The sequence below is a fragment of the Chamaea fasciata genome, unplaced genomic scaffold (assembly GCF_029207755.1).
Source record: "Chamaea fasciata isolate MVZ Bird 193981 ecotype frontalis unplaced genomic scaffold, bChaFas1.0.hap1 SCAF_30, whole genome shotgun sequence".
NCBI lineage: Eukaryota > Metazoa > Chordata > Aves > Passeriformes > Sylviidae > Chamaea > Chamaea fasciata.
The window spans coordinates 2,517,145-2,659,504 of NW_027094115.1; the positions used below are offsets into that span (position 1 = coordinate 2,517,145).

At 51.9% G+C, this 142,360-nt stretch overlaps 1 protein-coding gene across 1 annotated transcript; it reads right to left on the reverse strand.

The window, feature by feature from the left end:
- Positions 1–1,556: 1,556 nt before the first annotated feature.
- Positions 1,557–83,000, reverse strand: UNC5D (unc-5 netrin receptor D). Its single transcript, XM_066206084.1, has 16 exons — positions 82,188–83,000; positions 55,625–55,886; positions 50,027–50,170; positions 46,419–46,522; positions 33,336–33,516; positions 32,031–32,198; positions 31,451–31,615; positions 22,447–22,632; positions 19,996–20,355; positions 17,983–18,067; positions 16,253–16,421; positions 15,105–15,332; positions 12,876–13,025; positions 10,103–10,267; positions 7,908–8,086; positions 1,557–6,410 (listed from the first exon to the last, which is right to left on the reverse strand). The coding sequence occupies exons 1-16, from the start codon at positions 82,998–83,000 to the stop codon at positions 6,209–6,211; spliced, it is 3,561 nt and encodes a 1,186-aa protein (XP_066062181.1). The 3' UTR covers positions 1,557–6,208.
- Between the last annotated feature and the right edge of the window lie 59,360 nt (positions 83,001–142,360).

The window sequence follows — 142,360 nt, forward strand, 5'->3', positions numbered from 1 at the left end:
TATCTATTTTTCTTATTTTCTTATTTTTTTTCAGATTTTACTTCACTGGTGTTGATTTAGGGCTCAGCCCTGGAAACTCGCAATCAGCGCAGGGCTCTTTGCCACCAACGTGCACCAGGTTTGATGGGAATATTTGATTTTACTCCACTCAAAGCTAAATTAGCTGCAAAGCCTCTCCTCTCCCCCCTCCAGAGCGAGGTTTTGGAGCCGAGCTTGGCTTGGTGAGCGCAGCTTTGAGGCCACGGTGGGATTTTTGTTTTTCTGCTGTGGGAATTTTGTCCTGGCCCCCGCTGCTCTCCTCGCGTTCCTGGGAAAAATCTTGAATAATCAAATGGGTCATTTCTGCTCGGCGGCGGAAATTTATCGTCCCACCGAACCCAGATCTTCTGAATGTTAATGAAAAAAATCCCCCATCAGCCTGGCTCACGCCATTCTGCTTTATGACCTTATTAAATCTCACACTTTCCCGTGGCGTGGTGACAATTACTGGAGGACAGGCCGGGGCTGCTGCCACCCAACACTCGGCGCTGTCAGCGCCACGGGCCGGGAGATTTACACCCCGCGACAGTCCTGAGAGACATTTTTACACTCCTGACAGGATTATATAACAAGAGAAAAGGCCATTAACAAATACAAAAAGAACGAGCGGGAGGGAGAAGGGGCAGGTGAGGAATGGGGCAGTAAATCTGCGCCTCTGGCAGGCGGCAATAAAATCACCGAGCTGCCAGATTTAATGAGCTGCTCGCCCCACGGACGGGGGGAAAGCTCTTCACCCCATGGAGGGGGAAATGCTTCACCCCATGGAGAGGGAGAAATGCTTCACCCCATGGAGAACGGAAAATGCTTCACCCCATGGACACAGGGAAATGCTTCACCCCATGGAGAGGGAGAAATGCTTCACCCCATGGAGAACGGGAAATGCTTCACCCCATGGACACAGGGAAATGCTTCACCCCATGGAGAGGGAGAAATGCTTCACCCCATGGAGAACGGGAAATGCTTCACCCCACAGAGGGGGAAATGCTTCACCCCGTGGAGAGGGAGAAATGCTTCACCCCATGGAGAACGGGAAATGCTTCACCCCATGGAGAGGGAGAAATGCTTCACCCCATGGAGAACGGGAAATGCTTCACCCCATGGAGAACGGGAAATGCTTCACCCCATGGAGAGGGAGAAATGCTTCACCCCATGGAGAACGGGAAATGCTTCACCCCATGGAGAGGGAGAAATGCTTCACCCCATGGAGGGGGAAATGCTTCACCCCATGGAGAGGGAGAAATGCTTCACCCCATGGAGAACGGGAAATGCTTCACCCCATGGACACAGGGAAATGCTTCACCCCATGGAGAACGGGAAATGCTTCACCCCACGGAGAGTGGGGATGTCCTGGGGGTTTTGTCCTCCTCCAGTCTCTTCAGGAAGGGTTTTGGGGACTGTTCTTGAGAAGGGAAACAAATAGAACGATTGAAACCACCCCCAAAGCTCCGTGTCACCCACCGCTCCCAGTGCCCTTGTCTGGCCCCAGCAGTGAGAGGACAGCAGGGTCAGGTGTCAGTAAAAGACTCTTTATTCATAAATAGCTGATAATTCCCATCTGTACATCTCTCTCCAGAGGCCGGGGGCCCTGCAGGTCTGAAACTCTACAGAAAACATCCAAAGTGTCCACGGTGACTTCTCCAGGACAATAGAACACGGCTGGTTGGCATTACCAAATATATATATATATATATATGTATAGATATTTATATATGTACATGTGCTGAAAAAAGAAGCCAGTGCAGCCTTTTCCAAGGAGTCTTTCCCAGGTATTTTCACTGTACAACATTCAGAATTTACATCGATAGAACAAGGCACAGAAAGTGTGGGATGAAGCCAAGGCCATGCTTTTGAGTCCGTGTTCTGTCTCCCTCCCCCACTCCTTCAGCTTCATCCTAAAAAAGGGTTCAGGGCTCTGCCCTCCTTCACCCCAAACACGCCCAGCCCGGGCCAGGGAGGGATGCTCAGGCAGAGCAGCCAAGAACCGAAATTTCACAACCTATTCTTTGCAAAAATAAAGGAGCAGAAGAGAAAAGAGGTCTCTCTCTGGAGGAATACTTGTGGGCTTTTTGTTTTGTTTTTCCTCTTTTTAGGAATTATTTATATTTTGGGTTGAAGTTCCTCCTCCCGTTTTCACCTCAGAGCTGGTCCAAAGTTCTGGAAGTGGGAAATGCAATGGGCATTTTGTTTTCTCTTGTCTGGCACTGCTCAGACCGGCCAGCAGCACATTTTTCCTCATCCAAATCCACAGAAGGTGCACAGTTAAGGTTTTTGCAGCCATTTATCAGCTGGGATCAGAGTCCCAGCGGGAGGAATTTGGCTGAGGGGTGGGAGGAGGCAGCTGGGGGAGCTGAAGTCACTTTGCTGCTCCCCAGGCTGAGTTTGGGGTCTGTGTGTGCCCTGGGCTGGGGGGCCCCGGGCTCAGCACCGGGGGCTGGGCTTTAGGTTGGGAGGGGAAAGGACACAAAAATCTACGGCTTCACCTAAAAATATCCCTCCCTGCCCCTGCAGTGCCCAACGGGGGCGCCTGGAGGAATTCCTTGAGGAGATATCCCAACCACAGGCCGATGTTCCCAATCCCAGCGTGGGCACCCGAGGGTGGCTCGGTCCTGGAGGAAACCCCAAACCTTCCAAGCTTCCCCTCCCGCCGTGCCAGGCGTGGTGTAGGACCCTGAACTTCACAAAGCCTGGGGCTGGGCAGTGAGGGCTGTGTGCAGGGACAGGGTGACAGCGGTGCCAGGGTGACAGCAGTGACACGGGGAGCACTCTGCATGATGTGTTTGCTGTCACAGAAACCCCCCGGCCTCTGCTGGAGCTGTGTCCAGGGGGGAATTCCACCAGAGCTCATCCCAGGAACAAACAATCCCTGGAAAAGCATTCCTGTAGCCTGGGCAGGCTCTGGGCGAGGGATGTCCACCCTCTCCTGCTGCGCCACAGCACAGAACTCCCCGGGGGAATCAGCCCAGGAAAGGCCAGAGAAATAACCCTGGAGATCATCCACGGTTGTCAAGGACTTAAAATCTCATTTCCTGTTTTCCACTCAGTTAATTACCAGCCAAGGACCGAGGCAGCTCCTTGCTGCAGTCTGTGTTTTACAGGCAGAAAAGAAGATCCAGGTGGTGACCAGGAGCCCAGCCCGGTCCCTCCCTGGTTTGGCTCACCCTGGACCTGAGCTGTGTCTTCCTTTTGTGGGAAACATTCCCTGGAACTGATCAGTTCCTGAATGCTTTAAAGCCCACCCAGCACCGCCTTGCAGGTGGAAAAGAAGAACGGACTCGCGGTGTGATGTGAATATCCCGGAGCCTGCAAAATCCCTTTTTGGTGATTTATGCTGAACAAGATTCTCTGAGAGGCAGCAGTGCCCAGGCCAGAGAGGGGCCAGAGACACAAACCGTGACAAAAGCACCTCCCTGGATTTTAGGAGAATTGTGTCGGTGTCTTTTGGCCTATCACAAAAAATCCCAATCAGCTTTCTGTGGGAGTGCAGGGCGGTGCGGAATGGAAATGAGCTTTATGGCGCTGCCGGGGCCAGGAGTCGTTTTTAAACCGCAGCCATTAGTCTGCAATGACTCACGGCACAGAAATACCTGGGCAAAGTGCTCGGGAAGATGAAAATCCATTGAAGCAGATTCTTTGGTGATGTAAAATCAGAATGGCTCTTTCCCCTGAGCGCAGCCAGGGCGGCCACGTGGAATCCACGGGGAGGGGGGAAATCACATTTCTCTTGCTTTTACCTTCTGGTTCGGGAAAATTGTTTATCAAATATCATAATTTACACAACAGAAGGAAGGAATGAATTTTTAATTTCTGGCCTCTAATCCTTTCCCAGGTGCTCCTCCACTTCTGTGTTTTGGGTCAAACCACATAAATGTGTGCACAGATTTCCAAAAGGTCTTTTCAAGAGGAAGGGAGAAAGGAAATAAATATTTGGGGCATTTCTGGTTCATTTGAAGAATACAAGAGTCAGGAATAGGAAGGAAAACTCGAGAGTTGTTGATACAGGTTCTCAAAGAGCGAGATCAGCAACAAGGAGCAGCTTTAGCCAAAGGGCAGAAAAACCAGGGAGCAAAACCTAAAGGTTAAAATTCAACTGAGCCCTGGCCCAGCCACAGGGGAACAGTTTCCTTCTGGAATTGTCCAGTCTGGACATGCCGAGCTCCCAGGTGTTCCCAGGCTGTTCCCTGAGGAAGGGCTGCAGGGCTGAGCTCCTGGAGCTCCTTTTGGGATTTTGGGATCTCCCGTGGCTTTGGGAAGCCGAGCAGAGGATGCAGCTGTGGCGGGTGGCCCTGCAGCCCCTGGGCTGTGCTGGGGGACACCGGCCCAGCCTCGCTGCAGAGCCGGAGCTGCTCTGAGGCAACGAGAACAAACTCCCCGCTGGAGGCTGGGGCCGGTTTCCCCGACAACGGCAGCTCGCGCTCGCTCCTTCCCTGGCTGCCATTCCTTGTTTTGTTTTTCCTGATGCCTGACATTTTGTCCAACGGAGAACAGGTTTGTGAGGGGGAGGACTGGCAGCCACTGGAGATGTAATCCCAGCCCTGTGAGGAGCATGTGCTGCTGGAAGCAGTGACAGCTTGCAGCCGGTATTTCTGTCTGCCCCTGTGCCGGGAGCCTCCTGCCAGGCTGCAGGGGATGCTGAGCTGCAGGAAATGTTTGCACAGGCCGCAGGATTCCCAGGTCTCAGGATTTCCAAGTCTCAGCCTGTTCCTGAGCCGGGCAGGCAGTAACCTTGGCCGTTCCAGAGCGGCAGGAGCAAGGGCAGAGTTGTTGTTGCTGTTGTCGCTGTTGTTCAGATTTTCACCCTGCAGTCCTGGGTGAAGGAATAATTCCAGGCTGGACCTGCCCTGGGGGCTGCCGTGCTGCTCTCAGCCAGAACAACCCCCAAATCCTTATATTTTGCTTTCCTGCATTTCCACCAAGCTCCCAAAGCCTCATTTCTGTCCCTGTTCCTCCTGCCTGTGCCCCTGGCAGCCACACGGGCTGTGGAGCGCCTGGGCTGTGCTGAGGGATGGGAGGGAAAAGGAATGGCCAAAATAATGCTGAAATGTGGCTCAGCACCAGCTCCAGCAGCTGACCTCGCTCACAGTGACAACTCTTCTTGGTTTGGTTGAAGCCATGACTCAGATTTGTATGGAATGGATAAAAAACGAGGCGAGTCCTCTGCTTAGATTCTGCTTTTGGGGGTAAATGCAGTTTGTAACTAAACCAAGGTAACACAGCCAGCTCTGGGTCCTGTGAAATTCCCAAATTGTGCAGTGAAATCAAGGCCAGTGCTGGCAGTGCCGTGTGGGGTTTGTGGTTTCAGCCTGAAACCGAACCAAAGAGGAAGCTGTGCTGGTTTCCTTCACCTTCAGCTCAGCCGCAGGGAGTGAAGTCACAAAAATAAACGTCTCAACGTGCTAAAATAGGGCTGGAAATTTCCCGTGTGTTATTTGGTTATTTAAATCCACCCCCAAAGACAGCTTTTCGACTAAGAAAGTTTGCAGACGTAGAAAATTAGAAAATTCCTCTTGCGTGTGCACACACCCCCCAGTCTCAGAGAGAAGGGGTTTGTTCTGGAATTTTGGTGCCAGAGCAGGCAGCAAAGCTCTGCAGCAAATGTACATTCATTAAGGGGCTGGATTTTTAAAACAAATTATTTTTGAGTACACATGATACGAAATAATGATGAGATCTTCTAATTCCTCCAGCATCTGAACAGGATAAGGCCAAATTTTCAGTTTTCCTGTAGCAGACATAAAGTGACAACGTGGTGGGATTTTAAACCACTCCCGAAGTGGGGAACCTTTTAACCAGGACTAACCTCCAGTGGCTCAGGATATCCACCATTGTCTGTTGATTTTCGCTAGGTTTCACTTGATTTTCACATGAACATGACTGTCCCTAAATACACAACGACATTTACCTCTTATGGCTCTGTGTCTCTCTCCCTCCTGCCCCACCGGGGACTGACACAAGCGCAGCTTTGTCTGGGGCACCGAAAGGTGGATTTGAAGTGGAGGAGGACAGGGAGAAGCTTCTTTTCCTCACCACCAGAGGGTTTTATTTTTTTTCAGCAGGGCTGCTTCTGCTCCTGGCACTGCCACTGCTCCGGGGTGAGTTCCATCCCCGCCAGCCCCTCCTGTCCCCTGGGGTCAGGGCCGGGCTGGCCGCGTGTCCTGGCGGGACAGAGGGACTAAAGGCCCTTCCTGCTGCAGGGGAACTCGGGCTCCTCCAGCTGCGGCTCTGCCACGTCCGAGAGCTTGGAGTGTGTCCTGCCAATCTCCTCCAGGGCACAGGCCAGCGAGTCCAGGTCCCCGTCGTGCTGGTGCCGCGCCTCCCACAGGTCCAGGATGACGGCCGAGGGGCTGCTCTGGGTGGCGAAGAAGGAGAGATTCCTGCAGGGAAAAAGGGAGAAAAGGGATGAGGAGCAGCCTTGGGCTGCTGCTGTGCCCTGTGCCCAGCGCCATCCACGGGCTTGGAAAATAAAAACCCTCCAGCTGAGCTGGGGGGACGAGCTGAGGGGACCCCGGGGGTGGTGGGTTCTCATGTGGCACCTGCCCAGCCCAGCTCAGGGACAGTGACAATGAGCCCGGGGTGTCCCCAGACCCAGCCTGGCACAGGGACAGTGACCTGGATGCCCCCAGTGCTGCCCCTGGGATGGGTAAATCCTTTCTGGGCAGCATCACCAGGAAATACAGCAGGGATGTGACAGGGAGAGGAATTCACAACAACTCATGGTTATGCAGAGACACATCACCTTTTATCTGTGATTTTCTATTTTGTCCGTGAGTTTCTGTTTTGTTTTTAGGACCCTGCAGGGGTGATTTGCGCAGGATTTGGTAAAACAAAGTGTTTATCCAGAATTCCTTTTCCTTTGCCTCGGATGTGGTTAATTGAGGCTCCCACACAAAGCAAGGAGCCAATGGAAAGTTACTTTGCTCGATTTAAGTATTCCTGTGCTCTCCTGGGAACACATTTATAGAGTTTGTGACAATCAGAAAATATTTTTGTGAGGGAGCTGCCTCCGCCAATTTAATTTAGCCAAGCGGAAAAAGCAAAGCAAGAAGTAAATTGGTTTTTACAGCATCTTTCAGTTTTAATAATCATAATATTATTACTCCAAACAGCAGAGCATGACTGTCTCTTTTAAAGATGTCTTTCCCTCAAAAAAAAAAAAAAAAATAAAAAAAAATTCTGCAGGATTCATTTTGGAATAGGAAATGCACCCGTGAGCACCAAGGGGATTTGCCTGGGGGAACGTGCAGCATCCTGAGGGCTTTGAACAACTGTTCCCATGGTGGATAAAACCTTCCTTCTGCAGCCTGGGAGTCCTGAGGGTGGATGGAGGAATGTCCAGCCCACAGCAGCTGAAATGAGGAGAGAGCCCCGCTCAGCCCCTCAATCCCCTGCACACCCAGCTGTGGGAGCCGACAGTGTCAGAACACGGATTCTCAGGCTCCAGGCAGTGCCTTGAGGCCTGTGGGAAAGCCAAGGACAAAACTCTCTCAGCCTGGCCTGGGAAGTCGTGAGGAGGAACCCAAAACCATCCCTATGAACAATCCCTGTGGATCTCCTTCTCCTGACACCTGGTGTTTCTCCAGCTCGTTTGCTGGCGGAGATGTTTAAAAAAGGCGTTGCCCTAAATGACTAACCCTATTCCTTGCACCCAAACACCGCATAAAAGGATCTGTCTCTCAATAAACTTTGCTCTGAGCCCTCCGAAGGAATCAGAGTTCTACGTGTCATTACGTGAGGTGCCCTGAATCGTAGCGAGGCACAGCAAGAGCAGCAAACCAACAAAAAACCAACCCCTGAAGAGCCAATAATTCCCATTCCAGGTGCCCAAGGCCCTCCCCAGGTGCCCCAGCCCCTGCCCAGGGCGCTGCCCTCACCTGCTGATGCTGTTTTTCTGGGCCAGCATCTGCCAGTCCTTGCCCTTGGCGCCGGGCGCGTCGAAGGTGGCGCAGATGCGCTGGCGGATGGAGCGCGGGATCTTGAAGGCCTTGGGGCCCAGCTGGGCGGGGAAGGCGCCGTCCTCGTGTCCGAAGAAGGTGATGTTCTCCCTCTCAGCCTGCAGGGAACGGGAGAGCAGAGCTGGGAAAGGCAGAATCAAACCTGGGCCTCGGATTTCTGCTTGAACTGACAGCGGAGAATGACTGAGCTGAGAGGTGCTGCTGTGGTTTGTGGAAGAACTCCTGGAACATCACATTTTGTGCATGAAACCCTTTAAAATGGTGTTATTTTCCTTCCATGGAGGAAAATATTTCCTTTCCTTCCTTTTTGGTTATTTTTGTGTTACAGAGCAGTGCTGGGTTTCTAAATCTTTAATGGTTAAACCCGACATGTGGACGCACAAATTCCGGTTTGTTTCTCTCTTTCTTTGGGTTTTTTTTTTTAACACCTGAATTCTTTAAGCCCCTCAGCTCCCCCAGCCTCTCCGGAATCCAGGTCCTTTGCGGATCTGGCCCCTCTCTTCCCGTGGAATCACACCAGCCTTGCGTAACCGAACCAAATTTCAGTGCATTACTCATCCGAGGGTGACACAGCATCAATATTAACCAGCAGCAGTGGCGCAGCCTCCATCCAACATTTGTGACACGTCCCCAGGGCCAGGCAGGCTGAGCCCTGGGTGCTGCAGGAGATGCTGCTGCCCTGCACGTGTGAGATAAGCGCAGCAGCCCCGGCGCTGCGGGACTGTCACGCACCGAGCAGCTCCGGGGTGGGGGGACTTGTCACTTGTAGATTTATTTTCCAGTCAAATTATCCTCCCTCTTCAATCACCGCTGGAGATAGGCATGAGAAAACCTTCCAGAGCAGCAAATCTGCCTGGAGCAGAGCTGTAACACGCTCTGGGGGCTTGTGTACAGACAGGGCCCTTAAAAACACAGCAGAGAGGGAGAGCAAGGCAGCAGCAGCACGGGCAGGGACACGGAGAGTGACAGAGGGGTTTGAGGAAATAACAAAAAAGGAGCAGAAAGCGCTCGGGCAGTTCTGAGGAGTTTTTACACAGGATTACGTTCCTGCTGCACTCCCTGCTCAGGCATTTGTGGGTGTAGAGCTCCAATCCAGAAGTATTAATCTGGATTAACCGACAAAGATGTTCAATAATCTAAAAAAACCCCGCGGCTGCTGAAGTTGCCGTGGCTGTGGGGCAGAGCAGCAGCTTGCTCAGCTGTAGGTCTGATTTATTTTAGCCACGAGCAGGGACACAGTTTGTCCCCCTGTCCCCAACCCTCAGCGCTCTGCAAGAGCTTCCTGCTGGAAAACTGCAGCCACCCAATAAATTGTTAAATAATTGGTAAATTATTGTCAGTGCTGCAGAGTCTCTGAGCCTTGTTTTCTGCTGGAAACGGGATTTAAACCCTGCTCACAGCTTGAAGCAAAAACTACACGGGGAGAGGACAAAAACGGGGAGGGAGAGAGGTGGTGCCCCACCCCTGGAAGGGTCCAAGGGGCTTGGAGCAACCTGGGATGGTGGAGGGTGACCCTGCCCGTGGCAGGGGTGGCACTGGGTGGGCTTGAGAGATTTTAGCCTTCTGGCAGCTGCTAACTATTTCCCAAGGAAAAATTCCTCAAGAGAGCTTCCTCTCAAAACAATCTCAGCAAACAGCTCTCCTTTCTCCAAACAATCTTTCTGCAGCTGGTGATTTGCTGTTTCTCTGGTTTAACCAATGGAATTAGGGACGTGTTGTTCCTGTTCACCAGTCACATTAAGTCTGTATTGGAATACCTTATAAAAGGTAGTAAGAATGAGACAATAAAGCCTTTTTTCTGTGCCCTTTGCCTTCTAAACCTTCTTCTTCTACACTCTTTACCTTCTGAAATATTTGGAGTCTTTTTTTTGCGTCCTACAGTGACACAATCCACCCCAACCCAACTCAAGTCAATGCAACCCAACTCAACCCCACCCAGCCTAACCCAACCCAACCCAACACGACCCAACCTAACCAAACCCAACCCAACTTAACCCTACACAACCCAACCTAACCTAACCCAAACCAACCCAACCTAGCCTAACCTAACCCAACCCAACCCAGCCTAACCCAGCCCAGCCCACCCCAGGATCCCATCCCAGAGCAGGGTTTACCTCGAGGACGGAGGTCTGGAGGTGCAGCAGCAGCTCGTGGCCCTGCAGCTGCCGCACGCTGACGGTGCAGCACAGCTGGCTGCTGGCGGGGCTGAAGCGCTCCAGGGAGAACGCGCCCAGCAGGGGCCGGGGGCTGCCGCGCCACACGCGGGAGAACGGCACCTCCTGTGGGACACGGGGACACGTCAGGGACAGGGGACAGAGGGGAGACAGCCCCTGGTGTTCCCGCAGAACTGCTGGGGTGAGCCCAGTAACCACCCCGGCAGTTCCAAGCGGCACCGAGCTAAAAAATGAGGATTCTGTTAATGAACGCTGGAGTGCTGCAGTGGCCGGGAGCTCCAGGGGAGCAAGTGGGGCACTGCCAGCCCCATTTCTGGACAGATAGTGCTGGTTGGACACTGAATTTTTATCCCCAACAGCCCCAGTGCAGCCCAGCACAGCTGGACTAAAGTAATGGCAGACGCTTCAAAAAGATGTTTAAAAGCACTTGAAAAAATGGATTTCACTGCCCCCCGCCTTGCCAGGACCAGGATGCCTCTCCGTGCCTCCTTGGAATCACCTTGGAAAACCAGAATCCAAGGAAAGGAAATTCCCCCTGAGAACTGCCCTGCCACCCTTCCCTCCTGTCCCCAGCCCCTGCCTGTCCCCAGCCCTGCCTGGATCCCAGCTGGCAGCAGCAGCAGCAGCAGCAGCAGCAGCAGTGAGATGCTCACGGTGATGAAGGGAACATTAGCAAAATGTTAGAAGTGAAGCAACTGTAATTAGATTTTTATTTCAGGGTGATCATCTCTGCTTTCACTCCGAGTGGAGGAATCGCTCAGCTGGAAGGAGCGGTGTGAAACAAGGCAGAGCAGGAGGAGTGCTGGAACAATGAGTGGTTGGAGTGCTCCAGCGACGCTCTCAGCTCCATTCTGCCTTTGTCATTAAGCTCCTTGCAGACAGGGGGGCTGTAAATCACCTCCTGGCCCCGGGCAGGGCTGGATCCTTCAGGAGATGCAGGATGGGAGGCAAAGAGCAGCTGTGAGCAGCCAGAGGTGCCCGCCCAGCTCCTGCCCTGCTCATCCCTGCACCACCCACAGCTCCAGGGATCCCCGCGGGGAAGGGAGCCAAGCCCTGGGCAGCTGCTGCTGCCAGCCAGGACAAACAGGGCTCTGAGCAGAGTCTGCAGCGATCCTGGTGCCACCCGCCACCGTCAGCTGCCTCCCTGCAGCTCCTCAGGGGTTTCTTCACCTGCTCCAGCCTGGGAGCAGGATCCCTGCTTGTCTGGGATGTCATTTCCATAAATCTTCCCTCCCCACACTGCCCAGGGAGGTTCTGGGGCTGGACCAGAGACTTTCCTGGAACAGGCTGTGTTCAGTTGTTCCTGCCAGTCAGCACAAGCAGCTGCTCTCACAGGGTGGGATGTAGGAGAGGAACCCAGGGAACACTGGAAGAAACTCCACATGCAAAAATAGATTCCTTCCTCTATAAAGAGGCTGGAACCGAACCAGAGCTGTCACCAGACTGTTCCCTGCGAGGGAAGCACAGAGCCAGGGGAGGTTCTGCAGCTCCTCCTGGGAACAGTGATGGTGTTTCTGAGCTGTCCAAGCCACCCCAGCTACACTCAGCTATCAAATGTAAATATCCCTTTGGGTCAGCCCGCTCTGCCACAGAGGTTTTGCTTTTTTCCATCCCTGGCTCCTGCTCTGATCAGGCTCTAAGTGGCATTTGGGGGTTGAGTTCCAGTCTGTCACAGACATTTATTCTTTGTGTTTGGACAAGGGATTAGGAGACAATAAATTAATCAAAGTATGGAGCTCTGTAATCTGCTGAGGGCAGAAGTGAATTTGCTGCATTAAGAGGAAACTCCTGTGATTTGATTTTACTTTTGGGCACACACTGGCAGGTCTCTGCTGGAGAACCAGGACACCCCAACCCTGCTTGGCTTTGGCTTTTAAAATACAGGTGAGCGAGAAGAGCAAACAAAACCCTGCAAAGCTCTTCTCCCTAAGAAACTGAGAAGGATTAATTTATTTCATTTCCCAAATTGTAGCTCCAATTATCCTCACGTTGTTAACGAGGAGAGGCTTTCTCTGGCTCCGGGTCTGTGTTTATAACTTTCAGAGCCCATTACCCTCATGTTTTGGGGAGTGTGGTGACACATTTAAAACAGGGTTTTTTTGCCAAAATCCTGGAGGATGGATAATTGTGTCTCTGCTGCTGGGAGAAGGGAGATTGTACATTCTAATTGAGTGCTGTATTTTAAAACCAGCCCACTCCATGTGCCAGCACATTCCTTAGGATTTCCAGTCATCAAAACCCTTGGAAATTCTTCTTTTGTTTTGATTTTTTTTCCTTTTCAGTTTTCAACAGCCTCTTTAATTAATGGAGGAGAGAAAAACCAATTTGCTGCTCTTCAGCTCTAATGCTTGGTCTCCGTGTGCCGTGATTTGAACTCATGGTTACATTTAAATGTCATTTTAAGCCACATTTCCACAGTTGTATCAAAACTGGGATGACAGATATTAGAAACATCTTGAGGAGTGGTTAAGTTTTGAACAGGAGGAATATTTGCATTCTGTTGGAGGCAACTGAAAGGAGGCGAAGCACAAGCATTTCTGTAAAATGACAAATTTACAGCGCTCTGGTGTAAACGAAATCTGTGTTTGTCAGAATCCAAAGGCAACATGTTTTTGTTAAACGCTCGGGAGGTTTGAAGCTTTTTTCAATAAAAAGGAGCCTTGGTTCCCTCTGGGTTCTGCAGTGCAGAGGGAAGCAGGGGAGGTGCAGGTACCTGGCAGGCAGTGAAGGGTTTGATCCTCCACAGGAAGGGAGGGACGTCCAGCACCGAGATCTGGAGGCTGCAGCTGTTGCCTTTAAAATGCAAAAGTTTGGGTTCCTCCAGCAACTGCCCCCCTTGGAGCCTCTCATCCGAAACCACTTCCTGCAAGGGAGGAGGAGAGGATATTCTCAGTGTTAGGAGCAAACCCCAAATCCCATGAAAATCCCTCTCGGTGGAGGTTGGATGCGCGGCAGAGTTTCTCTTGGGGGCAGCTGATGGGTTTGATACGTGTATTCCCCAAAAGGCGGTTCGGTATTTATACCAAACTGATGGGTTTGATATTTGTATTCCCCAAAAGGCTGGGTTTGGGCACTGCCAGCCCCGTTTCTGGGCACATGGTGGTGGCTGGACACTGAATTTTTAGCCCCAACAGCCCCAGCGCAGCCCAACCCAGCTGGACTGAGAGCAGCTTTGCTCAGGAGCTTCTCTCAGGGCTTTCCTCAAACGCATCAGGTGAAATCTTTCACTTCCATTTCCCACCTCTGGGGCACTTTCAGGATGGCTGGACAGGACCCTGAGCAGTGTGAAGGGCAAGCTGCGGGCAGGGGTTTGTGCTACAGCCCTCCAGAGCTCTGTTCCGAGAGAAATTTCGATGTAATTCTGTGAATTTAAAACATAATGGCAAAAAAAACCCCCAAAAATCCCCCCTGCCTGTACTAAAGCGATGTTTATTCCTGTGCTGTTGCAGTAAAAACACCAGTGAGGAAGGAAAAGGTTGCTCAAGTCTTTAAGGATCAGCGGGCAAGCAGCGCTTCCAAATTACCTTTCTTAATCCACATAAATTATATCGAATCTGTGTCCATCCAAGGGGTTTAGTGCTCCTCAGGACCGAGGCCGCTGCCAGAGGAGCCCCTGGAATCGTTGTGACCTTCTGAAAATTCGATGCTGGAGCCCTCTAATGGATTTCTATTATAAACCCATTTTTACAGGCATTTAGGTTGGTTTAACCCCTGGCGGTTGGGTTCATACGAAGGAAGGAATTGGGAGACTTCAGTTTTTGTGGTTTCTAGCCACAAAGGGAGCAGATTATTTTTTATAACTATTCTCAAAATCCCTGGAGTGTGTTGGATGTTTTTTGAGCGTCCTGTGAGTGCTGCTCTGCCTTCAGTGGCAGACGTGGGGCTGCTCCCACAGCAGCAGCATTTTGGCAAATAAAGGACTTGGGTCCCTCCAGTTCTGAGGGCCGGGAGTTTCCCAGCACGCTCAGAACTTCACAAAGGCCCGAGTCAGCTGCTGCGGGAGCAAGGAGAATTTTCACACAGGGAAAAAGTAAAAAAAAAAAAAGGGGAAATTTGTCTCTGACATAAACCTGCACCGTGCAGGATTAACTGTCAAACACAACTTGGCAACCCCAACTCTGACATTTTACCCCAAACCCTCTGTAATTCCCCGAGTTCCCCACCAACATTGACCTGCTTTTAGGGGCTGCACCATTGCATAAATGCAGGGTTGTCTCGGTATCTGCAAACACCCCGCTCTCCCTCCTGGGAGCGCAGAGAACTGGTAATTATTCTTCTGATCATTTCCTCCAGGCTCATCAGGAAGACACCGGTACCCACTAATTGTCTAAGTGTTATAAAGAGGATAATTACAAAGCCATTGTGAGCCTCTAACAATCCTTTTGGTGCCTTGGCTTTTATTGGAAGCACAGAGGCAGCGGCGTGTGCTGCAGTCAGAGCCATGCTCCCACTCCGAAAGGAAGGGGAAAAATTCATCTCACAACTTGTTTGCATTTCAGCTCCCCAAAGAACAGCGTTTTGTTAAAGCCCCTGAGTTTGCCAAAAGCCAGAGAATGTCGTTGTTTCGTCCTGGAACACGGTGTGGGAAAATCATTCTCCTCTCAGTTGCCACGTGGGGATTGGGTTGGGTTTGTATTTTTTTTTTAAAGAGGAAATGCAGGATAATTGAATTTTTGTAAACCCGAGCTGGGTGAATCTGGATAGTTGAGAATGTGGCAAAAAACGTGAGAGAGCAAAACATGAGAGTCTGGCTGGCCTAAAGCTCTCAGTGTAAATCCACAACTGCAGGGAAATGAAGGGATTTATCCCAACGCTGCAGCAGTGCTGACAAAAACCCCACTATCCTCCTTGGGTTAAGGCCGGGGCTGCCCAGGGAGTAAAAGGACTCAGGAATTCATGGGAAAAGCAACAAAGCCCAGAGGAGCAAAGCAAAGCCATTTACCTGGAATGCACAAGGGGTGTTATCCACACAATAAACCCTCAGATTGTAATCCAGAGAATTGCAAGACAGGCAGCCAAAAACGGCGACTTTCAGCTGTCGAACGGCGCAGTCAGAGAGGGGTTCCCCAATTAGGGCATAAGTTCCAAAGCTGTTTAAGAGAATGTGACAGGCATAAGGATCCAACAGGCAGTAGCAAGAAGTAGTTTCCTCTTCCACAGACATCACTTCCTGCAAAACGAAATTCAGGTTTAAAGAGAATAAAGCGAAGTGGCAATCAATAATAGGCCTCGACAATAGGAGTCATGGCAGTCATGCTTTATTTTTATTCAGCTGGAATGCAGAGTGGTGCTGAGAGCCAGGCTGCACTCTCGGGGAAGGGGAGAAGGGGGACTGACTCCCTGAGTAAATATTCCCAATTTAGCCCTGAGTCAGCAGGAGGATTTATGGCCATGCCCTGTGCAGGGCTTGCTGTGTACATACAATAATAATGATGATGCCTAAGCAATTTTAGCAGCTTTTTTCAAGTGCTCTTGACTTTCTGGCTAATTTTTCCCCCCAGTGTCAAGTTAAAAAATTACCTTGAAGGTTAAAGTCAATAAGCAAACCTTGAACAAAGGCTGGGGTTTGACTTCCTTCCAGAACACCCATTACAGACACATTTCCCTTCCTCAAAAACTCCCTCTGCTCTGCTCAGTCCTGCCCTGTGTCCCCATGTCCCTCTATTCCTGTGTCCTCTGTCCATCTGTCCCCGTGTCCCTCTGTCCCTCTGCTCAGTGACCCAGGCGTCTGAGGCCAGCCCTGCTGGGGCTGCCCAAGGACTGAGTCAATCTGAATTAGGGAAGTGGGACTGGGAACGGTTGAAAGCAGAGCAAAAGCCAGGCAGGGGCTCTGAGAGGGCCAGGACAGAAGGACAGAAGGACAGAAGGACAGGCTGCAGCCTTGGCATCCACGGCTGGGCTTTGCAGCCAGGAACTTTCGCCCATCTTGGTAAAACCCCCGGAACCGACCCTGCTGCTCCTTCACGAAAACCAAAACCTTTTTTGCCGTAACTGTTTCTCCGGGGTGTCTCTCTGCGCCTCCCCCTGCCAGAACCTCCGCACCACCCAGGGTCAGCTCCACTCCCGTGGTGGGCACGGCTCTGGGCTTACCTCCCACTTCCCCTGCTGCGTCCTGCGTTTGAGGTGGATGCTCCAGTGCTGGGGGTCGGCGTGGGCGCAGTGCGGGATGGTCAGGGCACACGGGGTGCTCACGGCCAGCTCGGGGGGCCCGCAGCTCACCTCGGGCCCCAGCAGCACCTCGGGGCCCTCGGGCTCCAGGCTTGGGGCAGCAAAGACAAGAGTGGCTGTCAGGAGTGAGAATTCACTGAAAATATTTCAGTTCAAATCCAAGCACCTCCCTCATCTGCTCATTTTCTGCTCGTTCCGCCTGGAAGCAGCAGCTGGAGATGAAACAAACCCATTAGACCCCACCTAACTCCAATCAGCGCCCGGTCAGTTTAGGACTCTGCTGTTTAAAATGCGTTTCAAGTTGTTTAACCCAAATCCAGCCCTGAGACTGCTCAGTGCCAGCCAGCCCTGCTCCGAGCAGCAGCTGCTCCCGTCCCTGCCGTGCTCTGCCTTCAAACGCTGCCATCAACAATGTTTTCACAGGAGCGAAGATAAAACAAATTATGGCTTAAAAAAAACACGGGCTCATAAATTTTTTTCCAGATTGAGTGTGATCTCTGTGCTTTGGAAACCCATTTGTATTCTGCAGGAGGAAGGGGCTCAGTGACTTTTACAGGCTCGGGGACAGGGACGTGTTGGGTTGAGGGCTGGGCCAAGGGGATTCACCTGGGCTGAATTCACGGCTGCATCCTCTGCCTGCTGACTTCCAGAGACGTGCAACCTGCTTCTCTTCCCTCCCACTCCAACAAACTGAACCCAGCCCCACATCCACGTGTTTTCTGGGGCTCTTGGAATAAATCCCTGGGCAGGAGCAGTGCCAGGGTGGAGGAGACTCCCTTGGACACTGAACCAGCAACTGAAACCATCTTGCCCCGCTGGTGTTGTTGCTGTTGGGTTGTATTTTAATTTTGGTTGATTTTGGTTAATTTTGGTTGTATTTTAATTCATTTGGGTCCTATGATCCCCATGATTGGCATCTAAATTACTGGGCATGCGGTTCCCTCTTCAAATGAAAGCAAATGGTGTTTCCAAGATGAAAAATGACAGGAGGAACCTCAACCAAGATAGAAATTAGGGGAAGGACCTCAACCAAGATGAAAATAAGAAGATACAACAATAAATCCAGGATATCAGGAGGGGAGGAGCCCAGGCTGACTTGGACACCCCATCCCAGTGCCCGTGGTGACGCCCTGACGTGGAGCTGCACTGTGGGGGCTCAGAAAATGCCCTTTCCAAACTCCATTCCTGCTGAAGAGAGGCTGGAACGTTCCAGCCCTCCCCTCAGCCTGTGTGAACAAGTGTTGCCGAGAGGGAGACTGCAGGGGAGAAAAAAAAAAAAAGGCACAAGATGGTAACAAAAAAAGGCCAATTTCTTTTTTTCTCCTCTCTCAAGGGTCACAATAATAAATTCTGCTGGAGCCTCGGTGCTTCCGAGTGTCTGTAGGATTCTCAGGCTAAAAAAAAATAAAAATCCAAGCACTCCCAGAGCCCGAGGCGCAGGTGCTGAGTTCCTCCTGAGCAGGGAGAGGAGAAGGCAGCAGCAGGCACAAGGATTCCATGGATTTCACAGCAGCAGCACCCCAGGAACATTTTTGTGTCCCTTTCAGGGTCACAGCAGGGTGGCCACCCCAGCAGTGGGGACCAGGAGTGACACCTCCTGTTCCATCCCAAAGCCACGAGGGGAGGCAGATCCGTGATCCTGGAGCTCTCACCTGGACTCCCTCTGGGTGATGGCCAGGTAGATTTCCCAGGAGCTGTCCTCAGGAATGGCTCCGTGTGGAATCAGCAGGCTGACCCCTGGGAAAGAGCAAGGGCAGGAGTGACCCTTGGGGAGGGCAGGGATGGAAGGGACAGGGAACAGCCCTAAGGGAATGTCCCTCTGAATTCCTGCTTGGGAGCCTTCATCTGGATTCCTGTTAGGGAATGTTCCCCTAAATTCCTGCTAGGGAACCTTCCCCTGAATTCCTGCTAGGGAACGTTCATGTGAATAGGGAACGTCCCTCTGAATTCCTGTTAGGGAATGTCCCTCTGAATAGGGAATGTTCCCCTGAATTCCTGCTAGGGAACGTTCCTCTCAATTCCTGCTTCTCATGGAAATGTCATCAGATGAAAGGAACATAAATTATCAAAGGAAACAAAGCTGTTGCTTTTCCTTTCAAGGAAAAGACATCTCATTTCCCAAAAAGCCTCTTGAAGGCTCTTTGCCTCTCTCTCTCCAGCTTTGGAACCAAACCCGATCATTGTGGCATCCCAGGGAGTCTCCCCATGGAGAGAGCACCTCCACGCCTGTTCCCACACACCCCACTCCTGCATCCAATGATCCCATTCTCCTTTTGCACCGCCAGAGTGGCCTGGAAGTGAACGGGGCAGTTTCCCACTGGAATTAAACTGCTTTTTCTCGCTCCCAGGAGAGGGGCAATGTGCTTGGCTCGGCATCTGTCACAATGCTGAGCCTGGCGAGGCACTGGCTCCATCACGCTGGAATTTACAACTGCTTGGCACAGCTGATCTTACATAAAGGCTGCGAGAATTACATAAATTGCAAGTGGACCAAATACATATTTTAATAATCTAATTGATGGGACCATCGTTACATAAAGCAGCTAAATATACAGCGTGAGGGAATTCTTAATTCCTGCCTTAACTCGGTGCCTCTGCAGCGTTCCTTCCTCAGCACAAAGGCAGGCTGTGGAGAGATGCAAACACTCCCCACGTTGTGCATGCCTGGGCTGTCACCGTTATCAATCCTCTCTAAACACAAACCACGTTTTTTTCCGGTAACCTTTGAAGCCCCCGTTTTGTGGGACACGAAGGATAAAGCTCTAAATCATCCAGTTCAGCCAGGGAGCGGCAGATAATCCCGGAGCCGCTGGTCGAACGAAAACAGAGCTGCATTTAAAGTGCATAAATGTCACTGGGGTTGGGAGGGTGATAACCCCTGGCTGGCAGTGGGGCGTCTGGCTCTTTGTGCCGCCTTTTGAGGAGAGAAAACACGCCCCCGGTAAGGGCTGGGATCAGGGGGATGCAAACACAGCCCTGGGGTACAACTGCAGGGCCGTGACCTCACAGCCTTGGCTGGGCTCTGATCTGCTGCTCAGCTCATTTCACAAACAACCCTGAAGGTCTGAAACGTCCCACAGAGCCCTGAGGTGACAAAACTCCTGACACGGAGCAGAGGGAGAGCCCCAGCGCCCAGCCTGGGACGGGGCTGGCAGGAATTCCCACCCGCTGCGGGAATCTGGGCAGGTTTTTGCTCCAAGAGAGGGGAAAACCGGCCGGCAGGAGGGGCAGGAGCCTGCGGGGCAGTGGGGCTGTCCCCAGGCCTGGCTGCTGTCCCCGTGTCCCCGGGCAGGGCTGTGGGGCTGCTGCTGTGAGCCCCTCAAGCAAGATCCCGTACGGACCCTTCCCGGGGAGCCTCTCCTCCGGAGTGGGATCCGAGCCAGGCACAGCTTTGATTAATGTGACTTTCATGCTGAAGACATCAAGAGAGGCAGTAATTTAAAACAGTTCAAAGAGGCGTAATGCCTCTTCAGCCCTCGGCCCCGGCTTCCCTCTGATCAGCCGTGTCCTGTGTGGGCAACGTGCCCTACTTCCCAAAATCTGCATTAACGGCGCCCCTACTTCTCCTTTCCTGGCTTTTCTTTTAAAGCTTAGTTAGAAAACACCACATCAGGCAGCCCGATCTCGAATCTTTGATGCGCTTTACCAAGAAAGGAGCCACCCACCTGTGTTGGGGACCACCAGGCGGCCGCCCAGGTGCCCGAAGAGGGCCGTGCTCCTGAGCTGGCTGCTGCTGGAGATGGAGGCCAGGCTCTGGATGAACACGGCCTTGTTCCTGGCCTGCAGGCTCCCGAAGGGCCGGGGGCTGCCCTGCGGGAAGGGGCCGGGGTGGGCCCTGTCGGTGACGCCCAGGGACACCATGAACGAGCTCTGCACCTTGACCTTGATGTCGGCCAGGGGGTTGAAGAGCGACGACTCCGTCATCAGCTCCTTGTCCAGGGGGTCCTGCAGGCAGATGGGGCCGCTGTAGGTCCTGCTGACCGTCAGCTCGGGCTGCAGGGACGAGTTCAGCAGCAGGGAGTTACCTGCGGGGACAGGGACACGGGTCACCTGTGGGGACAGGGAGTTGTCTGTGGGGACAGGGACACAGGTCACCTGTGGGGACAGGGACACGGGTCACCTGTGGGGACAGGAGTTACCTGCGGGGACAGGGACATGGGTCACCTGTGGGGACAGGGACACGGGTCACCTGTGGGGACAGGAGTTACCTGCGGGGACAGGGACACGGGTCACCTGTGGGGACAGGGACACGGGTCACCTGTGGGGACAGGAGTCACCTGTGGGGACAGGGACACGGGTCACCTGTGGGGACAGGAGTTACCTGCGGGGACAGGGACACGGGTCACCTGTGGGGACAGGGACCCGGGTCATCTGTGGGGACAGGGAGTTGTCTGTGGGGACAGGGGCAGGGGGTCACCTGTGGGGACAGGAGTCACCTGTGGAAACAGGGACAGGGGTCACCTGTGGAGACAGGGACAGGAGTCACCTCTGGGGATGGGGAGTTATCTGTGGGGACAGGGACAGGGGTCACCTGTGGGGACAGGAGTTACCTGTAGGGACAGGGGTCATCTTTGGGGACAGGGACAGGGGTCACCTGTGGGGACAGGGGCAGGTGTGGATGGAGGGGACACCTCAGGAATCCCTTCCCAAGCCCTCCCCGTCCCCTCTGGCTCTGGCTCTGCCCTCCCTGAGCTCCCAGAGCCCAGAATCACCCCAGGCCACGCTAGAGAACACAGGGACTGTGCCGAGTTCCTCTGTTGTGGGGCAGAGATCGACTCTCGCTGTCTGCCACACCTCAGGCAGCTCCAGGGTGAGGAATCCAAGGAGGAGCCTCCTTTGTTTTTTGGATTCACGTTTGTGTCTCTGCCCTTTTCCCTCTCTTGTTGTTTTCTTTGCTCACATCAAACCCCACAGGGTGACAACGTCTTCCTGCAGACCTTTTACACAAACCCACAACTTCACGCCTGAGGGGAGCTGGGACAGGAGTGATACAGGGGAAGACACCACAGTTATTTGTTTTGAGGAATTTCACCCCAGAAAACACTCTGGAAATTGAGGTGTGGATGGATTTAGGGCCTGAGTCCTCCAGCTGGTTTTGTGGCGGGGTCTTTTTCTTTGCTTGTTTAGCCGGGGATTTTCAGAGCATCCACAATGAAAGGTTTTCAGCATTAAGCCAAGCAAACAATTCCCCAGACTCAAAACAAGCTTCAGACTGAGCCACAGAGGAAAACGTTCCTGTTTGAGACAGTCATTGAGATTTACACAGCCCTAATTAAAGGTCTGGATTTAGCAATGGATGAATGAACCTCCTTCAAACGTCCTTGTCTGCCAAGCCCTTCTCCCAATTTCTTGCAAGTCATGCTTGGTGAGGAACATCTCCAGGAAATAAAGAAACTGTAAAAACAACACCACAAAACCCCCCCAAACAAACTCTGCGACATATTTCCCTTTTCTGAGGAGAGAACAGAGACACGGGGACACTTTCACACCCTGCCCACGCTGCCGCCCACCCACAATCCGGCAGGTCTGAGGTAGAGCGGCAGCACAGAATCAATAAACATTCTGCTCTCATCCCCCTCCTCTCCCTCCCCACCTTCCTGTTCGAAGGGAATCACATTCCTGAAAACCTGAGCGCTGCTTTTAGCGAGTGCTTTGTCCATATTTCATGGCACTGGTGGGTTTTTTCCCCCGGGGCTTTAGGGGGTCCAGCCTCGCACACGTTTATCTCCCACAGACCTGTCCGGGTGTTGCTGCAGGCTACAGAACACTTCCAGCTGGGGGCTTGGATTGTCACTGGGGGAATAATCCGGGTTTTTTATGGAGTGAGGGAAGCTCTGAGAGCAGGAGGAACCACAGCTGTGCTGCCTGGCCTTGCTCTGACCCGGCCGCTTTGCTTCAGTCCGAGCTTCTCCTAAATCCATGTGGGAGCTGGGCACAGCATTGCTAAAGCACCCGGAGCGTGGCCAGGGGGGATTCTGTGTCCGTGGGGCAGAGCAGAGCCAATCCCAGGATCCCTGTCCCTGTCCCTGCCCTGCCTGCCCCAAACCCCCTCCCCAGGGCGGGAGCCTGAGCCGGGGGGGCTGCGCAGAGAAGGAAAAGGAAATCGCCACACTAACCTTGTCTGACAGTTTTAAAATTAAAACTCTGGAAGCCTCCCGTGAGTGCAGAGGAATCAATGACATCCACGCCGTACTCACTCTGACTGCGCCGGTACAGCGTCACCCCCAGCGCCAGCACGGCCACCGCCAGCACCGCTGCCGCCAGCCCCGAGTACAGCGCGATGTCCCCGCCGCGCTCCACGTCTGCGGGACACAACAGCCGCTCAGCGCGGGGACACGGGGACAGGGACAGGGGGGACAGGGGGGAAATGGGGGGACACGGGGCTATGGGGGACATGGGGACATGGGGGGACACGGGGGGAGATGGGCGATACGGGGACATGGGGGGACAGGGGACACACGAAGACATGGGCACACAAGGGGACATGAGGGGACATGGGGGACAGGGGACATGAGGGGATTTGGGCACATGGGACACAGGGGACATTGGGGACGTGGGGGCCATGGGGGACATGGGATGGGGAACATGTGAGGCCATGGGGACATGGGGGGATATGGGGGGACACAGGGGCACAGAGGGACATGGGGGAGACACAGGGACACGGAGGGACACAGGGATCCCCCTCCTTCCCTCTGTCTCTGCTGGGTGAGCTTTGGGATCAGTGGCAGCTCCGTCCCCTCCCCGCCCAGCTGAGGAGACCCCACAGCCCCGGGGGCACCTCCCGCCTCTGGGAGCAGCTGGACACCAAACCCACCCCCCAGGACCCCACACCAGCTCCCTGCGACTCCAAACGTCCCCGGCAGAGAGAGGGAACCACTGCAGTGACAGAATGATCCCAAATGGAGCCTGAAATGTTCCACAATGGAAATATCCCGTCCTGCTCTCCTCCATCTGCCGGGATTTGGGACCCGTGGAATTCAATCACTTGGCACGGCCCCTTGGAGGGTCCCTGAATTCCCAGCTCCAGGGTGAGTGAGGGAGCTCAGAGCCCACCCTGGGCATGGGCTGGCCCCTGCCCAGCAGAGCCCCAGGAACAGAAAATGGATTTATTCCTGGCCTACGAGAGCAACAAAAAATAACCGGGAAATCCAGAGTGCTCAGTGTCAGTAAATGAACTGCACTGCACGGAAATAGGGTGAAAAGTTAAAATCAGCGTTTAATAAATAGCCAATTATGGAAAATACTTAATTACTGTTTGGGAGGAGGCTTGGAGGCTTCTGTTGTGCTTTTTCTGCTGAAAGCCAGATAATTTCATTTTAGCTGAGTTTTGAAAACGAACACGGAACTTCAGAGTGTTGAGATGAAAGGAACGAGCACCTCTGGGCAGCGTTTCCTCGGCTCAACACTTCCTCACGAAAAAAGGAGTGTGTGCAAAGTGCCACCAGCCCCAGCTGGATGTCCTGGGATGGGGCTGGGCACCCACAGCTACCCCCCCAGCCGGGAAATCCACAGGGATGGCAGCACCAGGACCCCAAACCCTAATGGCAGCACCAGGACCCCAAACCCTGCACCAGGACCTGGGAACAGGGCTGGGACTGAATTTCAGCTGGGCTGAAAATTTTTTTGATTAAAAATTTTTGACTTTTAATCAAAAATAAAATCAAAGGTTTGGTTTCAAACACCCTTACCAGAAAACATCCCTCTCATCCCCCCTCTCCAGTTGGTCCCAGACAACCCCAACCGCGAGATTCCGGCGTCCCACCCCAAAGAAATGTCCTGGTATCAGTTTTACCAGCACCAGGAACACTTAACCAAGAGAACAACCCTGCAAAATTTCTGCTGCATTGTCAAGTAATCTCCAAGAGAAAAATGGTTCTGCTTTTAACACGTTCCCAGCTTGCTGGGAAGGAAGAAGAAAAATCACGGAGTTTGCACGGAAACATCAGCCTGGAGGAGGAATCCACCGTCTGCGGCAGGCCAGGAAACCACACTGAACAAACTTGTGAGGTTACAAAATTCAAATTCCTAGAACAATTCCATTGCCACTCGGTTCTACCACAGCAATCACTAAAAGAGAAGAGGGGTTTTTTTATCTAAAGCTCTTTTTTTTTTTTTCCCCCATGAGATTGCCCCTTGAAAAAATGCTGTAAAGAGAATTTTAAGCATTTTAGGCTCAGTTGGGGATGGCAGAGAGTGAGATACCAGCTGACAAGGTAACAATGGGAGAGGCCAGATGGAAAAATCAAGTGCAAACCCCCAGGTCCACACACTGGAAACGTCTCAGATCAGACCCAAACAGCCCAAACCCCAGCGCAGAGCCCCACCACCACAGCTCTGCTCTGTTCCCCAGCACCAGGTGCAGAAAGGGAAGCGCAGACAATAATTACGTCCCTATTTCTTCCAATTTCCTATTCCCCAGTTGCTTTGTTGTTACAGGGAATTAATTACGAAACGCTATTGTTGACTTAATTTCTGTGGGTAATTAGAGCCATGAGCCAGACAGGGGGAGGGAGGGGCTGGATCTCCAGGAACCCGGGAACAATTGGGGTCTTTCCCTTCCCAGGGAGCCACGGAGAGCTCAGAGCTGGTGGTTATTGCACCACGGAGCGTCTTTAACTCCTCCCTTTGGAGCGCCGCTTCAGAAAGGGAAGTGCTGAGGCTGCGGATTGCCCCTCCTGCCTTGCTGGGGTGATGAATTAGCCAGTCTGAGAGATGCAGAAATATCCCGGGAAATAGGAATGGCAGGAAAAGCTTCCAGCCCCCAGGACAGCAGTGGGGGAGAATCCCAGGGCTGATCTCCTGCCGTACCTCAGGAGCTCACTGCAACTGCAGTTTCTGACTCTAAATCTCCTCGAGTGCTTCAGCGTCTCCTTTCCCATCGATTCCCGTGTCAGGCAATTCTGCTTTCCCACTTTTAAACTCTTGTACATGGGTTAAAGATGAGAGGGAGGGCACGGAATCAAAAAATTAATTAAAAAAAAAATGGGAGCGGTTGGACTCAAAGAAAACCTTTCTGAGGAGAAGAATTTTCTTTTCATTGACTCTGAAGCGTCTCCAGAGCTTGAATTGGACAGCGGTCTATAAATTTTATGATGAAAGGCTCTCACAGGAGTTCCTCCCGAGGTTCCTTCCCTGGAATGAATTGCTGTGTTCCACGGAGCACCTGGCAGGGTCACCCGGGTGATCCCAGAACTGCCGGGAAAACCCACCACAAACTCCAGGGGAGCACAGAGATCACGGGCGAAGGATCCTTTGCAGGATTTAGTGGGGTTTTAAACGGCTTTATGCTAAAAGGGCAAACCCAGCGTGACTCGGTGTTCCCTGAATTATTCCCAAGGAACACAACTCCACGAGAAAGGAGCTTTTCTTTTTGGTTGGGGATTTTGGTGTTTCTTTAGAAACAACCACTGGTGGTTTGTTTTTTTTTTTTAAAGTAATTTTTGCCTCTTCACCTTCTGATCTTTTCTTTTGGAGAATTCCTCCCGTGGGAGATTAGAAATTAAGGGAAGCAGGGAAGGCGTGGGAAATTTGGGGGGGAGGTTCTGTTTGGTTTTTTTTTTTTCCCCAGAAGGGAACAAATGTAGAAACACACCAAACAAACCAGAAAAGCCAACATTTATAGTCCACCAATTACTCCTTAATGAGCTGCATCCTCCGGGCCCCGGGGCAGGAGGGAGCCTGGCAGGCACCGGGAGTTTCATCCCTTCCTGCTCCAGGATCCCTGTTTGTGGTAATTGCAGCCCATTTGTCACTCCACCTCCTGCCACCGTTACACAACATCTATGGAGAGCGCGGCTGATGGTAATGAAGTTTCTATTAACTATGATTAAGTTTCATAAAGCACCTGAAGATAATTTAAGATGCGCAGGAGCAGAAAATGAAACATTTGGTTTAGTGCATTAGGAGACGTAATTGATTAAATTATCTCATTTACGAGGAGCGCAGGGCAGGGCCCACTTCCCCAGCTCCAGCAGGGAGAGGAGATCCTGGGCAGGACATCCCAGGGCTTCTCCCAGCTCCCCTTCCCGAGTTCCCACGGCCCAAAGTCCTTCTCCTCACCCTGGGACCACAAGTCAGGGACTCGGGTAAGAGATCAGCCAGTGAGACACGTTGTCCCTCAATGGTTGTCATAATTATCTTTGATTTCCATCCTTCTCCTCACTCTTAGAGCACAAGGACCACAAGTCAGGGACTCGGGTAAGAGATCAGCCAGTGCGACAGGTTGTCCCTCAATTATCGTCATAACTGGCTTCGATTTTGGATCCCTGATGAGTCGGGAAGTCCTGGAGCAGTTCGTGCCCCGGGAGCAGCAGGAGCTGAGCTCGGTGTCCCTGCCCCAGGGTGGAGCTGAGCCCTCTCCACCCCCAGGCCTCTCAGAGCCCAGATCAGTCCCATCGCAGCTGGGGTTTGGGTAAATCAGGAAATCCAGTGATGTGACTGAGACTCTCTCCGTTTTCTCCATGAGATGGAACTGCCCAGACAGGAGAGTGAAGCCACTGCCTGAGCCCAGCCTGGTACCGCTCAGGGCTGATTCTGGGGGCAGGCAAACAGAACAGAAGGGTTCAAGGCACCCTCAGCCCCTTTGGCAGCCCCTAAACTGATTTTGGGGGTCCCGAGAAACAGCTAAGAGCCAGGGATGTAAAATCACAGATCCACCGGGAGGGGAAAAGCCCCCAGAGATCACCGAGCCCCACCGTGGTCAGCACCAGCCACGGCCCCAGGGGTCACCTCAGGGGTGGGCACTCCCCCAGCCCCTGCCCTACAGCCCTTCCCATGGGGAAATTCCTGCTGGTCCAGCCCTGGCACAGCTGAGGCTGTTCCCTCTCGCCCTGTCCCCGCTGCCCCTGGTCCCTGTCCCCTGTCGGGGCTGGGCCGAGCTGCAGGGGCAGGACAGGAGCCCCAGAGCAGCCCTGGGATGATCCCCGGGCACAGGGACAGGGACACGGACACCCTCCAGGTGGGACAGGAGGAGCTGAGCGAGCTCAGAGCCAAGAACCCCAACATCTGCACCAAGAACCCCAAATTCCTGCATTGATTCCTTTTTTCCTGACTCCAAGTGCCCCAGGGATGGATCCAAGTACTCCAGGGATGGATCCAAGTACTCCAGGGATGGATTCAAGTGTCCCAGGGATGGATGCCAGGCCCACAGCCAGGGCTCCCTGCCGGACACAGAGTGCTGAGGATGAGGATGAGGATGAGGATGAGGATGAGGATGAGGATGAGGATGAGGAAGAGCACTCCTCCCCTGGCTCACACTGACCCTGGAGTCTCAGGGCTGTGCCAAAGACGCTCTCAGCAGATGCTAAAGCCTCTCATAAAACCTCGGCTCCTACTTAGCTCCTAAACAAATAACCCAGACGGCGGAGGAGATGGGGGAAATCATATTTACAAGAGAAAAAAAAAGAACTTACTTTGGGGTTTTATTTCATGAAGAGGTTTTTTATCTGAGAGGGAGAGAGAGAGAGAGAAAGTTGCACTTAATAAATTTACATGGAGCATATCTATTTCCTATCTGGCTTCTGTCTCACTCTATAAATGAAACATTTTCTCCTCGTTTGCTGACAATATGAATATTTTATGTTGTCCATGTTTTTCTCTTCATCTTCTTTTTTTTTTTTTTTTTCCTTTTTTTTTTTTCCCCTAAATCCCTTTCAGGAAGTTCCTTTGCAGCAATTTCTCACTTGGTTAATTCAGGTTATTTGCTGGCTCTATTGGATGCTGTTGTTTATTTACACCTCAGCAAGAAGGAAGTTCAATACCTCGCAGTGGATCATTGGCAAAGAGACTCGGGTCAGAATTAATGATCCCTTTGTGTGTTTGATGCAGGGAAAGGCTGCTGATGGGCACTTGAAGTAGTTATAAGATACAAAAATGCCCAGTTTATTCACGGTTTTGTACCTAAATACATAAATAATTGGCACCTCTGTGTGTGTGTGTACGAACACACACATCCATGTGCCCCCAACAGATGGAAATACGGGATAAAAGGGATTTCCTATGGGACTGAAGCTCTCAAAGATGAGCCTTCCCTGCCTCCCTCATGCCAGGCACCTGAGTCACCACTTATAACCTAAAACCTGCTGAATTTATAACCTAAAACCTGCCGAATTTATAACCTGAAACCTGCCAAATTTATAACCTAAAACCTGCCAAATTCATGACCTAAAACCTGCCAAATTTACAACCTAAAACCTGCCGAAGTAATCCCTAAAACTGGGAGGCTCAGGTGGATTACCAGGCTCCTTCTCTTCACTTTGATGCTTGTGAGGATGCTCAGTTTAGGAAAATTTGACCCAGAAGATGGTTGGACTTTGGCTTTGCCAAAAGCCTGCCGGGATGAGTTTTGGGTTTTTTTTCCCCTGCCCAAGGCTGGTGTTGGTTTTTGCAGGAAAACAAGGCACAAAAACACCCAGAGAGGAGGGTCAGAGCTGAGTCTGCAGGGGAGCAAAACCCCTTCCTTGCCTACACCAAACTGCAGAGGGAAAAGCATTTCCCATGAAAATGGAGATTCCTGGACCCAGGAGCTGCTTGGAAAATGGAAAACGAAATGATTTGTGATTGTTTCGTGATTGTTCGGGCTGCATTAGTAAAAACATGTTTGCAGGTCAGCCCTACTTGTTTGTTTTGGTTTTGGGCGCTGGGAGAGGAAATCAATAGGTTTTGAAGTCAGGGAAAATAACTTTAAAGCAAACAGATAAAAGTAAAACAAAAAGCTCTCAAAAAAACACCCCTCTGTTCTATTAAGCAAAGAGAAAGCTTTCACCTCTGCAGGAGAGAGGGGGAGAGGGAGAAATCCACCCTGGCAAAGCATCCAACTGGGAATACCGGGAGGGAATAAACACAGAGAACAAACACGAGGGAACCAGGGATTGTCTGGGCTCGGAGTGACCTTTGCATCCCAGGGAATCGATCTGGCAGCCCTGGAAACCTTTCATCTCCACCAAACCCTGCGGGAATCTCCCTCCTGCAGCCGAGTTTGGATCTGCACAAGGGTTACAAGTTCCAGGAGAAATTTCCCTGAAGGAAAAGCTCTTCCTGCTGCTCCTCAGTAGGGACGGGACCATTGGGATCCACCCAGGGATCCAAGGCCAAGGGGAGCTCTGGGATGTTCCCCTGTGGTGTCTTGGGGTTGTTCCCAAATTATTCAGTCAGGGACCGAATGAAGCAGCTCAGAGTTGATCCACTGTATCCCCGTTTCATTCGCTGCCTCCAGATCTGAACGTTCATCCCCAGGATCAGGATTCTCCCAGCCAGGCCCTTCCCTGGCACCCTCCATCCCCATCCTCCCTCTCAGCTCAGCCCTTATTTGTCAGCCAAAGGAATGATTCTATTTTTGCCTCACAGAAGGAGCGAAGTTAATGAGTTGTGCCTGATAAAAAAACCTCCAAGAGATTGGGTTGCTGTGGCTCAGGGCTGCATTTCCTCCACAATTCCCCACGGGACGAGAAGCGGAGCAGGAAAGTCACAACACTGGGAGATGAACAGGGGAGAGGAGATTTCTTTTAAAAAATAGGGTAATTGCAGCAGTTCCTGTTAGCTGGGAAAGCAATTACAGCCCTAAAAACAACGCGGCACAAGGACACGGGGACAGCTGGAAGGAGAGACAGGGTCACACCTGGAGCAGGAGGCATGGAACACTCCAGACCAGCTGAACCCACGGGGAAAGGCACAGATAAAAGTAAAACAAAAAGATCTCAAAAAACCCCCCCAACCCTCTCTTCTATTAAGCAAAGAGAAAACTGTCACCTCTGCAGGAGAGAGAGAGAGAGAGAGAGAGAGAAATCCACCCGGCAAATCCAGGCTTGGAGCAGAGCCTGGGGGGGCTGCACGGGGCTTGGAGCCACCTAGGACACGGGAAGGGGTCCCTGGAAGATGTCCCCATGGAAGGTGTCTCCATGGAAGGTGTATCCATGGAAGGTGTCCCCATGGAAGGTGTCCCCATGGAAGGTGTCCCCATGGAAGGTGTCCCTGGAAGGTGGCCATGGAAGGTGGCCATGGAAGGGCACTGGGGTGGATTTGGGATGGATTTGGGATGGATGCAGGGACAGTTCATCAATGCACAGAGAGGAGACTCCAGAGAACATCACTCAGCACAAGCCATTCACTCAGCACAGCCCCCGGGAGCAGAGGGAATGGCACTGCTCCCAATCCCTCTCTGGTTATTCTTTCTTCAAACACAGGGAAGGAAAAAGCCAAACTGAATTTCCTTTCTGTCCTTGGACACCTTAGAGCTGTTCTGTAGCCCTGGGAATTTTAAGTGCTGGGATCCCCAGGCAGAGAGCTGAGCTCTCCCTCCCACCAAGCCCCAGCAAAATTTGCCTGAAGGTCTCAGCTCAGGTTCCTCTGGAGCCTGAATAAATACACAGGATGCTCTCTGCCACTGGGAAAGCATTAAAATCTCAGGGCAAAAAAAACCAAAACGGGAGTTCATTTTGTTTAGAAGAGAAAAATGCAGAACCATGGAAACAAGGACAGAGGGCTGGTTAAACACAACGCTACAGCAAACTGACACATCCTTGTTTGCATCCCCAGCCCTGGCACTCCCGATGGCTCCCAGGGCTGCTGTTCCACCTGACGAGGTGACAGCCCCTCCACAGGGACAGGAGCGGGCTCAGGGCAGGGATAAAAAATCCCAAATTCCTCCCTGCAGGGCTGCTTAGCCCAGCTCCCTGAGCTGGGGACAGCAGCAGCTTCCAGAGCCAGCTGCCGCCCAGACACTGGTGAAGGGCACAGCCTTTCCCAGGGAGCTGCAGATTCGGGTTTGACTCCTCTTAGAGGCAGCGAAAGCAGCAAACTCCGACCTTGACCGGCGGCTGCACCCGCAGCTCTCCCGGGCGCTTCGCTTGCAAGGAAAGGCAGAGGCCGAGGAGCACGTTTGGGTGTGGAGGTCGGAGTTAAACCCTGCAAACCCCCTGGGTCTGGGATTTCAGCATCACCTGATCACCCACAGGCAGAGAAGGCGCTGCACAAATCCAGCAGCCCAGAAAATCTCAGACTCCACAGGGAAAACCACCTCCGTTTCCACGGGAATTACTGACACCAGAGCCCCACCGGCATCGGTTCCCCGGCCTCCAGCCCAGCTCACCCCCGAGGGGGATCCCAGAGGCCGGGACAGCTCACCTTGGATGCAGAGCCCCTCGGTGCAGTTCTCCGACTCCTGGCTCAGCCCCTCGCAGTCCTTGCCGCCGTTGCGCGGGGCCGGGGCCGCGCACTCGCGCACCCGCAGGTGCTCGCACTCGGGGCTGCACACCGACCACTCGCTCCACACCTCCCAGCTGCCGTCCACTGCCGGGGCAGGGAGCACACGGTCAGCCCTGCCCCGCCACCGGGGACTCCTGCAGTTTCACCTCTCTCCTCCGTAACTCCACGTCTAATAGAGCTCAAAGCAACTTTCGCCAGATAAATAACGTTTTTAACCAAGTTCTCAGCTCGGGTTTCTGTGTTTCTCTTTCTGGTGCTGCTCACATCAGCTCCCCTCTCTAAACTAAGCCCAGACCCCCACCCAGCTCCCTGATCCCTCCCCTGAGCCAGGGCTGTCCTGGCACTGGGTTAGTTCCAGCCTGGCACCGCACCCACACCCACACTAAACTCAGCCTAACCACGGCTGCGTTTCCCATTCCCTTCCCAACACCCTGCCCAGGGAAATGTGGGAATTGTCTCCCCGCGGAGCCCTCCCTGCCCACCCGGGGCACTCACTCACCGGGGCAGAGGGAGGTGCAGGTGATTTTCTGCACGGACATGCCCTCGCAGAAGGCTCCGCCGTTGAGGGGCGCGGGGTTGGTGCAGGTGCGCGAGCGTTTCTGCCAGCCCCGGCCGCAGCGCGCGTTGCAGCTCGACCACTCCGTCCACGAGGACCAGCCCCCGTTCACTGCGAAGCACCAGCACGGGGGGAGGTTTGTGGGGCTGTGCCAGAGCCCCCAGAAACAAAAACCCCAAACCTATCCCGGAGGGAAGGGCTGGGCTGGGGGATCCCCTGTGCGCCAGGTTTGGGTCGGGGCAGCGATTGTGTGGGAAATGGGTTTGTAGGGAAGGGGAATGTGGGAAATGGGTTTGTAGGGAAGGGGAAGTGTGGGAAATGGGTTTGTAGGGAAGGGGAATGTGGGAAATGGGTTTGTAGGGAAGGGGAATGTGGGAAATGGGTTTGTAGGGAAGGGGAATGTGGGAAATGGGTTTGTAGGGAAGGGGAATGTGGGAATTGGGTTTGTAGGGAAGGGGAATGTGGGAAATGGGTTTGTAGGGAAGGGGAATGTGGGAATTGGGTTTGTAGGGAAGGGGAATGTGGGAAATGGGTTTGTAGGGAAGGGGAATGTGGGAAGTGGGTTTGTAGGGAAGGGGAATGTGGGAAATGGGTTTGTAGGGAAGGGGAATGTGGGAATTGGGTTTGTAGGGAAGGGGAATGTGGGAATTGGGTTTGTAGGGAAGGGGAAGTGTGGGAAATGGGTTTGTAGGGAAGGGGAATGTGGGAATTGGGTTTGTAGGGAAGGGGAATGTGGGAAATGGGTTTGTAGGGAAGGGGAATGTGGGAAGTGGGTTTGTAGGGAAGGGGAATGTGGGAAATGGGTTTGTAGGGAAGGGGAATGTGGGAATTGGGTTTGTAGGGAAGGGGAATGTGGGAATTGGGTTTGTAGGGAAGGGGAAGTGTGGGAAATGGGTTTGTAGGGAAGGGGAATGTGGGAAATGGGTTTGTTGCCCCACCTCTGGGTGAGAAAAAGGCATCATCCAACACAAGAGCAGCACAGGTCAGGGCAGGGCAGCAGTGCAGGCACAGCCACCCATGTCCCCAGCCTGTGTCACTGACCACAGATCACCACAGTGGCCGATAGGCCCCTGTCACTGACCATAGACCCCCATGGTGGCCGACAGGCCCCTGTCACTGACCATAGACCCCCATGGTGGCCGACAGGCCCCTGTCACTGACCATAGACCACCACGGTGGCTGAGAGGTCCCCATCACTGACCGTAGACCACCACGGTGGCCGTGAGGTCCCCAGGCCCTGTCACTGACCGTAGACCACCACGGTGGCCGACAGGCTCCTCCTCTTGGCCACGATGTTGGCGGCCATGCAGGTGTAGTTGCCCGAGTCGGAGAGGCGCGCCTGGCGGATGATGAGGTTGTGGTCGGCCCTGGTGTCGATGTTCTCGTCCAGGTTGGAGTCGATGGGCTCCTCGTTCTTCAGCCACTCCACCTGGCAGGGAGGAGCACAGGGAAACATAGGGCAGGCCAAAGGCACCTCATTAATTGGTTGGGGAAGTGCTTCCTTTGGCTGGTAACTCCGAAAAGCCGGTTTTTCCTCAAGGAGCACGGAATAAAATCTCAGCCGAGAGAGAACAGGAAATATTTTTACATATTGCTCCTGCACCGAGCAGTGGATGCTCAAACACTTGGACAACTACCAGTTCTATAAAATAGATACTAAGTGTTATTAATTCCACTTTTTGTGAAGAATCAGGAAGATGAAATTGCCTGACAGGGCACACGGAGGAAGAGCAGAGTCATCATAACAGATTCCCAGCTGACACAAACGCCCTGAGAACAGAGGCCATTAGTGTTTGCTGCCACGCTCCATAAACCCCCTGAAATGCTGTGTGTGAGGTGTTCCCATCCATCTTCCCCAGTTCACCACCCCACGTCTCTGAGCACGCCCAGCACTCGTCTGCAAGGCGCCTTTCCACTCCAAACACCAACAGAAAACAGTTAAGGCATGGCAGGCTGCTGTCACAGGAGAGCAAAATTAAAAATAGAAATAAAAATCAACGGATTCTATTAAAAGACCAAAGAACAGGGGGTTGTTTCAACAGCTTTTCCAGATCTGGAGGAGCTCTGGCTGTGCCCCACAGTCAGACTCCCTTCTCCACTCCCTTCAGATGAATAACCTTGTTTAGCAACTTGTGGAAGGACTTGGAACTTTGTGGTAATGAGCTTATGGCTGTGGTAGCTGCAGGCATTCATTAGCACTCAGCTCTGCGCAGATGGGCTGCAATTTGTACATTTTCCAGTTCCTAAACAAATCTGCAAACGCTGACCATCAAAGCCAATTACGTTTGGTGCCAGGCAGCAGATTCCCCTCCACAGCAGCTCTGCCGGCGCTGCTGGGATGGATCCAGCCCCGCACAGCCCGGCCAAGGGCTGCAAACCCACCTGCAAGAGGCTCCAGCTCTGGGGCTCCTCGTCCTACAGGGAATTAAAGCATCACTTGACACGTCTGTGCAGATGTGAGTTACCTGAGGGCGAGGTGCAGCGTCACAGGTTTCACACTGAAAACGGGGAGTTTCGAGCTCTGCGATCCCTTCGCCATCTCTCTGCCCTCCTGCATCCAACCCTCCCTCCCAGCCAGGGGACACTTCCCCTGTGCCTGCAGGAGCCTGGGCACAGCTCCAGGGACCGAGCAGCCGTGCTAAATCCAGCCTGGCCAGACCTTTCCCTGGATAGGAACCTTGGGAGTGTGTTCCAGCCGTGCCAAACCCTTTCCAGCCATGCCAAGCCCTTCCCTGGACAATATCCCTGGAGGGTGTTCAAGCCATGCCAGACCTTTTCCAGCCATGCCAAACTTTTCCCTGGACAATAACCCTGGAGTGTGTTCCAGCCATGCCAAACCCTTTCCAGCCATGCCAAGCCCTTCCCTGGACAATATTCCTGGGAGTGTGTTCCAGCCATGCCAAGCCCTTCCCTGGACAATATCCTGGAGTGTGTTCCAGCCAATCCAAACCATTCCCTGGACAATATCCCTGGGAGTGTGTTCCAGCCATGCCAGACCTTTTCCCGCCATACCAAACCCTTTCCAGCCATGCCAGACCCTTCCCTGGACAATATCACTGGAGTGTGTTCCCTTTTCCTGTGGTCTAAGACACAGAACAACCAGCTAATCCACTCACTATTCAGCTCCCCTTCTGCAGTTAACCTTAGCAGTAATTATCCGAGGGGGTTTTAGCAAAGAAATTAGGAATTCAATTTAAATTATGGAGCAGCCGCACGGGCATAAATCAAGTGACAGGAGTTCGATGGTGAGCACACTTTATGTGCAGTGAAATGGGCAGAGAAATGACAAACACGGCCAGCATTCCCAGAGTTCATTATCTCACAGGTGTGTTTATAACTTCTGACTCTCCTCGGGCCAGGGGAATTTTTGGGGTGGTCAGAGGGAAGTTCCTGTCACCCTCACCCGCTGATGCCGAGTTTGCTGACTCTGGGAATGCGGGGTTTGGTTTGGCGAGCAGCAAACATTAAAACATTTACATTAAAGCCGAGCATTTGAAAGAATGATGATCCCAGCAAAGGGAGAACATTAAACAGACGGAACATAAACACCAAAGTGTCGGGACGTGAGATCAAACCCTGATTTCTCAGGGAGGATGGCACTGCCAGTGCTCCCCCCATTCCAGCCCCCCTCCCCTGAAGAAAACCAGGTTTATCCGAGGCCATCCCCTGCTCTGCCTCAGCAGATGGAGCCTCTCAAAGATGGGAGAACCAATGGATGGATTGATGAGATAAAAATACATTTAAAGGAGTCGTGATGACAAAAGATGTTTGTCACTGGCAGGGATGTGACCTTTGGGAGACTTCAGCCCCCGCACAAACACTCACAAAGCAACCAGGGGAAATAAAAGCAGCCAGGAACCCAAAACATCTCCCCGCTGGGCTGAGCTGTGGGGTCTGGGCTGCAGAGTCCGAAAAGCCAACTCAAAACTCCTCAGAGTTCCCCTTCCCTTGCCGTGGAGCTCACACAGCTGCCTGGGACAGAATTAAATCCTTTTCCTTTTAAGAATTAGCCTGATGATCTGGGACCAGACTTCAAGCCTGCTATGAAAAGCGGTGTGTTTGTAGAAAAAGACCTGGATGTTTCCCTCTGGAGTTCAATCTGCCCAGGACTGACCCCCCTGGCTCAGTATCCAGGGAGGGCTGGTCACACCAGGCTCTGCAGCTCCGGGCAGGCAGGGGTTAACTCGGCCCCGCCCTGGGTGGCAGCAGCCCAATTAGCATCATCATAAATTGTCCCCAATTACAGAAAGCAATTAGCACAGACTGGCTTATGGCATTATCAGAGTGAAATCAGCTCAGCACCAGAGCCCGGGCGGATTACGGGAGTCAGAGAACTCGTCCCTGAAAAACAAACTCAGAGCCCCTCACCAGGGGCTCTGCTGGACATTCAAACTTCCCAAGAGCTGGGATGGAATTTTTGGCTCTTTCTGGTGACCCTGTCTGAGATTCCAACCAGGTTTAACCCCCGAGGCAGGTCCCAGCCCTGGTGGGACCAGGGAGGATTGGGGAGGTCACCAGACCAAGGGTCTCCAGTCCCAGCTTTGGGATCAGCCTGTGCTGCCCCATAGAAACAGCCTGTGCCCTCCCCGTGGTCAGCCCCGGACACATCCACACCTCAGACAGGGCAGGGACGGGACAGACAACAGCAGGGACAGGACAGACAACAGGCGGGGACAGTGCCAGCCCCTCCCAGGGGACAACCTGATGCCAGGTAAAACTCCGGGATTTGGGAAGGGGGAGGTGACTCAGGGCAGCACAAAGGGCTCTTGTGGCACAGCCCACGGCTGTGGTTTTATCTCTGTCCCAGGTGGAAAAGCAACAAAAACCTCCTCACCTTCCTCTGGCATGGAACTCCTGCTCCTAAAAACTCCAGCTGGAGGAACCTTCCTCACTGCTCCAGCTGGAATGAGGATGAGGATGAGGATGAGGATGAGGATGAGGATGAGGATGAGGATGGGCAGGGCAGCTGTCCCTGTCCCTTTGTCACATTTTGTCTTCCTTTCCACCCTGAGACTCACACCAGGAGGGGAAACCTCCGCCAGCACGGATTTAACACGAACCCGAGGGCTTCACACACTCCTCCCTGCCTTTATTTTTATTTTATCAAAACCATCACAAGCCATTAATCCTGCGCCACAGCCCCTCACAACACCCCGAGCAGGTCGGCTGTACCTGCTGCGGGTTTGTTTTTTTTTTTTAAATTAATCCACTGAGAGAACTCTGTTCTCGAATCATTTAATCACAGCACTGTCACACCGGGCTGGTAAGCATATTTTCCCTTCATTAGATTGAATATATAATCTCATTACAGGAATCTGACACGCTGACTAACCCATAAATCAGCGCTGGGGAGGCTGGAGGAGGCTCTGCCCTGGGGGGACGCACTTGGGGGTGGCCAGAGGGGCCAGCTGAGCCCCCCAGTGCTGCTCACACCCTCTTCTGTGTTGTTCTTTCCCCCGCAGGGCAGGCAGGGAGGGTTTGCTGCACAAAACCCACCAGCAAGGGCAGAAATCCTCCTTTGTGACCACCACAGCTCCCTCCAAAATCCCAAACCTTCACACCGATGGAGGATCCTGAGGGGGAACGCAGGCCAGCATGGGAGGGGGTGAGTCAAAACGCAATTAAAATGAGATTTGGAGTGGGTATAAAGGGAGAGGTGACAGCCTGGACGTGTGCATCAATTTATAGTGGGAGAGGTGGGCAAGGAGCTGACTCAGCCGGGCTATTTTGGGTCCCTGGGACGAGGAGCCATTCCTAAAAATGCCTCTGCTAATGGTACCTTGTCTGCCTGGTGAAGACACCACCAGATCCCAAAGAAGTTCGTCTTCACTCCTATTTTTGGAGTGTCTACCGTTAACCAGAGCACTGATGTTTATCTCCATGCACAACCCAGGAAGAAATCAGCATGAATAGGCCCAAAGGTCATTAGGGATGGGCCAGGGGGCACACACACACACACAGACCCTGCTGCAGCTCTAATCCCTGACCCTACAAAGCTCAGCACTGCAGATTCGCTTATTTGTTATTTGTTTTGCTTTTTGCTTCATTGTTTAGTGTTTTGTTTTGCTAAGTAACTCCGAATTGATCCAGAGAAACCCACTGGTCTCCTTTGGAACTGGTTCTCAGTGCACAGACACTTGACACAACATATTTGGGCGGTAATCAAAGTGCTGCTGACACTGCAAACCCCTCTTCAGATAAGGCTGATGGTGTTTGCGGGGTTCTGGTGTCCTGATAGGCAGGACGGCATTGATACAGGAAAGGCTCGGAGATAAGGAAATCATCGCAGGAAGCTCTCAGTAATTGAACCCAAAGCCTCCCGAGGCTGTGATTTCAGCGTTCTGTCGCCTTCTGCGGGATCATGGATACCTGATGATGTTCCTTGCCCTTGGAAGCCTCCAGATGGAGGCTGAGAATGAAATAATCATTTCAAGAATGTAACTCTGAGGTCTTACAGGAGCCACAGAGTGACCTGGGCTGGGAGGGACCTGAGAAGTCACTGAGCACCCACTAGATTCCTTCAAGAATAATTTGTTTTTACACTCTGGGAACATTATTTAACCCCAACCTGGACAGGAATACAACTGTTGGTTAAGGGACTTGTGGCACTCGCCGTGTCACTGAGCACTAAACTGAGCACTAACGGCAACAGGCGGCAGGTTGCCGGCTCCCTGCCGTCCCCTTTAATGCTGTTTACAATTAAAAGAGGTGTTGATCTCCGTGCCCAGGGGCAGAACATTCCCGGAACCATTAAAGAATTTCAGTGTCACCCCTGGTGGGCCCTCCAGCCGCTTCAGCCCCCACCTCCACCTCCGAGAACTTCCCCAGTCCCCGCAGGAGTCACGCCACCATCCCCGTGATTACAAACACAATGATAAAGTCTCACAACCGATCCTTTCATGTTGGAGCGTTCAAAATTAAAAACATTTCTGACAACAGGGCCGGAGAAAACAGACGGTGCCGCAAAGCAGCACATCAAACCCGGAGAGGCCCCAGAGCACTTGTCGGCATGAAAAGGAATTATCTATTCAGGGGAACTACAAAGTTATCTCCCTTCCTTTTTCTTTTCAGTTTAGCAATCTAATTCAGAAGTGCTTTGCTCCAGCATTTCTGTTTCATGACCTCGCTACCTCCTGGCTGTATTGATTTATTCACAACCAGACAAATCTCAGAAGGAAAACAAACATTTTTTTTCCTGCTGGAAGAAAAAACCCGCAGTGTCCAATAAAGGGGAGATGTGCAGGGGCTGAGGAGCCCCCCAGGGCTGCAAAAGGGACAAAATCAGCGGGAGAGGCAGCAGGAGAGGCTGCTGAGGGGACAGGAGCAGGGCTGGGAGTGCCATTTATCGGCATAACTGCTGCAGGGACACAGGGGACAGCTGGGGTGACAGATTTAACACTTTCAGGCCAGGGGAGGACAGGGAAAAGTCCTTTGACTTTATTCCAATAAAAGGAGAGGCCATGGGGTGTTTCCCCTGCGGTCTCTCCAATTTTGGAGGACTCAGCCTCCTATTTTATCCTAATTTCCCTCTCTCTTTCCCCATTGGCTGAGGCACTTGAGAGGTGCAGACTTCCCAGAGTGCCCAATACCTAAAATTCCCCTTTAATGCATAACCCCCCCTCCTTAATTTTAAATTCTTACGGAATGTATGGGTTTTCCCCATTTTTTCTTTCAGCTTTCAATATCCAATATCATTTATCAGCCAACCTACAGTTCATTCATAAAGGCAAATATCTCCTTTTCTATCCATCCATCCATCCATCCATCCATCCATCCATCCATCCATCCATCAGTGGAACCCTCCCCATGGTTCCTTTTCTCTCCCAGCGCTGGTTTTATCCCCCAGCAGACCCAGAGTTTGTTTGTGAAGACAAATCTGACATTCCTCTCAGCCCTGAGCGGTCCCACCCCGGATCCAGCCGGACTCCGGGCAGGCTGTAACTCCCCGCCTGCTTTGCCGGGGTGTTTTACTGCCGCCCCATTATCCCGCCCGTCCCAGCCCCATAAATACACAAACCTACGGAAAACAGGCTGCAGCCCTCGCAGCTTTTGAGTTTTATGTGGGTTTCGCCTCGTGTTGATGTGCCTGCCCGGAAGAGAAATGATTTCACATTTCCATTAAAAGCCCTGGCGGTAAATAAACCCTCGGAGCTCAGGCAGATATTCCTGGGAACATCTACAGCACTCCATTAAAACGTCAGGATCTGTGTTAAACATCTGAAAAAGCAGCGCCGGCTACAACACGTTTAAATCTGAAATATCTGCATATATTATGCGATAAAGATATTTTAAGAGTATTTCAAAAACCTCTGCAGAGCACTCAGCAGTAATAGTTCGGTAACAGTAAACCATCAGCAATCGTTTAGCACAACAGCTGCCCTTTTATTACAGAAGAAACCCAAACCCAAAACAAAACCGAAGCAAACAAAAAGAACCCTGAGCTGTGAGAGCTCCACCACAACAGAGCGGACGGGAGGTGTAGGGAGAGCTGCGAGCTCCTGCTGATGCTCAGGTATCAGGTTTGGGCTGATGTTTCACTGGGATTGGAATCCGTTCATAAGGAAGGGATTTAGGGTGAGTTTCAAGGCTCAGGTTTGCACCTCGTGCCTCACAGTGGCCTTGGCTGCTGCTCCCCTCTCCAGCCCAAGGCTTCCAGGTGGGAATCTGGAAGTTCCAGGTGGGAATCTGGAAATTCCAAAGCCCCTCTCAGCATCCTTCAGGGGAGGACAAGCAGAGTCCAGCAAGCTCAGATTTGGGGTTGGGTTGATTAATTTGATAAGCCTGAGGTGTATGAACATTGATCTCTGCTGTCAGGGCGATGTGGCACTTCCATGCCGGGGCAGGGACGTTTGTGAGGGACAGGACGGAGCGGTGGTGACAGGATTTGTGACCCCCCCGGGGCAGCTTCAGCCCCATTTCCCAGCCCCCTCATCGCCACACTGCAGATTTCAGGTGTCCCAGCTCCACATCACACCCGGGTCTCAAGGAGGCGAGGCCCAAACAGCTCCTGGAGCTGCACTCCAGTGCAGGGAATGCATTTAAACATTGAAAAACCCGATTTTCAAGCCCACTGAAGGAAGCAGGAACAAGCCCTGACAGCTGAGAAATCCGGAGCCTGTTTGTCACCGCTGGAGGAGGCAGCAGTGACAGTCCCCAGCACACCTGCCCGGAGGATTACCACCTACCAAAACACCTTTGATTTCCCTGCTGCTGTACCCGACAGAATTAATATTTTACACTCCGAGGCGCTAACAAGGCCGAACACACAGCCCGGAGATTATCCCTGACTTCATTAAACGGGTGTTGACCGAGGATTTTCCAGGTTGCAGCTCAGCCCTGCTGTGACAGCAGCCCCGGGGCTGGGGCAGGGAATTAATGGCAGTGAGGCAGCAGCGGGGCAGAATTCATCGTGTTTGCCGAGAGCTGCAGGAGCTGCCGGTCACCTCGAGCCCTCCTGAGCTGCTCAGGGTGACACAGCGGAGCTGTTCCCGTTCCTGAGCTGTCCCTGCACCTCATTCCAGATGAAATGCTCCTGTCACCATACCAGGGCTCTCCCTGATCCTCATTCCAGAGGAAATGCTCCTGTCACCATTCCAGGGCTGTCCCTGATCCTCATTCCAGAGGAAATGCTCTTGTCCCTGCTCCAGAGCTGTCCCTGCTCCAGGGCTGTCCCTGCTCCTCCTCCCAGAGGAAATGCTCCTGATGCTCCTGTCACCACTCCAGAACTGTCCCCATTCCAGAGCTGTCCCTGCTCCTCCTCCCAGAGGAAAAGCTCTTGTCCCCATTCCAGGGCTGTCCCTGCTCTTCATTCCAGAGGAAATGCTCCTGTCCTCGTTCCAGAACTGTCCCTGCTCTTCATTCCAGAGGAAATGCTCCTGTCCTCGTTCCAGAACTGTCCCTGCTCTTCATTCCAGAGGAAAGGCTCCTGTCCTCGTTCCAGAACTGTCCCTGCTCTTCATTCCAGAGGAAAGGCTCCTGTCCTCATTCCAGAACTGTCCCTGCTCTTCATTCCAGAGGAAAGGCTCCTGTCCTCATTCCAGAGCTGTCCCTGCTCTTCATTCCAGAGGAAATGCTCCTGTCCTCGTCCCAGAGCTGTCCCTGCTCTTCATTCCAGAGGAAAGGCTCCTGTCACCCGCTCCAGCTCAGCCCAGAGGGAGGAGAACACCCCTGGCAGAGCTCAGGGAGCGCTGGGGGGTGATGGGTTTGGGTTATGGGGTGACCTGGCAGCAGTGGGGACGTGAAATCCCTGCAAAGCTGCTCTGGACAGTTGGGAAATGGGAATGAGAATGGGGATGGAAATGGGAATGGGCAACTCTGCACCACGGCAGGGACACAGAACCTCCCGGACAATGGGGTTTCACAGGGGTCAGGGCTCTGTGCCCATTTAGGGACCCACAGCCTCGTTCCCCACTGCACTCAGGGAATGATTGAGAGATGAGAGCTCTGAGCAGCAGCTGGGGGAGCTCACCCGGCTGCCCCAGGGGTGGGGACTCCTGCCAGGGCCTCTGTGGCCCTGCAGGGGAAGGGTCACAGGCTTTACACAGCCTGGCACCAGCCCAACCTTGTTTCCTGCCCCATTTCCCTCTCAGCAACGTCTGTCCCATCCCAAGGCATTTCTAAGTCAGCGTTTTCTATCTCAGAGTTTGCACATAGATGCACAGGGCTGTGTGAGCCTTCTGCCAGGCTTTGGGAATCCTCCACAAATCCATTTCCCACAGCTGAGGGTCAGGCCTGACCCTCAGCCCGAGCCTGAGGACACAATTCCTGCACACAATTCCCGAATATCCCCCCGAGGAGGGAGCCCAGAGCTGCCTCCCGCCCAGCAATGGTGAGAGGAAAGGCTCTGGTCCCACCCAGCCTGTGCCAGCAGAGACTCTCCAGAGTTGAATCAACATTTGCCTCAGCGGGGGATTTTCAGCTGCTCTATTTAAATGCTGAATTTTCCTTTTCATTTCGATGCTTAACTCATAAAAACGGAATTTATTTGGGTTGGGTGCCGATGCCTGCAAGCACAGCTGCTCACCAGCTCTCCCTCTGCTCGCTATGTAAATGCATGAGGAGAGGATTTTAAAGCCTTTTCCAGCCTGCCCAGCACCGGGATTTGGGGGTTCTGCCTCTCTTACTGCTGTGCTGGTGCAGCCAGGCTGCCCCAAAGCCAGCACCCCCCTAAGCAGAGCTGGGTTAAAAAAACCCCAACATTTCCTGCTTTGTAGAGAGCTCTGGAGGTGGGAAACCTGCTGCAGGGGCAGAAATACACCCAGGGGGGTTATAGGGGCAGAAATAAATCCAGGGTGGGTGAAAGGGGCAGAAATACACCCAGGGGGGTTATAGGGGCAGAAATAAATCCAGGGTGGGTGAAAGGGGCAGAAATACACCCAGGGGGGTTATAGGGGCAGAAATAAATCCAGGGTGGGTGATAGGGGCAGAAATACACCCAGGGGGGTTATAGGGGCAAAAGTAAATCCAGTGCAGCAGCTCCACCCTGAGCCTGCCCAGCCCAGTCTGGGAATGCCAAGGCAACCCTGGGAGAGCTGAATTGGAATTTTTGCTGCTCCCCATTTGTAATCCCTGGATTTTGCTCTCTCTGCTGTGTTACTCAGCTTAAAGAGCATTTACCACAGAGAACTGTGTGAGCAGAGCAGTCCCAGAGCCACATGAGCTCCCCTTGCTGGGAAATTCACTGACACGGGCTGGGTTTGAGCCATTTCCACTTCCCTTTAATCCATTTTCTCCTGACTGGCTTTATCCTCGTGCGTGCAGAAACGAGCACGTGTAAAAGCAAATTTAATCTGGGCATTCCCATTGCTGCTTCTCCTTCTGGAGCAGATGGCAGGGACAGACACTGCTCCCAGCGAAACTCCATCCGCGGGAATTCTGCCTAAAAAACCTCCCAGGAGCCAGGATTGGGGTCCCTGTGCCATCCCCACTGCCCCGCCCCACAGATCCCAACTAAACAATGGGATTGGCACAGAGGGGCACCACTGGCCAGAGATAAACTCCTAAACCCGGGTGAATTCCTGAATTCCTGTTCCTGCACAAAGGATTCCTAAACCCGGGTGTATTCCTGAATTCCCGTTCCTGAAATTCTGCACTTGGAATAACCAAACTCGAACTGTTCCTGAAGCTCTTCACTGGGAATAACCAAACTCTAACATCATTCCCGAGGTTCTGCAGTCGGAATCACCAAACTCCAGCAGCGCTCCTGAGGTTCTGCAATTGGAATAACCGAACTCTAACAACATTCCCGAGGTTCTGCACTTGGAAGAACCAAACTCTGCATTCCTGAAGTTCCATACTTGGAATAACCAAACTCCAACGTCGTTCCCGAGGTTCTGCAGTGGGAATAACCAAACCCTCGCCAAGGAGAGGCTCTGGCAGGCGCAGCGTGGGCCGGGCCCTCCTTCCCCCGAGTTTCCCCGCTCTCTTTGGGTTGAACAAACACCCAAAGTGCCCCGATCAGCGCCCACTTCGCATCTCATCAAACACCAGAGCGGAGCTCCTTTGTCCCGAGGTATTTCCAGCCTCATGTTTCCATCCGGGGCTGCATCCAAACCCTAATGAAATCAACTCTTGGATCGGAACCAGGGATCCGCTGCCAGCGCTGGGGTTTGGAACCCTCAGCACCGCTCGGCACCCACAGAACGATCGCTGAGGGAGGGATTCTGTGGCTCAGTTTGTTATTTTGTGGCTCAGATTTGTTATTTTGTGGCTCACTTTGTTATTTTGTGGCTCACTTTGTTATTTTGTGGCTCACTTTGTTATTTTGTGGCTCAGTTTGTTATTTTGTGGCTCACTTTGTTATTTTGTGGCTCAGTTTGTTATTTTGTGGCTCACTTTGTTATTTTGTGGCTCGGTTATTCCCCAGCTGTGTGCTAATCAGGGCAGGCTGTCCTTAACTTAGAAATAAAGCTGAGTTTATCCCCCCAGCCCAGAGCCAGGGCTGCTTTAGCAGATTTAACCCACTTTCTAAAGACGCTGAATTATTTCCAGCAGACTCTTTACCTCGATGAGCCCAGAATTAGCCCGAGCCTTTATGGGACCTTTTATTGGCCAAAGCAAATCTGACCTGGTGAGATTTACCGGCTTTATTAGCAGCAATAACAATTTTACTGTCAACAGCAGTAAATCAGGGGTCGTTGGGAGCTCCACCACTTTTATCTGGAGCGAGCAATTAAAGTGTCAGCTTTTCATTGGACATAATTCCTGCCCTCCACAGAAGACAGACTCCCTGTTTAAGTGGGGGATGTAAAGCTGCCAGGTGGAAGAAATCTGAAATTCTCAGTACAATCCAATCAGACCGAGGCTGTCTGGGGAGCCACACCTGTGCAGGTTTGTTGTGTCTCCAAACCAGACCCATTTTCCAGAGCACGCACTCAGCAATCCCGGCGATTCTCTGCAATGCAACATCCATTTTCCTGCTAATGGGAAAATGCCACGGAGCCGAGCAGGAATTGGAGTGACAGAGCAAAGCTCGCCGGCAACCTGGACACAAACCCAGCCACTCACCGAGCCCATCTCTGCCTCATTTTCCTCTCCTTCAGCACCTCTGCCTCACTGATGGTGCCTCTGCTTTTCTCCTCTTTATTCCCAGGGACATCTGCTCCAATCCCTTCTCATTAACTAAAATCACACTTTTCTCTGGAGTTTATTTTCCCTTTCTTCCCTCGGTTATTGCCAAGCCCAGCCACGCCGGGGATGAGGGCCAAAACCAGCTCCTGAGCCATCCAGCTGCTCTCATTTCCCAGAAGGTGCTGGAGGGAACTACAGGGTGCAATTAAAAAAATCAACATTTCCTTGGCTTTTCAAAGCCCCTGCAGCGGATTTTTAAACACGACCCCTCCCTCCAAGAGCAGCCTGGTTGTTGCCATTTTAAGGCACCCCCGTTGTTTTCCTGTTAAGATCCAGCTCTCATCACAAAAAAGCCTGTTTAAAGCTAAGCCAAGCCCCACCAAATTATTACTTGCAGCAGATTTTCTCTCCCCAGCAACCATTTATCATAATATTTTTAGGTTTGCCTTTTACTTTGTCTCGTTTTTTGAGGAGAAAAGTGATTACTGGGAAAATGTGCAACAATCTGCTTTCATATTGGAAGCACAGGACTCGAAAATTGTCTGAAAACCGGGATGTCTCAGCAAACAGTCCAGAATCTGGATTAAAAGCCACGCTTTTGTAAACCTAGCAAATCAGAAAAGGACACCTGGAGTGTTCTGGAGGAGAAGAGCACCGGGGTCAACACCTCCAGCACCCCACAGGAGCTGAGCCCTTTGCTTCCCCATCCTTCCCCCATCCCAGAGCTTTTCCCGGTGTCCCCATGCCCATCCCAGAGCTCACCTCAGCAGCGGGGACGCCCTCGGGGGGCCGGCAGTGCAGGACGATCATCCCCTCGATGGGAACCTCCTTGCCCTGGGGGTCCTGCTCGAAGTTCTTCCGTAGATCTGCGGGGTCGGACAAGAATTTGTCAGGATTGGCATTCCTTGGATGGGAGAACTCATCCCCACTGGCATTCCTTGGATGGGAGAACTCATCCCCATTGGCATTCCTTGGATGGGAGAACTCATCCCCATTGACATTCCTTGGATGGAGGAACTCATCCCCATTAGCATTCCTTGGGTGGGAGAACTCATCCCCATTGGCATTCCTTGGATGGAGGAACTCAACCCCATTGGCATTCCTTGGATGGAGGAACTCATCCCCATTGGCATTCCTGCCCCACAGCTCCCAGGGGGCCGCAGGGTGAGTGACCCTGGCCCCGGATTCCGGGACCCCATCACCTCCAGCTCTGTTCCCATTCCTCCACTCTCCCAACCCTCCTGTGCTTGACACAACCCGTGCCAGGATCCCCAAGCCCAGGTTCCAGCCGTCCATCCCATCTCCAGAGCCTTCCAAACTCCGGAGAGCTGCATCCAGGAACAGCCTGGGACCCCCGGGGTGCTGGGGGTGGATCCAGGGGGTTGGGATTGAGCTGGGACCGAGTGATCCCAGCCTGGCTGGGCTGTGCCCTGCTCCGAGCAGGGTCTGACAGCCCAGGGTGGGCACAGCTCACCCTGAGAGCTGCAGCGAGGAGGAGAAAGGGGCTGGGAGCAATTCACAGGACCCCAGAACAAACCAGGAGGGAAAAGACCTTTGGGATCATCAAGTCCAAGCTGTGCCCTAAATCCACACTGGGGATAAACTGCTCCATTGCGGACAGCCGATAACTGAGGTGATAACTGAGGTTCAGGAATGTCTGCAGCCCCTCTGGGTGTCCGGGCAGACCAGAACAGACACGAGGAGCGCCTGGATCCAGCCGGGATCACTGGATCCAGCCGGGATCATGGGATCCAGCCGGAATCACTGGATCCAGGCAGGAACGCTGGATTCCAGCCATGCCTAGGAACACCTGGACTTTCCTGGCTGTGGAAGCAAAGCAAACCCTCAGGGTTGTGCCTTCCTGAGGGAGCTGACGGTGTCAGAACATGGATTTTTAGGCTCCAGGCAGTGCCCCGAGGCCTGTGGGAAAGCCAAGGACAAAACTCTCTCAGCCTGGCCTGGGAAATCATAAGGAAGGACCCCAAACAATCTTGTGGATCTCCTTCTCCTGACACCTGGTGTTTCTCCAGCTCGTTTGCTGGTGGAGGTGTTTAAAAAAGGCGTTGCCCTAAAGGACCAACTCTATTCCTTGCACCCAAACACCGCATAAAAGGATCTGTCTCTCAATAAACTTTGCTCTGAGCCCTCCAAAGAAATCCGAGTTCTACGTGTCATTCCATGAGCTGCCATGAATCCTAATGACACCTTCCTGCTGCAGGAGGTTCCATTAGGAGCTCTCAGAGCGCTCCCAGTGTCTCAGGCTCCACGGTGGGGATTTACTGGCTCCATTCCCTGCTCACGGCTGATGAAATAGAGCCCTGGCGCTGCATTTCCCAGAACACCCTGAGACTCCTCCGAACGAGCTGCAGAGAGACGCTCGCAGTGCCTGCCTGCTCCTTTCCATGATTCTCTGCTAATGTCGATTTCCCCCCTCCAGACAAGCAATTCCTTTTCCAGTGCTCTCTTTAAGGAGGCATTCATTAACAGCCGGGCTGCGCTCGTGCCTACAAATGCCTTTATTAGGGTGACAAATGGAGCAGGATCCCTCTGCTCTGCCTTCCCCACTATCACAGAGAAATACTCACCTGCTTCTTCGCAGAAATATGAAGTGCTGCAGCACTGTGGGCTTGACTCACAATTCAGAAACGTCGGGGTTTCAGGTGCAAAAGCAAAAAATAAAAATAAAAAAGGGAGGGAATAAAGCCGCGGGTTCCTCGGTGCCCATCCCAGAGGCGTTGGGAGAATGTTCTGGGTTCTGTCAGAGGTTGCACCTGCAGGGTCTCATCCCTGACCCCCAGAGGGTGCTCCCCAAGGCACAAATTCCAGCTCAGGGTGTTCCTGCTGTGCCTGAGGAGCCCCTTCACCTCTGCCCCCCGGAATTGCTGCTTTTCCCATCCAAACCCTCGGCTTTGAGCAGGAACAGCCCAGGAAGGGGCAGAGAGGAGCTCAGCTCCCACACAAACCCTCCAGGCCGGGCTGAAGAGCCTCTCCAGAGCGCTGTGGGGATAATGGGGTCTCGGGGGCACTGGCAAGGAGAGCTGGCCCCACAGTGAGGGGTTGAAAAGCCCCAGCACACTGCTGCTCCTGCTCCTGCTGAGCCTGGCTCAAATTGCCATTTTGTGGGGCTGGGAAATCACAGCGCCGAGAAAAGTCAATAAAAATTCAATTCAGATAAAGGTCCTTTCAGCTCGGCAATGCAGGGGAATTATTGGCCCAGTGCTATGACAGTTAATGCAGTGAAATAAAAAATTGAATTTACACGTATTTAGACATTCAGACTGAATCAGCCAACAACAACAACAAAAAAAATTCCACCATTAATGAAATGAAGGTTTTCTTACACTGTCCTTTTACTTCTGACAAATGTTTGTTTTACCCTCCCGGTAAAAGACACCTTTTGGTATTGTCAGGAGCTGCTGGAACACTCCCTGGAAAGCCTCCCCTTAAGTTCTCCCTCTGCTCCTGCCCTCCTCTCCCAGGGAATGTTTCTCCCGGCTCTTTGCAGGCTGCAGCTCCTTTCCCAGGACAGGAAAGGGGAGATCTGAGCTGGGGGTTCAAAGGAAAAGGGGTGACCCCAGGCTGGGGGCAGCAATCCCTGAACTCTGCGCTGGCAGGGGCCGTGTCAGGCTCTGGTTCTGCCAGGCAAACATCCCGGCTCCGATCCCAAGAGTGGGATGAGGCTTGGAGCAGCTCCTGGTCACAGTTTCTGTGTGTGGGGTTTTGTCTCCTCTGTCCCTCTGGCTGTGGGATTTGGGGACATTTCCCCTTCTTGCAGCTCCCAGAGACAGTTCCGTGTTTGGGGTTCTGTCCCTGCTGTCCCTCTGGCTTTTGGGACATTTCCCCTCTTTGCAGCTCCCAGCAGGGTCTGTGGCTGGTGAGCAATGACCCCACAGCCCACCAAGGACGTGAGGAGTGGACGATCATCCCCCACCTGCCCCAAAAGCACCACGGACAGCAGCCCCATCGTCTGTCCCCAGCACCAGCCCAGGGCCCGGCGGCATTCCCGGCTCTCTTTGGGATGGGTTTGTCCCAACAGAGGAGGGAGCAATCCCAACAGGGGAGGGAACAATCCCAACAGGGGAGGGAACAATCCCAACAGAGGAGGGAACAATCCCAACAGGGGAGGGAACAATCCCAACAGGGGAGGGAACAATCCCAACAGGGGAGGGTTTATCCCAACAAAGGAGGGAAGGGATTTTTTCCTCTGCTGCCCTGTGGTTCCCAGGATGTTCCTGCAGGGATGGAGGTGCCAGACCACATCCATGGACGATGTTTAACCCCATGGAGGATGTTTAACCCCACGGAGGATGTCTAACCCCAGAGGCAGCTCTCCCAGCCCCGGCAGCCCCACAGGAGCAGGGGTTACTCACAGGCGATGCGCACCGACGCCTTCCTGCTCTTGGAGGTGCCCAGGTGGCTCCAGGCCACGCACTGGCACCAGTAATCCTCGGGGCCGTGGAAATCCTCCACCTGCTGCCTCGTCACGTTGATGGAAACCTCCCGCACCTTCAGCCCTGCGGGGAGAGGCAGAGAATCAGCAGGGCCAGGCAGGGGGGTGAGGCTGGGGCACCCTCACCTGTCCTGTCCCCAACAGTGCCCTTCTCAATCAGGGCAGAGCCGTAATTGCTGCCACAATAATGTCGTGGCACTAATTGAATTCTGTAAGACGAGCGGGTCAGGGTGCTCTGAGCGCCAGGAATTATTCCCAGGGTGATCTCTGCACCTCCTCCCTCAGAATCCTCACCTCTGCACCCTGACTGCTCCGTGAGAATACACAGGACAGAGAGTAAGCCAGAATTAATTAACATGGCTGGTTTGATAACCAAAATGCCAGGGCGGGAACAAACAGAACTTTGAAGATTACAGGAGACGGGATGAAACCTGCTTACGGGAAGAGAAGAGATTCAATCCAACTTCTGCAAGGAAAAGATGCTGTAAAATGTATGAGTTGTCTGTATGATCTTTAACCTGACTGTTGTCGTGGAAAATTATTAACCTTCCTGGAATGGTATACAGGCTTTTGGAAAATTTGAGTGAAATCGAGTTCTGATCACTGAATCTGTCTTCCCATCCCTCTATCAATCATCAATACTGTTTGTCTGGATTTCAATAATGTACAATAAAATGACTTTAAACAACATCTCCCTGGCCTTGCAAACCCCACTCCAGCACAGGGGGGGCTGAGCACCTCTGGCCCCTCAGGCCAGGAGCCCGAAGGTGAATTCCAGACCTCCAGAACCCTCCCACCCCTTTCCTGGAGACATCCTCCAGACGTGCAGCCACTTCGGGAGAGGAAATCCAGTCCAAACCTGGAGCTGGGAACCATTTGTAGGAGTCAGAAAAAACATTAAAGGAAAACAGAAACCATTCAGGCCTTGCTCTTCCTCCCCTCTCCTCCGGCACAGTCCCCAGGCAGTTATTTCCCCTCCGCTGGAAATGGAGGCAAACCCAATCTCGCCGTATTTCATGCCTGTGGAGTTTATAAAGCAGCAAGAATTCTAAACCTGAACTCCATAAAAATTGGCTTCCACTTAATCTCAGGCATCATTAACAGCCGGGCAGGCACTGCTCAAAGGCGCTGGGGAGTCACTGTGCTCCTCTGGCAGGAGGAGGGACGGGGTTCACTAGGGACGCTCCGAAAGGGGAAGCTCAGACAAGCTTTAAATCCTCTACAAAAATACAGAACATTTGACACTTTTCCAGCAGCAGGAAAAAGGGGATTTTTGCTTCTTTTCATTAAGCCTGGCTTACAACGAAACCCAAAGACAGGGACTAACCCTTGACAGCTCCTCAAGTTGTCTCCACAGTCCCTTCAGCCCCTCAAATATTTATTCCCCCTGCAACAAACAAACACAGGTTTCCTGGCTGCTTTTGTTTGCATTTTGTTTCCTCCAGTGTTGACGCCGTTTGTAACAAAACTGTTTACAAAAGCCTCCCTTCATTTCCTGACACGGTGACAACAAACCCCGAGGAACAAAGGCTCTGCCAGAGACCCTGCCAGGAAAACGCAGCCCCTGAACCAAACCATCCCCGCTCTGGCAGCCAGAAATCCTGGGATTCTGGCGTTGAAAGGTTTTGCAGAGTGATCTGTGCAGGTTTGAGGTGGGAGAAGCTGCAGTGGGTTCCCTCGGAGGGGATGGGAGTGCTGGGGACAGGGCAGAGCTGAGGGTTTGGGATCCTGTTCCCACCAGCAGCAGGAAAACCCTGCCTGGGTTATCCCACTGACACCCCCAGGTCTTGCTCTGGGGTTTTGGGAAGCAGCAGAAAGAGAGACAGAGGTGTGGGAGCTGCCCCAGCACGGCCTCTGCTCACAGCGACAGGATTTTGATACCAAACACCAAAAAAAAAAGTCATCACTTGATGATGAATTTCGGAGAAGCTGAAGCCGTTTCTTGGCTCCCGGGTGCTGCAAATTTCTGAGCAGGCGTCGGTGAATTCAGGCATTTACAGCTCCAGATTTATTAAGGTGGAATATTCTCCAGCCCGGCTCTTCCTCTCATTGACACGGCGTTTAATTAATCTATAAATCAGCCCGTATTTAATGTGGCAAACAAAGAGCACGCGGGCCGGGGAAAGCTGCGGTTCAGCGTTTCGAGAATGGGCCAGGCAGGAATTCAGCTCCTCTTAAAGGTCTCCCAGTTCACCCATAGACGGAATAAACGCATCCAAAACCTGCAGAATCTCGGAATTGTCGGGGCTGGACGGGACCTCCGGAGGACTCGGGGTCTTTGGGGGAAGTTCTGTTTGTTTATGGAGAAAGCGCAGCTATTTCCATTTGTTTAAGGAACAACGACAGCGAGCAAACCCGTGGGGTGGAGAGGAACGCTCTCCATTCATCAGCCCCGTGTTTCCCCACAAACACATCCAGCTCCCCCTCCGCACCTCGGGAAACGCCGGGAAAATCCTCCGCGGGCAGCGACGGCAGGTGAGAAACCCCCGCAAATCAAACCAGGCACCTCATAAACCCCGGCGACATTTTACCTGCGACTCCGATAACTCCGATTAGCGCCGCCAGCCCAACCCTTTAAATTATTGTGCAAATTAGAACCATCATCTTTTGTTTTACAGTAGAGCCGCGTGGAATATCAAGTGCTGGCGGTGGCACTGAAATGCTAATGGGCTCTGCTGGATGCTCGGGCTGCGCAGAGCCGCGCTGGCAGCAGATGAATAATTGCTCTCCGTGTACTAAACACAACGGAGCCGCAGAGAACTTCGGCATTTGTCAGCTTTATTTGTTTAAATGGGAAAAAAAAAAAAAAACCAAAAAACACTGACAGCAGTTATTGCTGTAATCCTTCCAGTTATCAGACGAGGAAACGCTGAGAGTGGGGCTGAGCCTCGGCTGAACCCTGGCCCCAAACAGCCGGGCGGGTTCTGGAGTGTGCAGGAAATGCAGCGGAGGGGAATTAATCAGCCTCTAATTACCAGGCTTTGATCGAGGCAGCGTCCGCGAGCTCGGCTCCCCCTCGGTGAGGCAGAGCACCGAGAGAACAGAGTCCCTGCCCTGTCTGGGAATAAACAGGAAAAGCAGAGCAGCACAGACAGCACGGGGACACTCCAGGCAGAGCCTCTCAGACATCAAAACCGGCAAAAAACCCTCCCAGCCCTGCTGCTCCTCCTCACAGACACTCCTGACTTGCTCTCGGGTTTTTGTGCCTCTCCTATAGAACCAGAAAAATGAAAATCTGGGCTCTGTGCCCGTCAGGGTGACAGAGCTCACCCGAGGGGAGTCCCTGCCTTGGGACAGCCCGAGTGCCACCGCGGCCCCTCTGCCAGGAGCACCCCGAGATCCTTCCCTCGATCAGCACCAAACCTGCTCCAGCAGCACCAAATCTGCTCCAGCAGCACCAAATCCCCTCCAGCAGCACCAAAACTGCTCCAGCAGCACCAAATCTCCTCCAGCAGCACCAAATCCCCTCCAGCAGCACCAAATCCCCTCCAGCAGCACCAAATCCCCTCCAGCAGCACCAAATCTCCTCCAGAAGCACCAAATCTCCTCCAGAAGCACCAAATCCGCTCCTTCAACACCAAATCCCCTGCAGCCTGGGCTCTGCTCATTCTGCTGCTCTTCACCCCTTCCCCACACCCTCCAAGGGCTCTGAGCGCACACAAGCCGAGGGAGGATGGAAAGGGTCAGACCCTCACAATGCAGTGAGGCCCCAGAATCGCCTTTAACCAAAATCCCCATTTTTGGCACAAATCCCAGAGCAGTTTTTTTCCCCAGGGCAGCAGACCCTGGACTCCAGCGATGAGGGCACTGCTCATCCATGCCAAAACCCCCAAAAACAAACCCCCAAAACCCCAACAGCTGCTGCTCCCTGAGGGCTGAGGAAGGGTTCCAAACGAATTCCTGGCTGTGGACAGGGTTCACGGTGAGAGAATTCCCTTCTGGGCTGCCTCTCTCTGCATTTCTGGCCCCTCAGGAACACCTGGGCGCTGCCCTGCCTGCACCACGCCGGGTTTTGGGTCCAGACCTTTGGGGCATCCCCACCCCTGGGCGAAATCCGACCTTTCTGTGGCCAGAGGAGCTGCCCCTGGAACCAGAGGAATTTCCTCCCAAGCCAACCCATTCCCTGATCTCTATTGCTCTGTGTCTCAAACCTCAGCGGTCCCGGCGTCGTTTAAAGCCCCACCTCGTGTCGCCAATCTCGGTTTGTTCTGTTATTAACCCAAAGCTCAGGAAACGTAATTGCAGCACTCACGGAGAGATTTTCTGGAACCATATGGAAGGAAAGCTTTTAGGGACGACATTTCTCCCATATTGATTCAGCAGTGCCTTCAGAAGTAAAGGTTATGCCTATTAAATTATTTCTGAGAAGGTAACTGCGAAAATTAAAATTCATTCAGATTAGCATTTACCAAAAAGAAAAAACAACCAAAAAACCTTTAATACGAAACTTCTTCAGAATGTGTCACTTCAAAAGAATGCCAAGCACTACTTTAGGAGGCGCAACTTCTTTTTAAATGGCATTTTTGCCTCTAAAAAAAGGAATTTCTTGTGTTGCTGGAGAAGGTGTTGTACACAGAGCGCTGCTGCCAAGGCTGGGGGTTGCCTAGCAATGCTGCGAGGGGAGAGGGGAGGGAGGAAAAGCAACCTGAGCTGTGGAGCCAGAGCATTAAACTGGTCTGCAACACTTATCAGCTCAATGAGGGAAGCCACAGGCTCTGCTTGGAGCCGATAAAATCTCCTGACCGCTCCCAAATCTCTGCTTTGTTCTCTCCCACAGGCACTGGACACTGTGGGTTTCTCCCAAACCAGTTCCTGCCTCGGCTGGGGCTGGGGGCAAAGCCCAGAGTCCAACCCAAAAGAAACCCCAAAAAATCTGGGTCTGGGGGAAAATCCCAAGGTCCAAGCCAACAAAAATTCCATCAAAACTGAGGCTGGGGGCAACCTCCAGGGTCCAACCCCCCAAAAACCCCCCAAAAAACGGGCTGGGGGCCAACCCCAGGGTTCAACCCCCAAGAAAACCCAAAAAACTGGGGCTGGGGACAAACCACAGGGTTCAATCCAGCAGGAATTCCATAAAATCTGGAGTTTCCCTGTTTCCAGCTCCTGCTCCCAATGGAAAGAGAGGAACCCCAGGTCCCTGCAGAGCCCCTGGCGGGGCCAGAGCTGGGATTCCCGCTGGGATTCCCACTGGGATTCCCGCTGGGATTCCCGCTGGGATTCTCATTGGGATTCCTGCTGGGATTCCCGCTAGGATTCCTGCTGGGATTCCCGCTGGGATTCCTGCTGGGATTCCCACTGGGATTCTCATGGGGATTCCTGCTGGGATTCCTGCTGGGATTCTCATCGAGATTCCTGCTGGGATTCCCGCTGGCATTCTCATGGGGATTCCTGCTGGGATTCCTGTTGGGATTCCTGCTGGGATTCCTGCTGGGATTCCTGCTGGGATTCCTGCTGGGATTCCTCTGAGATTCCCCCTGGGATTCCCCTGGGATTCACTCCAGGAGCTCTGGTGCCTCACCGGTGCTGTGGTCCAGGCTCTCGAGGGACACGTGCTCGTTCTGGTGCACCCACTCTCCGTTGCACTTGAAGAAGATCTGCATGGCGGGCGCGGCGCGGCAGCGCAGCACGATGGGGTTGCTCTTGATGATGTAGGAATCGTCCGGCTCCTCCAGGAAATGGGGCAGCGTCCCCGGGGCCGAGGGGATGGACTCGGGCAGGGCCTCGCTGTTCTCATTCCCTGCAAGGCAAACAAAGGGAAATTCACCTTTTTCACCTTTCTTCTACCGCCTCGTTCTATTGCTGGGGTGAAAATTCAGCTTTGGGTTTGATTTGGGTTTTACTCCGGGAACGCCTGCAGAGCTGCTGGGTTGGGCTCTGCAAGGATACACACAGACAGAGAAAAAAAATCCAATTATTGAAGGGTAAGAGGTGCCAAACTGCCACCCAGCTGCAGCCAAGCCACCAAAGCTGCCCCACGGGTGGGCCACTGAGGCTCCAGCAGCTGCAGGGTGTGAATGGAGAAGTTTTCACCACTCCTCCACATCCCCTCAGAGCCGTGAGGGCATTCCTTCAGCAGGGGATGGATGAACCCAGGCCCCTCGATCCCCGAGCTCCAGAGGCTCTGGAACAGAGGCTTTGCCTTCCGAGCAGCTCCCACCCAGGCAAACCCTCCTGGCTGCTGTCAAACCCGGGAAATTCCCACTGATCCGGAATTTATCTCAGCACTTCGTCGGGTTTTTTTGGCGACAATTCAGAGGAAAGTGACGAATGTGAGCGAGAGGGGATTGATTTCTGCAGGAGGATCAGAGCTGGGGATAACCTGCGAGGATGAAGGGAGCGGGATCAGAGAGGGAACACCGAGGGCACCGGGGAGGGCGCTGAACCCAGAGCAGCGGAATTAAGGCACATGAGAGGGAAGTTGTGGCACCGAGAAGGAAAAACTGAACCCTTGAAGGAGATGACGGAAGAAGGAGATGGTTGTTTTATTTCTGTTAAACCCGGGGAGCTGTCCCTCAGCACGGAGCTCTGTGTGTGCTGGGAAATCACAGCCACCTTCAAACGAGCTGGGAGCTTTCATCCCCTTCTCAGGGTGTTTTATAAAACATTACCACAACTCTCTGCGTTTTACTCCCCAACGCTGGTGCCAATTTCCATCTTGTCAATCCTCAGCGACGCCGCGTCCCTGCAGGCTTTATAAATCCCAGTTTTAGAGGGAATAACAGAAAAATGTCACGGGATTTTGGAGAGGCTGGGAAACCCCAGGCTCCCATCAAAGGCTGGAGTGGAGGGGGAGCAGCAGCCGAGTCCCTCAGGATCCCCCAGCTGGAGAACTCCCGGTGACCCCGAGTCATTCCACTGGATTTGTTATTTAGGGCAAGGCACAGAGGGGGAAATCCCAGCCCCACTGGAATCCAGGGCGGGTTTCCCGGGCAGGCTGTGTCTGGAGTGTGTGGTCTGGGCTTTTTTTGGGTGTCACGGGGATTTTGGGGCTGGGAGTGGCTCCCTCCAGTGTAAACCTCTCACATGCCCAAATCCAGGGGCATCTTTTCCCTTCGGCATCTTCCTTTGACACCCCAACCAGCCAAGGTCGCAGCAAAGAAAAGCAGGAATGGTTCCCCAAACCCTCACACCCGCAGGTGTTTCTGTATTTTACAAATATTTCTGTGTTTTACAAATGGAATTGCCTGGGTTCCTCCTTGCAGCGCATTCCTGCTCCGGGAGGAACCAGCACGAACTCCCAGCTAAATAACATTTTCGCCATTCACCTGCAGGAGCCTCTCCTAAAGTGCCCTGAACACTCAGAATTTTACCCCAATGCCCTTTTCCCTTGTGGTCACCTTTATTGTGCCCAAACTCGAATTCACCTTCCCCCAGAAGCTGCTGGAACTTTCCCAGGGGCTGCCTGCAAATCCCTGAGGTTTTCCACATCATTTTTGGGATTCAGGCCCTTCAGAGCTACACACAAAAAAAGCTCTTTTGTAGCAGCAGCAAGTGACAGAAGAGCAAAGCCTGACACACAATTCTCGTGGTTTTCATTCCTGGAAAATTACCTTTCAGGAAGGGGTTTTGTGTTTTATGCTCTGCACGCGAGGCCAAAAGGGACTTTAAATCTTTTTATGACAATAATAGAAATGAAAAAGAAAGGAGGGGGGGGAAAAAAAGTTAGGAACAAACATTAAATTCTTCTCTGAAACAAACACGCTGCTGCTGCTGCTGTCAGAAGACATTAGGGGATCTGGACAGCAGCAGACAGGGATGAGTCGGTATTTCAAAACTGATTAGGATAATTCAGATGTTAAAACGAGATCTTAAATCGGTGAAAAACTGTGAGCCCTGAACTTTTTTTTTTTTTTTTTCAAATTAAGAATTATTTGAAGTGAGCGGCCTTATTCTTTCTGCGGTAAAAAAAACCCCCAAAGAACCAAAAGTTTAGAATCTCCAACAAGCCAAGCAGCTCCCGATAAACACAAATAGATCTGGCAATAAATTGTGCAGAGACTTTTCCCAAGTGCCTAAACACCATTTTTTTTACACTTTGTGCTACCAGGGAAAGAAAACTCCAAAAGTCCCAAACGAGGCTGAATTCCCCTCTCTGATCCAGCAGCCCCGGGGTCAGAGGGAGCTCTTTTCCCTCTCTGCCTGCCCAGGGTTTGGGGTTTTCCCTGATTTTTGGGACTGCCCTGAGGCGATCCCTCCTCCAGGGACCCAGGAGCCATTCCCACATCAAACCTCTCCCAGTCCCCTCCAACCTCCTCATCCCGCTCAGGAATTCCTCCCCCTTTGCTTCCTTTTCCCAAATCCCCAGAATTTATAAATCCTGGAGCAGCTCTGGGTAATTCGCTGCTGCTTTGGATGTTTCTTCAGCCCCAACCCAGAAGGAAAATCCTTTTTTTTCCCAGCTGGGAACATCCCAACCCCTCCTTTGGACATCTCAGGAGCAGAATCACGACTGGAGACGACCAATATTCCAAATATTCCCCTTCTTCCCTTTCCATGAATCCCACACCGCTGATCCCTGCTGGATTTTAACCCCTTGCACTCAGGATTTCCTCCAGCCCTGAATAAACTCCAGCGCCTTTCCCAGGCGTGCTCAGCTTGCCAGGGAAATCAGGGCACGGAAAAATAAAAAGCCTGTTCCAGAATAGAGAATTTCCTCATGCCTGGCACGGTTTCCATGATGAAATTTGAGTCATTATTCAGTCAGAAAAGCAGCTCGCTGAGATTTGCCTACATTTGCTTAATCAGATGACCCCGGCCCCCACGCAGAGTGGGGTTTTTGGGAGGCTCAGAAATGGATGGGAATGGCAGAATCACAAATTACCCTAAAACTAGCCAAAAAAAAAAAAAACCCCAGCTAAAAGACCTCTCACAAGAAGTCTGCAAGCAATTTCCAAATGCAAAAACTCTTTTAAACCCCTTTTTATAAAACACTGTAAATCTAAAACCATATAATGCAACTAACCTTAAAAATACAACAACAAAACTTCTCCCAGTATGTAACATAATCTACAAATAATACAAATAATATATCAATAATTATAAATGTATAAATAATCTATAAACATCTGTAGAAAGTTATGACCAGCAAATCCCATACACAAAACGATACCAAAAACCGCAATAAAAATCAAGCCAGGCAACCTAAAACAAACAAAAAAAGAAGGCAAGGACTGACAACTTATCTTAAAAAAAAACTTTAAAAGGAGGGGTTGTTTTTTGCCCCGGGCCCACAGAGGCCCCGGTGGCACCAGGACCAGGAGGTGGCTGCGCTGTCACACACAGAGCTGTCTCTCTGCCAGGGCTGTCCTCTCCTCTCCTGTCCTGTCCTGTCCAGCAGCGAGGTCATTTCCACAATCCTCATTCCCTTCCTCCCAAAGCTCCCGATCCTTGCTCAGTCCCTGTGCCCCTCTCACCTTCATTCCCATAAAACCTTCATTCCTGTAAAAGAGAGGGAAGTTTAACCCATCCCACCTTTCCCCACAGATCCCAGCCTCCGTCCTCCTCTGGCTCTGTCAGAACCATTCCATGAACATTCCCAATTCCATGGAATTTCTCAAGGGAATTTCCAGTCCCTGGCCGCAGGAGGGGAGCACGTTCATTTTCCCCAGGCAGGATTAATTTGTTGATAAAACACTGCTGCCCCTTCCTGTGCCACGGAGATGGATGTGCATCCCACTGTAATCCCTTCTGCATCCTGAATTTATTTATACCCCAGCTACACTGATTTATAAAAATGATCCATTACATTTATTAAATATTAACTGGGTTACAAGCTTGAAGAAGCTTTCATACATTTATTTAACATCTAGTTGTTGGGGTTTTGGTTTGGTGTTTTTTTTTCCTTTGAGCAATATGCAAGCAATATAAATCTTTCAAGGGAAACAGGATCCTGCAGCATCCCAAGCAGAGGGTTCTGTAACTCAGAGTGTCCCAGCACGGGCTGTGCGAGGAGCATCAGCCTCAAACTCTGACCTCAGCCCCTGCCGGGGGGAAATCACAGCCTGGGAATGGAAAACTGCGGGTTTGGAATGGCCCGGGAGCTCCAGGACAATTCCTGAGCAGCTCCAGGACAATTCCCAGCAGAAAAGGAGTTTCCCCTCCCGCACAGCCCCAGCTGTAGGGCGCTGCCCCTCGGGGTCATTTCATCTCTTTATCTAAAGGTACGGAGGACATGAGAGCCGGGGATGGCTCCGGGGTGTGAGCCCTGCCAGGGGGGATCCAGGAGCAGAGGGAACAGGAGGTTCCACCCCTCAGGGACCCCCCAACACAGCCCTGGGATATGGGACCAGATCCCTGATCCCTGCCAGGGGGGATCCAGGAGCAGAGGGAACAGGAGGTTCCACCCCTCAGGGACCCCCCAACACAGCCCTGGGATATGGGACCAGATCCCTGATCCCTGCCAGGGGGGATCCAGGAGCAGAGGGAACAGGAGGTTCCACCCCTCAGGGACCCCCCAACACAGCCCTGGGATATGGGACCAGATCCCTGATCCCTGCCAGGGGGGATCCAGGAGCAGAGGGAAGAGAAGATTCCATTCCTCAGGGACACCCCGGTAGTGCCAGCACAGCCCCTCCATGTCCCAAGTGTCCCCAGTGCCAGCCCTGCAGTGACCCAGTGCCAGCCCTGCAGTGTCTCCAACCCTGCAGTGTCCCCAGCCCTGCAGTGTCCCCAGTGCCAGCCCTGCAGTGTCCCAGTGCCAGCCCTGCAGTGTCCCCAGTGCCAGCCCTGCAGTGTCCCCAGTGCCAGCCCTGCAGTGTCCCAGTGCCAGCCCTGCAGTGTCCCCAGTGCCAGCCCTGCAGTGACCCCAGTGCTGGTCCAGCAGTGTCCCCAGTGCCAGCCCAGCAGTGTCCCCAGCCCTGCAGTGTCCCCAGCCCTGCAGTGTCCCCAGTGCCAGCCCTGCAGTGTCCCAGTGCCAGCCCTGCAGTGTCCCCAGTGCCAGCCCTGCAGTGACCCCAGTGCTGGTCCAGCAGTGTCCCCAGTGCCAGCCCAGCAGTGTCCCCAGCCCTGCAGTGTCCCCAGCCCTGCAGTGTCCCAGTGCCAGCCCAGCAGTGTCCCCAGCCCTGCAGTGTCCCAGTGCCAGCCCTGCAGTGTCCCCAGTGCCAGCCCTGCAGTGTCCCCAGCCCTCCAGTGTCCCCAGTGCCAGCCCTGCCCTCCAGGGGACATTGCTCTGCCTCTCCATGGCCTGCTGCCCTCAGCATTCCCAGCCAGGGAACCCTGAGCGGAGCCTTCCCGGCCAGAGCCACCCAATAACATCCCGCTTACTGCCCAGCAGAGAGGCTGGGCACCCCGAGCCCCCTCCCAGTGCTGCCAAACTTCCCGGAGAAATGGATGAGCCAGGCGAGGAGGGGACTCTCCAAATTAACTCCCCTCCTACTCAGAATTTCATGTTTCACCTGCTAATGTGGATCCCTGCCGAGTTCCCAGAGTTGCGTCTCCGATGAGATCTGGGCTCGGTTAATCTTAATTACTGAGACAACGATATGGAAATGCTCATTCAGAAAAGGAAAAAAAAAATCAAAACAACAAACCCACCACGGGAGCTCAGAGAGAAATTCAGCTCCATTTCAGCCAGGCTGAGTGAGAATCCAGCTCCAAGAACGGGGCTTCATTCCAGTGCTCAGAGCTGGAGACCACGGCAATCAGAAATGACTAAATTACGATTTAGGGACACTCAGTGGCCGAGTGAGACATCACAGAGCAGCTCTCGACAACGGAGCCTTAAATCCCCGCTGAGCTCATTAAAACCGGGCTGAGGAACCTGCAGCTCCTCCTGCTCCTTCAGGTGACTCTGAACTGCTGAGAAAATTAGGCCCATTAAGAATTAATGGACAGAATTCCAACAGCCAGTGCCCAATTTAAACAGGAGTTTAGGGGAGAAGATTTGGAGCTGCCAGATTTCCCAATCCGTGTTTGCAGGAGTTTCCAGTCCTTGTTGCACTTCGCACAAATTGAATTTAATGACGGGTTTTCATATTCTGAAATTTTATTTCGTTGTGATTGGGGAAACAAACTTTAGCTGCAGTTAAACAATAACGTTGGGGATGTAAAATTTTATAATTTTTTTTTTTTTCTTGCCAAATAGATTTGGGATTTCAGTCCAGTTTTTGAAGTGTCCCTTACAACAGGAAACATCCAATCAATTGAGGTTTTCTACACTGGCAGAGACACCGAGCCGCAGATTTTTTTAGATCTCAGTAAATTCCATCAAAGCAACAAGTGACATTTAAGGGATATTTTAACGTTGTGTTCGCAGCAGCTGAAGGCAGCAAACCCAGGAGGGGGAGCTGGGCACTGGAGCAGTTTTGGGTTCCACACCCAGCCTGTTCTGGCTGCTCAATTTCTGCTTTTTCAGGGTATTCGGCTACAAATATTTCCTGAAACACAACCTCCAAGCAGTTCAAATTAATCAGTAAAGCGTCTTGGTAAATAATATTGTCACAGACCTGTGAGGGTTTGGGTTTACTGGTGTCTGTAGCTGCCATCAGCCGTTTCCTGCACTGGGACGCCATCAGATTTCAGAGCTAATTGTTTGGGCAAGGGAATGTTTTGTAATTTTCCTCCCACTCTTCCCTTTCCAGCCAGGAAACTTTGGATAAAGGGATGGCAGCAGAGAGATCCCCCATGGAATGGGAAACTTTGGATAAAGGGATGAGAGCAGAGAGATCCCAGACTTTGGATAAAGCCATGGAAGCAGAGAGATCCCCGTGGAATGGGAGAGCCAAGCCAGACCCCCAGGCCCCAAAAGAGCTGCCCTGGTTTGGAAGGAAAGGAAATCCTCTCTGCCTGCTCCTGATCCCCCCGACACCCTCACAGTCACCCCAGGGACCTTTTCTGGAACTTTCCCCGTTTTCCCCTGGCCGAAGCCAGCCCGGAGCGTGCTGAGCGCTGCAGGGAGAGCAGGACGGAGCCACCCGAGTCATTCCCTCCCCTAAACCCCATTTCTGCGGCAGATCTGCCCCAACCCATCCCGCAGGAGGTTGTTTACCCGTTTTCACTCCATTATTCCCCCTCTGCGGTGAATCACAGTCCCCTGACTCTGCTGTCACCTCCCTCCCCTGTCACTCCTGCTGCTGTCCCCACCGGCAGCTTCAGCTGCCTGTTTACTCAGCCCCCCGTGGGGGAAGGAACAAAAGAAACCCCCCACCCCACCCCCCAGGAAAGAAAAAAAAAACACAAAGGGAAAGAGAAAAACAGCCCCAAAAAAATCCCCGTTTGGAAACGCTCTCCCGCAGGAACCTCCCACACCCACCGCCCCTACAGCTGACGGTTTTGTGCCGCACAAAGATTAATAATTTTCAAAACCTGACATTTTCCATCTGAATCACAAGCTACTTTGTGAGAGATCTTTTTTTTTTTTTTTTTTCCCCCCCATATCCTGCTCCGTGCTGCTTCTCACGCTGAAGGGCGTTTTAAGGCTGGGTTTTGTCATGGTAAAGACCCGGTGGGTTCCCAGCTGGTGGTTCTGAGGGGGGACCGGGGCTGCCAGCAGCAAAGGTTCCTCATTAACACCAAAGGTTCCACATTCCCTGCCCTGAAATCCCCAGGCTGCCACGTGCCCACCTGGGAGAACTCCAGGATTCACCCAGCCTTCCCAGCTCCCCTCCAAGCAACGCCCTTCCCCTGTCCCAGCTCTCCCGTCCCCATCTCCAGCCTGGTTCCCAGCGATTTTACCCCAACACTGCAGCCTCTGATCTTTTACAGAATCTCTAAGAGGCTTTTACGATGAATTTTTTAAACGAATTTTACGAAATCCTACAGAATTTCCCGGATCTCCACCAAGGGGCCTGCAGGTGACAGCAGCTCTGGCATCTCCAGCATTTGCTGGTGGGAAAAATTCCTCCCTGTGGGGTCAGGGAACACCAGCCCCTTCTGCTCTCAGCATCCTGAGAACTCCTCCTTTACCCCCTCAGACTGGAGGAAACTTTGAGGGTGAGGTTTTGGGTTGATTTCTAAAAGAATAATTCCGCTTTTCCTTTTTTTGTTTTTTGGGCCTCCATGAAATCAGAATTTCCCCTGCTACTGCTCAGTTAACAACCCCAATTTCTTCTTTCCTGCGTGGGAAAGGGAACGCCACGACCCGAGCAGCGTTTGCGGCAGATGAAAGGCTCCGGGGAAGGGAGGGCAGCGATTTTCCTCAGGTCCTGCTCAGGACTGAACTCCTGGCAGAGAACAAAGCCGCCCCTTCAGATCCCAATTCACACTTCAATTTCCCCGAACCTTGTAATACAAGTCATTACATCCTCCATGACTTATCCTCAAATTGCCGGTAATTTTTATGTTGAGCAAGCACCCATTTGCAGGCGTTTTTCCAGCCATTAGGAGCGGGAATATTCCAATTTGGGAGTGGAGGCTGATGGCTGGAATGCAACCCACGGGCTGAATGCAGAAATACAGAATACAGACCTTGGGACTGAATGCTGGGGGGGTGGGGGTGTTTATAACACCCAGAGCTGGAAACCTGGTCAAAATCTGCTTTTTTTTTTTGTCCCTAACAGGGCAGGGGACGAGGGTGAGCAGCACCTCTGCGTTCCCACAGCTCACCAGAACAAAAAACACCAATAACATCCCTCAACACTCCCATTTCTTTTTCCCCCTCCACAGCACGTCAAAAATTACGGAGTATGACATTAAAATCCATCTCCTTGCAGCTGCCTGAACACGATATTTGAGTCGGGTTCCTCGGCGCTGGGACACGCGGGGTTTATTGGGTGTAATAAATGTCAGCCCGAGCGCTGGGTGAGGATCCAGCTCCTCTGGGAGCTGCAGTTCAGCCCGGCCGGGCTCTCTGAGGGTGGGGATGAGGATGAGGATGAGGATGGGGATGGGGATGGGGATGGGGATGGGGATGGGGATGCAGCAGCCTCCCCCTGATTCCATCATCCCCCAGGTGAATGTTCACACCCCATCCCCGGGTCCTCTCCCGGTTCTCAGTTTGCCGCTGCTCCCCTGGGGAAGCGCCAGCGCAGCTCCTGAGGGCTTGGAGAAGGGAATATTATCCAAAATCCCGCAGGTGAGGCTGGCTCAGCTCCTCCGGCCCCGTCCAAACCCTGCATGGAACCTTCCCCTCCCTGGTGCTGTGTGAGCAGCCAAAAAAAAGAAAACCCCAGGGGTGCCAGCAGCGCCCAGCCTCCCCTTTAGCTCCAGTTCAGCTCCCGTTTAGCTGCGGTTTAGCTCCGGGTTAACTCCCATTTAGTGCCGGGTTAGTTCCCATTTAGCGCTGGGCTAACTTCCATTTAGCTCCAGTTTAGCTCCCATTTAGATCCCATTTAGATCCTGTTTAGCTCCAGTTTAGCCCCCATTTAACTCCCGTTTAAGCTCCCGTTTAGATCCTGTTTAACTCCCATTCAGCTCCCGTTTAAGCTCCCATTCAGCTCCCATTTAACTCCCGTTCAGCTCCCGTTCAGCTCCCGTTTAACCACTCCCGTTCAGCGGCCAGCAGCTCTCAGGCTGCTGTTACGAAGTCGATGAGATTGAAGCACACACCTGATCCGCAGTTTGTGCCGAGCCCCTTCCCCACCCCGGTCAATCCGGGAACGGCACTCGGGGGGTCGGGGGGTGTCCGAGCCCCCGGCAGCCCTGGCAGGACCCTGAACTGGGCTGGGCTCAGAGTGAAGAACATTTCAGATGACGAGAATTAAGATGACAAGCGTAATGAATGACTGTTAACGATGACACAAGGTGAAGTTGGGTGTTTATCACTCACTAAAATACTGCACCATCACCCCAGAGGCTGCAGACAGCTGACAGACTCCTTTCCACCGAGCACCTGGACAATTCAGCCAGTTCAGGGACACAAACTCCTCCAGCAAAGGGGGAAATCTGCTCTGGGACTGGAGCAATCCCTGGGAATTCAGCGAATTCAGGGACACAAACTCCTCCAGCAAAGGGGGAAATCTCCTCTGGGGCTGGAACAATCCCTGGGAATTCAGCGAATTCAGGGACACAAACTCCTCCAGCAAAGGGGGAAATCTCCTCTGGGGCTGGAACAATCCCTGGGAATTCAGCGAATTCAGGGACACAAACTCCTCCAGCAAAGGGGGAAATCTCCTCTGGGGCTGGAGCCCTCAGCGGTCTGTCACTGGCGGGAGCAGCTCTGGCACAGCAGCAGCGCACGGCCCTGCGTTTCCCGTTTCGTGTTGGGAGAGGAGAACAGAGAGGGACAACAGCGTGACAATTTGTTATTAATGATGTACAAAGGCCTTCCTCGTCAGCTCAGACAGCCTGCCAGAGACAAAGGCATCCTCGGGCTTTGTTCTGAGGCAGAACAAAGTGGGGAGGGATTCATCTCACTTCTAACGACAACTGATCCTAAAGAGCCCTGGGAACGTCACTGGGGCCATGCTTGGACAGGGACGGGCTGCTGGGCAGGAATCATCCCTGCAGATATTCCGGGAGCTGACATCGAGAACTCATCCTAAGAGCCACTCCCATCCATCCATCCCTCATCCCAGACCTGCCCCTGGATGGGAACTGATCCTTACGAGCCTTGGGAATGTCCCTGGGGCCAAGCCTTGGACAGGGACAGGCTGCTGGGCAGGAAGAATCCCCACAGACACTCCCTGAGCTCAGTCCCGGGAGCTGAGAACTCACACCAAGAGCTGCTCCCATCCATCCCTCGAGCTGTTCCCATCCCTCCCTCCCTCCATCCATCCATCCATCCATCCATCCATCCATCCATCCATCCATCCATCCCTCCTTTACCCCATCCCGGAGCTGCCCCTGGCTGGAACCCTGCTCCCCTCCACCCCAAACTGCTCCTCTGAGCACATCCCAGCTGTGGCAGGGAAGGAACAGCCCCCCTGGGATGGAGCGGCACCGCCGGGATGTCCCAGCCCCTCTCAGAGCCCGCAGATCCCCGCGGGTGCGGCCACCAGCCCCAGCCGGGCTCTGCCCTGCTCATCCACCAGGAAAAGCTGCGGGAAGAACTTGGAATTATTCAGAAGCCCTGCTCCAGTGCCCTGTGAACAATATCCTTTCCATATCTGCGGCATGATCAGATCGCTGCTTCCTCCCCTGCTGCCTGAGTCATCCTCCGGCAGCGTTATTAACCCCTGCTCGGGGACTCGCAGCCCTTTTGTTCCAGCACTTGGAGATTTATTTGTCAAGTCTGACAGCTCTGATCTCCTCTCGCAGGGAACAGCGGCGCCTGAACGGGAATTTATGAAATCAGGAGCCGCAGGAAATGGGCAAAATCACGGCAAGGGTTGATTTGGAAACTAGGAGGAGATAAACAACACTGGAGATAAAGATCCGCATTTCCATAAAAAAAGACTCGCTAAAGAGATCCGAAAGCACCAAGGAACAGGGAAGTGACAGATCTCACGTGTGCTTAGCATGTGGTTTATAGGTTTTTAAGAAGATATAAAAACCACTTAAGCTCCACCCAGACGTCTTTCACTCTGGATCTTGAGAAATCAACAGGTACAAAAGAGGCTCGTTCGGGGTAAAAATGAGATTGTCTGTGCTCTTGCCCACGTGCTAAAACGAGCCGTGTTACCTCGGGCCGCGGTTAGAAAAGAACGGTGTGATTAACACCATCAGGCCTCATCAGGGCAGCGCCGGGACATTTTAAAGTCATTTTCCTCATCACAAAACTCCATCGCCTCCTGTGAGAAACACAACCCGAGGGCGCCGTTGGCCATCAGGAGCTCATCAAACACAAATAAACCCACGGATCAGAGCCTGCCCACCCCAAATCCAGCAGTGCCACGCTCTGGGCGCTCTCAGCCGGCATTTAGGGACACTGGGCATTTGAGTACAAACCAGAAATCACAGAAATCAACCACAGAAATCAATCACAGAAATCACAGCCAGCCCAGAGCCTGCCCACCCCAAATTACAGCAGTGCCACACTGGGTGCTCTCAGGCGCATTTAGGGACGTTGGGTCTTTGAGTACAAACCAGAAATCACAGAAATCAATCACAGAAGTCACAGAAATCAATCACAGAAATCAATCACAGAAATCACAGCCAGCCCAGAGCCTGCCCACCCCAAATCCAGCAGTGCCACGCTCTGGGCACTCTCAGCCGGCAGTTAGGGACATTGGATCTTTGAGAACAAACCAGATATCACAGAAATCAATCACAGAAATCACAGAAATCAATCACAGGAATCACAGAAATCACAGAAATCAATCACAGAAGTCACAGCCAGCCCCCTCTGCTGTGAAGTTTTGTGTCATAAGTCAGGACCCAAATACACAGATTTTGGGATTTATGGACATCCAGAACCAGCTCTAGCACTGGGCTGGACGTTAAACCCGAGCCCTGTCCCTGAGCCAGCCCAGCAAAGCCAGGCCCAGCCAGGCCCGGGGTCCCCCCGGGCGGCCCCGGCAGGAGGAGAACAAAGCAGCTCTGAGGGATTTCAGCTTGGCCAGAGCCCTCAGCCCACCCTCCTCCCCCACCGGGCAGGGCTTTAGTGAACAGCGACAGGAGCGGATAAAAACTGCTGAGAAGCCCCCCCGCCCCCCGGCTCTTAATTTGGTATTTAAATAAAGAAATTCCGTCGGGATGGAACGCCCCGGGGTGCTGGGGATGGATCTGCAGGCACGGCTCCCTGCGCTGGCCTCACAGGCTCAGCCCAAACCTCCCGGGCTGCTCCCCTGCCCGCAATAAAGCGGCTCTGAGAGCTCCGGAGCTCCAAACAAAACCCTTTTGACGGTTTTAGCGAGTCTTAACTACACGAACACGGGATGCGTGTCCTGCGGGGAGAGGCAGCGGTGCAATAACGGCCCCAAATGTGGTGGATGCGCTGTTAATTAGCCCGAGCCCGGCCCCAAAAGGCACGTCCTGCCTGGTTTTTTGGAGGGCTAATTAAGAATAATATCGAGGGGAAAAGAAGAAAAAATAATCCCCACGAAATGGTGGTGTGTGAATGAAGCAGCTGGGGCAGGGGAAGGGGCTCTGAGAGGATTTTCCTTCCTGGCCACCCTCTCCTCGAGCTGCCTTTCAGCTACTGGATGGTGAATATTTAATAAGGTTTCCTTATGGCCGTGTAAAATCTGCCCATAAAATGCAGCAAATGGGTAAAAAGGATGTTCAGGGGTTGGATTTCCCAGGCACTCTCTGGTCAAGAGGTTCATTCCAGGAGAGCTCGGAACCAGCTTCGAAAAAACCCCAACCAAAATCCCAAAAACCCCCAACCAAAACCCCCAAAAAACCCCAACCAAAACCCCAAAAAAACCCCAACCAAAACCCCAAAAAACCCCAACCAAAACCCCAAAAAACCCCCAACCGAAACCCCCAAAAAACCCCAACCAAAACCCCCAAACCCCAACCAAAACCCCCAAACCCCAACCAAAACCTCAAAAAAACCCCAACCAAAACCCCCAAAAAACCCCAACCAAAACCCCAAAAAACCCCAACCAAAACCCCAAAAAACCCCCAACCAAAACCCCAAAAAACCCCCAACCAAAACCCCCCAAAAGCCCCAACCAAACCCCCAAAAGCCCCAACCAAACCCCCCAAAAACCCCAACCAAAACCCCAAAAAGCCCAACCAAAACCCCAATCAAAACCCCCAAAAACCCCAACCAAACCCCCAAAAACCTCAACCAAGCCAGAGTTCATTGTCAGGCACACCCCCCATTCCCAGCGCTGGGATGTGAATCCCAAAGTTTGGGGTCCCCGAGGTTTTGCAGAGGGGAGGAGCCGCATTTGGGGTCTGCGAGGACTCGGTGTCAGGGCAGATTAAACCCCCGCTTCCCCCGGGATCGAACACCACAACCACGCTGGAAAATCCCACTAAACTGGAATTCCAGGGTGACAATTCCTGGCGGGGTTCTGGGGGAATTTATCCACCAGAGCAGCACACGGGATGGGCCAGAAGAGGGAAGAGCAGCAGAATCATCCCTGATCACCCCTAATCATCCCTACTGATCCCTAATCCCGGGATTTCCAGGGCTCCTGGACATCCCCCAGCCCAGGGAAGAGCTCCAAGCACAGATGGAAGATTCCCGGTCTGGAATTTCACAACCAAAAGCCTTTTTGAGGAGCCTCCCCTGCCTGGCAGAAATTTAATTTCTGCCACAGCCCGGCCATGAATTAAAGGTTGTGGAGGCTCCGAGGAGAAGTTTTCGCTCCCTCAGAAATCCACAACACAACACCCCGAGCACCGGAGGGGAGAGGGATCAAAGGAGCAGCGGGGAAGTGGCAAAATGAGGGAGAAAAAAAAAAAAAAAACCAGTTCAGCAATCTTTAATGAGGCCCTGCTGGTCCCTGGCTGCAGCTTCTGAGAGCGGGGCAGAGAAACTCCAGTAATTACAATAAAAATCCTCCGGTGCAGACAGGATCAGATCTGGGGTTTTAAGGCAACAGTGGGCTGCTCCATCTGTGAGTGACTGAGCCACAAATCTCAAATCTTTCTCGTTTTTTTGCCCCATTTCTATTGGAAACTCTGCGTTTTAAATCGGTTTTGTTCGGAATAGACACGTCCATACTCTTGCCTGCTCTTTCTTTGGCTCGAGAAGGGGAATTTTCACCCGGGCACAGCTCTGTGACGGGCAGTGGCCTGGTCTGGGGAGTGAGAAAAGTGCTTTTTGAGGGAAAAAAACCCATAAAAAGGAGCCAAAGAGGAGCCTGGTGGTGAGTCCCGGCTGTGTGTGGATCACCTCACCCCCAGCCCGCTGAGCAGGAACTTTGAGTTCCAGGGGCTGAGCCAGGAGAGGAGCTGGGGAGTCAAACCTGAGCAAAAACCAGAATTTCCCCCGAGTCCCTGCGCTCTGCAGCCCCTGACCTGAGCCTGACAGCCCCAATTCCTGCCTGAAATCACTAATTCCTGCCTGAACACACCAATTCCTGCCTGAACACACCAACTCCTGCCTGAACACACCAACTCCTGCCTGACAACCCCAATTCCTGCCTGAACACACCAGCTCCTGCCTGACCACACCAGCTCCTGCCTGAACACACCAACTCCTGCCTGAGAACCCCAATTCCTGCCTGACAACCCCAATTCCTGCCTGAACACACCAATTCCTCCTTGACCACCCCAACTCCTGCCTGGAAACACCAATTCCCACCTGACAACCCCAACTCCTGCCCAAAACTGTGGATTTGATGGAGCTGCAGCCCCTGGGGCGGGATTTGCTCTGCTCTCTGCTCTCCCCTCCCCATGGGAGCTGCTGCGGGGCCAGGACTGTGGTTAAGAAAATGCCATAAAATACAACAAAATACAATAAAATACAACAAAATACAATAAAACACAATAAAACACAATAAAATTCCAACCGAGCTGGGGGAACAGGGGCTATTCCAGAGGGAGGAATCAATTCCAGGATAAATTCACCTCGTCCCCGCGGCAGCACAAGATCCCAAACCCTGGAGCTGTCCCAACCTCTGGTCTTTGCCCCGTTTCCCCGTCCCCTGGACAGCAGTCACGCCGCCAGCGCTTTTTATCTCCCGTTAAAAGCAAGATAAAAATTTTATCTCTTCCCTTTGCAGCGACATAAACAGGGCAAGCAAAGCCCGGGCGCCCTGGGGAGGGTTGGGACGGCCTGGCCTTGTTTGTTCCCTAAAAAAATCCCTTTTTATGGCCCCTGGATTGTCCCTGTGAAATGTCACCTGCGCTGGTGGCAGTAAACTCTGCTCCTGCCGGGACAGCAGGTGAGGGACAGGGATGGCAGGAGCTGCTGCCTTGAATATTCATCAGTGCCAAACTCAGGCACTTAAAAGGTTTTTTGTTGTTTTGTTTTTTTTTTTTTTTTTTGGCTGCCTCCTGACAGGTTTTAGTGGGGAAAAAAATCCCACTTGGAATTCCAGGGTGGAGGTGGCAATTCCTGGCGGGGTTTGTGGGGGGATTTATCCACCAGCACAGCACAGCCCAAGGGAGGGGCCAGAAGAGGGAAGAGCGGCAGAACCATCCCGAATCATCCCTAATCCCGGGATTTCCAGGGCTGCTGGACATGCCCCAGCCCAGGGAAGAGCTCCCGGCCCCCTCCAAGCAGATTTTAAATGAAATAATCCTAGAACAACGCGGTTCTGGGGCTGCTGGCAGCAAAAACATCCCGGGTGGGGCTGGGATGGCCCCGAAGACTCCAGGGAGGATCCCGGCGGGGAAAACGAGCAGCAGAGTTTAGCCTGGCACCCAAAGTTGCTGAGATGATAATGAGAGGAAACAAAAATCCCACTGCCTCTGCGAGGAACGGATGATTCAGCCACGCTCGGCTGGTTTGGGGGAAAACACCGGCTGTGGGGTCCCGTGCCCAGCACGGCGGGGGCGGCAACTCCAGTTTGCCCAGTAAGGAGCTCCCAGTTACCCCAGGCCGGCCCCTGGAGCCTTCCTCCTTCAGCATCATCCTCTCCACCCCACAGGACCCCAAACCTCTCTCCCCTCCTCCAGCATCATCCCCATGGGATCCCAAACCAACCTCCCTCCTTCGGCATCATCATCCTCTTCACTCCATGGAGCCCCAAACCTGCCTCAGGTGGGCTCAGGAGCTCCTTCAGCATCATCCCCTGCACCCCACGGGACCCCAAACCTGCCTTCCTCCTTCAGCATCATCCCCTGCACCCCACGGGACCCCAAACCTGCCTCAGGTGAGCTCAGGAGCTCCTTCTGCATCATCCCCTGCATCCCATGGAACCAATCTCGGCTCTTCCAGCATCCTCCACTCCACCCCACAGAACCCCAAACCCGCCTCAGGTGAGCTCCCAGAGAGAGCCAGGACGGAATAACAATAATCAGGATAACAATTAACAGGATAACGACCCCGAGCCCCGGGCCCGCCCCGGCGAAGGCAGCAAATCCCATTTTGGGGAAGCCGAAGGGCTCCCCGCGGGGCTCTGAGTGATGGCTCCGTAATTCGCTGTCACCTCCACGCTCCCCACCTCGCTCCGCTCGCGGCTTTCCAAATGACGCCGGAATTGTGTTGTTTGCACTTTTTAATCCTGTAAAAACCTCTCCGGCAGCCGCGCTCGTTCCATGGGGGAGGATTCCTAATTTATGTAAAGTATTACAGAAAATGATCTATATGACAGTTTGGTGTAAAATGCTAAACGCGAGTCATTACTCACTGAAGATAATTTGAGAGCATTGTGTCAGGGGAGACGTTAGATTGCAGGGGATAAAAAGTTGGAATAGGTATTCGCGTATTTATCCACATTTGCATAATCAACCGCAGGAGGTGGTGGCTGCTCTCCTGGGCCCAGCTAACACACACCGAACTCAACGGCAGCTGGGAAACTTCCCCTTACTTCCCCAAGTAGCCACACAATTCCTGGCTTTTGTTGTTGTCTTCCAAAGACAACTGCGGTTCCTATCCCAGAAAAAAAAAAAATCCTCTCCCAGAAAATATAACCTGTCCCAATTGTCTTCTGCAGTTCCTATCCCAGAAAAAATATCCCAGAAAAAATTCTCCTATCCTCACTGTCCTCCGCAGTTCCTATCCCAGAAAAAAAATCTCTTTTCCCAGAAAAAATATCCTGTCCCAGCTGTCCTCTGCAGTTGTCCTCTGCCAGCTGGAGCCTCCAGCCTGCTCCTCCTCAAGGCACAGATATTGAATTTGTACTCCAGGGAGTGATGCTGGGAATGACACACCTGTGCCACTGGGAATGGCACCTGTGCCACTGGGGATCACTGGAAATGATCCCTGTCCCATTGGGAATCACACCTGTGCCACTGGAAATCACACCTGTGCCACTGGGGATCACTGGAAATGATCCCTGTGCCACTGGGAATCACACCTGTGCCACTGGGGATCACTGGAAATGATCCCTGTGCCACTGGGAATCACACCTGTGCCACTGGAAATCACACCTGTGCCACTGGGGATCACTGGAAATGATCCCTGTCCCACTGGGAATCACACCTGTGCCACTGGAAATCACACCTGTCCCTCAGCCTGGCAGACCAGCGGAGTGCTCTGGCTGCATCCCAAAGCTCTCCCAGCCCAGCAGCTGCTCTGGGTGTCCTGGAGCCCCCGGGGAAAGGAGACCCGTTTTCCTGGAGCCCCCAGGGAAGGAGATCCAGCTCCAGTTCTGTTTTCCTGGAGCCCCCAGGGAAGGAGATCCAGCTCCAGTTCTGTTTTCCTGGCACAGTCTCTGTCCCTGGGCAATTCCAGCCCCCCGATGGGAGATTAAAGCCTGTCCTGGCTCTGGGACACGGCACCAGCTGCTGGGGATTGGGGGATCCCAAATCCCCACACGGATCCCAGCCTGGAATCCCCAAATCCGCACGTGGAGCAGCCAGAGCAAAATCTCTGGGATTTGGTGGCTAAACCACGGCCAGACCTGAGCTAATTCCTGCCCCATCCCTGCTGGGAGAGGGTGGAATTGGAGCTTTTCCAGCAGGATTTGCACCTCCACCCTCGCTCCTGTTGGGTTCCAGCTCCAGAGCTGAGCCTTGCTCTTCCTGCTCCATCCTCAGCAGACAAAAATCTCCTCTGGTCCCTCACACCCTTCCCTGGATGATAAAATCTCCTCTGGTCCCTCTCACACCTTCCCTGGATGATAAAATCTCCTCTGGTCCCTCTCACACCTTCTCTGGAGGATAAAATCTCCTGTTTGGGTCCCTCACACACCTTCCCTGGATGATAAAAATATTATTATTGTTAAATTTTTAAAATTTCAAACAATATAATTATCAAATAATAACAATAAATAAGGATTAATACTAATAATTATTAACTGATAATAACCTGCATCTCCAGCAGCATCCAGGCAGGAAAGGGCAGCCCTGGGAGGGAATTTGGGGAACTCTCTGTGTCCACCCTCGGTGTCACCTCCACCACAGAAATCATCACCTCTGCAATTTATTATTTTTTTTTTAAACCCCCATTTTTACTATTAAAGCCTGAAATACATCCCGAGCACCGAACGACACCTCCACCAAATGCGCTTTTCCAGCCCCTAGCCAAGTTTAAAAATAAACTTCGCATCTGTTAGCATTCTATTTCTGCATAAAAGAGAAGCAGAACAAACCCTTATAATTTTCAAGATAAAACCCTCGGCTGAAGATAACGCCGCTGTCGGCTGCTGGGTGGTTTCACAGCGCTGTAAACCCTTTTATGAGGCTTCAGTGCTCGGGAATGAAATTGTAAATGGGGAAGCGCAGATTGCTTTGATTTAGGAAATTGTTGCCGTTAAGGAGTTGACAAAGAAGCCGGTGCTGCTGCGGGTGTGAGTCGGGGGGAAGAGCTCCCAACTCCTCGTAAAAATCACGGATATTCCGGGGCTGCTGCTCAGAGAGGCAGAAAAAACCCGGTGAGCTCCTTTGGTGACCCGGGAGGGAGGCAGAGAGGTTCCTGTCCAATTCCAGTCAAAGAAAATAATTTTAAAAAGGAGATTTATTTGGAGCGCGTGGGTCACTGGACTCCCCAGGAGAAACAGGCAGAGAGGTTCCTGTCCTATTCCAGCCAAAGAAAATAATAAAAAAGCTTGTTACTTGGAGCACTGGGCTCGCCAGGCTTCCCAAATCCCCGTGTACACGGAATTCTCACTCTCAATTCGCCCTCTGCCCCCGGCCCGGGCCGTTGGCCATTTCCTGGGACAGACCTCCAGGAAAATCAGGATCTGATCTCCTCACCAAGGAGCTCCAGGACACAAAGCCAAGGGCTCCGCTGAGCTGGAAATCGCTGCTTGGAACTGGACATGGCTGAGAAACTGCTGACCCAGGTGAGATAAATTCCTCCAGGATGCATCCAGGGATCCAGAGGCGTCACATGAGCTCAGCTGATCTGCACTTTACGTTGTTTTCCAGGCCATTTCTCACGGGCCGCGGTGCTGACCTGGTAATTCACTTTTCAGCAGGGACAGAGGGGAGGGAAAAGCTCCACTGCGGGCACAGAGGGAGGGCAAACAGCGGGGCAGGCAGGGGCAGCAGCTGGAAAAATGCAAATGTGCAAGATATTCTCCAGAAAAATAAAAATTAAAAAAAAAACAACAACAACAAAAAAAAAACAACAAAAAAAGGGAGATTGCGTTGGTGAGGAAGCACAAACCCAGCAGCCTCCAGCAGGTGAGCAGGAAAACAAAGATCCCGATCCCGTTGTGTGAGCAGGAAAATAAGGATTTTTTTTCCCATTGTTTGTCCTTGCAGGGAGACATCCCAAAGCAATCCAGGGATTTCAGCGGTCTGGGGAATCCTCCCTGCCCTCTGCACGGCCCCAGTCCACAATTCCAGCCTTGCTTGGTCCCTCTGGAGGGAAATTACAGAGCCCTGGCTGGTTTGGGGCTGAGCCTTCCACAGAATTCCGGCCTGGACTGGACCTCACAGGAATTCCCACGGGAATTCCAGCCCCATCCCACAGCTGGGGCTGCACCCAGGGAAAGGAATAACCTGGATGAGGATTCAGGGAACCAGTTCAGGATCTGGTTTTACATTTGACAGTCATTGGATCTCCACAGCTGACAGCAGATCAACGTTCCAGAGAAAACCTTGGATCCCAATTAACTCTCCTGGATGAGGTCCAGAGTGCCCTCGGACTGTTCCCAGCAGGAGCTGCTGGTGCTGCCCGGATGGGATTGGGAATTCTCACCCCTCTGGCACCCCACAGTCCTACGGCCCCCAGTTCTGCCCCTCCCCACCTGCACCCCCCGAAAACCCAGGTGGAAAATGCACTTTGGGATTCCCTGGGATGAACCAGGGGGAAGCTCCAGTGAATCCCAGGCTGGATGAGAAACACAAACCCTCCACCAGCCTCCAGGACATTTTTATCAGCAAATCCTTTCCCACTGGAAAGACCGGAGCTGGGCTGGAGTCCCAGCTCCTCTGCTCTGTTCCCATTCCCTTTCTCTTTCCTCCCTTTATTTTTCCCCCATTCATGGCTCTTCCCCCTCCTCTTCTCAAGTGGCATTTTCAGATAATCCCTAAAATTAATCAGTGCGGAAAAGGCCACTTTACATCGTGGGTTTGGCCTACGGATGCAGAAGGGACGTTGGAGCTTTGGGCTGAAATGCAGCCCAGTCCTTTCCCACTGGAATTTCTCCCTTGTCTGATCCTTTTTTTGCCTCAAAGGTGTCAAACCCAGGACTTTGTTCCCAGGGAAAACCTCCCTGCCAGAGCTGGGGCCCAGGGGTTCAGAGCAGGAGGAAATTTCAGTGCTTCAGGAAGGTTGTTATATTTTTTAACATCACCCTCCATTAACAGAGCTCCGAGACACGAGTATTGATTGGCTTTTGACACGTTATTGATGAAACCACTGCTTCATGCAATTTATTCCCACAGACGTTATTCACCTTTAAATTAAGTCCAGTGATGATTTTCAATTCTTTAAAGTGGAATTATCAGTTCAAATTACAAAGAGGCGGCAATTCAAATTGTTGTGAATAAATAAATGACAATTTGGGAGGTCAACAAGTGCTTTAATTGGTTTTAATTAGTACGTGCCAAATATCTGCTCAGAGTAATCAGAAGAAAACAGATCCAGGTCCAGAGGTGAATTTTCAGAGCAGATGTTCCCAGGGCAGCTTTTCACTGTCCTGATCCTGCCCAGACCCAATTTCATCCTGAATTAAATAATTGGCTCCTGGTACAGATAAAAGGGACCTGGACAAGCCACTCGATTTGCCTTTTTTTAATCTTCTTTAAGGACAATAATTAGTTCTGCACTCGGAGCTGTGTTCATCCCCCTCGTTCCTCCCACGGCATCGCTGCCTTGAATGGGAACACGGAGAAAGAGAGAAAAAATAACAACAAACCCCGAAGTTCACGGCCAGAGCAGCTGCAGGAATGGGGATTTTCAGGGCTGAGCTCTGAAGGGTTTTGTTCCCTCTGACCACCAATAATTGCTGTGCTCTGACCCAGCAGCTTTAACCTAAAAACTCACCTGGACCCAGGGCTGGGGACCCTGTGCAGAGGCTTTCTGTGCCTCACTCAGCAAAGGGAGACTTTCCAGCCCAAAAATCAACCCTGGCACAGCTTCTGCTGGTAACTCAAACCCTCAGCCTGCCACTGGCAAATCCCCGTGAAAACATCACCATAAACGGCCAAAATTCCCCATTTTCTGAAGGTTTCAATGCCAGGCCTCCCCAGGAAGCTGCCTGGACAAACACGCTGTGAAAACATCACCAGAAACCACCAAATTCCCCATTTTCCGAAAGTTTAACCGCCAGGCCTCCCCAGGAATCTGCCTGGAATCATCACCAACTGCAGACCACTCAGATTTTTACTGTGGATTGTTGATGAGGACAGGACCCACCCTGGGTTATTCCTGAAGGATCCTGAGCCCCGGAGCTGCCCCGGGGGGTTCAGGCCCTGCTGCACACACACACACAGAGGGTCTGCAGCGGGCACAGCCCGGCCTGGGGCCGATGCAGTGACACTGCCCAGCCCGTGGTGGCACTCGGTGACATTTCCAGGGGCGGCCGCAGCTCGGGGACAGAGACGTGGGTGACGATTATGTCACGGTTAAACAGCTCAGAGTTGGTGCCAGCCCCGGGGAGGGGCCGCAGGGCGGAGGTCGTGGCTGATGGAACCCGCTGACAGCGCTAATCCAGCGGAAAAAACCGGGATTCACAAGCGATTAAATCACTCTTGAAAGGGAAAAAAAACCAATAAAACAACAACAACAACAAAAAAAAAACCTCAAACCCAAACAAACCCAAAACAACCCCAAAAAACCCAAAACAAAACAAAACAACAACAAAAAACCAACAAGAAAACCCCAAAACAAAACCCCAAAGCAATCAAACAACCCATAAAATAAACCCGATGAAAACCAAACCAAAGCAAAAATACCCAAAGCAGCAGCCAGAAAAGTAATAATAATAATAAACAAATCATTAGGGGATGATGATGTCCAAGTGTAATTAAGTATAACTCCCTGCACATAATTCCTGGAAGTATTTGGCACAAAACAATATTGGGGAAGTCACTGGACTTATTAAAAGTCTCTTAATTGAGAACGTTTTTGAGTGTCTTCATTGAGAACATTTTTGAGTCTTTCAAAAAGCCACAAAAGGGTGGGTGGGGAGAGGGAGGACACAGAACCCTTCATCACCTCTGTGCAGGTGAATCCTGGGTGCTCAGGCTCCTCCCTGGCACCCCTGAGCCCCTGCCTGCCCCAAAATGTGATTTATTGGTGGGAGCTGAAGGGTCCCAAACCCTCCCCGGGGCCCTGGGCCACATGGCACAGCCAGACCATTCAGGGTATAAATAGAAAACGAAGCATTTCGGTGTTTGAGGCAGATGAATGTGACCATCTGCTCCAGCAGCATCCCAAAGCCTCTGAAACAGCAGCCTCTGGTGTCAACATTCTGCCGCTTCCCTCAGACTCCACCTTCCACCAGAGCAGGGCTAAAAATACAGGAAAAACACACACAGAGCCGCTGACCCCCAGGCCTGCTGTGCTCTGGAATTTTCCATCTCAGCAGAAATGACTTGGTCTGCGTTGGGAGCACGAGGGTCGGCGCCCCTAAAGCAGACCAAAGTGTTCCAAAACAGGCCAAATCTTCCTGTCCAAATCAGGCTTTGCCACTTCCTCTCTGAATTCTCTCCCAAATTCTGCCACAGCACATCACGAACGCAGCAATAAATTGCAGGAAAAATACGGGGCTGAACAGAACCCCCGAGAAAACGATTCCATGCCACTCGCTCCTGCACCCTGCACACCCAGGTTTGCCACCCTGCTCCCCAGAGTCCCCAAATCCCCCCGTGGTTTGGAGAGAATAATCATACTAAACAATCCAAGCCCCCAGTGTCCCTGCCTGGAAGGGACAGCGAAGCTCCAGCCCCCCTGGGTCACCCTGCAGAGGTGGCAGCTCCTAAACCCACCAGGGAAGGGAGTTCTATTTCCTGGGAAGTTCATTTCCTGGGAAATTACAAATGTAATAATATAAATATTGGCAGAGAAGCCCACACAGGCCCGGCAGGGGAGGGGGAGCCGAGAGCAGAGCGTGGGGTCGGTATTTCAATTAACACTCCATCCTAACGAGCTCAAAATGCAGAATTGTCTGCACAGAGGGACTCGAGCAGAGCCAGGGGAGGCTCCAAGAGCACCCAGGTCCTGCTGGCACCGAAATGTCTGATGCTGGTGGGTTTGTGCCTGGATTTGTGTTCATCCCAAAGCCCGGGGATAAAGCCAAGCCCAGGGCTGGGCTATCAATGACATTTGGGGAGCGGATCCATCAATGCAGGGACACCTGAGTGCCCCCAGTGGGGCCCCAAACACCCCAAAACCTCCCCCTGGGGCAGAAACGGGCACAGCCCAGCACCAGCAGCCCCCAAATCGCCTCCGGGGCTGAATCCTGGGGCACACAGAGAAACCCCAGCCCCTTCAGGATGCGCTAATTGCGGCCTCATCTAATGTACATCATTAAATGGGGCTAAAGGGCCAATCTGGGCACGGCCCAGCCCTGCCAGACCCATCTCCACAGCAGTCCAAACTGCTGGTTTTAACCCCGACCAGAAGTTGCTGGTTTTACCCCAAACCAGAGGCTGCTTTGTTTTTTTTAACCCCAAACCAGGAGTTGCTGTTTTTAACCCCAAACCAGGAGTTGCTGTTTTTAACCCCAAACCAGGAGTTGCTGTTTTTCACCCAGCGCTCTTCCCCCAGAGCCCGGCTGGTGCTGCTGGACAGCGCCGCTGTAAACACGCAGCAGCTCTCAGAACAGCAGAGATCAGGGCAAAAAAAAAAGCAATTTTAAACTCCACAAGCCGACAGGAACACTCCGAGATCTTTGCTCCAGCGGCTCCAGAGCCACCCCGTTCCTTCAGGTGCCTTCATTTCCTCACCACACACCCCAGCAGGGCAGGGGGAGGGCAGGAAAATCCCCCCAAACGCTCGTTTAGCACCAAATCCCCTCAGATTTCAGCACCGTGTGAGACACAGCTCCGGGCTGGGGGATGGAGACGCAGCAGAGAATTAACGTTGTGCTCACAGACATCTTCATTCCGAGATGCGCGACTCAAAATTAGTTTGGAGGCATCAGCGAGATAATAAATATCAGCGGCTCTCTCCTCCAGTTGCCAGCCCGTCTGGGCGATTTTTTTCCTTCCCTGTGAAAACAACAGCCCAGAGCTATCCATGTTTATTCATTCCAGCAGATTTCAAACGCCATGCCAGGGGTTTCCACAACAGCTCCATTCGTCTTTAATCCCCGCTCAGAACACAAACCTGAGCTCGATCTGTCTCCGAGGCGGCTTCGAGACAACTTCATAAACCAAAACCTCGCAGCTCCGGGGCTGCAGCTGAGCTTGAGCTGCCTCAGCCGGAGCTGCCGGTGGGCGCCGGGCAGCACCGCCCCAAAACCACCCCCCAAACGCCCCAAAATCGCTCCAAAATCGCTGCTCTGCCCCTCAGCCGTGCCCAAAACTCTGCCCCAGCCTCTGGAACGTCCAACCTGGTTTGGATTCAAGAGCTGGGATTTGTCACTTGGCAGCCACAGGAGCCTCACACAGCCCCGTGGTGTGAAATTCCAGCCCTGACCGCGCTTCCCCCGGAGCAGGAGCTGCCAAAGGCTCCCGGTGGGAGGCGAGGAGGGCACCGAGCCCCCCGGCACTGACTGAGGTTTCCACTGATGCTTCTCGACCAAAGCACCATAAAAATAGGAAATATCATTTTCCATACTACTCCCGCCATTTGTGTCCCTGTCCTATAAACCGCTGGGGGGGTTCTGTGGCTTGGTTGGGGTTTTTTCCTTCCCCCAACACACCCCCAAAAGGGCAAATGGCACAAAAACCTCCCGGCTTTTTGTATTTCAGGGCAGGTGAGGTGTCCAGGGAGGCTCCAGCACCTGTGGCGAGCTGGCAGCAGCCCGTGGCTACCTGAGGATGAGCAGAGCCCTGCGGAGAGCAGAGCCCGGCGATTCCCACCCACGGGAAAACAGGAGCGCGGACACGGCGGGGCTGCGAGGGGAGAGCTCCGGAGCCAGGCAGAGGATTCCGTGAGGAGCCGCGAAGTCTGATCGCTCCGCTCTGCAGGGACGAGCTGCCATGAAGAGCCCGGAGCCGCCTGACCGCAGCGGGTGCCTCCTCCGAGAGGCAGAGCCCGCAATCCCCGCAGCTCCAGCGCCCGGAGGAGCCCGGGCAGCCCCGCCGGCGGTGCGGGACACCGGGCCACGAGGGCCGGTGACATCTCTGCCCGGGTGCCCCGGGGAGGTGACCGCCCTCCGGGGGTTTACGGGGGAAAAGTTAAATAAATTCACCAAAAAACCCCGACTCGGAGCATCTCCAGCGCCCGCCTTGCGCACGGACAGCAGCTCCGGCCGCGTGTGCGCATCGCCCCGGGGACTAGCCCGCGCTGCCCGCGGGGTCCCGGAGCCTCCCGGAGCCCGGCCCGAGCGGTGTCCGGACCCCGAGGCAGCCCCGAGCCCCGCGGGCTGCCCGGGGCTGCTGCGCCCACAGCGCGGAGCGTCCGCGCCCGCAACCGCAGCCTGCGGGATGCGCTGGCCCCGGGGACCTGAACGGCCGCGACCACCCGGGACCACCCGGACCATGCCGGGACCACCGCAGGGACCGGCCCGCAACAACCACCAGATCCATCCCGGAAAAACCACCAGGACCACACCGAGACCATCCCGGGACCACCGCCGGGACCACCCGAGACCAGCGCGGACCCCGCAGCGCATCCCGGCGCCGTCGCCTCCGGTCCCCAGGGCGGGGCGGGTGTTTCTCCGCGAGATGGGACGCGGGTGCTTCTCCCGCAGGTGGGATCGCGGATGTTTTTCCCCGTAGGTGGGATCGCGGTTGTTTTTCCCGGCGCTGGGATGCGGCTGTTTCTCCCGGCGGGTCCCCTCCATCCCCCCGCGCCGCGCTGCTCCCGTTCCCCCATCCCCGCCGCTCCCGCTCCCCCGGCCCCGGAGCACCCGGTGCGACCCCCGCGCCCCTCGCCGGCCCCGGGGAGGGCAGAGCGAGCCCCGCTCACCTCGCAGCGCCGCCGTCCAGCTGCACAGCCCCAGCAGCAGCAGCAGCAGCAGCGGCAGCAGCCGCCGGTGCAGGCGCGGGGCTCCTCCGCCCATGCTGAGCCCGCAGCGCCGGGGATGGAGCCGGGATGGAGCCGGGATGCGGAGCCGGGGATGGAGCCCCGGGATGCGGAGCCGGGGATGCGGAGCCGGGGATGGAGCCCCGGGATGTGGAGCCGGGGATGCGGAGCCGGGGATGGAGCCCCGGGATGCGGAGCCGAGGATGGAGCCCCGGGATGCGGAGCCGAGCTCCAGCCAGAGAATTCGCCGGGGTTTGGGGTGGTTGTGCGGGGCTTTTCCCGCTCCTGTCCCCCGCGCTGTCGGGCTCCCGGGGATGCGGTTCCCGGGATGCGGTTCCCGGGGATGCGGTGCGGGCTCCGCTCCCCGCTCCGGCCGCCGCCGACTCCGGGGCCGCGGCGCGCGCCCGCATCACTAATGAGCCGCCCCTCCCCCCGCAGCCAATTAGGGGCGCGCGGGGCGGGTCCTGCCGGCGGCGCGCGCGCAGGTGGGGGGGGGAGGGATGGGGACAGGCGAGACCCCCCCTCCCCCCTTCACCCCAAAGTGCGGCGGAGGAGGGGCACCCAGGTGTGCTGGGACACGCCCAGGTGAGCTGGGACACGCCCAGATGTGCAGGGTGGGGACACGCCCAGGTGAGCTGGGACACGCCCAGATGTGCAGGGTGAGGACACGCCCAGATGTGCAGGGTGGGGACACGCCCAGGTGAGCTGGGACACGCCCAGATGTGCAGGGTGAGGACACGCCCAGGTGTGCAGGGTGGGGACACGCCCAGGGGACACTGTCCCCAGCCCCGGCCCGGAACAGCCGCTGGGAGCGGCCCCGACCCTTCCCCGGGGCCGAGGCCAGGCTGGGACACCCGAGCCTGCCCCTGTGCCCCCCCTGCCCCTCTCCACCCTCCCCGGAATTAAGGCTCCACCCTTTAAACTCACACTTTTGGGGCCAAAGCCCTAAAAACGCGTTCCTGTGACCGGGACCAGGACGGAGAAGCCCCCCCAGCGCCCCCAGCCCGCTCTGGGCTGTTGTTATCAATATTGCAGGGGGCTGTGATCTAAAATTCTGTTTCTTGCCAGCAGCAGCAGCAGCAGCAGCAGTTTCCCTTTCCCAGCTAATTGCACATCAATATTTTGATCAGACACCCGATCAGGGCACAGCACAAGGGTCCGAGGCCAAAACCTCCTGGCTGTGCCCGGGTGGAGCCACGACAGCTCTGCTGTGGATAAACCCCACCAGGGGCGGGGTGGGAAGCAAAGGCAGCACCTGGAGGAAAGGGCAAGGCTGGAGGAGGAATTGGGGTTCAGAAAGAACTGCCCGGCTCTGTGCTTTGGGGGCAGGATTTGGGGGATTGTGGGGTTTTCTCTGCCGTGGGCAGAGGCACGGGGAGCGTCAGGGCTGTGTGGGACAAACCCCAGTGACGGGGCAGGGAAAGGCACAAATGGAAATTTGATGCTCAGGAGGGGAGATCCCCACTGAGATCCCCGGGCACAGGGCAGGGACAGCGGGGCCCTGTTTGCATCCTGGTGCCTGCAGGGAATTCTGGCTGTGGGAGGGAGCACGGCAGAATTCCTGGCTGAGACATTGCAATTTCTGTGTCCATTCCCCTTTTCTTTTGGAAATCAACTCCATTTCCATCCTCCTCTTAGAAATCAATTCCATTTCCATCGGGGTCCAGCCTAGAGCAGAGCTCAGGGCTCATCCCCTTTCCTTTGGAAATCAACTCCCTTTCCATCCCCCTTTTTGGAAATCAACTCCATTTCCATCCCCCTTTTTGGAAATAAAGTCCATTTCCATCAGGGGTCCGGCCCAGAGCAGAGTTCAGGGCTCATCTCCCTTTTGGAAACAAACACCATTGCCATTCCCAATTAAAGCAAAAGGAATTTGTAAACAGAACTTTAAGAGAGAGAGAGGGAGGAAAAACAAGAAAGAGATCAATATCTGAGCACATCACATCAGAAGATTCCTCATTCCCTGGCCAACGTGTGCTGGCCAGGCTGGAGCTCACAATGAGTAGCAAAGGCAGGGAGCAAACACAGGAAAAATACATTTCCTTCAACAGCCCTTTAGGTCATTTCTCTGTGTGTGAGGCTGCCGAGGAAAATAAAAATAAGAAAATAATTTAAAAATGAAAAAAATATAATAATAGTAATAAACCCCCCCCCAGATCAGGCCAAAACCCCCGGGAGGGGCAGAGCAGTTCTCAGGTGGCAGAGCCCCCTCCCCTGCCCACGTCAGCTCAGCCTCTTCCCGGTGCACACGGAGCCACTTGTGCCTCGAGCCCCACTAATTATGGATTTTTGCCTACGCCACGGAGTCTGTGTTTGGTGCTTCAGATAAAAATACCCAGCCCTCGGCTCCGAACGCGGCTCTGATGGGGAAGGAGAGAGCAAAAGTAGAAATAAGGGCAGCAGCTGCGGCTTCAATCAGCGCACTTGGAAATGGAAATAAGCAGAATATTCCACCAAAATAAAATCTCGGGGTGAGGCAGCTTCTTCTGAGCGCAGCTCGAGCTCAAGTTGATCCGTCCTTCAAGCGCTGCTGCAGAATAAATCACAAAGCAGGAGGGATCCAGGAAGGGAGCTCTGTGCACACCAGGGCACTTCAGGGATTCCAGGAACGGAGGCCCGGTCCACGCTCCACATCTGGAGCCGGCATTTCCTGGAAACTCCAGGCCTGGAGTTTGAGGCAGCTGCATCAAAAACCCCACGAAAGAAAAGGTTCAAAATCAAAACCAAAGAGGAGAAAGTTGCTTTGGTCTGGCCTGTTTTGAACGCCTTGAACCGGCAGCCACAGCTGGGAACGGCCCTGGGAGGGGCAGGGAGGATCCGGAACCCAAAATTTCCACCCCCAGGAACTCCTGGGCACCTTTTCCCCCACCTCAGGTTTGTTCTTGTGCCGCTCAGCCGGGCCCTGAGGAGATCCCTGAAACCTTCATCGACTCCCCGAACGCGCTTTGGCACTTTGCAGCTGCCGGGGAAAGCTCTGTGGGGAGGAGACGCCGACACCGTGGTCGTTTTCAATGACCCCGAGGGCTGCAGGGCTGGGGGGAACAGGAAATAAATCAGCTCCTGCGTCCTGGGGGCTCAGCAGAACGCTCCAGCTGAGCTTGCAAAGCTCTGCCCGGTGAGCGCAGGGTTGGCTGTTTGCACGGTGCCCTTGGAGCTCCCCGCCTGTGCCGTGCGGTAAATCAGGATTTCTGTCACCTGGAAGAGGGCAGGGGATGCAGGTGAGCGGCAGCTGCCTCCTTCTGCTGCTCTGGCACGGGGAAACATCCCCGGTGTGTGACAGAGCCGCTGCTCTGAAAGGGAGACATGAAAAAAGAGAATAAATGCACCTGAGCCACTGATGTTGGTACCTGAATCATTGATGTTCCACCTGAGCCATGGATAGTCACACCTGAGCCATTGATGTTCCACCTGAACCACTGATATTGGTCACAGAGAGCACCAGGCACGGAGCAGCTGAGGGCCATGAGTGACAGGAAAAGAATCCAGAGAGAGTGGGACATCCCCGGCCAGGACAAACCACAGGAGTTCCCACGAGGACAAGTCACAGCAGTTTCCACAAGGACGAATCCCAGGAGTTCCCACAAGGATGAATCCCAGGAATACCCTCAAGGACAAGTCACAGGAGTTCCCACAAGGACGAATCCCAGGAATTCCAGGCCTGGCCGTCAGGAGCCACTCCCGGGCACCTGTGCCGAGATAAAAGTGTCGGTTCCACGGGACACCAGGAGTACCCAAAACTGCTGAAATTCAGTTTTTTCTTCCTCTGCCCTGGGGCTTGGGGCCCTCTCCAGCTGCCCCTGCTGTCCTGGACTCAGAGGTGGAGGAGTTTGGTATCCCGTGGCGTTCACAGAACACGTTCCCGCATCCCTGCCCCGTCCAGGATCCCGCCCTGCCGGGCTGGCAATGGGACCACGGACAGTGAGAACGCAAATGGGATATTTGGATATTCTCTCGCCATCCCTGCCCCTGGAATCCCACCCCCAGCACGGGCTCCGTGTGTCCCCCCAGCCTGGGGGGGCCTGTGCACCCCCGGCCTCCTCCTGCCCCTTCCGCAGCTCACGGGGCAGAATTTGGAAATCCCTGACGCAGAATGTTCAGAATTCGTGACGCCGAAAAGAAGATTGATCATTTCCTTCTCTTGTGCAGCACCCCTCCCTCCTCTCCCACAGCTCCTTTCCCCGAGGCCTTTCCGTGGGTCTGTGTCTTTATGTGACTCTACAAATCTCACCAAATAAGGAATTTCTGTCCCAGCAGCCGGACACGGACTGGATCCATTCCCCAAAGGAGCCCTGGGGCCGGGAATTGCCACAGGATTTGAACAGCACACCTCTGACGCAGCCCCTGGGAACAGCTCCCCTTCGGATTCTGCAGTCCCCTTCAAGTTTTCTGTTATTTTGTTTCAAAATCAATTAAAAAAAAATATAGAGCCCCTTTTATTTCAAAGGATAAACTTCATCCTCCTCAGAGATGAGAAAAAAAAACTCTTTAAAGCCCCTCGTGATGTTTCTCTAAACAATTCCCAGCCACTTGCTTTCAAGTGAAGTCCCCATTTGATCTGTCACAAGCCGGCAGCTCTGATGAGCTGGAAATCTATATTATTTTTTTTTTATTATTCCATTAATCCAAGATGAAATACAATGCAATTATTTGCATTTCCCCGTGTTTGCTCATTCCGAAGAGCGACAGAGAGCGCAGAGCAAAGTGGATCTGATAAAAAAAATCAAAGGCTGGAGTGGCTGGAGGAGCTCAGGGTGGGGAGCTGTGCATTAACACGGCAGGGGGGCACAAAATCTGAATTTCACTCGTGGGTTTCAGGAGTCGCAAGACCCAGGCATTTGGAATAATGACATTATCTTCATACCTAACTTGCTCTTTGGTTTGTAATTTGGGGGCGAATGAGCCGCAGTTGAAATTTCACTGGCTGGGGGGCAGCTCCTGCCCCCTTTGAAATGCTCCCCCCGCCCCTTCAACGGCTGGAAACGGCCCCAAACCAGAGGCAAAAAAAAACCTTAAAAAAATCTGGGAAATGAGGTTTGAACCTCGTTTGAACCTCTCTGTACAGCCCCAGCCTGGAGGGAGCCCTGGGGAGGAAATTCACAGAGTGAACGAGGCTGGAAAGACCTTTAAGGTCATCATTTTTGTTTAAAACGAACCCACACCTCCTCAGGAACTGGGGTGCTGTGGGTTTGTTTGAAACTGAGGAATTGGGGTGCTGTGGGTTTGTTTTAAACGGAGGAACTGAGGTGTTGTGGGTTTGTTTTAAACAGAGGATTTTAAACCGAGCTCCTCCCAGGAGGAGCTGGGACATCCCTGCAGAGCTGGCCCCGGGTGCCGCAGTGCCCTGGGCAGTGCCCGGCACATCCCGCCCCTCGCTGCTGGATTTCCCAAATCCAGCCTTTCCCCACCCCTGGGTCACCAATTTGCCCATCTGTGAGCCAGGAACGCCCCAGTTCGTGTTGTAAACCAGCCCTGGGATCGCTGCCTGCAGCCCCAGTTTCTGTAGTGAGAACAGAGGCAGGCCCGAACCGACCCAGCCCCGACACGGAGGATCCTGTTCTACATCCCAAACCCGACATTCCCACCACTGACGACCAAAAGGAGAGGTGTAAACCGTCCCATTTCAGCTCTAGCCTCCCATTTCACTTTAGGTTTTGGGTTTGAGGTTTTCTGGATCCATCAGCAGAGTCCAAGGGTTCCATACTCTCCCTTCCCTTCCCTTCCCTTCCCTTCCCTTCCCTTCCTTTCCCTTCCCTTCCCTTCCCTTCCCTTCCCTTCCCTTCCCTTCCCTTCCCTTCCCTTCCCTTCCCTTCCCTTCCCTTCCCTTCCCTTCCCTTCCCTTCCCTTCCCTTCCCTTCCCTTCCCTTCCCTTCCCTTCCCTTCCCTTCCCTTCCCTTCCCTTCCCTTCCCTTCCCTTCCCTTCCCATTTCCCATTTCCCATTTCCCATTTCCCATTTCCCGCCGAGTTCCATCACCAGCAGCTGATTAACGCGTCAGTCAAACCCTTCTCTCCCTTCTCCCCGCAGCAGATAAAATCCATTTCTCACCCCGTCCCTCTCCGGGCTGGGATTCTCAGGCTCAGGCTGTCCCCACGTTGTCGTTTTAATTAAAGCCACATCCTGGAGCGGCCGGAGCCCTGATGAGGATCCCTGATAAGGATCCTGTTATCGAGGAGTGCGCGATGCTATCGGGGCCGGCCGTGATTACCTGCCAGAACAAAGGGAATGTTATTAAACAAAACCCCCTCGGGTCCTGGAAACCAAACTCCGCGCTCCTTCCTCTGCCCGGGGTCACAGGAGGAGCTGCTGCTGAGGAGGGTTTGACTCCTCCGCTGCAACTCATTAGGGGAGAAACACCGATTTCAATATTAATTAATCAATGAGGCCCCGGGAGGTGATGGGAGCTGAGGATCTGCCCGGATGGCTCGGGAGGAACGGGGAGTGACAATGATTCACTTTCGTCCCATTGCTTCCCCAAGCACAGCCAGGCACAAAGGCCTCAGCCCCTATTTTGGGGTTTAAAAGGCTTCAGCCCACCTCATTTTGGGTTTGAAGGTTTCGTTCCCACTCATTTTGGGTTTAAAAGGCTTCATCCATTCATTTTGGGTTTAAAAGGCTTCATCTCTCCCAGTTTGGGTTTGAAAAGCTTCATCCCCTCTCCTTTTGGGTTGAAAAGGCTCCATCCTCACTTGTTTTGGGTTTAAAAGCTTCATCACCTCTCAGTTTGGGTTTAAAAGGCTTCGTCCCCATTCATTTTGGGTTTGAAAGGCTCCATCCCCTCTCGTTTTGGGTTCAGTGTTCTCCTCTGGAGCAGCAGCCCCGGGAGGGAACAGCCACGGCGAGGTTTCCTTGCTTTGATCCCATCCCCGACCCCAAAGAGCCCCAGGGGAGGCAGAGCTGTCCCAGCCCCGGGGTTCTCCCATTTCCGCGCTTTTCCCACCAAACCGACCCTTTTATTTCTCCTGAGCAGCCCCAGTTGTGTCTGTGCAGCACCAGGAACTCCCCCCAAAAACCATCTCAGCTCCTGGGTCCTCCCACCCACCACCAGAATAAAACCCCCTCCCATCCCTGCTCACCCCGGGGTAAGGAGAAAACCCCCAAATCCTGGGAATTCAGCCCTTCCAAACGAGCCTGTAACGCCTCAGAGCAGGAAGAGTGGTTAAATCAGTAATAAAAGGGGGAACTGTACGAGGAGGAATTAATTCAGACCCCAAATAAGTCCCGAACTGCAGCTGTAAGAGAGAAGAGTTTCTGGACAAATGCCAGAGCCATCAGTAGCTTCTCTAAATCTAAATCTAGATGTTTTATCTCAAAACAAAACAAACAAAACAAAAAATCATGAAAGAAAAGCCACCAAAGGGAGCTGGCAGCCGATAAAAACATTATTCCCAATGAACTCAAGCACTGTAGCAGGTACATGACGGAAATTCATCAGAATTTAATGAATTTGTGCTTTAAAAACCCGCTTATCTTCCTCATCCATACGAATTTGGATGGGATAACAATTCCAGGCCCGATTTCAGAGCTCTGCCAGCCCTGGTTGGTGTGCTCCCCTCCCGCCCCGGGGGCCTCCCGGGATCCTTCCCATGGATTTGTGTGGTACCAGCTCCATCTATTGATGGAGAGGAGGGAGATGGAGCGTCTGAGTGGCCTCTGTGCCCTAAAACCACCGTCCTGAGGGGCTGGGGGGCCGGGGGGATATTTTTCATCTGAAGGAACTGAGGTGCTGTGGGGTTTTTCTTTGAGGCAACTGAGGTGCTGTGGGTTTGTTTCACACTCAGGAATTGAGGGGCTGTGGGGCTTTTTTAAGGGAATTAAGGTGCTGTGGGTTTGTTTTAACTGAGTGAATTGAGGTGCTGTGGGGTTTTTTGAGGCAATTGAGGTGCTGTGGGTTTGTTTTAACTCAAGGAATTGAGGTGCTGTGGTTTTGGGGTTTTGGTTTTTTTATGAGGGAATTGAGGTGCTGTGGGGTTTTTTTTCAGGGAATTGAGGTGTTGTGGGTTTGTTTTAGCTGAAGGAATTGAGGTTCTGTGGGGTTTTTTTTTGAGGGAATTGAGGTGCTGTGGATTTCTTTTTTGAGGAATTGAGGTGCTGTGGGGGTTTTTTTTAGAGGGAATTGGGGTGCTGTGGGTCTGTTCTCCATCCACAGGGGGTATTTCCCTGCAATATTTCCCTCCAAACCCCCATTTCCCCAGCCCAGTTCGTTCATTTTGCCATCCCAGCTCTGGTCATTATCTGCACTTTCCTCTGACTGATCACGTAGGAGAGGGAATAAAAAAAAAATCCCCTGAAGACGAACTCGCAACCCTGGTAATTTCCAGACGCTTCTTTTCCAAATCATCTCAAAATAAGTGTGATATCGCGGGGCAGGGCGGCAGAGTTCGCCGAGGATTCGTGCCCGGGAAGGATTTCCTCGGCAGCCGCGGCACGAGGAGGTGTGAACGTCCCTGGTTTCACACATTCATTGTTGTTTCCAGCCATTTCTCACAACCACGTTCCCTTCTTTTCTCCCTCACCCCTAAATCTGCGATAAATACAACAAAGAACATTTTCTCCTTTTCTCTCGGGCCGTCCCTAAACGTACATTTAATTTCGTTGAAAACAAATAAACTTCTACATCTCCACCGCCTGGTTTGTTATTTATTTTTTTTTTTTTGTCAAAAACCTTCAACCGAAGCTGAACATCTCCCCGAGCATCCGACATTTCTGCTGCTGAGCTGCAGTTGCTATGGAAAGGAGAGAATTCTGCTGGAGCTCCAAAACAAAACGAGGCACCTTCAGCTCGGAGGGTTTTTGACAAAATAAACGGGCTCCTGGCAGATAAATGCAATTTATCAGGACAATTAGTATTAGCCGGGATATTCAGAGTGGTTTCTGCTCTTCCCAAAAGTCCCGGGGGATCCTGCACCTGGAGCTGGGAGAGCCCAGGATTTCCTCAGGGATACCTGCCCAGGGAGAAGGGCCCAAAATCCAGAAAGAAAAAGGGAAAATGAGGAAAAGGCCCTGTCTGGGTTTGGGGCAGGGATGGATCTGATTCCAGCAGGGAGAGATTCCCTTGTGGGATGGGGCTGGCACAGGGAGCAGAGGTGAGCTGTGTAGAATTGTCACGGTGACCAAAGATAAGGTCGATGCCATCCCCTGCACACTTTAACACTTTCAAACAAGAACTCTTTGGCAGGGACTCAGAAGAATCGTTGCCCAACAGCCGTTGGAGGCTTCCCTTCCACTTTCTGTTTACCTGGGCAAGGACGTGCCCGCGGTTTAATCGCCTTTTATCCCTTTTCCTCGGGCCTCACTGAGGTTTTTAATGAACATCAGGAACTGCAACGCAGAGCCTTGAGCTCGCCAAAACGACTGACACAGCTGCTCGGCAGAAATCCGCATCAACAAACCCTCGTCACGCCTGAAAAGGCGAGTCTGTGAAAGGGAGAAGGAAAACCAGAGAGAGCCATAAACGCCATCCGCGGTCGAGGTTTGGGAGAGGAAAACTGGGGAGAGGAAAAGCTGGGAGAGGAAAAGATGGGAGAGGAGAAGATGAGTGAGGAAACCTGGGTGAGGAAAATCTGGGAGGCTGCACTTGACATTCTCACCACCAGCAGCAGGGGAGCAGAGGCAGGAGCCAGCTCAGAGCTGATAAACTCCGGGCTGATAAACTCAACACCAGCACCAGGAACTTCACCAACTCAGAGCTGATAAACTCAGCAGCAACACTGGAAACTTCACCAGCTCCTGGCTGATAAACTCAGAGCCGATCAACTCCGAGCTGATAAACTCAGCCCCGACACCGGGGCCTTCCCCAGCGCGGGGTGAGGCGAGGCACTCGCAGCTCCTCGCTCTGAGCTCTCCAGGGCTTCTCACCCGGAATCAGCCTCAGTTTCCTTTCCAGCCGGGTGAGCAGGAGCTGGGTGAGCTCCGAGGTGGAATCAGGTCACTCCTCAGCTCACAGCTCAGCTCACAGCGTTCCCGGGTAAAAACCCCGTGTCTGCTGCCAGAACCAGCACAGCCCTGTGAGCGCCCAGCAGCAGCGCTAAAATCACCTGCAGGGCCATGGGAGGTTCCCTGTCCCTGGCGCTGTCCATGGAAGGTTCCTGAATGATCCTTCCCCTTTGTTCTCCTGCGCATGGAATTCTCTCAGCTCTCACCAGGCAGGGGTTTTGCTGATGATTCGCCAAAATAAACCTGAGGTCTGAAATGATTATTCCCTACTGACCCGAACCTCCAGGACTCAGAGAATCCACTGAGCTCCAGCTGAAGGACAAGGCAAAGCCAAGCACTGGGGTGACATTGAGGAGAGGGACAGGAAATGGCGAGTTCAGAGCTTCGGGAATTTCAGTTTTAGGATCTGTGTCTATATTGGACGGATGATGCAACACAAATATATATTTATATATAAATCAAAACCTTCCATTTGATGCCTCAGCACTCAGGGCTTTGCTCATCCAACGCTGCCTTCCACACCAGAGCATTTTGTGCCAGGAAAATGTGGTTTGTGTTTTAATTTTCCCTGGAGTGCAGATGTGAGGCTGCAGAAAGAATAAACCCAAAGGGGCCAGAGCAGCTCCCCCTGCCCCCGTCCCACTCCCATTCTCCAAAAATGTTTGGTTCCTGTCTGTTCCACTAAATTGTTACGAAAACAAAAGAATTAAAAACGACTCCAAGACTCGTTGGATGGATTCTTGTGGCATCATCTGGTGGCAATAATCCAATTAAAGGTGGTAACCCCAGTTTATTGCCAGGCCAGGCAGCCCCAGGATCTGCAGGGCACTCGGGAATTTTGGGCCGTTCCTGCTGCAGCAAGGAACCTTTTTTTCCCCCCTTTTCCACATGAATGCCTGAAACCCCCTTGGGGAATGTTCGACCCTGTCAAAACAAAGGCACGGAGAGTTTTCAGAAGCAGTCAGTGTGAGCAGGCAGGACAAAATCCACACAGAGTGAGCAGGAGAGAGGGAAATTCCGTTTGAGTCCTGAAAGGGAGAAGTCCAGAAGAGCCCTGCGTCCAGGGATGTTGGGATGTGATGCACATCCCTGTTCTCCTGCGTGCTCAGTGAGGAGCCCCAGCCAGAATTCCCACTCTGCCCTTCCCTCTGCCCTCGCTCACCCTGGATGTGCTGATTCCCCCCATCCCAAAAAACCCAGGAATGAATAAACAACCCAAACCAGCAGCACAGCATCACCCGGGGCACCGTAAACTGCTTTTATTTCTTGCTTAAAGTGCTTTTAAATAAGAGCTAAAATCAGAGAGGCTTGACCCAAACTCCTCCCAGGGCCGGGGAATGTTTCCCTGCCACCACCAAAGCCCCAAAGTGAGGCAGCAGAAAAGCTCCTTCATGAATTTTTCAGCGGCTCTCACCGAAATTAAAAGCCCCGTGCAATCGCTGCGGGGAGGTGTGATTTTTCTCTTTTATTTTTTATTTTTTTTCCTGGCTGAAGCTCCAGCCAGAATTCCAGCTGGGAGCGGGGCACGGGTGTTAAACGGGAATGCTGGTTCAGCCTGCAAAGGAATCTCCCGCCCCGGGCTTTTTTACCCCGGGATTGTAAATTAAACCCATCCTGAGAGGCTCTAAACGCTCAGAGACATTTATGTGCCATTTGTAGCCAGGGATGGGCCAAGGACTCACTCCTCAGCAGTTTCTTTTACCAAATCCTTCTCAGAGAGCAGAAAATTTCTCTCTCTCTCTCTCTTTTTTTTTTTTTTTTTTTTTTTTTTTCTGGACGCTGTGCCCGTTCCAGAGCGCAGAAATCTGGTATTTAAATTCCTCTTGGCTCGTGCTGCTTTGCCTCTATAACTTTCAAACCCCTGAAAGAACATAAAGTTAAAATTTTAATGGCATTTCAGCAGAACCTCTTTGAATTTTGTATTAGATCTCAATTTAGCCTCCAGTAAAGCCTTCAGAATCAAAAAAAAAAAAATCCCAATGCTTAAAAATGTAATAATCATCCAGGAACCTTCCCAAGCCAGCATCAAATGGAATAAAATATATTTTATTAATGATACAATTCACAAAATTACCAGCCCTGCCACTCTCTGCCCGCAGGAGGAACTTCCTGGGCTGGTTTTGCTGCACACCCGGGAGCTCCCGGCGTTTGTTCTGGGTTGTTTCACCCTGCCTGCCAGGGAATCCCGGGGGAATTGGGGATTTTAGGCGTGTTTTGTCAGGAAATCCCCTGGGGCGGGGTTTGTTGCTGTCCTACACCACAAGGACACAGAGCCTGAACTTCAGGTGGAAAATGACTCCTTTATATTTGGGATGTGTCTCCCTTTTATACTATTTCACACAGACCAATTCCGTTGGTGACACACAGACAAACCTCTTCACTCTCATTGGTCAGAGCAGAGGGACAGCAAGAAGAAGTCCCTCCTAGAAAAGAAAAAAAAAACAAAAAACCAAAAAAACCCATAAAAACAAAGTTACAGTTTACAAAATCACTTCTCCTCTTTACAGAAAATTCTCTGAGAAAAGAATCTCAGAAAACCAAGACACCTCAGGCGCGGAACCAGGGTGCAGCCTGGCAGAGCCCTGCTGGCCCCACCTGCCCTCCCGGTTATTTTCACACCCCTTGAGAGCCTTTGCAATAATCCCAGCCTGAGGAGGAGCCCAGAGAGGCCGGGCTTTGCAAAGCCGGGCCCAGCAGCAGCCGCTGCTCCCGGTGAAGGACAGAACCTCCCTCCCATTCCTCCCCTTCCCGAGACGCAAACGAAGCCTCCTCTGCTGCTCAGCTAATCCTTCCTCTGTCTTGGAGAAGAGATATGTTTTTGTCACTTCCTCCTGCTGATAAGACTTGTATCAAAGCTGGGGGGGGGGGGGTGGGTGGGAAATGAATTACGATTTTTCAATTTGAAAGGCTGCTCCTATCAGCCCGAGCCTGGGTTAAACAAATCCCTGGTGAGACGGGAGATAAGAGGCGACACATTTGTGTATTAAACAGGAGACGTTTCCGGGGCTGCGGGCAGCAAATAAATATCTGAACACTCCTTCTCCTGCCCATTGATAACGACTGATTGAATAGGGCAATTAATGAGATGTGCCAATTAGGCCGGGCTCTGCTGTGGCTGCGCTCAGGGCTGGGGACAAAGGCTCCTCCAGCAGCACCTGGGAGCGTTTCCTCGGTGTCCCACTGTCCCCTGACGCTGTTTTCCACCACAACCACACAGACTTGGAACTTCAGAAGGCTGAAAATGACTTTTTTTATTATTATTTTGGGACGTGTCTCCCTTTTATACTATTCTACACAGACCAATCGGATTGGTGACACGAAGACAAACCTCTTCACTCACATTGGTCAGAGCAGAGGGACAGCAAGAAGAAGTCCCTCCTAGGGAAAAGGAATGAAAACATCGGTAGTTTACAAAACATTTCTCTTGTTTACAGAAAATTCCCTGGGAAAGGAATTCCGGAAAACCAAAACACCTCAGGCACGGAACCAGGGCTGCAGTCCGCCTCGGCTGCCAGGTCCTGGCAGGTCCTGCACGGACAGAGACACTCAGGAACATTTCCCATCCACAGTGGAGCTGGAATTCCTGGATTATCCCGGTCTGAAATCCATTCCTGCCCCGGTGTCTCTGCAGGAGGTTGTCCTGGCTGCTGCAGATTTGTTCCACAAAGGGCAAATCGTTCCCTTTTGAACCCCGTTCCCTTTTGAAATGAGAATCCACCCGTTTTCATTTGAAATTCAGGGAAAACTCAGGTTAGGATCTCACCCTGTTCCCTTTTGAAGTGAGAATCCGCCCGTTTTCATTCCTGTTATCCCTCTGCTCCCATTCCCTCTCCAGCTGAGTGGCAATTCAGGGAATATCCCCAGTCCAGAGCTGCCCCAGCTCCGCTCCTGGCAGGGACTCCTCTCCCATAAACCTGGAGGAGTTTGTTGTTGTTATTTTTATGGAGTTATTGTGCCGTGCCTGGATTTATTCATTCCCATGACCACCTGGCTTCTTGAAGGGCCGGATTATTTCGCGGAGACTTCCACTTTTATGTTCTTCACAAATGAAATCCTTCACGGCTACACGGCGTTATTTTTATTTATATTTTATTCTCTCTTCCCGGCTATTTTAGAATAAACTGCTTTGCCACGAGCCCCGGGAGAGAAATCCTTCAAAGCTAATGACCTTGTTAAAGGTTCACTCATCACAGTAAAATGTCAAACAAGGTGCTTTGAGGTAGCAGGGCTGGATGGCAAATGTAGCTTTGCATTATTATTTAGAGGGGGGGAAAAAAAAGTCGCAGCAAACGCACACCTAGAGGTAGGGCTGTCGATTCCATGCATTTAAATGTCATTCTTGGCCATTCCTTGGCATTTTGTGTCAGCTTGAATATAACAGGGACTCCACCAACATAAGTTAACGGAGCTGCTTCTGCCACTAAATATTGCCGTGCCCTGGGATGAAAAAAATAAAAAGGCACAAATGAGGATTTTGCAGGGGGAATAAAAGGGCTGCAGGATTAAGGGTTGAGTTTGTTTTTGTGCGAGCGCTGCTGTCTCAGGGGAGGCAGCTCAGGCAGCCCTGAGTGTTCCCACCTCTCCGGCCCCACAAACCTGGATCTGAAAACCTGCCTGACAAGAATTCTGCCGCTCAGACTGACCCTGCGGCTCCAGGCTGGAAAACGGGCTGGAAAATGGGATGGAAATCCCAAATCCTGCCAGACCTCCAGGGGTTTTGTGCCCCAGGGAGCTGAATTTAAATCCTAAGGAGATGTTTGTGGTTGAACTGGAGGTGGAACCCCCAGGCAGGGCTTGGAGGACACAGAGGGTGAGGCTGGAGGGCGCCTTGGCTTGGAGGGAAGGACAAAAATCCCTCTTTGGCCTGGAAAAACTCCAAATGTGTGGCTGCCACCGCGGTGCCTGCGGGGATTCCTGTGCACTCAGAAATGTCCAGATTTCACACAGGGATTTCTGTTCTGATTCAACACGCTCAGAAATGTCCAGATTTCACATTTCCGTGCTGATGACACTCAGAAATTTCCAGCTTTCACACCAATTTTCAGGTTCACTCCACGAGTGCCGCCTTGGACCACCAGAGCCTTATTCCCGAACCTCATTGCCAACTTTTTCATCCCAAGTCCTTGGGCTGCCAGAGGAGATTCCCAACCCTTTCCCAGTGCTCCTCTCCACCTCCACAGCTCCGCCACGGAGCGGGGTTGGAGTCGGGCAGTAATTAAATTCCTGGGCGTCGCACACCACGGCGCAACGTGTTAATAAAAAAGAAGTAATTGCAGCTCCATTGTTTCTGCAGCTTTGGGTAATTACGTGGCACTTCCATTCCTCCGCGCTCACTCCCAGCGAGGGCTCCCCTCGCCATCTGCTGATATTTAATTAATATATGCTAAATGTCCTGCTAGATTATTAAATCTCATCTAGGAGTGTCCTTAGCTCGCTATAGGGCCGCCTGTACTGCGGCAGGACGAGCAGGGAGCCGGCCTCGTGTTTAAATAATTCAGATAAAAGGAGGCTCGTTAATGAAGGAGAGGCGTTATTTTTCCCCCTAAAAACGAGGAAAAAACGGGAGGACGATTATTCCAGGAACGTGATGAAATACCTGGAGATCTCCCAGAGGTAAAATTTATCTCGAGATCCTTGAAGAGCACCAGGTCTGAGAGTCCTGGCTGAGGAGGGGAAACCCCCGTTTGGGTGGGAGGGAGCAGCAGATTCACTTTCGGGTCGGGGAGACAACATCTCCTGTTCCCAAACCCCAAAGGATTTGCCCCGGGAATCAGCCGGGACAAAAACGATGTTTCTCACCATCCCTTCCCTGGCAGATTCCTTTTTTCCCCCCTCTGCAGAAATGTCACCGAGGAGATTTCACAGCTGTGATTGTCGTTTATTATTGCCAGCCGAAATATCCCTCCGTGGGGAAAACACGGCGAGGGAGGAACGGGACAGAACCAGGACAAAAACCTCCTTCCTTAGAAAAAAACCACCACGACCAAAGTTTCCGAAACTCCCAGGGAGGGAGCACCCGGCAGTGTCTGAAGGGCGACGGGAAGCTGAAGCCAAATAATTTCATTATTTCACCGTTTCCTCACCGTTCCATGCAACGACAGATAATATTTAATAATAAACTATTAAAACCTGCAAGAGCAACGACTGCAAGCGCATTAACTCCCAATATTACCTGTATCCCAGAATTCCAGCCATTTTTAAATCCCTGGCTCTATCCCTGTGCTGGTTTTGCGTGGAGGTGATCCTTACTGATAATTTTTCCCTTCCTCTACTTTTGTTAATAAACCTGTCTTTACACTCTTTTAAGTTTTGAGTTTTCTCCTAAACCAGCACCTGAGGGGAGGGAGCAGCGGAACAAACCCACAATTATTTCTAACAAGCTCTCCCAGATCCGTCCGTGGGGATTTGATGCAGATTGAACCCTGCCCGTGTAATTTGTTTATCGCTGGGTTTTTTTTTTTTTTTTTGGCGAGTAACTCCATTTATCACGAAGATCTGCGGGGGGTGAGCTGCTGCTACCACCGAAGGCATTCATTTCATTATCTGTCTGCACGAATAAAAACACGAATGCGCAAGTGGCTCCTTGTAGGACATGAAGGGAGAGGGCGTTTCCTAAACTGCCACAGGAATGTTAAATAAAAACCACCAAAAGCCACAAAAAAAAAAAAAAAACAACACCCCAAGGCCACCAAAAGCCCCTCAAAAACCACCAAAAACCTCCAAAAGCCACCAAAAAACCCCCCAAAATACCAAAAACCACCAAAAGCCCCTCAAAAACCACCAACCCCCCCCCCCAAACCACCAAAAGCCACCAAATGCCCACAAAACCCCACAAAAAGCCCTCCGAAGAGCAGGATCCTGCCCAGGCCATCCCACAGAACCTCCTCACCCATTTCCATAAGAATCATTGGCTGCGAGGGAACACTTAAAAATAATAACTTGATTTAATTAGCTGCGGTTGAAGGAAGAGATGGGGATTAGCAGCTGATTAAAATGCTTGCAGAAAACAGTTATGACGGAGGGAATTAATAATCCTCCAAGAAAGGCAAGGCTGCAGCAGATCAATCCTGAGCTCAGGGCTCCTCGGGCCCTGTCCAGAGCCCAAATTCATCCAGAAATCCAGAGGGGCCTGACCTGCCCTCACACAGAGAGAGGAGAAGCCATTCCCCAGCTCTTTATTCCATATTTAATAACACAGCGTGGACATTAAAGGGCTTTTGCAGCTGCAATTGCAATGCAAGAGTTTCCATGAGGTATTTTATGGATTGATTTGATTTCTTGAGAATTCTCACACATGGATCCTCGAAGGTTTGACATTTATTGATGGAGAATTCTCACATGTGGCACATCGAGGGTTTGACATTTATTATTTATTTATTGAGCATTCTTGCATGTGGCAACTTGAGTATTTTACATTTATTGGTTGAGATTTCTCACAGGTGGCACCTCGAGGATTTCACATTTATTGTTGGAGAATTGCCACTTGGCACCTCGAGGATTTCACATTTATTGAGAATTCTCACGTGGCACCTCGAGGATTTCACATTTATTGATCTTTTGATGGAGAATTCTCACATGTGGCACCTCCAGGAGAATTCCACATTTATCATTTATTGATTGAGAACTCTCACACGTGGCCCCTCGAGGATTTCACATTTATTTATTGAGAATTCTCCCGTGTGGCATCTTGAGTATTTCACATTTATTATTTATTTATCGAGAATTCTCACAGGTGGCACCTCGAGGGGTATTTCACATTTATTTATCAAGAGGAGGAGGAGGAGGCTGAAGGCACTGTTAATACCTGCAAACCCTGCACCTGCCCACCGGCTGCAGCAGCTCCATCCATCACTTGCCTCCCCAGCAGAAATTGTCCAGGAGACAATTATGGATGAGCACGAGCAGTTGGTAATTGGGGTTAAGCACTGGGCAGGTGATTTGTTACCTCCCAGCCTCTCCTCCAGAGCTGATCGTGACTGCAGGGACAGGGAATATTCCTGTCAGTAATTCCTGCACCCCCCAGGTGGATAACTCCTGTATCCCCAGGTGGATAACTCCTGTACCCCAGGTGGATAACTCCTGTATCCCCCAGGTGGATAACACCTGTATCCCACAGGTGGATAACTCCTGTATCCCCAGGTGGATAACTCCTGTATCCCCCAGGTGGATAACTCCTGTACCCCAGGTGGATAACTCCTGTATCCCCAGGTGGATAACTCCTGTACCCCAGGTGGATAACTCCTGTATCCCCAGGTGGATAACTCCTGTATCCCCAGGTGGATAACTCCTGTACCCCAGGTGGATAACTCCTGTACCCCAGGTGGATAACTCCTGTACCCCAGGTGGATAACTCCTGTATCCCCCAGGTGGATAACACCTGTATCCCACAGGTGGATAACTCCTGTACCCCAGGTGGATAACTCCTGTATCCCCAGGTGGATAACTCCTGTACCCCAGGTGGATAACTCCTGTACCCCAGGTGGATAACTCCTGTATCCCCCAGGTGGATAACACCTGTATCCCACAGGTGGATAACTCCTGTATCCCCAGGTGGATAACTCCTGTACCCCAGGTGGATAACTCCTGTACCCCCAGGTGGATAACTCCTGTACCCCACAGGTGGATAACTCCTGTACCCCAGGTGGATAACTCCTGTATCCCCAGGTGGATAACTCCTGTATCCCACAGGTGGATAACTCCTGTACCCCAGGTGGATAACTCCTGTACCCCACAGGTGGATAATTCCTGTACCCCACAGGTGGATAACTCCTGTATCCCACAGGTGGATAACTCCTGTATCCCACAGGTGGATAACTCCTGTATCCCCAGGTGGATAACTCCTGTATCCCACAGGTGGATAACTCCTGTATCCCCAGGTGGATAACTCCTGTATCCCCAGGTGGATAACTCCTGTATCCCCCAGGTGGATAACTCCTGTACCCCAGGTGGATAACTCCTGTATTCCACAGGTGGATAACTCCTGTATCCCCAGGTGGATAACTCCTGTATCCCCAGGTGGATAACTCCTGTATCCCACAGGTGGATAACTCCTGTATCCCCAGGTGGATAACTCCTGTACCCCCAGGTTGATAATTCCTGTATCCCACAGGTGGATAACTCCTGTATCCCCCAGGTGGATCACCTTTTTGCACACGATTTATTTCAATCAATACCTGCCAGAGACTGGGTGTGATCAGGAGAGGGATTTGGATTTAATTGGGAATGGAACCGGACGGATTCAGGGCGTTGATTGAGCCCAAAGTCCTTTTCCCCCGAGCGAAATCCCTCCTGAGAGACATTTCCTCATTCCTGTCTGGCCGCTGCCTCTGGCACGGAGCAGCCTGGGCTGATTAATCCAGGCCGGAGGGATTAATTGGCCAACCTTCTGCGTCCTGCCGGCAGCCGGGGGAATTGGCAGAGCGTTCTCCGCTCAGATCCCGTCTCTGAGCGCAGGAATCACGCCGCCCTGAGCAGCACTGGCCGTGGAGCAGGGATGGAGAGCTCCTCTCCTTTTTATTTATTGGGAGAACGCCTCAAAATACGAATCCACTTCACTATTTCCCCCGCTCCCCCCCCCCCCCGATGTCCCCGCAGCTGATTTTTTTTCCCCCGTAATTCACTTATTTTTAATTGCTGTGGAGTCCTGAGCCGCAGCGGTTCTGCGGGAGAGAAACACCTGAGGAGCAGCTGGACTGTGGCTCTTCGGGCTCCTGTAATTCCTCTCACTTCAGCGGTGAAAATAAAAACCCCAGACCCAAAGCGCTGGATGAGCAGAGGGAGGTGGAACGCTGGGAATGGCTGGGACAAACCTCAGTGCAGCCGAGCCGAGGGTTTAAATCCTCATTTCCACCCTGGAAATTTGGGAAGAGGCCGGTTCAACACCCCGACTGCAGAGCTCCGACTTCGGGGGTGTCACCCTGAACGTCCTCCAACATCCAGAGGATTTTGGGGTCTTGTTTAGGAGCCCCTGGTGCAGGTTCTGCAGCCAGGCCCTGCTGGAAAAGCCTCGTGGGGGGTTTTGGCTTTTCCTTCTGATGGCACCAAGACGGGAATTCCCCAAATTTCACCTCCTCAGTTCTGGTAATCCCGAATTTTGCTGTCTGAGGCTCAGCCCATAGAGTCCTGCACTGAACGGCCCCTCTAGGTGAGGAAATCTCACCTGAGACACCTGAACAACCCCAAAATCTCACCTGGGACACCTGAGCAGCCCAAAATCTCCCCTGGAACTCCTGAATGGATCCTCTGGGCAGGAAAATCTCCCCTGAGACACCTGAGAAGCCCCAGATCTCACCGGGAACCCCTGAACAGATCCTCTGGGTGAGGAAATCTCACCTGAGACACCTGAACAACCCCAAAATCTCTCCTGGGACACCTGAGCAGCCCAAAATCTCCCCTGGAGCTCCTGAATGGATCCTCTGGGCAGGAAAATCTCCCCTGAGACACCTGAGAAGCCCCAAATCTCACCGGGAACCCCTGAACAGATCCTCTGGGTGAGGAAATCTCACCTGAGACACCTGAACAACCCCAAAATCTCTCCTGGGACACCTGAATGGATCCTCTGGGTGAGGAAATCTTACCTGGGGCAACTGAACAGGCCCCAGGGGCAGAGCACAAACCCCGAAGCGCTCGGAGCCTTTCGAGAAATCCAATTTGTGTAAAGCCAGGCAGAAAAGCTTTAAAATAAAACAAAAACCCCTTTTCTATTCCAGGCATGGAGGGCCCTGAGCCCAGGAGCTCCTGGAGGACGTGGGGGTCACTCCTGGCTCCGGGGGGTGAAGGGGGCCCCCCGATATTGATCTCAGCAGCAGCCGCAGCAGCAGCAGCAGCGATGGCTGGAATTTGATTTTTCTGGGATGGCAAAGTGCTGAATCATGGAATGGGGGAGATAAATCAAATCACGCTCGCTGCCTGCAGCAGAAACGTCTTTAGGAGACATTGAAGGGTCATCAAAAACCCCTCCGTGGAGAGTGGGGCCCCTGAAACGAAATTAAAAAAACAGTGGGAGCAGCAGAAAGGGATGAAATCATGGAAACGAAAGCCTCATTTTTAATTAAAGTCTCCGAGAACGCCGGTGGAGGTAGGGATGCGTATGCAAATGATATTATCTGGAGAAGACGTGATTACCTGAGCTGAGTGGCACTTGTTTACTCCGCTGAGTTTGGATCGTTTGGAGCCTCATTCAGGGAAATCTCAGCTCTCCCCCCGCACAAAAGGCTCGGAGGCGTTGGGCACTCTGCAAATTAAGGGCAAAAAGAGAATAATTGTGGCCAAATCCGGCACAAAAGGCTCGGGAGTGACAGAGCCAACACCCCACGGGAACAAAGCTCTGCTCTCCCTTTAAAAAGTTAAGAGAAATTCGCCCCGTTTTGAAAATGAAAAAGCACAAATCTGATTCTTCATTATTTACTCATTGCTTTTGTTTTCCTCCCCGAGCTGGCTTAGGCTGTATAAATACTTCATGAGCACCTTATTTATATAGTCTCAAATAAAGCGAGGCTTCAAACCCAAAAAATATTAACTCTGGGCTCCTCCGGAGCGGTAATTGCTTGCCTGTAAGTATAAAAGTTAGTTTAAACCTATATAAATACATCATAAACCACGACTGGAGCGCGAATGAAAAATTCAGATTTTAAAAGTGGGAAGAAAAGCGATAAAAGAGAAGAACAAGAGGAAGTTTGGCTGAGCCTGGAGCTGCGAATGGGATCAGCCGGGACGGGGCTGGGGACACCCCGGGGGACAGGGGGGTGTCAATGAGTCCTGGGGGTGCAGTGCTAATGAACTCGTGTTAATTGGCTGCTGCAATCAACGGAGATGGGACCAGCTCAGGAATGACCGAGGTGGAAAGAAATTGGGCTGTGGGGCAACCCAAGAGGCTCCAGGGAACCCCAGACAGTCCCACCGGGATCTGGATATTCCAGGGAAAGGGAAATCCCTGCGGGCCAGGGGGGCTCAGACCCCAGCAGGGCTCTGGGAACTGCCAGGACCTTCCGGCAGGGCCCTTCTGGGACTTTTTTGGGGTTGTTTTTTGCAGCTCTGATCATCCCAGGAGTGCTGTTCCCACCAGCATCAGCCACAGACCTCTGAGGGGAAAAAAATCCCAATAAAATCAGGATTTCACCCCCAGGGCTCTGCCAACCAACTCTGAAGGCATCTGCCCAAATTTTCGGTCCATTCCGCAAGAATTTCCTTCGGCGTTTGTCCTTTTGGAGGAGGCAGCAGCTCTGCTCCGCTCCCTTTGGAAGGAGCAGCTCCCGGGGAGTTTATAAACATCTCAACGAGCCACTAATGGGAATTAAAAAGGCAAATGTTTGTTGTTCCGCCGCCTTCCAGGAGAATGAAAAGCAGGGAAAAAAAAAGGGCTCGAGCTCGTGCGTTTCCCTGGGGAATTCGGGGGAGGAGGCTCTGGAGAACCTGCCAGGATTTATTTCGCTCTTGTGCCTCTTCCCGCGGCTGCACGGAGGGAAAAACCGAGCAGGAGCCTCGGAGAGGAAGGAAAGGGAAAAGCGCAACGGGATTTTTAAAATGTTCCTGATCCTGCAATGATTTTGCTGCTTGTTATCATGAAACTCCTTGGCGTTGGCTCCTGGATTCCTGCTAAACACAAAGAGTGGGATGGTGACGGAAGGGTGGAAGCACCGAGGTGATTCGGCAGGAATTCTCTCACCTCGGCAACTGGGGGGAAAGGGAATTCCCTTTGTATTTTTACAAAATAAATATTTTATTATAATATAATTTTTAATTTTTTAAATAAAAGCCCAGTTTTTATTTTTTAACCTCGAGAGGCTGGAGAACCCCCAGGTCTGAAGAGTTTCCCTGGGTGACACCTGAGGGAAAAGCAGAACCAGCAGGGGAAGAGCTGCACAAGGGGGCTGGGGGGGGAGGTCCCCAGGCACTGGGATTTCCCCAGGACACTCCTGGTGTCCTGTCATTCCTGGGAGGATGGGATCTTCATCATCCTCATCCTCATTCCTCATCCTGGAATTTCACACGCGGCCCTGACACTGGGCTGAGCACACTCCTGGCGTCCTGTCATTCCTGGAACAATGGGATCCTCCTCATCACCCTCATTGGAATTTCCTCATCCTGGAATTTCCCACCGGCCTGTGACACTCCTGGATTCCTCCTCGAACCTTTCTGTGCATTTCCCCTTTGCTGAGCTCCGGCTGCAAACCCTTAATTCAATTATCTCCGCTGCAGCTGCTCTCCCTGAGACATTAACTGCCTGGGAATCGGCGCTGAATTATTGAATTCCTATTTTAATTTGTTCCCTTACATTTGTAGCTCTCTCCTCCTCCACCCTCCCAACACCTCTTTATGTAAAAAAAAAAAAAAAGTAAAATAAAAGAGACAACCACAACAACAACAACAAGCCCCGAGCAGGTATCAGGCTGTTAATAATTGATGAAGCATTTGTAAACCCTTAGCGATGAACAGGAGAGTGACACATGAATAAAACATGCGGCTGACAGAATAAAACACCCGGGCCGGGCTCTGGAGCAGCTTTTGTGCCACGGGAGAACAAAGCTGGGCTTTGCTTTGGGCCGGAGGGGTCAGGGGAAGGTGCCTGGGAGGGGAACTCGAGGAGAAAATGAATAAATTGCAGCTGTAGTTTCCTGAGGAGGGTCCTGAGAACTTCGTGGGGAGTTTTTTATTATTCCAGGGTTGGATCCTGAGGATCCTGAGCCCGTCAGGATGAGCTGGGCCAGGACTTGGCCTGGAAACCAGGGTGGGACCTCTCCTTCCCCTCCACGGAGTGCAGGAAGCATGGATTTAATCCCAGATTTATCCACCCCTGCATGGATCATCCCAGTCACTCGTGATCATCCACATCGTTCATTAATTATTCACACACCTCATGAATTATTCACGTCACTCGTGAGTTATCCACGTCACTCATGAATTATCCACATCGCTCATTAATTATTCACATAATTCATGAGTTATCCGCATCACTCGTGAATCATCCACGTCACTCATTATTTTTCCACATCGCTCATTATTTTTCCACGTCACTCGTGAATCATCCACGTCACTCATTAATTATCTGCATCACTCCCCCCACCTTAATTACAGAACTGAGCTGATTCCTGCAGTATTTGGAGGAATCCCCTGCCCCAGAGTCCGGCTCCACACCCAGTTTGGTCCCAGTTTGGTCCCCGAGTTCTCCCCCGCCCTGCTCCTGTCCCAGCCCCTCTGCAGCCGGGGTTTCCCCTCCAGGGCACGTCCCCAAATCCAATATTCCACCACCGGCAGCTGTCCTGGGGCTGCTGGAAATCCCTGAATTCCCTCCGTCGATATCCTGGCCCTGCCTGTCTCTCTAATTGCTATTGACTGCGGGGGTGTTCCTGGGGCGGGCAGGAGGAAAAGGGATATTGATCCCCAGAAATGAACTTTTCCGTGGCCCCAGTCGATGGGGAAGGAACTGCGGCCACGTTTACCTGGCTCACCACAGAAATCCCTCCCTCTGCCCCACTGAGGGGATCCGTGGGGAAAAATCCCATTTCTGCTGTTTAATGTGAAGCAATCCAGAACCGCCAGGCTTTGGGCAGCCTCGTTTGCTCCTTTGCAGGGTTTTATGGACGTTTCTGCAAATGTGGAAACCCTTTTGGCCAAAACCCTGCCCTGCAGTGAACAGAACGCCAAGCCGAGCCAGAACAGGGGTTTTATGAACATTTCTGTAAATTTTTATGGACATTTCTGCACAAACCCTGCCCTGCAGTGAACAGAACACCAAACCAAGCCAGAACAGGGGTTTACAGACCTGCCCCAATCTCCCAACTCTGCCCAGACTTCTCTCCCCCAAGCCAGCGGCTCTTTGATCCCAAACTTTGCAATGTGACTCCGAGTGCACAGTAACAATTCCCCCCGATCCGCTGGAATTAGTGCAACATGTTGTACATGCAAATCCGCCTTTCAAAGCTTTACTTTTTGCTTTAATCACCAGCATTAAAAGGACCTCGTGTTTCCCTTTCATCTGGCAGCAAATTAATTATAAAAAGCTGTATGGTAATATTAATATTGTCTTACTGGAGATCAATGGGTTTATTACCTTTGATTCTAACATTGCTCACTCGGCGACAAAACCTATATTTGTATCTCCCCAAACTTCGGGCTGGTAAATTCAGGTAAAGATTTAAATAGAAATGTTTTATCTTTTGGAAATGTTGACTCAGTTTTTAAAGTTGGGAAAGACAATTGACTTTGCTTCAGTGTTAGGGGAAGAAGGTCAGAGAATCCTAAATATCCATTCCTGGGATTTTTCCCTTGCTGTCAGCGCCAAGGGAAGGAGAAGATTCCGGGGAGCTGAAGCTCCCCAAGTGGGAATTGGGATTTCAGTGGGGTCACACATTTATTCAGTGGGTCAGGCTGAGGAGGGGCCAGAAACATCTCAAAAAATAACCTCAGAAGAATCCTGGGGTCTGAATTCTGTGTCTGTGACTGTTTGGAGCGATATTTGTCAGGAATTCAAAGCCGAGGCTGAGCTCAGAGGCTTTTCTCTCTTTAGTACTGAACACAGAGCTTTTCCCTCTTCACAGACTCCCGGAATATCCGGAGTGAACGAGGATCAGCCCAGCGAGGCCCTGCCCGGGTACTGGCCTCTGTTCCTGGGCTTTGTCACACCACAAAGCCAAAGCCACTGGAGTGATTTGCAGCCTGGAGCTCCAGTCACGACTCCTCTCTCTCTGAATTTGTTGTATCCCGGCTTTCAGACGAGCTCTGCGCGTTTCCCATTTGCCACTGACACGTCTTTATCCACAGCGGAGCCCCTGAAGCCGCCCGGGGCGAGGATCACAGGGAGCGGGGGCTCGTCGCACTCCTCCGGAGGAGTCGCTTTATCTGAAATTGGATCCGCGGTGCCGGGATTACCGGGAGCTGCTCCACAGCGCACAAATCCCTCCCTGCCCTTCGCCAGAAATCCCGGAGCACTTCACACCCTCGGGGAGGGACACGGAGCCGCCAAAGGTCGGGCAGGGCATTGCTTTGGAGAATAAAAATAATTAAAAGAGCGATTAGAAACGTGATGTAAAACACGAGGGGTTGGCTAAACTCCGCATGAGGGAGATGATTGAGAGAATCTGAACCAGGAGGGGCTCGTGTTTTCCCGAGGGATCTGTTCCCCAGGGACACGCTGGAGCAGGAAGGGATCCTGGGGTGCCAGATCCGCCTGTCTGTGCACACAGGGCTGGAGCCAGCTCACCCCTGGATTGAGTAAAACTCCAGATTCCCACCAAATCCCACCCTGCAGAGCCGGAGCAGGGCTGATCCTGGTGATTCCATGGATTGAGTAAAACTCCAGATTCCCACCGATTCCCACCCTGCAGAGCCGGAGCAGGGCTGATCCTGGTGATTCCATGGATTGAGTAAAACTCCAGATTCCCACCGATTCCCACCCTGCAGAGCCGGAGCAGGGCTGATCCTGGTGATTCCATGGATTGAGTAAAACTCCAGATTCCCACCCTGCAGAGCCGGAGCGGGGCTGATCCTGGTGATTCCATCAGACAAAGGTTTTGCTTCCTGAGCCCCTGGCTGGAGCTGCTGCACCTGAGGAACCTGCCTGTGCTAATCCTGATGGAAACAATCCCAGGGAATCCCCTCCCGAGAGACCCCGGGTGGGTTTTTTCTCCCTTTGTTGGAGGGATGGGACACAGACCCGGTGATGCCGATGTCTGTCCCGTGTCATTCCCACGCAGAACACGCCAGCACACCAAATCCCACCAAATCCCACAGCTGGAGCTGCCAGGCCGGGCAGATTTGCTGTTCCTGGTGCTGGAAATCCCATGGATTTACCGGGGCTGTGCAGACACTGGCAGGAAAACCTGCTGGGAATTTCCCTTTGGGCAGGAGGATTTCTGCGGGGTTTGCTCTCAAACCTCGTTTTTTGACACAGAGGAATGTTCCCAAAGGTGCAGGGAACAGCTGGGGGTGTGCCAGGCTCGGGAAAAGCCAGAGGGAATCAGCTGGGATCAAGGGCAAACTGATAACTGCAGGGAGCAAATTCCCAATTTAACTGGGAATTGAGAACTTTCACTCCCTCCACTTCCTTTTCTTTCCAGCATCAGCTGAAAGCTGGTGAGTTCTGTGGATAATGGACAAAACTTTTAAAGTCCTCTCCATGTTCCAGCCCAGATTTGGGATGGACTCAGAGGCAGCAGGAGGAGCCCCCACCCAACCCCTCCATCCACCATCCAAACCCTCCCTGCCCTGAAAACTTCCAGGTTTTCCTTTTGCAGCCAACGAGAGCAGAACCAGCCACCACTCGAGATGAGAGAGGCAATGGAATTTGATTTAATTTCTTGGTTTTAAAGTGGTTTTTCTCATTTTATTGTTTTTGTGTGCTTTCTTTTTTCATCTCCTCTCTAAACCTGTTCCTCCTCATGTTTCATTTCTGGATCCTGCTGCCCTGAGCCCTCCATGATAAACAAGACGCTGCTGCTAAACCTTCTCAGGAGGAGAGCGGGCTACAATTTTCTTTTTCTCCTTCCCTTGTTATGTCGTGCCATAAGAACAATAACATCCCTCCCTTTGCAGCATAATTAAAATAAACTGCTGTGCTGCGGCATTTAGTCAATCGGAGCAGTCGTTTATTGCCTCGTGTGCAACAAATCCTCCGAGATCCCACCTCGGAGCGCTTCTGGATTTTGGCTCCCGTGCTCTGGCTCCGGAGGAGCAGCTGATCCATGAGCTGCACATTCCAGGGATCCAGCACTGGACGATCCCAGAGCTGCTCCTCTTCCATTCAGGGGGATTACACATGATGGAAATTCCCAGAGTGGGGGGTAAAGCTGCAGATCCCAAAGTGCCTTCAGCCCCACAGGGCAAATCCTGCCTGCTGGAATTGTCTGTGTGGGAGCTCAGCTTGGGAATTGTGCCATGGGAATGGCAGCAGGTGGAGCCTGGGCACAGGGAGGCCAGTGGGGAAATCCCAGGATCCCTGAGGCTGGAAAAGACTTCCAAGGTCGAGTCCAAGCTGTGTCTGATCCCCTTATTTTAGGGCAGAATAAGGTGAATTCAATAAACCTTCTCTCCCCGGGAGATTCCACTTTTTGGGGGCAGAATAAGGTGAATTCATTAATCTTTCTCCCTGGGAGATCCCACATTTTGGGGAAAGAATAAGGTGAGTTTATTCATCTTTCCCCTTGGGAGACCCCATTTTTGAGGTCAGAATAAGGTGAATCCAACAAACCTTTTCTCCCAGGAGATCCCATTTTTTGAGGCAGAAGAAGGTGAATCCAGTGAAGGCACCTGGGACATCCCACACTGCTGCACAGCAACCCCAGGTTTCACAATTTCTACAAATTCTCTCTTGCCAGAGCACCCTTGCACGTAGAATATGAAAAGCAGGTCACTAACAACAACAACAACAACAAAAAAATAGAAGAAAAAGGGCAATAAACCTGCAAATTTATAGTGTAATTTTACCCTAGTTACAACAGTGTACAACTCTGACAAGCAACGCTGCTCTCCACAAACAAATTTATCACCACTGGTTGCTCTTCTATTGCTTTCAATAAGAAATGCCAAAATAAGTATGATTTAACAATGCCATCAGCTGGCTGCAACCCTCCGCAGATTCGGTGCATTACAATCAAATTGGTCTCTAAGTGTGGTATTTAAAAAAAATAAATAATAATAAAAAAAAAGGAACGAACCCGGACCTAAATCTGCCACTTAATGCTCCGCAGCTCTGCCTCAGTATTTACTGGGAGCCAGTAGAAAATTGTCTTTGCCCTCTAATTTACATATTCATGGGGTTGTCATAGAGCTTGAAAGAGGAGGTTTTATTCTGCTTTGTTATAGCACTTTCAATATTAGGGGTTTTTAGTGCTCGGTTTATGTAAATCCCGCTCGGAGCAGCATGGCTTTGCCTGGTGCCTCGTTCAGGATCCTGCTGCAGCCCAGGCTGGTGATTTAGGGGGGAGAAAGTGATTTAGGGGGTGAAATCCCTGTGCTGGAAATGCTGGAGATGCAGAGCTGGAGCTGTGCAGGGAGGAAGTTCAGGCAGCAGGGCAGGAAGGGATCCCACACTCCTGGACACGGCTCCTGGAATCCCAAAATCCTGATGGCTCCCCCACCCCATGGCAGTTTGGGGTGAAGGATTTACCTCTGAGCTGTGAGCTGGGGGATGTTTGGGGAGGCAAAGCCCGGTGGAGGAGGTGAAAATCGCTCCGAATTTTGGGTTCCACGTGCAGAGAAACGCCGAGCAGAGAGAACCACCCCAGTGTGTGCCCAGTGACAGCAACCCTGCCCTGCTCAGGGTGTCACCTCCCTGCAGAGTGTGTCACCTCCCTGCCCTGCTCAGGGTGTCACCTCCCTGCAGAGTGTGTCACCTCCCTGCCCTGCTCAGGGTGTCACACCTCCCTGCAGAGTGTGTCACCTCCCTGCCCTGCTCAGGGTGTCACCTCCCTGCAGAGTGTGTCACCTCCCTGCCCTGCTCAGGGTGTCACCTCCCTGCACTGCTCAGGGTGTCACAGCTCCTGCAGTGTGTCACCTCCCTGCAGGGTGTCACCTCCCTGCCCCGCTCAGGGTGTCACCTCCCTGCAGAGTGTGTCACCTTCCTGCACTGCTCAGGGTGTCACACCTCCCTGCAGTGTGTCACCTTCCTGCACTGCTCAGGGTGTCACAGCCCTGCAGGGTGTCACACTCCCTGCAGTGTGTCACCTCCCTGCACTGCTCAGGGTGTCACACCTCCCTGCAGTTTGTCACACTTCCCTGCACTGCTCAGGGTGTCACCTCCCTGCACTGCTCAGGGTGTCACACTCCCTGCACTGCTCAGGGTGTCACAGCTCCTGCAGTGTGTCACCTTCCTGCACTGCTCAGGGTGTCACAGCCCTGCAGGGTGTCACACTCCCTGCAGTGTGTCACCTCCCTGCACTGCTCAGGGTGTCACACCTCCCTGCAGTTTGTCACACTTCCCTGCACTGCTCAGGGTGTCACCTCCCTGCACTGCTCAGGGTGTCACACTCCCTGCACTGCTCAGGGTGTCACAGCTCCTGCAGTGTGTCACCTCCCTGCAGTGTGTCACACTTCCCTGCACTGCTCAGGGTGTCACCTCCCTGCCCTGCTCAGGGTGTCACAACTCCCTGCAGTGTGTCACACTTCCCTGCCCTGCTCAGGGTGTCACAGCCCTGCAGTGTGTCACCTCCCTGCCCTGCTCAGGGTGTCACAACTCCCTACAGTGTGTCACACTTCCCTGCCCTGCTCAGGGTGTCACAGCCCTGCAGTGTGTCACCTCCCTGCCCTGCTCAGGTGTCACACCCTCCAGCCCTGCTCAGAGAGAAAACCCTCCCCGCACTGCCCAGACGGGACATTTGCCAGCAAAAGAGGGGTGAATGTCCCATAAAAACCTGGATTTTTGGACAAATGGGGTTTTTCTGTGCAGCTGCCACCTCCTGTGGGGCCATGCCTGGTTTGTGGCGCTGGGGCCAGTGGGGCAGCTGGCCCGGGCTCACAGCACATCTCCATCCCCTGACCACGCTCAGGAGCAGACAGCAGACAGTGGCTTCGCTCCAGAGCAGCCAGAAACCAGATGGCTCCGAACGCTCCCCTCGGCCTCCCAGGCGGCAGATGGAATATTAATTAATAATAGATTAATAGACCTTTCCCCACTCGAAAATGTCATCTGTTTGCGCCGGGGAAGCGCGGAGGAACAATGGCTGAGCTCAAAGAGCTGCTCTGAGGTGTCCTTCGGTGACCCTGGGGGATCTCAGCCCGCAGCAGGAGGAGCAGGGCCAGGGCAGGGATCCCTCAGCTCCTGGTCTGGGAATCCGCAGAATTTCAGCACTTTCCCACTTGGGAACGTCAATGAAGGAGGAGGGTGGGAATCACATCCCAGGGAAAGCTGCCTGCAGCAGGAGGCCATCCTGTAAATCATATTTCTGTGGAATGCTTCACAGAATCACAGAATGTGCAGGTAGGGAGAGACCTTCAAGATCATCGAGTCCAACCCAGCCCCAACACCTCAACTAAACCATGGCACCGGTGACACATCCAGTTTCCTTTTAACCACATCCAGGGATGGCGACTGCGCCACCTCCCCGGGCAGACCATTCCAGTACTAAATCACTCTTCCAGTGAAAAACTTCCCCCTAGTACCCAACCTGTATTTCCTGTATTTGCAGCACCACAGCGCAGGAACGCGGGGACACCCGCCAAACACGAACCTGCGGGGCGCCCTTCGCACCGTGTGAGTGTGGATAATTTCCCGTCTGGTTCCTGTGACTTCCCTCAGCACTGGCTGCTCATTCGCAGCGCTCAGCGCCTCGTGGTTGCCGAAGATCAGCTCAAGGCTGTCAGAACAAAGCGGGCGCGATGGCTCGGGCTGTTCGGCTTCTCCTGATCCTATCTCACAGAGGGAAAAGGAAATAAACGCCCAAACCGCTTCACTAAATCTGGCAAACAGAATTCAGGTGAAAGTAAAACCACCACAGTTGGATTTTTTCCCTTTTTTTTTTTTCTTTTTTTGGTGGGTACAAGTACAGGGACCACAGGGACAGTTAAACCCCCGGGGAATTATTTGGATAGAACCTGTGGTAGCCGCTGCTGCAGGCAGGGGCACGGCGGGGCTCTGTGTAATGCCCAGCAAAAGCTGAGCCTCAACTCGGGTTTTCAGCTCTTATTTAATGTTATTTTTCCTCCCCGCCACGGTTTCTAATCCCTGATTCTGTCCCTACCGCGTCTCCCTCACCTCCCCTCTCCCCTGGGGTCTCACCTCCTCATTACCAGCCGGGATAAGCGGCTTTAATTCAGTGTCAGCCTCATCTAGGGAATTAAGCCGGGCCCAGAGAAATCCCATTACTCTTGTGAGGGAAGGTGAATAAATGTGTATCTTGACTGATGGTGGATTAATCCTGGGATCCACTCAGGCCTGGCAGCAGCTGTTGCCTGGCAATGTAATTGAATGTAAGGCTGAGCGTGCTCAGAAAAAGGGTCAATTGCTAAATAAGCCCCCAGAACCTCATTTTCTGCCTTTCTTTTTTTCCTCCCCTTCTTCTCAAGCTTTGTGTTTTCTAAATACGAAACCGGAGAGGAGAGGAGAGGAGAGGAGAGGAGAGGAGAGGAGAGGAGAGGAGAGGAGAGGAGAGGAGAGGAGAGGAGAGGAGAGGAGAGGAGAGGAGAGGAGAGGAGAGGAGAGGAGAGGAGAGGAGAGGAGAGGAGAGGAGAGGAGAGGAGAGGAGAGGAGAGGAGAGGAGAGGAGAGGCTGCCAAGGGGCAGGAAAACATGATTTGATCTCAGGCAGGGTCAGAATCCACCCCTCACAGCCATTTCCTCTGTCAGAGCTGCAACCAGCCAGGGGCTGGCCCAGGTCACCTGCACAGGCTCCCCAATTCCTGGGTTTTTACCCCAAATTTCCACAGTGACCCTGCAGAAATGCCTTCCCCAATTCCTGGGTATTCACCCCAGATTTCCACAGTGACACTGCAAGAAATGGCTCCCCTAATTCCCATTACTTTACCCCAAATTTCCACTGCACAAAGGCCTTCCCATAATTCCTGGTTTTTTACCCCGAATCACCACGGTGACACTGAACAAATGGATCCATAATTCCATTCCCATGGAATTAAATTTATAATTTAATGTAAAATGTATTTCCATTTAATGTAAAACACATCCAGAAGTGGGAAAAAAAAAAAAAAAAGAAACGCGACAAAGAGAAAATCTGTCCCAGCAAACCCCCATTAATAAAAATGAACCCCCAGGGGTGCAGCAAGAGCCATCCTACAGACGTGGCATCAGCCCGCAGCACTGGGAGGATTTTAGGAAATCTCTCCCTTGTTGTACAATCCAGGGAGGAAAACACGTTAAGATGTGAAGGATTTGGTGGTGTTTTTCCCCCTCCTCTGTTGATTGGAGTTACCTGGGCAGGAAACATCTGCTTTTCCCCCATTAAAGAGCAAAGATTAGCAGGTTTTTGTTAAACCTGGCATTCTCTAGTTATTTACTGGGACTTGAGGAGGGGGGAAAAAAAAAAAGAAGTTGGAACCTAATTACGGAGCAGATGCCGAGAGTGGTATTTATTCACCAAAACCACACAGGTCATTCATTAAAATCTCAGTTTTAATTAGCAAACACCTGTTTTGTGTTTGGTTTTACACTGATCTGGACTGGCTGCAATTTGCTTTCTTCGGGAGGAGCAGTTCCGGGGCCTGGCGGGGACAGGGAGGGGCAGGGCTGGTCTATTGAATATTTATTTTCATATTAAAAAATATTCAGTCAATCCCCTGGTTCAGGGATTTCACTGAACCCAGCAATAAAACTTGAACTTGGCTCAAGCCTAAGCCTAACAAAGGGCTGGGTGCGGGGCTGGTTTAACCTGGGGAAGGAAACAAAAACAAAGCAGCATTCTCTTGTCACCCAAGTCCTTGAGAAGCGCATTTAACACAAGGCTGAGCGCCGAAAACGCCTTTTGATGACAATGCCGAGCCGAGCTGTGTTTTTGTGGATGCAAATTAGCCCCGATAATGAATTCCTCTTTGAAAGGGATGGATTTGAAGCTCGTGTTCTCTATCACAACCACACGTTGCTCATTGTCCTCAAAGCACTTGATTTTCAAAAAAAAAAAAAAAAAAAAAACCAAAACCAAAAACCAAAAGAAAAAGCGCTCTGGCACCCACACAATCGCTGTTCTGGAATTTTTCAAAGGCCCTGAATCGATTCCTACCTCGTCCTTTTAACTGAGGATGAAATAATTCTCTAATTCGGAGAAGGACGAGGCAATAAACCAATTACAGTAATTAAAGCGTTGCTGTAATGAGGGTCACCCAGGCGGGAGAGTGATACAAGTGATACCTGCGATTGTAAAATTATTACAATTTAGGAGATGTTCTCTCCTGAAAACATTCCAGGTCCCCAAATTCTGCCACTGCTCCCACGGCCAGCTGCCCTCCCCACCCAGCACAGAAATCCCCTGAAAACGGGGAAAAAAACCATTTCCCTGGGGAAGGTGAAGGGGTTTGGGAATAGAGGAATCCACTAATTAAATGGAACTGTGTCACCCGGGGTAATTAATTAATTAATCCAGGCCAGTCCGGCAGGGGAAGGGTCTGAGGGATGCTCAGGGTGGAATCTGCTGGAGGAGATTTGGGGGAAAAGGGAGAGATTTGGGGTAAAAGGGAGAGATTTGGGGCAAAAGAGAGAGATCTGGGGCAGGTCCAGCCCTGCTGCTGCTGCAGGCGATGAGGGGGACACGGAATTTGGGAATCTGGGCCCGGATCTGGAACCTGGAGGTGCTCAGGGGTGCCCTAAAGGAGACCCAGGGTTTTCTGATCCTGCTCAGGGTGGAAGGTTGGGTCTCTGGGGGCAGCCCTTTAGCTTTAACACACTCCGGGGATGTTTTAACACCCCTCAATGGATATTTTAACACCCTCACAGGATATTTTAACACCCTCAGTGATGTTTTAACTCTCCAAGTCCTTACCAACGCTTCTGGGAGTGATGTCTGGGAGCCCTCGCTGCTAATTTCTCCTAATTTCTGCCTGATTTCTCCCCCAGTTGCTGCTGCTCCAGGAATCTCCCCGTGGCTCTGCTGGAGCGGAGCCCTCGGGGAAAGGGAGGCACAAACCCCGAGAGGCTTTTTGCCAGCCCTGAGCCCGTGCTCGGCGTGGGAACCACTCCAGGAATTTGGAGGAATTTGGAGCTCCAGCAGCAGCCGTGCAGCCCGAACCCCCCGAGCCAGCCTGGGGTGGGACTGGGCAGAGTGTGTCCCCACAGGAGCCTCTGCTGGCTCCCTGACGCTGTTTTACACCACAGCCACACCGACTCCGACCTCACAAGGTGGAAAATGACTCCTTTATTTCTGGGATGTGTCTCCCTTTTACACTATTTCACACAGACCAATTGGATTGGTGACACACAGACAAACCTCTTCACTCTCATTGGTCAGAGCAGAGGGACAGCAAGAAGTCCCTCCCAGGGGAAAAATGTAAACCAGGTTTTCAGTTCCAAAAACATTTCTCCTGTTTGCAGAAAATCCCCTGGGAAAAGAATTTCAGAAAACCAAAACACCTCAGGCACAGAACCAGGGCCACATCTTCCTGATTTTCCAGGAGCAATTCCGACCTTCCGGCATCCCCGTGGAGGGGCGGCTGCCCGCGGGAGGAGACTCAGCACAGGGAAAAACCGCAGCAACTCCTGACAAAGAGCAAATATTTACCAGCTGAGGCTCCGCAATAATCTGGTTTTAGACACCACGAAGAACTCCAAAACCTCGGCGCTGTTTGATCAACGTGTTTGAGCACGAGCAGGGAACGTTCCCTCACCAACCCGAGAGAAGCAGCGGCGGTTTATGGACATAACCCGAATTAATTGGGTGTGTTTGGACAGGCTGAGCACACGGCAGCAGCTGCAGCTGTGCGAGCAGCCAGCCCTGCCCAGCTCTCTCTGTCTCTCTGTGTGCTCCACTCTGCAAATATTTGAGGCTCCTGCGTGGGCAGGTTGACACAGCAATGCAATCAATTAAATAAACAAGCTACCAGGGACCATTGACTGGGAGAACAGCTCCAGCCAGGTGGGGGATGAGAGCAAAAATAGGAATTTTGTTAGGTGCTTTTTTTTTGTCCAAAAATAGGATTTTTTCAGGGTTTTTTTCCCTCCAAAATAGGATTTATTTACGGTTTTTTTTTTTTCCTCAAAAAAATAGGATATTTTTAAAGGTTTTTCCTCCAAAAATAGGAAATTTTTTTAGGGCTTTTTCCTCCAAAAATAGGATTCTTTTTAGGCTTTTTTCCCTCCAAAAATAGGAATTTTGTTAGGTTTTTGTTCCTCCAAAAATAAGAATATTTTCAGGTTTTTTCCCTCCATCAACAACCCGAGGCCCTGATTTATTCATGGCCAAGAGCAGCATGCATCACAAATGGCGAAGAAATTCAAGGCTGTGCAGGTTTGGAAACGACTCCGGCAGCCCCGGGAGGTGACCGGGGCCAGCTGGAGATGAGCTGAGTGGAGAATCTGCCAAATTTTCCCTGTGTTCCTGCACCAGCATCCTCAGGACTGAACGCCGAGCGTTTTTCATTCCAAATCCCCGCCAGCACCCCGGCTGTGCTGGCCCCGAACGCCGCCAGGATTCCGTCCCTGGGCACCGACGGCAGCTCGGGGCTCTGTACGCTCATTGTTGGTGCATTTTGTGCCCGGCCCTGGCTGCTGCCGAGCCCTGAGGGATCCAGGTCTGGGATCCGGAACGTTCCTGGCCCTGCCAGGGACACCCCAAAGGGTTGGAGCAGCGCCAGATGGGGCACTCGGCTCCTCAGGGGGGAGATGGGGATGGGGGAGAGTTCTGGGGGCGAGGAGAAAACTTCAGGGGGATCACGGGATCATGGAATCACTGAATTGCAGTTACAGAAGCACTGAATCAGAATCCCAGAATCACGGAATTCTGGAATCACAGAATTACAGAATTACAGAATCACAGAATTACGGAATTACAGAATAGAGGATCCCGGAATCACAGAATTATAGAATCAGTGAATCAATCACTGGATCGCTGAATTATGGAATCACAGAGTTACAGAATCCCAGGATCACTGAGTCACAGAGTTACAACATCACAGATTGACAAAATCCCAGAATCCCAAAATTACAGAATCCCAGTTTCAAAGAATCCTATGATCCCAGAATCACTGAATCCCAAATTCACAGAACCCCAGAACGACAGAATCACAAAATCCCAAGATCACTAAATCACAGAGTTAGAGAATCACTGAATCCCAGAATCTCAAATTCAGAGATTCACAAAATGCCAGAATCCCAGATTCACAGGATCAATGAATCCCAGAACCCCAGATTCAAAGGATCCCAGGATCCCAGGATCCCAGAATCCCAAATTCACAGATTCCCTGAATCCCAGAATCCCAATAAGGGCAATAATGTTCCAGGACCGGGACCTGGGGCCTCTTTACCCACCCAACCCATCCAGGTTTAACTTTTGGGATTGCTGAGGTTCCCAACGTCCCTTTGAGCTAAACCAGCTGAAAAGTGGGACCAATGAAACCCCTTAAATCCCATTTCCCAGTCCAGCTCCAGCCAAGGACCACGAGCGCTGTGGGCGGTACAGATATTCAGCATCGTCAGTTTTCTTACCATCTGTGCTCTCTTGGGTGATTCCAAGGGGTTAGAGTTGTTTTTGAAGGTTTTTATGAAGTTTTGCCGTATTAAACATCTGTGTCTGTGGTACAGAGAATTTTATGGGGTGAAACTGGGGCCTGTGCCAGGATCCAGGGGATGAAAATTTCCATTCCCAGCAGTCAAACCTCTCTGGAGCCTCCCTGGGGCTGTGTCCTCGTGGACATCTGCTCCAGGCACGGCGTCCCAAGCCGCTTTTCCATGTTTTTTTTTTTTCATGGATCTGGTTTAAAAAGTCCCAACCCAGGGATGAAACTTCCCATCCTGACTCCAGGAAATATCATCTCTGAGCAAAGGCTCTTCACTCCGGTTTAAGGCCCACTGAAGACAAGAATTCCAGCATTCCAAACCCCCTGTTTTTTTAACATTTGCCACTTCAGAGGAGCCCAAACCAGCCGCGGGAATTTGGGAAAGCTCCGACTCATCACCCAGCCCCAGAGCTCCGTCAGCTCTTCCCTCGCTCCGTGCCAGGGTTGGGAAACACTCAGGCTCCTTTTTTGTCACCCTTTTTGTTCCGTGTCGGTGCGTTTACGCGGAGCGTGCGGCGGGGATGTTTGTGTTTGTATTTACACGACGGTGATTAGAGAACGAGCTGCCAGTTTGACACCGCGTTTATCTGGGAGCCATCTCCCCCTTCCTAATGCAGACTCGGCTTTTTTTTTTCTTATTTATTTTATTTATTATTTCTTTTTTTTTCCCCCGTTTTCTTTTCATCCTGGCTGAGGACGTGTCCTACTTTTCTTGTTTAGAAGATGATATGCTTGCATTATGCATTCTAAATATAGGTTTTTATGGTTTTTTTCTTTTTATATTTTTTGTGTGTGTGTGCAGAGCAGGTTGACGCGGTCGTCAGAAGAAATGAATTCCGAGTTCCTCTCCTGCCCCGGGGGAGCTGCGCTGGGAGAATTTTATTCCGAGGTAGGGCGAGAACACGAAGCTGCTGATGTGTTCCAGGACAGTTTACTGAGCGCTGGATGCTTTTTTTACCTGTTTTTATCCCAGTTTGGGACTGGCAGGGCCTGTGGAGGAGGGGAGGGAGCAGAAAATCTCACCTGGAGCAAATGTCCGCTCAAAAAAAATCTCCTTCCCAAACACCCAAATCCGTCAGAATCTCGGTTCAGAGAGACCAGGCAGGGATTGAGGGATCCAGGGGGGATTGAGGGATCCAGAGGGGATTGAGACATCCAGGGAAGGATTTAGGTGATCCAGGGAAGGATTGAGGGGATCCAGGGAAGGATTGAGGGGATCCAGGCAGGGATTTAGGGGATCCAGGGAAGGATTGAGGGGATCCAGGCAGGGATTTAGGGGATCCAGGGAAGGATTGAGGGGATCCAGGGGGTATTGAGGGGATCCAGGGAAGGATTTAGGTGATCCAGGGAAGGATTTAGGGGATCCAGGGAAGGATTGAGGGGATCCAGACAGGGATTTAGGGGATCCAGGGAAGGATTGAGGGGATCCAGGGGAAATTGAGGGGATCCAGGGGGTATTGAGGGGATCCAGGGAAGGATTTGGGTGGTCCAGGGAAGGATTGAGAGGATCGAGGCAGGGATTTAGGGGATCCAGGGAAGGATTAAGGGGATCCAGGGAGGGATTGAGGGATCCAGGGAGGGATTATGGGATCCAGTTCCCAGCCCCACCACCCTCGGGACTGGCAAACACCATGGGCAGAGTTAAAGGGCATTACCAGCACTCCAATGGGAAAAAAAAAAATAAATCCCATTTCATGGGAGGAGCCTGGCTGCTTCCCGCTCAAATCCTGGCACTTGGGGGTTGCTCCTGTTTGAAACTCCGGAGCCAAACCCCTCTGTGGCACCACCCCAAAGGTTTCACTGGATTTGCAGCAGGGACAGGGCAGCAAAACTCCCTTTTCATCCCCTCCTGTGATTCCTCCTCCAGCAGGTGCAGCCCTGCCCGGCTGCCAGGGCTGGGGATTGTTCCAGCCCTGTCCTTGTGACATTTCATTAAGCTGCTCGTTTAAAGCTTATCATTAGAGGGACTGGAGCCTTGGTGGAAGAACTTAATTGCATCCTATTTTCTTCCCTGCCTGAAGATGCATTGGAGGAATCAGTTTTGCATTTTGATTTTTTTTCCCCCCTTCGTTATTTCAAGGTCTTTGCGCCGCACAGAATTTTAAATTCCTCCATCTGCTCCGCTCCCTCCTCACCTGGGGCTGGCAGAACCCCTGCTATCAGAACTGTCAATATCCCTGTTCCTTCCCAATTCCTCAACTCTGAGAGGAATGGAGATCACAGCCACTGGAAAAGGCCTTTGCATGGGTGGAAAAGGGAAATAAAAACCCATAAAAACGTGGAAAATAGAGAATATTTCTCTTCGCTGCGAGCAAAACCTGTTGTCTTTTAATAAACCCCAAACAAAAACTCACAACGTTCCTTTACCCCACACAGGAGGGAAAAAAGAATCCAGTTTAAACAGCACTGAACAAAAAAAGGGTCACGACTGGAGGCAGCACAGCCTGACCCGCGTGTCCCCTGCAGGGGGGGGACAGAAATCCCCCTGAAAAATCCCCCTGTCCTGCCCTGGAGGAGCCCCTGCCCCGCTGCCTTTCATCCTGCTGGAATTTGAATTCCTGTCTGCGTAGCAGACGCTGGGGAAGGTTCCGGAAAGCGGCTCCTGCAGAAGGTGACCTGGCGCCCCGGGCTAGCGGGGATCAGAGGAGCCAAGGGCGGAGTGAGAGCTGTTCTGTGCAGGAATCAGAAAAGCAAAGGGCGGAGTGAGAGTTGAGAGTTGTTCCGTGCAGGAAAAGGCAGCCCCCGAGGCAGGGGGGGCTCGGCAGGGCTGGGGGGGATCCTGGCACGGGGCACAGCCCGCAGCGGGCAGGGGGACGTGCCAAGGTCGTGCCAGGGTCATTCCGTGGTCACTCTGTGCCCATTCCGTGCTCATTCCATGGTCACTCCATGGTCATTCCATGATTACGCCCGTGGTCATTCTGTGATTACTCTGTGGCCATTCCATGGTCATTCCATGGTCGTTCCGTGGTCATTCCATGGTCATTCTGTGGTTATTCCATGGCTATTCCATGGTCACTCCGTGGTCATTCCTCTGGGTCCCTCTGGGTCCCTCTGGATCCCTCCGTGTGCCTTTGGATCCCTCTGGGTCCCTCTGGATCCTTCTGTGTCCCTTTAAATCCCCTTAAATCCCTCTGGATCCCTCTGGATTGCTCTGGGTCCCTCTGGATCCCTCTGTGTGCCTTTGGATCCCTCTGGGTCCCTCTGGATCCTTCTGTGTCCCTTCAAATCCCCTTAAATCCCTCTGGATCCCTCTGGATTGCTCTGGGTCCCTCTGGATCCCTCTGGGTGCCTTTGGATCCCTCTGGGTCCCTCTGGATCCCTCTGGATCCTTCTGTGTCCCTTCAAATCCCCTTAAATCCCTCTGGATCCCTCTGGATTGCTCTGGGTCCCTCTGGATCCCTCTGGGTGCCTTTGGATCCCTCTGGATCCCTCTGGATCCCTCTGGATCCCTCTGGATCCCTCTGGAACGGCAGCCAAGGCGGAGCAGGGAGGCTGTGAGGGCCCCGGGCTCTGCTCTCCTCTCCAGCACTCCAAGGGTGGGAATTGTGCAGCTTTGCTGAGTCAATCCCGCTCTAAATAAAACCCCGGGGCTGTTTGGAAATAACAGAGACAAAATGTTCCTGCGCCTGCTGCTCCTCTCTCTTCCCCCCCAGGGAGAAGTTTCCAGCCCCAGCCCACAGAGCTGAGCCCCAAAATCTCCTCAGAGCAGCTCTGGGGGGTTCAGGTTTACCTGGGGCTCTCCTTCAACTTTATTTAACTTTGATTAAATCCTGCCTGATGCGCAGCGTGGGACGAGCCCAGGAGCAGAATTCCTGAATTCCTGCCAGGACTGTGAGCACAGCAGGGGCCTCACACTCATTTCACCTGAGCAGCCTCCAGCTCGACCCTTCCAGGAGCTAAAAACCCCCCAAAAAATGGAAAACTGCAAGTTTTATTTACCACCCCCAAAGGGCTTCTGTGTTTCGGCTCAGCCAGGGAGGTTTTCCCCTTCACTGAGGTTTTCCTCTTCACTGAGGTTTTCCTCACTGAGGTTTTTCCCCTTCACTGAGGTTTTCCCCTTCACTGAGGTTTTCCTCACTGAGGTTTTCCCCTTCACTGAGGTTTTCCTCACTGAGGTTTTTCCCCTTCACTGAGGTTTTCCCCTTCACTGAGGTTTTTCCCCTTCACTGAGGTTCTCCTCACTGAGGTTTTCCCCTTCACTGAGGTTTTCCTCACTGAGGTTTTTCCCCTTCACTGAGGTTTTCCCCTTCACTGAGGTTCTCCTCAGGGAGGTTTTCCCCTTCACTGCACTGGTGAAGGTTCACTGGAGATTCCCTGGCTCTAAGTCATGGAAAAGCCACTGGTGAGAGGCTGCTGAGGCTCCTCCTAACACAGCAATAAATAACGGTATTTATTGGGAAGCAAAGAGGAGGAAACGCCCGAGGGGGTTCTCCTGGGCAGGGCTGATGGTCAGGCCCCGGCTGCTCACAGCAATCTCACTGGGGCGGCTTTCTAAGGAAAATTAAAAGAGAAAAACCGTAAATACGCGGAGAGGAGAGAGAACGTGAGACCAGGCTGGTGCTGCTGGTTTTCTCTCTCCCGGTGACTTCAAGCACGGCCTGGAGGGTGACGCTATTTTACACCACAACATCACAAACTTCAATCTTCAGAAGGCTGAAAATGACTCCGTTTTTTGGGATGTGTCTCCCTTTTGTACTGTTTCACACAGACCGATTGGATTGGTGACACACAGACAAACCTCTCCACTCACATTGGTCAGAGCAGAGGGACAGCAAGAAGAAGTCCCTCCTAGGAAAAGGAATGAATAACAAAGGTGCAGTTTACAAAAACATTTCTCCTGTTTACAGGAAATTCCCTGGGAAAGGAATTCCAGAAAACCAAAACACCTCAGGCACAAACCAGGGCTGCAGGAGGATTCTGCTCCTCCCTGGGATTCAGAGGCTCGAACTGAACCTGCCCAAGCGATCACAATGGAAATTATTGAGCTCCTTCCTGCCATCGTTTGCTCTGTTCTCTCTTCTTTTTTTTTTCCTCTGTGTATTATTTGGATTTCAGGGCACAATTTGTACCAGCGGCCGATCTGGGGTGAACAATAGTTCACAGGCAGAGAGATAAGAGGATTAATAGAGCAAAAAAATAACAGTGTTCACTGTTATCTAAAGGTCAAGGAGAGCTATAAATTGCATTCACTCCGGGGAAAAGGACAAGCACTTTAAAATAAAAAAAAAAAAGGCAAATTCTTAAAATGCAGAGCAAAGTTTGCTTCAGCCAGGCTCGTTTTTATAATAATGCGAGGTTCATAATTATGTCTGATTGTTATGGTCCATTATAGCCCCGTTGTGGAATAACTCCAGATTTCCCTATTCAGTGAAGCTGGGCCGAGCGTTAATTCCCATTCCTTGGCTGCAGTGGTGAGCTGAACTCCACCAGGCTGGGCTTAGCTGGGCTTTACTGGGCAGCTGGGCTTGACTGGGCTTTACTGGGCTTTACTGGGCAGCGGGGCTTTATTCTCTCATTGCTCACTCCTTGGCTGAATATGATTCAGCCAGAGGTGGGAGAGACACATCCAGGACAGAAATCTGCCCCAGCATTCAGGGGAGGTAATAAAAACTTTTTAAAGGCTACATTTCCTTCTCTTCTTGTCGGATTTTATCTTTGGCTTCTCAACAATTGCTCCACGTGCCAACTGTTCTTCCATCAATCAGTGCATGATTTCTGCATTAAATAAATCCCCCTGCAAACCAGGAGCAGATGCTGCAGCTGATGGCAGGGAGAAAACAGGGAAGAATTCCTGATAAATCACAAATGGAGCTGCTCTGCTCAGCCACAAACACGGCGTGAAGAATCACCTGGGCAGGTTTGCTGAGAGGAAACTTCTGCATGTGGGGAGGTGGGACACACCTTCGCTGTCCCACCAGCCCCCAAGGGATGGGGAAAGCTCAGGTTCCACCAGGAATTACAGAAACTTTTTCTGTCATACCAGTCCCCAGCTGGCCTCAAGGGATGGAACAACCTCAGGTTCCACCAGGAATTACAGAAACAGCTTTCCTGCCACACCAGGCTCACCTCACCTCAAGGGATGGGGAAAGCTCAGGTTCCACCAGGAATTACAGAAATGTTCCTGCCAGACCAGGCCCACCTTGCACCAAGGGATGGGAAAATCTCAGGTTCCAGGGGGAATCACAAACCCAGAGCGTGGCTGGAGCTGCAGGAAATGCCAGCCCTGCTTTGGAGCAGGGGATAACGGCCCTGCCAGAGCCGTGAGCTCCATGGGAGAGCCCCAGTAACGAGGCAGGAATTCACTGGCCAGGGCCTGTCATATTCACAAAACGCGATTGTGAGAAGCTGCGCCCGGCCAAAGGCTTAATAAATCCAATAAAGTTCCCACTAAATGCATTAGTGCTGCCTGGGTATGATCTTGATAGATCGTGGAAGTTGCCCTCGAGCAATTAGCGCCGGGCCAATCGCTCAGATTCAATCGGAACCAAGCGCCGGCACTCGGGTAATTTGGTTTGCTCTAATGAGAGAAAGGATTTCTGAAGAGGAGAGAGGCAATAAAACGCAATTTGCAACGCGGTGACAAAAGTAAACAGACTTTCAACAAGGCACTGGGGGTCGTCCCTGGAGTTGGAGGAGGGCAGGGCTGAGCTGGGTCCCCGCAGCTCGCTGTTCGTTGTTCCGTTACCCACTGCAGGGCTGGTACAATTCCAGCACCCCACGGGGAGAGGCTCCACCCAGGGGGAGGAGCTCAGCATTCCCACCTGGATCAAACGTGGGAGTCAGAACACCAGCGCCGCCGGCGTGCACTGGATTCCCAGAGGAACACCGGACCCATTCCAGCACCACTGGAGCCTTCTCCAGGATCTTCTCTGCTCCAACAGAACCACACCTGGCCCTGCAGGAGGATTTATTTGGACTGCTCCAAGCGCCCTGAGCAACAGCGTGCCAGGTTTTATTCCGGCTCTGGCAGTGTTTTCTTTTATTGTTTGTTTCCTTTTCTTTTGTACCACTACAGTTTTAATTTTCCCAGTTATGAACCGTTATCCCCATCCCCACAGCTTTGCCTGAGAGCCCCTTAATTTCAAAATGACAATAATTCAGAGGGAGGAGGGGGGCGCTTTACATTCCCCACTCCAAGGGAAGCTCCGGGTTTTTCCCTGGCAGACACCCGTCCTCCCAAACTCAGCCACCAGCAGCAGGAGCACCACACCAGGGCGCACCAGCCCTGCTCCTGCTCAGCACAAAGGGTGGAATGGTGGAAGGGAAACCCAATTCCAATGGAATCACCCCAGTGGATCAGAAACCAGCGAAACCCTCAGCTGAGCACCTGAACCCCGGCCCCGCGCTCACCTCGCTCCAGCTGCAAGCCGGCAATTAGTTCCAGCAAAACCGTGTTTGCTCATAGAACTAATTAGAGATCAAGAAAGTGGCTCACTTTTGATAATTACATGGTTGTGTCCCATCTATCAGCCACTGTTAAATTGTTGTTACATTAATGTAAAGCTCATAATCAACGGCTGTTGGAAATTGAATAAATGTTCCTGCCAATTCTCTAATGCAATTAATTTACATAAAAGCCTCTGGAACTAAAAATTGAAATGATATACATCTTTCCAAGGGTTTCATTTAAAACAAAGCTAAATAATGGAGAAATTACAGACCTCCTTTCTTTTTTCCCTTCACATTCTTATGTTTACTAAAGCTAATGGCCAAATAATCACTGGGATGTGCCTGGACCGGAGTTTAAACTCGGGCTTGTCGTAGCAGGAGCTCATTGCCGTGATTCATTATTCACCACATGAATATTTCAGGGAGCCCGTTCCCAACCTGGGGAGCTTCCCGAGGATGCTGCAGGAGGCCGGAGGAAGCTCAGCCATGGAAATCGCGCTCGGCTCTTTATCCGGGAATTTCCATCTGGAGCCGCTGATCCAGGCAGGTCTGAGCCATCCCTCGCTGCTGGAGGAAGGGTTGGCTCCTCTCCAGACCTACTCAGAGCAGATCTACACCGGTCACACCTGCTCTACACCCGAGCAGGTGATGCTGTGAGTCAGCGCCAGCAGCTCCGTGCCCGTGACAGGATGGGGAAAATCTCCTAAATCAGGATAAACATCAGGAATCCTCCCCGGGATGGGGCTGCTTGTGCCCCCTTGTCCCCTCTCCAGCTGAATTCCTTCCCTTCTGAACGCCCTCAGGACCCCGGCTGACATTTATATCTCTTTTTTTTTCACGGCTGCCACAGTTGTTCAAGGAGAGGAGTTGACTCCAGAGATAGAGGGCAAAGGGATCCGAGTGCAACTTCCCCAAATTTCCCGGGATTTATTGCCTTGCCATTCAGCACGGGGACGGCCAGCAGCTGATTTATGGGGTCGCGCTCACCCAGAGAAGTTTGTGCTAATGCCATAAAAAGCTCCAATAAAATGGGAATTAGCGAGGGAGCCGGGATAGGGAGGGGAGGGAGGAGAGGAGAGGAGTCATTAAATCAGAAAACCAAGGTCTGGCCGAGATGTGCTCCCGTCAATAACGCCGTGAAGTTTTACCCTGGCTGGGCTGAGGGGAAATCCTCTCACCTTGGCACAGGTGAGCAGAGCCCTGCAGGTGTGGGGGGTGTCCTGGGGGCTCAGGAGGGGTTTGACATTTGAGAGAAGGGCACTGCAAGGCTCCAGCAGCATTTCATCCCCAAAACCAGCCCCAGCACTGGGCTGGGCACCACACTTGGAAAGGTAAAATGGATTTGACTGCGGTCACTGCAAGCAGCGTCACGAATTCCACAGTGCTGCATTAAACACAGGAAATAAATGCAGGAAATAAACACAGGAAATAAATGCGGGAGATAAATGCAGGAAATAAATGCAGGAAATAAATACAAGGCACTTTGGGCCAGGATTTCAGGCTCCTGCCCCACTTGCTCTGCTAAATCAGCATCCAACCCTCTCCTGCCCTTGTCAGAGCTCTGGAATGAGATTTGGGGTGGCAGCCAGGTCCAGAGTCACCCAGAGCTGAGGAGCTGCAGGGACTCCTTGAGAAAACAAACAAACCCATCACCAGCCCCTTCTCTGGGCTCCCTGCTCCTCCAGCTGTGGTGGGATTTATAATTTTACCTGGGGAGAGCTCAAAGGCAGCTCGGTTTAACTGGAGGTCGGAGGGAAACGTATCTGCAGCTCCAAATTCTCGGCTAATCTGAACCATTTGGGGCCGAACAAATCAAATGAGAGAAGAAAAAAAAATCCAACCAACCTTGGAGTAACTTAAACCTCCACGATTTTCTGGGTCTCAGAATTTGGCCTCAAAGAACAGAGGAGAATTTACCACACATTAATAACTGAAACAATCCCTAATTTCAATTCCATTTCAGCAACCAAGGTGTTAAAAGGAGAATTAGCAATGATTTTAACCCGATCTTGTGGCCATTGTTTCCCTGCGAGCAGCAGAACGTGGAGGGAGAGAAGAGCTTGCCATGTTTTATTTTTATACACCCGGAAAAGGAGAGCGGAGCCAATAAACTGAGGGTGTCCTACACCAGCTCCAATATTGTATAAATCATGAATAATGCATCGGGCAGGAATGAGGAACTGCAACAGAATCAAACCTATATGGAAATAAATAAAACATAACAGCACAAGTGCAATCATGTCGGCCGCGCTGATGAAAATGTGTTTGTGTTTGGGCGAGGAGGAGGAGGAGGAGGGAGGGGACTTCTCTGGTAAATGATTGTAAGAGTAATAGTAGTAATAATAATAATAATAATACCAATAATAATACCAATGATCATACCAGTAATCATACCTATAGTAATAGCAATAATAATGATAATAATAATAATAAAACCAAGATGGCAAGGCAAGGAAAGAGTAATTAGCAAATGAAGATCCAGCTCAGGGAAGCTGCAGGATGGGGAGAGCCAGGAGTGACAGGAGATGGAAAAGGGGTCGGGAGGGGATTTTGGGGCAGGGTGGGGATACAGGGCTGGATCTTTGGGAAGGATGGGATAAACAGCTGGACAAGGCTGGGGCTGGATTTTTGGGAAGGGTGGGAATACAGGGCTGGGCAAGGCTGGGGCTGGATCTTTGGGAAGGATGAGAATACAGGGCTGGGAAAGGCTGGGGATGGATCTTTGGGAAGGATGGGAATACAGGGCTGGGCAAGGCTGGGGCTGGATCTTTGGGAAGGATGGGAATACAGGGCTGGGCAAGGCTGAGGATGGATCTTTGGGAAGGATGGGAATACAGGGCTGGGCAAGGCTGGGGCTGGATCTTTGGGAAGGATGGGAATACAGGGCTGGGCAAGGCTGGGGCTGGATCTTTGGGAAGGATAGGATGCACACCCCGCACAGGCTGGGGCTGCCTTGCAGCATCTCTGATTCCACACCTGGAACAGCTCTGTCCCAGAAAATCGGAGGGGATTCAGGAGCTGGGCAAAATCTCAGTTCTAATCTCAGGTCCCAGGGGTTTAATCCCAGCTTTACCTTCCCCAGAGGGGTTTTGGGACAGCCAGGGGCGTCCTGCCCTCTTCCTGCCCCTCTGCAGGGCCCAGCTGAGAGAGGAGGGTTTAAAAAGGGAGGAGGTGGCTCCGTGTTCTGCCATCCCCCTGGAATCTGCTCCAGGAGCTCCTCACACCTCCATTCCCCTTTCCTGGGCCAGAGCTCCACACAAAAATCATCTCTGAGGGTTTGGATCATCAGCCAAGCCCAGCAAAGCCGAGCTTTAATGGGATCCACAGGAAACTTTACCCAAGGACAAAACCTCCACTCCCCCCCTGTAATGATCCCTGTGTTTCCAAGGAAATCTCTCCCCCCTAAGATTACCAGGAACATTTAATGCAAATTGGATGCATCCCTCTCTTCTTTAAGACTCAAAATAATCTATGCATATCTTTCTATTACTTCTCAGAGCCATTAGCCAGGATGAGTTCATATTTTTTTATTCCCTTTGCACACTGAATGCTTCTCTTTCCTTTGGGGTGGCAGCTTTTATTATTGAAGTCAGCAAAACCTGAGCAATCCCATTACCTGCTCCCTCTGCTCCCTCTCTCCCAACCACCCGTGATTTATGAGCCAAAATCCAGGCTTGCCTGGCTCAGAGCCGTTCCCGGTTTCGAACAAAATCCAAAATAACCGATCAAAATTGCTCTGATTATTAAAGCTGCGACAATTAAGGGATGGGAGCCGTTCCCCAAATCTGCTGTTCCGTTCTTTTCTTTAAAGTTTCAGCTCATCAAAGAGGAGATTTGGCTCCTCACAAAGCGGTTAAGGGATGGCTTGATAAGGCTCTTGAAGCGGCACAGAAATGTGATAGTGGCTGAAAAAGCCACCAGGAGCAGGAAGGAGCGAGCAGTGTAAGTCAGATAAAATCTGATCGAAAAAATAGAACTCGCCGCCTTTTTTTTTTTCCTTTTTTTTTTTTGAGATATTTCATCCTTGGCACACCGTGCCTTTACCACTTGGGAAATGTGAGCCCAGGTACTTCCTGTGGGAGACATTTGAGCCCAGGCTCCTTCTGCAGGGTAAACATCCACGGAATATTCTGAGTTAGTAGGGACCCACGAGGATCACCGGGTCCAACCCTGAAGCAAACGGCCCATACTGAACATTTCTATTACAAATATATTGATGTACAGATCCACTGCAGGGAGTCCTGCAGAGTTTCAGTTGCTTCTGGCTTTAAAACCCTGGGAATTCCGCTCTTGTTTCTCCCACCGCAGCAGAAACAACCCCAGGAACGAGGATCACAAAGGATGGGGAGTTTGCCCTGCTCAAGGCCAGGGTGATGGTCAATTTTAAACAAATTAAAGCTGATTTTTCCCCTGGGGGGCATTGAGAGGAGCTGAATTCCCGCCCCAGCCCCAGGACGGGCTGCAGGATTGCCGAGGGCAGGAGCCGCTCTGCCCACCCCGGGCAGCCCCTGCTGCTCTCTGTTCAACAATAATTCAGTGCGAGTTGCGGCTTCTCACATTTAATGAAGTGAAACTCTCCCCGGCCCCGCTGTGAGCTGCTCCCGGAGCTCAGATCCCGGGAATTTCCAGCTTTTCTGACCTTATTACAAAGCACTTTTTGCCTGAGCGCTCCGCGGGCCCGACAGGAGCTGTTAGCGGGATCGCAGCGCTGATTTTATAATTGGGTGTAAAAGAGCCTCATCCCCGCACCAGCGTGGCTGAAAAATGACATTTTATGCTAACTAAGGACAGCAGAGAGAAACAAGCTCCTCTTTAAGGCCGGTGTTAATTTCAATTATGCTGCTGAACTCTGCAGGGTAAACAAGGCCGGGCGCTGGCTGAGCGCTAAAGAGCCAGGGCAGCGGAATAAAATCAAAATAAAAATAAAAATGAAAACCCTCCAGGGACTCTGGGTTTGGTCCTCGCTTGAAAATTGGAACCTGAGACGCAGCGTCCAAGTCCCGTGTTTACTGCTGTTGTTTGTTGGGGTTTTTGTGGGTTTTTTTGGTTGTGTTTTTTGGTCACCAAAATCCTGGAGGCATTTTTGGGGACACTGGAGGCATTTTTGGGAACACTGGAGGCATTTTTGGGGACACTGGAGGCGTTTTTTGGGGCACTGGAAGAAAGGGCGTGTTGTGGGCTGTGGGTTGATCCTCATTTCCTCCCGCTCACCGCCTGAACAACTCCCAAGGAGCCGGAATCAACCAGAACCTGCTGGTGAGCACCGGAAATTCCTTGTTTCCATTCCAGAAACATCCACAGGCTGGATGGATGTAGGGGAAGCCAAGGAAGGTTTTAGGGGAAGCCAAGGAAGGTTTTAGGGGAAACCAAGGAAGGTTTTAGGGGAAGCCAAGGAAGGTTTTAGGGGAAGCCAAGGAAGGTTTTAGGGGAAGCCAAGGAAGGTTTTAGGGGGAAACCAAGGAAGGTTTTAGGGGGAAGCCAAGGAAGGTTTTAGGGGGAAGCCAAGGAAGGTTTTAGGGGGAAGCCAAGGAAGGTTTTAGGGGAAGCCAAGGAAGGTTTGTCCTTCATTCCAGGCGAGCTGCACGTCCTCCTCAGAGCCCTGCCTCCCTTTGGGCGTCCAGGTGCTGCTGCTTTGCAAATTAATAAGGAGAGAATTGATATTTATTTACTGGGGATGCTCTTCCCCGACTCAAGGAGCCAATGGGAGGGTGGAGATGAGCTCGTGAAGCGGAGCATAGAGAGAAATCTAATCTTGGCAAATTAGATAATGGAGAGCGCTATTAACTGGGGTTTAGATATCCTGCCTGATAATCTGCATCAAGAGCGGCTTTTTAGCCCGATCCATCTGCACCAGTTCTTACCAATGTCCAAGCAATCACAAGTGAGAGTAAATAAATAGTGAGGGAGCCCTGATAAGAATTTTATCGATCTCCTTTCACTCCTCTGAAGCTGGCATTGATTCCAGGGTTTCAAGGTTCATTTTTGAAGCCTCTTTTGCCAAACAGCTTCGAGTTCCTCATAATTTCATTTCAGAGTGGGGAGGGATGTTGTTTGTATCAGAATATCTTATTAGCAATAAAAGGATATTCCCTATAATTGAATAATTTCTCAATTAACTCCTCAGAGAGGAGGCAAAAAAACAACCAATTCCCTCTGATTCACCCTCGGCAGGAGGCCCTGGAATTACCAGCCAGCCAATTAACATCCTTCCACCCAAATGATAAATTAAGGACATCAAATGCAGGGGGATTGAAACGGGCAAGGGTGGGAAGTGAGCGTGGGGCTGAACAACGTGGGGGAGAAACGTGCAGTGCGCAATTCCCGTGGGGAGCACGGCAATCCACACAAAGGCTGTGGATGCAAATGGAGGAGGCACAGGGATTATTCCCTAAAAATTCCCTAAAAGTTCAGCACTGATGGGGTTTGGGCCATCCCAGGGATGCAGCAGCGAGGGAGGAACTGAAATTCCTGCTCCCTGCCTGAGGTTGGGATCATCCTTGGGGATCCCTCCTCTCTGGGGTTCTGGAATTCCCTAGAGCAACCCCTGCTCCTAAAAAGGGGCCAAACCTCCTCAATCCACCCAAACCAATCCACCCATCCCCGGTTTTTCACCACATGAGGCCCTGCCTGGGGGATCTGCAGAGAAATCATTTCGGAGCTCAGGCAGTGTTTTGTTTGCCCAATCCTTCCGTGACATTCACTCCCAAACATTGATTATTCGAGGAAATAACGGCGCTGGCATTTAAAAAGTCAACTCCCATCAGCTGCAGCTCAAGATGTGCTGTGTAATTGGGGGATTCTAATTGCAAATAAGAACGTTTTGGGTTGGTTTTTTTTTTTTTTTTCCTCTGCTCGGGAGCCAGGTCTGAGTTTGTCTAAGGTAATGAAGCAGGGGCTGAAGATCAGCCGTGGAACAAATTGCATTAAGGGGGGAATCAGGCACTTGTCTGTTCGGATTTCTTCCCTGGGAAACAGCTTTGTGCCACCCAGTCCCCTCGGCTCAGGGGCTCTGCTCATCCACACAGCTCCGGGAATGGGGGGGAAAAAAAAAACACCCCAGTGATTGAGGCAAAATATTACAATCAGCTCCCATTCACTCATCTCTCCAAAACCAACAGCGTTTTCTCCCGGTTTTGAAGTCCCTCTGGATAAATAACAGGGAGACAGGAGAGGGGAGGTTGTTGCTATGAAACTCCGGCATTGAAATGGATGAGGCAGAGTGACCTTTGCCTCCGGAGATGATGTGCGAGCTATTTATATGCACAGCTGTACAAATTGCCGGAGTTTAATGTTAAATTCCACGGAAAAAAAAAAAAATCATCTCTGTGCTCTGCTTTTGAGGAAAGGACGGGGTTTAAATATTTAATGGGCGCTCTGGCTGCGCAGGCACATTTGGTGCTCCGGAAGCGAGCAGCAGAGAGCTCCTGGCAAGGTCTGACTTAATGAGAGCGAATTCCAGAGGATCCTGAGGAATCCTGGGAGGTGCAGCTCGAGGCGTGTCTGTCACCTGCTCCTGGCAGGGCAATCCTCAGCTCCATCCCCTCCGAATTCCCAGGGAATTAGGAGGTGAGGATGAGGGTTTCACTTTTGGGAAAAGCCTCCAGAAATCCCAGTGTGGGACCAGGACAATCCTCAGCTCCATTCCCTCCGAATTCCCAGGGAATTTGCCTTCCCCCAAAACTGGGGAGTGAGGATGAGGGTTTCAGTTTTGGGGAAAAACCTTCAGGAAACTCCCAGTGCAGGACCAGGACAACCCTCAGCCCCATCCCCTCCAAATTCCCAGGGGAATTCACCTTTCCCCCAGAACTGGGGATGGAAATGAGGTTTTCACTCTTGGGGAAAATCCTCCAGAACTCCCAGTGCTCCCAGTTCAAGGAGGCTGGCAAAATTCTGTCAAAACCCCATTTAACCTCCACAACAAAAAGATCCTTAAAGTAAGAACCTGGCTATTGGGTTGTTAGGATGCAAGAGCTGAACACCAATGTTTATTATTCTTTTGGTTTAATTTCTAAAAGCCCCTTTTTTTCATTTTTTTTTTCCCCCTGCAGGAGTTTTGCATGTAAATGAAAACGTCTTGACTTGCTGGCAAAGTTCTGACTAAAAAAAAAACCATCTGGCAGCCGGAGTTAAAACCACAAGGCCCTGGGCACATTGTGGATCTTTCTGTGCTGTTGCAGCCCTCTCTGAGATTTTAAAACGGGCCAGGAATTGTCCATAACTCTTTGTGCGGGCCCTTGGAATTGGAGGTGGATTTACAGCGGCTGCAAACCTGACCCGAGACGGTGTTTTTGAATAACGGGGGAGGTTTAATGCTGGAATCAACAGGAACCTGCAGCACTCAAAGGTGCGAATAAAGAATAAATAAATGGTGTAAGTCAAGGATATTCAGACAACGGAGCAGAGCAGGAAGAGGGAAATGCAGCACCTCCAGCTGCTGGGAATTTGCATTTCCAGAGGTGCTCCAGATGTGAGTCAAACCCTGCAGGGCACGGAGCAGATTATTCAGGAGCACTCATCACCGGCGGGCGCCGGAGGGGACCAAGTTATTGGAGAGGTTTAAACTCTTTAAGCTCTTTCCTCAGGAAATGGGGATTTCTATCGGATTTGTCTCCTCCCAGGCCGGCCGCGTGAATCATCACTGGGGAGAGGAACAGGAACGGGGGTGATTCCGCTCGGCCGAGGAGGGGCTGGGGATTCACCCCCAGGGACACTTGGGATGCAATAAACAGCCGGGAGCTTGGGAATATTTTGTTCATAATCAGGTGGATTCGCTGCCTGCTGCACCTCAGGACTGGGCAAACAATAATAAATATATTTAATAAATATATTTAATACACATAAAACAATAATAAGTATATTTATTAAATAGATTTAATAAATAAAACCAAGAATGAGTGTATTAAATAAATATGTTTAATAAATATAAACCAATAATAGGTATGTTTATTAAATATACTTAACAAATAAAACCAAGAATAAGTATATTAAATAAATATATGCAATAAACATAAACCAATAGGTATATTTATTAAATATATTTAATAAATAGACTTACTATTGTTCCTATATTTATCCAATATCTTTATTTAATATATTTATTATTGTTTGCCCATGTTAACAATATTAAATATATTTGCCCATATTAAAAAACATTAAATATATGTAACAAATATATTTAGTAAATATAGAACCAAGAATAAAATTATTTATTAAATATAAAAATGAGTCTATTCAATAAATATAATGATAAACATATTAAATAAATCACCTTCATCAAATCCCGTGGTGTCCCCAAGCAAAGGTCCCAGTCTGGGTTAAATCCAGACTTTTGTAGGGGCTGTTTCCATCTCTAGATTCCTCACATCGGGGAAAGTCGGAATTGATTCATTTCAATATTATTTAAATTTACTTTTTCCATCCCAGCTCCTCGTTTGATCCTTCCTGGCTCCTGCCCAGCAACGCACCAGATGTTGTAATTTGCACCTGGTGGGTTGGTGTTCCAAAAGCCACTTTTTGAATTTTGTGGGGTTTTTTTTCCAGATAAACAGAAGGAAATCTGTCTTTAGCGCCTTTGATGAATTCCATGGACTTTTCCCCACCTATTAACTCCCCCAGCTGGGTGCTACCGGGAGTAGAAATCCATCAGGGATGGGGAGGAGGTCATTGCCAACCCCAAATGGCAAATCCCAAACTGCCAACCCCAAATGGCAACCCCAAATGGCAAATCCCAAACTGCCAACCCCAAACTGCCAACCCCAAATGGAAAACCCCAAACTTCCAACCCCAAACTGCCAACCCCAAATGGCAACCCCAAATGGAAAACCCCAAACTGCCAACCCCAAACTGGCAACCCCAAATGGCAAATCCCAAACTGCCAACCCCAAACTGGCAACCCCAAATGGCAACCCCAAATGGAAAACCCCGAACTGCAAATGCCAAACTGTCAACCCTAAAAGGCAAACCCCAAATTGCCAACCCCAAACTGCCAACCCTAAATGGAGAACCCCAAATGGAAAACCCCCAGATTACCAACCCCAAACTGCCAACCTCAAACTCCAAACCCTGAACTCCCAACCCCAAACTGCCAACCCTAAAAGGCAAACGCCAAAGCAGCTGGGGAGCTGCTGCCGTTGCCTCCTCCTCACTCAGACCCGGGGCTGGAGGAGCAGCCGAGGCCAAGGAACAGGAATTCTCCTCTGAGACATTCCCACACCCTCAAAACCCTTCAGCCCCGCAGGATCCTGCCCCCAATTCCCTCCAGAATAACAAAAATAAAAATAAATCTCCGTACAAAGCTTGGGGAGGCGGCAGGAATGGAAGTAATTCGAACGGTTCCATTGCAAGTTAGAAAAGAAAATGGATTTGATCTGTCTAGAAACTTCTGGAAAAGGCCAGGAACGTGAATTTCCTCGCTTTGTTCAGCCCGGGTTTTGTTGTTTGTTGGGGTTTTTTAAGCGCGGAACTGCAGGGGGTGCAGTCAGAGCCCTCAGCGCTCACATCGGGCTCATTCCTTACCCCTGGCAGAGGAAAATGTTCCTTTTCCTGTCTGAGCAGTGAGAAATTGGAGTGGCAACAAAAGAAAAGCGGAGCTGGGAGGTGCGAAGGAGTCCAGTAGGGAGGAGGAAAAAAAAAAGAAAAAAAGAATAAATAAAATAAAAGCAAGACAAGAATGAGGTGATCACGACCTGTTTTCATTCACTGCTTTCCAATTAAAGTGATTTTTCTTAGAAGAAAACCTTATCTCTGGAACACATTCATTTCTCCTCAGCCTTCTGTGAAGGCAAATTGAAAACTCACGGGGTAAAATTTGACTTCATGGTAAAATTACAACCAATTTTCCCCTCACAACAATAACAACACAGCCGCTCGCCAGTTTCCAAATCAATTTTCCCTTCTCTTTCACTGAGATAAGTAGCAGAGTTTCCACCATTTGAGATTTTTTTTTTTTTTTAACCCCCGTAAAGATTTCTACTTAAACCCTGACCAGCTCCTCTCTGGGTGATCACACAATTCCTGCTCCTCCCTCATCAACCCCCCGCTAATTATCAGCGCGGGGATGAACTCGGTGCTGCCTAAAAAGCTCCTTTGCAACAAAACCCTGCAGAAGGTTGAAAAAAAAGGTTGAGAAAAGGTTGAAAAAAAAAAAAAGGAAGAATCTCGGTGTGTTTGCCTTCTTTCCCAGCACAAAGAAATGAGTTAAAACCCTAAAAAAACCTCTGAATTTCCAGCTGGGCACGTCCCCTTCCCTGTGCCCTTGGGCTGTTCCCTGGAAAAGGGCTTTTTCCTGGAATTATTGTGAATTATTGTGAATTGTTCAGCCGGCCCGGCAGGGGCAGCGCTGATTTCGGATCCATTTACGGGACATCCCGCTCGCTCCGTGTCTCCGCTGCATTCATTGCTTAAAACGTGCCCTTAAAATGGAATTTTCATCTCCTGGAGCTCCTGTTCCCTGCGGTTCTGGAGTGCAAAAATCTCCTCCTCAGCCCCTGGAGCTGCTCATTTCCATCCCGCTCCCACAAAGAACTTTCCCAGACTGGAGGATCTGGAGCCGTTCTCCTTTGCAGGGGTGGTTTATAAATTTATTTATTTTTTTTTCAGGACCTTTAAACCCAGAACATTTCTGGATTTCCCAGCCGTGGTTGCAGCCACGTGGGGAAGTTGGATGAATTAAACCCATTTTTTTAAAAAATTCTGGCCTATTTTCTCAGCTTTTAGCCCGGCTTTTCCAGCCCTCCCACAGCAATTCTGCTGCTCAGCCACTGGAGGAGTGAAATCCCAGCTGGTGACCTCTGAGAGGAGAGGAATCTGGGGGAAAAAAAGCTCGTTTCCACACACGCTTCCCGGCAGTGTGAACATCACTGAGGGAAATGGAATCACTCCCAATTCCTCTCTAAGGGAGGGAATTAAAGCTTGATTTATAGAGGTTGAAGCAGAAATGAATCAGCCTTTTCCCAGGCCAGGTGCTGTTAAAAATTGAACTAAAGCCCTGAAGAGACGGAGAATTCTCCATCTCCTGATGCTTTCGGTGCAGATATCGGGAATTCACCCCGTCCCAGGCCATGGGGGCTCGGGAGGAGCATTAAATACACCAAAAATCCAAAGTCACACAGAGGAGAGCAGATGTTAAAACACCCCCCACATCAAGGCCGCAAACTCGATTTTTTTTTTCAGGCCACAGGATCAAGAAATGCTTAAACAAGGGAAGGAAATGGAAATGTGGTTGTGTTTGTGGTGCTGGTGCTGTCCAGACAGGGGTTCTGTGATAAAGAAAAAGAAAAATGAAAAAAAAATCCCTGCGCGGCCCCAGGACGATGAAAATCGTCGCCAAATTGTTCTTTAGGAGGGGCGGGAGACCTCAGAGCAATCCCAGCGTGCCGTGTCATGTGTCATCAAATCAATCCCAAAAATCGCTCCTTTGAGTGTCCCCCAGCCACAGACTCCACTCCTGATTTATTTTCAGGAGCTTTATTTGCAGGGGCACCAATAAACCCTCGGTGTTTGCAGAGCTGAGCGGAGAATTTATCTGCCAACCTCCTGCCGGGGTTGGGGCTCAGAGAGCAAATATTGACCTGGGAGTGACGGGCCGGGAGAGATTGATTTATTTACTGCTGGATTCCCAAGGAAATCACGGGGATAAATAAATATTTCCGCGGAGGAAGGACAGGATGTGCGGCAGGAGTTGGAAAATTCAGATTTTGTCTCTAATTGGCGGCTCAGGTGTCAGGCTGCGGAAACTTTGTGACCTTGGGGAGGGTGTGGGATCCCCCTGGGGCCGGTTCTCCACCTGGAGCCATCTGTGGGGTTTTTTTTTTTGGGAAGCTGAGCCCTCCACGGGGAGCCCGTGCCCAGCTGGACTCGGCTCTGGGCTGCTCAGATTTCGGGAGGAAAAATCTCGCAGAGCGATCTGAGCTTGGACCTGGGACATGACTCCACCTTCAAACCCCCCTGCAGCACTCGGGGCTGTCAGAAAATCCTCATGGCAAGGCTGCATTTACTAAAGAAGGGTGAACGCTCCGAGATTCTTCCTTTTTTCAACCTTTTTTCAGCCGTCTGACGTTTCGCGTTTCTACTGCAGCTTCCTCACGACTGTAAAATAAACCAAGAGTGATGTTCGGTAAATCAAACGCTCCTTTCCGGGGGGGAAGGACAGCTTGACGGACCTCCAGTCTGACCAGTGGGGTCAGAGAGGTGGAAACCTCACGCCCCAATCGCTGATCAAGCCCCCAAAGCTATCTAAGTCAGAATTGAGAATAAACTTCCTTCTTTTTTTTGCCCTGCCGCTGACCCTGTGAGTGTCCGTCTGGGGACACCTCCCCTCTCCCTCCTCCTACCCCTCCCCATCAGGAGAGGGATTGCATTCCTGCCAGAGGGAATGAGCCGGGTAACTCTATCCAGCTGCTGGAAATGACAGGGATCTTTCAAAAATAAATCAGAAGTAGATATTAAGCCGTCAAACCTTGCGAGACCGCTCGGGGTAGCGGGGGAGAGCAAGGCTGGGAGTAAAAAGGAGGATTGTCTTTTTTAACAGATAGGAGGGGAAAAAAGAAAAAGAGGAAAGGTCGGAGGGAGTTTCTTGGAGCTGAAATGTGTTTTTAAGGCACCTCCAGGTGGAGGGCAGGTGGGAATTCTTGTGGACTTTACCCAAAATTAGAGCTCTGGGTCATTAAGGGGTGGAGGTGGATGTCACAGCACGGAGCCCTCGGCTGCTCCTGCTGCCCCCTGACCCCCCCCAAAGTCCAGAGTGCCCCCGGCAGCCCCGGGGCCCTGCAATCCTGTTCCAGCTCCCACCAGCGTTATTCCCTTTCCCTGGGCTCCCTTCCAGCTTCATTCTGCACAAACACCCCCGGAGAACCAGCAAATCCATCGCCCAGAGAGCCTCGGGGAGGGGAACCCACAGACCAGCGAGCCTCCGGCAGCACCAGCACCATTTGTGACATCCCCACTCCCCTCCTGTGCTGCTGAGCCCGGCTTTACCCACGTGGGCTCGGCTTTTAGTGTGTGAGATGTCTGCAGAGACGCTGCGGGCGCTCCGGCAGCCCAGCCGCCAGATGTCCGCGGGAGAAGGATGGAACAGGAACAAGCGTTTGATCCTTCTGGTGGATAAAAGGGCCCCTCCAGCTCCGGGGAGAGGCGACAAGGCTCGGGACAAGAGCGGGGCTGAGGGACGGGCAAGACAAAGCCGGGGCAATCGTTCTTTGGTCAGTAAACAAACCGGGGGAGAATGGGTTTGCGGCGTGTTGACAACGTCCTGGCAGTTCATTAATCCCGCAGAAATCTCTCCAAAGCCACTGATGCATGGATTCCATTTTCAAATTTCTCATTAGTTCCTCTTTATGGATTAAACGCTGATGTTCACGAGTGAGCGCACACAGCTTCGGCTGATGGATGTAATTGGGTTGTAATGGATTTTAGCTGCTGTTCCTCCTGATCTGGCCAATTTGAAATGCAGTATCAATGTATTCTGCCCATCTCTCTGTAGGGGAATGAGAAATTGAAACCTACAAGATGAGATTTATCAACTTCCATAAAGTTCTCTCCAACCATCATAAAACTGTTAAACTCCTCATTATCATTCCGGCGCAGCGATTTCCCCGACTCTGCTCGGGCAGTCGAAATATTAAAGTGCATTCGAAATAAGTAGAGTTGATCCCTCAATATTCTGCATGTCCTCAGCATTGATTTAGGGGCTGTAAATATCCCCAACCCCGGATGACACGAGCGCAGCAAAAAAATAAAATAAATAATAAAAAAAAATAAAGCTTAACAGCAGCGACACAAAGGGCTGTGACAGGATTTAAAGGTTGCAGAACTTCCTTCCAATTTTTAATAGGCCTGAGTCTGAACGGATGAGCGGGTGAGTGATTTGCTGCCGCTGTGGGGTGTGAAATGCAGCTTTGCACATCTCCCCCCCTCCTCGGCTTTTATGGATTGAA

Excerpts from the sequence above, each read along its gene's own strand:
- UNC5D (XM_066206084.1), bottom strand. The coding sequence starts at position 83,000 with ATGGGCGGAGGAGCCCCGCGCCTGCACCGGCGGCTGCTGCCGCTGCTG. Across the intron at positions 50,171-55,624 it reads GAGCCTGGACCACAGCACCG|GGCTGAAGGTGCGGGAGGTT; the intron begins GTGAGGCACCAG and ends CTCTCCCCGCAG. Across the intron at positions 20,356-22,446 it reads TTTTAAAACTGTCAGACAAG|GTAACTCCCTGCTGCTGAAC; the intron begins GTTAGTGTGGCG and ends CTGTCCCCGCAG.